Source organism: Oreochromis aureus, linkage group 11, assembly GCF_013358895.1.
Source record: "Oreochromis aureus strain Israel breed Guangdong linkage group 11, ZZ_aureus, whole genome shotgun sequence".
NCBI classification, from domain to species: Eukaryota; Metazoa; Chordata; class Actinopteri; order Cichliformes; family Cichlidae; genus Oreochromis; species Oreochromis aureus.
The window spans coordinates 2,119,636-2,245,119 of NC_052952.1; the positions used below are offsets into that span (position 1 = coordinate 2,119,636).

The 125,484-nt window shown below is 41.9% G+C and overlaps 3 protein-coding genes across 5 annotated transcripts in view; 2 read left to right on the plus strand and 1 right to left on the minus strand.

The window, feature by feature from the left end:
• Positions 1 to 675: 675 nt before the first annotated feature.
• On the plus strand, positions 676 to 41,752 carry taf2 (TAF2 RNA polymerase II, TATA box binding protein (TBP)-associated factor). The gene is made up of 27 exons (XM_031754328.2): positions 676 to 1,184; positions 1,394 to 1,448; positions 2,479 to 2,639; positions 4,848 to 4,966; positions 6,759 to 6,900; positions 7,063 to 7,294; positions 9,837 to 10,021; positions 10,154 to 10,267; positions 14,271 to 14,370; positions 14,798 to 14,883; positions 14,989 to 15,124; positions 15,244 to 15,398; positions 15,646 to 15,760; positions 15,874 to 15,983; positions 17,439 to 17,504; positions 17,629 to 17,755; positions 18,920 to 19,045; positions 24,441 to 24,581; positions 27,214 to 27,324; positions 27,799 to 27,992; positions 28,389 to 28,528; positions 29,152 to 29,221; positions 30,054 to 30,163; positions 35,035 to 35,264; positions 37,741 to 37,905; positions 38,391 to 38,493; positions 40,689 to 41,752. The coding sequence occupies exons 1-27, from the start codon at positions 1,135 to 1,137 to the stop codon at positions 40,985 to 40,987; spliced, it is 3,642 nt and encodes a 1,213-aa protein (XP_031610188.1). The 5' UTR covers positions 676 to 1,134; the 3' UTR covers positions 40,988 to 41,752.
• Positions 41,753 to 44,187: 2,435 nt separating this feature from the next.
• enpp2 (ectonucleotide pyrophosphatase/phosphodiesterase 2) lies at positions 44,188 to 92,558 on the plus strand. 2 transcript variants are annotated; one of them, XM_039618974.1, is made up of 25 exons: positions 44,188 to 44,291; positions 44,997 to 45,102; positions 50,240 to 50,395; positions 53,049 to 53,174; positions 58,922 to 58,982; positions 59,089 to 59,186; positions 59,338 to 59,417; positions 60,813 to 60,932; positions 61,345 to 61,400; positions 67,401 to 67,466; positions 68,494 to 68,566; positions 68,676 to 68,784; positions 69,655 to 69,780; positions 75,363 to 75,394; positions 75,550 to 75,677; positions 82,119 to 82,194; positions 83,124 to 83,211; positions 83,391 to 83,560; positions 86,108 to 86,243; positions 86,467 to 86,606; positions 88,055 to 88,190; positions 88,408 to 88,485; positions 88,565 to 88,697; positions 88,841 to 88,994; positions 90,642 to 92,558. In XM_039618974.1, the coding sequence occupies exons 1-25, from the start codon at positions 44,274 to 44,276 to the stop codon at positions 90,810 to 90,812; spliced, it is 2,637 nt and encodes an 878-aa protein (XP_039474908.1). In that variant the 5' UTR covers positions 44,188 to 44,273; the 3' UTR covers positions 90,813 to 92,558. The 2 variants fall into 2 exon arrangements, with proteins under 2 accessions (XP_039474908.1, XP_039474909.1); XM_039618975.1 differs by having other exon boundaries at positions 86,198 to 86,243.
• A 21,415-nt stretch (positions 92,559 to 113,973) lies between these two features.
• The window catches only part of LOC116331599 (dysbindin-A-like), a 13,134-nt gene continuing 1,623 nt past the window's right edge, over positions 113,974 to 125,484 (minus strand). For both annotated transcript variants that reach the window (XM_031754331.2, XM_031754332.2), the window contains exons 3-10: positions 124,374 to 124,424; positions 124,193 to 124,253; positions 121,464 to 121,596; positions 120,777 to 120,909; positions 120,416 to 120,438; positions 120,150 to 120,296; positions 116,432 to 116,560; positions 113,974 to 114,734 (exon numbers count right to left, since the gene is read on the minus strand). In XM_031754331.2, the coding sequence (XP_031610191.1) occupies positions 114,466 to 114,734; positions 116,432 to 116,560; positions 120,150 to 120,296; positions 120,416 to 120,438; positions 120,777 to 120,909; positions 121,464 to 121,596; positions 124,193 to 124,253; positions 124,374 to 124,424 (946 nt within the window). In that variant the 3' untranslated portion in view covers positions 113,974 to 114,465. The remainder of the gene's footprint in view (positions 114,735 to 116,431; positions 116,561 to 120,149; positions 120,297 to 120,415; positions 120,439 to 120,776; positions 120,910 to 121,463; positions 121,597 to 124,192; positions 124,254 to 124,373; positions 124,425 to 125,484) is intronic.

A 125,484-nucleotide genomic window follows, 5' to 3' on the forward strand; every position in this document is an offset into this window, starting at 1 on the left:
GTCTAACTTGAGTTTCACTGTTTTTTGTTAGAAAACAATCAAATTGTTACATGCTTTAATTACATCATTTTCATTGATATACTGTATTAACACAACTGATCTGAAATCACACAAAAAACTTAAAATCCTAGTAGTAGTTTTTTTTACTGTAAAAAACACAGACATGTTGAATAAGTCATTTGTATAACTTGAAATGCAAATATAATTTGTACATTTTGAAAACTTATGCACACATTTTGTAAACATATACAACTATTTATCTAAAAATGCAGCCAATACATCTGCCGTTTTCTTTTAAAATTTTGTACAACCATTTAAAAATATTACTAAAACTAAAATGAGAGAACAGTCAGGTCTCACAATAAGATGCCCCACAAATGACGTGTACCAGTGAAAAACATTGTTGGTCCACCAAAAGACAGAGGAGAACAACACAGGGATAAACCAATGAGCTGTGCGGATCTCGTGCACTTCTTCGCAGACACGCAGTCTCCGCCCCTCACGTGACGTGAAATTTGTATTATTTAATTAAATTAGACTTTACAGTATTTACATTATTAACGCACACACATTCATTTTAATAAGTCTGTTTTAATTTTTTTTTTCAATCGACCGCTCGGGAAAAAAAATATAATTATTATTTTTACGCGGGAGGTCAAAGGTTACTAACAAAATGGCCGAACACGCTGGATCGGGCGTCACAATACTATGAGCTGCCGAGCAGAGAAGAGGATATTTGGATGCTTTGATGCGCATCGAGTGGAGCATTTGTGGAATAGACTACTTATTTTTTAATAAGGATACAAAACAAGTCATTGCTGCTCGTGGCTGATATATATTCATGAATGCGTCGGAGTGGTTTGCATGGAAAACAGTGCACAGCGGGCTGCGGGCGATACAATCCAAAGATTCATCGACAGCCTGACATAGTGATAGTTTAAACATTCCGACTGCTAACATATAGTGCTTTGGGAGCACTGACGAGCACCCTTTAAACGTGTACGAGTCTGGTGAACGCAGGAGGCTTTGAATTGTGAGCCTGAAGAGCAGCTCAGTGCGGCTGAGGCAAAGGAAGCATCACCGAGCGGAGTTATGGCACCTTAAAAGTTCAGCAAAGCACAGCGAGAAGCAGCGATGAACAGGAAGAAGGACAAAGGCTTCGAGAGCCCGCGACCCTTTAAATTATAAGTATCTGAGCAGAATTTCTTGCTGTTATTGTCATGTTCTATAGTAACAGAAGCAAAGTTAAACCTAGCTTAAAGTGGGGAAAGTCAAGACAAGTAAAGAGCGCTTTAGCTTTAGCTACACTTTGTACCTGGCTAACACAGAGAGGGTTTAGGTAGCTACATTCATAAATGAAATGTTAACTGTTTCGTTGTGTCACTGCTTTTACGACCCACCAGGTTGTGTGCATCAACAACATCAACTTCCAGAGGAAGTCTGTCATCGTAAGTACAGCACTTTCACGCATAATGGCTCATCTGTTCACTGTTAGACAGCAGATACTCCTCAGTCAGCGATCTGACGAGACAGCAGCGCTCTCTTGTTTTGCTTCCTCTAATCACGCATTTATGAAGGGTGCATTACTGCTTCAAAGAGTATTACTTACTGTAATATAAGCCTGCAGTCTCGTGTTAATAATTCATCATTTTTATTTCTCGGTGTTAAGCAAAATTACGTGTCAATCTTAAAAGTAATTTTTGCAAGAAACGCTTTATTTAAAAAAAAAATTGCTAAATAATGTCTAATGAAGACCTTTACCACAAGGTGGTAGCATTTTCCCAGAAATGTGACTATTTTACATGCACTATATTCTTTTGTTTCTAAGAGGAATTCTACCTAATTTAATATTTCTGTTTGTTTGAAAAAGAAACCTCTGTGGTGGTCTTTTAGCATGCTGCAAGGATAGTTGGTGAAGAATCATAGTAACATGAATTCTGCACAGATGTGGAGCTGGCATTAGCTTTATGAACATCTCATGAAGATAGAGACAGTGTAGATAAACTAAACTGGTGCCCATCCTCTGTTATTTCTAAGGTTTGATCTGTCAGGACAGAATAACAAAAATCCTCTGAACAATACCAAAATTGAAAATGATGTAATTACAAATTCAGAGGAATAACAATGCATGATATATTACCTGTGTCATAAATCAAAATACAGAAGCAGAGTGTGCAAAAACTAAGTACACTTCGTGGTTCAATAGCTTGTAAAACCACCTTAGCAGCAGTAAGTGGAAATAATGGCTTTCTGTGTGACTTTATCAGCGTCACATTGTTTGAGAGGAGCTTTGGCCCACTCCTCCTCCCACTCTGCTTCATCTCATTTCATTGAGGTTTAGTTATTAGGGTTCTTTTACCATCACTGTAGTGGTGTAGGTGTTTTTTATTCACATTCTGTTTACAAGTTCATTTTTTCGTGCTTTAAATACATGTTGTTATATTTTGCTGACGTCTTCCTTGCCTGTGTATACTTCAGGGCTATGTTGAGCTCACCATCTTCCCCACCGTGGTCAACCTGAACAGGATCAAGCTAAACAGCAAACAGTGTCGCATCTACAGGGTCCGAGTAAACGATCTTGAAGCCCCGTTCCTCTACAATGACCCCACTCTAGAAGTTTGCCACCATGAGTCCAAGCAGTGAGTATATCCATATTCTAGTTATTTTGGACGTCAGAATATGTGTTAGTATACAAAGTACAACTGAAAGTGTCATTGATTTTCCTTTTTAATTTACATTCTATGGTAGTAACACATGTGGAATTATACTGGAAGGAAAAGGTAAAGCTGTCTTAACCAGATGAAGGAAGTTGCCATTTGATTGGTTTTCAGTCAACAGTTGTCAGAAGTTTAATAGTTAAATTGACTGTCTTAATATTGAAGCAGTCTTTTGTGTTGTACTGAGGCGGTGCAGGTGTTCTGCAAAGAGCAGTTTAACTAGTGCAGGAATGGCCTGTCATTACTTGCAAGTGTGGGCCAAAAGAATTAAATTAAAAAATGTACAAATTTCTGTACTTGCTGTATCAAAAAGCACCAGATTTAGTGACGCACCTGTGTACAGTGAGGTCTACCTGAGGAAAGGAAAGGCAAGAGTTCCTGCTGCTGCTGCTGCTGCTGCACAGGAAAAAAATCTTCAAAATCATCAGCCTCAAAGGCCGATGTTGTTGCCGGCATCTCTGCTTGTGCTGGTGCATTGTGTAAAAACTAATAAAATGCTGGAATTTTTTCTCTCCTGCGTCCTCCTGGGCTCTTTGTTGTGGGCAGTTTCCTTGGGTGCTCCTTTTTTCACTTGTTTGTAAGTTCTTTCAATCAGTTCCCATAGTTTCAGAAATCTCTCTTCAGGAGTTTGGTGACAGTTTTGAGTCCTTGTATTGATGCTACAATTACTATTCTTTATACTGACACAATGATTGTTATTGTCTCACTGATAAATTCAAAGCTGCAGTGAAAAGCTTGTTTGGAAACACACAGGAGGAATTGACGGTGCTGAACAGGCCAATCACAATAGTTGTGGGCGGTGTCAACCCCACGTGTAGTTACATTTCTAGAGAGGTGCACGTCAGGTTACCCCATATGTTACACTGTAGGGTTTCAGAGAGGTTTGCAGTTACGGCATAGGTACGGGGTAAATTTCCCGGTGAGGCATGAGTCCTGAGTCAGGGAGAGAAACAGGCCTTCATGCTGGAATTGCTGCAAAGACAAGTGTGGGAGACTGATAAGAAGAAGAGAGCTGCTTGGACCAGAAATGGAGAAAAAAACAGGTTTTGTTTGGATTCAGCTGTCGTGTTTGTGAGACACCGTGAAGGATTGATGGGCAGGATCAGAGGTTTTAGCCAGAGCCAAAGGAATATCCACACTAGAGTAATGAAATTATTTAAAAAGAAAATCTGTTTTGTTAATTGAGGTTTCATTTCCCCAGCATAATATAGACTCGTGTTTATTAAATGGTGACTCAAAGACGGTAACACAGACTCATTGTCTTTACTGTGGACCCCTGTTTACCCCAAAAACCGTCTGTGAGCCAGGAAAAACCCTGCTGTAAGCACTGTTTGACCAAGAAACAGAGTGATGGAGTGCCACATTACATGACCTGGTCTCCAAAATCTACAGACATAAACTCAAGCGAGATGGTTAGGGACTGCAGCCAACAAGTGTTCAACATGTGTGGCAGCTGCTTCAAGACTGCTGGAGGAGTTTCAGGTCAAGAGTAAAGAGCGTGCAAAGCTGTTATTGAAGCAGAATTAGGCAGCTTTAAGAAATTCTAATGTTGCATATTTGGCGTTGTTTACACTCTCATCTTTGCACCGTAAATCCCTGTTATTCATAATTTTGAGGTTTTTCTACACTGTGGAAAATAGTCCCAAAAAAATTTAGGTTCATGTATAACACTAGAGAGGGAGTCCCAACGATCGGGCAGGCCGCATGAGCTAGCAGTTGGCAACAGTAGGGAGAAAAACTCCCTTTTAATGGGAAAAGAACTTTAAGCTCAGTGAGGGAAGGCTGTCTGCCACGTCAGGTCCCTTTATTGCTGGTGGTTGCATTTGGAGCCAAAGAAACTTCGTACTGCTGTGACTGGTTGTGTGTTTAATTTACTGAATTAGCTTAAACTAGCAGAGCTGTCTGATCATTTGAACTGTTTGGAAAATATTTGGCTGTGACTACAAAAATGAGAGTGAGAAACATTATTTAAGAAGTCATAAAAATAAGATTTGAGAACACAGAGTTTTAGTTATCTCATTTATTTATCTTGTCACATTAAGATTTGTGTCCATCAGAGTGGATGGCTGTTGTTATCATCGACTGCATACTTAAAGAACAGCACTGAATGCTTACTGCGTGTCCACACAGGAGGAACCTCAACTATTTCTCCAGCGCCTACACTGCAGCAGTGAGTGCCGTGGATCCGGACGCAGGGCACGGCGAGCTGGTCATCAAAGTCCCCTCTGAGCTCTGGAAACAAGGAGATGGTAATGGAGTAGTCTACCAAGTTTTTGTTGTAGCACCTTTCATGCAGATTAGTGCTTTTACTTTGATATCAATGGAGCTGATAATAAGAACAAATGTAAACAAAACACAAGTGAAACTAAAAGCACAGCATACATTAGAATTAAATAAAATAAATTTATCTAATTGAGATAAAGTGCAATAAAATGTGCAAGTAAACTAAAAGTATAAATAAAATAAAATTAAAAAAAACAAAAAGATTCAAAAAGACTGAACATAAAATAAAGCACAATAAACTCAAAACCTGTTTGTAAACTAAAAGCATGTTAATAAAGTAATACTGGATGAAATGCAGTCAAATAAAGAAACACTGTAATAGCTAAATAGAACTACAGCATTGTCTCCCAGCCACAAAGCCTGGTTACAGAGGCACACGTCAAGTTTCAGGTTAAATATTTCAACACTTCAGCTGCTCCCAGGCCCCGGCTCATTGTTACAGCTGCTCTGACCATTTAAGCTAAAACTTGCCCACACAGTTTTTCATTTTATACCTGGACCAACTAGCAGATGCATGTCAGGTGAGCTGAGGGGCTGTAATGGCTATATACACTGTAAAGACTCGAGCAGCTGTTCGGCTGTTCCTAAAATCTGCCAATCAGATGGCAGCAACTCAACTCAACTGCATGTAGACATGATCAAGACAACCTGCTGAAAATCAAATCGAGCATGAGAGTGGGGGAGGGACGGTGGTTTCAGTGACTTTGGCATGGGCGCGTGGTCTGAGCATTTCGGACGATGTCAGAGGAGAACGGGCAGACTGCTTTGAGCTGATAGTAAGACGACAGCTGCTCAGGTAATTACTCATTGCAGAAAGGTGGGCAGGAGGGCACCTGCAAACACAACCTATCAAACCTGAACGTAGATGGACTAAAGCTGCAGAAGACCGAGAGGGTGCACTCCTGTCAGCTGTGGCCGCACAATACAATAAAGATCGCATTCCCACTGTGACATTATGTAGGGTCAAAATTTGGTAAAAACACACTACCTGAATATTGGTGCCGACCAACTGTTCATGGTTAGTGTAGCCATCTTCTGATGGCTGCTTCTATCAGGTTAACACACTGAACTCCAGTCATGATGAGTTCACTGTACAAAAGAGGGTCGAATTGAATATTAGCATGCTGTACCAAAAAAATAGACCATACAAACAATTGAAATAAATCAGTTTGGAAGCGGGCAGGCTGCCAGGATATGGATGTGAACGCGAGTTTCTCTGTGTCATTCAGAGACAGAAACGCTCGAGAACAAAGAAAAAGAAATTTAAGGGGGAAAAACATTTGGAGGTAAAACTGGGTCTCCTGTGTTGTGGCTCAGTGTGAGCTCACCAGGTTGAATTTAACACAAAATTTAACATTTGCTCCTATTTCTTCCTAAATTTGTCTTAACGTCAGTGTAACTATAAAAAGAAATACTATTTCACGATGACATCTACAGATTTGGTCCTAAAACTGGTGCTTACAGTATCCCTGTGGCTAGTTTACAACGTTGACACGATTGTCTCAAGTTATCATTTTCAACAAATAGTTCTGTGTAGAGAAGAGTTTGAAAATGCAGAAAAATAAATTATTTGCCCGTTTAAGGCCAGCATAATCTTTACCATCTATTTTAATTTTTTTTTCAAATGACATTTTATTTTGAAAAGTCATCAACTGGTTGTCTGTTGATTGTATCAAGTTCACTAAAATAAGGTTTTTGCCTTTTGTTGAATGAACATAAATAAAAATGTTTTGTTTTTGTTTTGTTTTTTGTATCCAGATCTGAAAGTGTTGAAGGTGTACATAGAATTTTCTCTGGACCAGCCCAAAGGCGGCCTCCACTTTGTTGTTCCTGATGTGGAAGGCAGCATGGCGGAGAGGGGAGCCCATGTGTTCTCCTTTGGGTACCAGAACTCCACAAGGTCTGGAAACAAACACTCTTCTTGTTCGCAGTAGATGAATAAATAAAAACCGCATTCTTTGGCTCCATGTTGACAGATACAATATGTAGAAGTGACTTTTTGTTGTGGATGTTCCAGTTTTGGAAGTTGTGATGAAAAAATGAAAATCTTCTCCTGTCACAGATTCTGGTTCCCCTGTGTGGACTCTTACTCAGAGCTGTGCACATGGAAGCTGGAGTTCACTGTGGATGCGTCTATGGTGGCTGTATCATGTGGGGATCTGGTGGAGACCATTTACACTCACGACATGAGAAAGAAGACTTTCCATTACGTCCTTCCCATCCCAACAGCAGCTCCCAACATCTCTCTGGCTGTGGGCCCATTCGAAATCCTTGTGGACCCCTACATGCACGAGGTGGGTCCTCGTTCTCTGTTCTTTCTGCGTGGGGTTTAAATAAATCTTGCAGTTATTTCATCCTGCAGGTATTTATACAAACTGCTTTGGGGGAATAGAAACGAGACATCAAATATGTTCAGTTTAACACAGTGCCTGTTCCTTAATGAAGATGTTAGCGCACTTTAAATAGTTGAAGCCCACCTGTATGAGCTGCAACAGTAATTTATTTGTCTCCTGAACTGAAATCAGGTCCTCTAACACACAATCCTGCAACATCCAAGTAGCTAGGATTATGCATTTGAATTGGGAGGGGTGGAGTGTAATCTGCTGTGAAAGATGTTACACACAGCACATTTACATTGTTGTAAATGACATGTTGATCTGTGTGTTTCTCAGTAAAGAAAGTCATTTTGATGCAGAACGAAATATTAAAAGCTGAAATCACTTATAATCTATTATAAACACATACCAGACATAAAAACATAAACATAAGTATTTTGATTCAGTCTCGAGCACCTTTGAGATGAAGACATGCTTGGTACTGCAAGTACACATCATGTGGTACTTTTACCTCTAACCGGAGCACTTTTCATGCGCTCCCGATGCATGGATTGATCCATTAACCTTCAGATTGGTGGACGGGCATCAGCTGACCACATGGCAGTGTAATATCTTTGAACCAGTGATATTAATAACATAACAATGATGCATTTCACTAACTAGCATCACTGGCATCAGCTAGCAAGGGCAGCAACCTTTAAACATCTCATTAGTGAGTCACACACATTTCCAGTAAATCCAGTAAACATTTTTCATTGTTTACTGGATTTACCACATAATGTCTTATGTGGTAACCAAAAGTCAGACAAGTTTAAAAAAAGTTCACGAAAAAAAATTTGTGGTTAGACTGAAGTCTTGTGCTCTGTGAGCTGTTGTTTTGTTTTTGTTTTTGGTTGTTTTGTTCTCCGATTGTTCTCATAACAATTTTGAGGTGTTTGGCTACAGTTACGGGCAGCACGGTGGTTAGCACTGTTGCCTCACAGCAAGAAGGTCCTGAGTTCAATTCCACCAACAGGCCGGGGTCTTTCTGTGTGGAGTTTGCATGTTCTCCCCGTGTTTGCGTGGCTTCCTCCGGCTTCCTCCCACCGTCCAAAGAGATGCAGCTTGTGGGGATAGGTTAATTGGATAATTCAAATTGCCACTAGGTGTGAATGTGAGTGCGAACGGCTGTCTGTCCCTGTGTGTTAGCCCTGCGACAGACTGGCGACCTGTCTAGGGTGTATCCCGCCTCTCGCCCTATGACAGCCCCCCGCGACCCTGAAAAAAAGGATAAGCGGAAGCTACAGTTACAGAGATATGTTTGGAAAAAGCATTAACCCAAGAAACTAGAGAACGTGCTGTTAAATGTGCGATATGATGAAATCTATTGGATGACGAAATGAAAACATCTGTCGTTTCAAATGATACACTATCGTTTGTTTCGTTGTGTCGCAAAATACACTGTTTACGGCAGTGGTTCCCAAAGTGGGGGGCACAGAGCCATTGCGGGGGGGGCGCGGTATGAATTGATAAAAGAATGTTTGGACACTGCTAGCATAATGGACAGGTTTTTGACACAACAAACCTCTTCTACCACCCACGCAAGAATCACATGAAAGAAGATGGAGAGAGCAAAAAAGCAAAAAAGCTCAAAATAAAACTTAGACTCAAACATTAGAACAGACTTTTCCCTGCAGTATGTCGTGTAGCAAATACTTGTATATAGTTTCATGCATCGGTCAAAACACTCGACTCCAGGTACACAACGCCCAGCTGAAAACATTACAAACAAGCTGAGTTGCCCGAGATTCACAGAATTTAGAGAAAATGCACTATTGTGTGACATATATCCTTATCAGGATGAGAAATGTCTTATATCAGGATATGAGATTTGGGTCATATCACACAGCTATAGTGTTAAACATGGTGGTGGTAACATCATGCTCTGGGGCTGTTTTGCTGCCAGTGCACACAGTGAATGTAACAATGAAGGACACAGACTGCTGCAGCACTGCCTCATACCATCTGTTGAAACTTGCGCATAGTTGCAGGAAAGGACCCTACCATAAATACACAAACTGCTCTGGAACAGATAAATCAGGCTACCACTTTAATTGGATTCACTGACCCCAAACCAGTCAAAAATGTACTGGACTGTGGTTAAAAGTCCTGTCCATGAAGTGTTTGTGTAAACTTTAACCTCACCTGTACACCTTTTAGATAAACTGGCTTGAATAAATCCTGCAACGACAGATGCAGAATGCAGATGTCGAGTAATCCAGACAGATGACGTTAGTCCAGCTTTTTTACCTTTTTATCCTAAAATGCCTTTAAAGTGGTTTAAATGGAGCTTTGTCCTGCAGTGTTTTTGATGACCACTAGATGTCACTTAACACAAGGTTTCTGCCACTTTTATGTGTCTTTTGAAAGGAAAACGGTGTAAATGAAGAATAATACATCGGCTCTTGTCACATGATCTTTGAAATACCACTGAAGCGCGCATGTCTTTGTTTCCTGTCAGGTGACACATTTCTGCCTGCCGCAGCTGCTCCCTCTTCTCAAACACTCAATGTCTTTCCTGCACGAGATTTTTGAGTTCTACGAGGAAATCCTGACGTGCCGCTATCCTTACTCCTGTTTCAAAACTGTGTTTGTGGACGAGGCCTACGTTCAAGTATCCTCCTATGCTTCCATGAGCATCTTCAGGTAGGTCATGATATCAAAGTTCACTGGTCCTTCTTGACAGCATTGATATAAGAAATCAGCAAATGTGAAACACAAATAGATTGCTGTTGAAGGCGTTTTTCCTCTCATTCAACTGCTGCTTCTGTCTTTCAGTACCAACTTGCTCCACAGCGCTATGATCATTGACCAGACTCCCCAGACTCGCCGCTGTCTGGCTCAGGCGTTGGCTCAGCAGTTCTTTGGCTGTTTTATTTCCAGGATGTCCTGGTGAGTGTTAACATGGGATGGTGAAGTAAAGCCAAAATCTGAGACACGAATTCTAGTCCCCAAAGTCTAAGCCTTAGAAAGAGGATGAGGAGTCCTGTCGCTCGGTAGTAGAGCTCCTGCTTCTCCACATTGAAAGGAGCCAGTTAAGGTGGTTTCCTCCTGTGTTGTTCTGGGCATGTGCTGCCGGGAGGAGGTTACAGGGTAGAGCCAGGACACGGTGGGAAGATCTGATTGTCCTGGGAGAACTTCAGATGAGCTGGAGGAGGTGGCTGGGCACAGGGAGGTCAGGGCTTGTTATGATTTGTAAGACAATGTTGACTCTGTCACAATGCACCACACTTTTCAGTCTTAATTGATACATTTTTTTGAACCTTAATTTGTTATATTTTACTAACACGTGGACTTCTTTTGTAGTAACATGTTTTCATATCATGTTTTGCATCAGTTTAAGTGTTTTTTTTTCTTTGTGGAAGGTGTCACAGATTTAGACAGCTTTTAAAGTACGATTCATTACTGAAGAGTATGATTAATGGTTTCAAATACATTTGTTTAGACAATTTTTGACATTATCAATTAATCAGTCCTCAAATGTTACTTGATGATTGAGTGTTTTAGTGTTAGACTAGTCAGTCAAATTTTTCTCCCCTTGTGTCCTCGACCAAAAAATTAGTCTCCTAAAACGTCCCTCACACTAATATCTGATATAGATAAGAACCTTCAGCAGTGTGAGATGTTTCTATAAAATGCAAAGCTTGTGTAACACCATTGACAGTAGGGCTGCACGATTAATCGTTAGAAAATCGCGATCTCGATTCATACTTATGTGCGATCTCATTTCCAAATGACAACGATTTAAAAAAAAAAAAAAAAGACAACGACGATTGTACCGCATTTTGATCCGGGACGTAATCTGTATGAAAACAAGCGCTCCCTCTTCCTGCTCAACAAATGACAAGGGCGGAGCCTTATACCACGTGATACAGAAGCTGTGCCGAGATGCTCAAATTGGCAGGAAAAACAACGGAGAACACGTCAGGGATGACGAGGAAGTGACAGGAGAAAATCCGTCCCGGTCAACGACCCAAACATCAATAACGGGAACCTTATACAGCGCTTCCCTATACACGTCGAACTCCCGCAGGCACAAAGAAATTACGGAGGCTATTACTTATCACCTGGCTAAAGATATGGCTCCCATCAACACTGTGCAAAACGAGGGATTTAGGAAAATGATCAACACCCTAGACAAACGCTACACAGTGCCGTCCCGCAACTATTTTTCTATTGTTGCACTACCTGCTCTATACACGCAGTGTCGAGCAACGGTGGAGACGGAATTACAAGCAGTACAACATTTTGCGGCAACGACAAAATGTGAGACATTTATTGTTTTTATGTTCATTTATTGTTTTTATGTTCATTTATTGTTTTTATGTTCAGTCTCAACTGTTACAAAGTTGATGTGCAGTTAATAAGTGCAATAAATATTTATATTGGAAAAGAAAATCGTGAGAGAATCGTGATCTCAATTCTAAGCAAAAAAATTGTGATTCTCATTTTATGCAAAATCGTGCAGCCCTAATTGACAGTCTTTTTCCTTTAGGTTGTTATTTGTAGTCTGCTCTGTACAACACAGTGATTTCTAACCTCCTCACAACTACAGCCTGTTTTAATGTGACATGCTCTTATTGTTCCCGTCGTCCAGCAAGCAGTGTCCACTATGTGGGCACGTTTTGTGCTTCTGAAAGGAACTTGAAAAAAACACAACAAAGACACAACGTAGATGTGTGCACGTAAATGTTCAGGTGACATCACACTGTGACACACTGTTTCCCATCATATTAAACCGCTTTTTCCCTGTAAAACTGAGCCCTGTGCAGGATTTGGAACATTTAATGTGGCGTTCTTGTATTTAGAAGGTGTAATATTCATATATGCTGACCAACGGGTTCTCCAGAAAACAGTCAAACCTCTGAACCTCTGTAGGCTAGCAGTAAAAAGATCTACAGTATAGTTATTGAGAACGTCTAAAATTCGAGCAGTTGTATATTTGTGTAAATGTTTTTGTACCGAGATAATCCTCGAACAACAAACCAAGACTAGCTGTTGATGTTTTCCTTATGGTTAGGATTGGTCATTGGCTTTAAACACCTCCTCTTTTATCCGGACATATTTTTGGATTCCTAAAAGCTAACTTGGAAAATATTGATGTGGAAAACCTTCACTGGATCTGATTGGTGATACTAGAATACGCAAACCCAGGTAATGAAAAGATATCCTGAATATGTGGAACTTGCTTTTGGACGCTGTAAGAAAAGGCACTTGGTGGTGAGAAGATAGATAAGTTCAGCTACAACAGGCTACAATTAGGCTCAAAGGCCAGAGAGTTGTGTAATGGAAAAGAACCGTCAGTATTGTTTGGACGCGCTCTCACACACAAACCACTATGAACAGATCCCAGCAGTGCTTCCCTCGGCTCTCTGGGCTTTTAGAAACGTGTGGTAACAGTTAGTCCTCAGACCTCTTCGCGTAAGGCTGCCTGCTGATGAGAGATTTACAACAGAACAAGGCTGCTCTGTCAGTACCAAGAGTCAGAAGTTGGGCCAGTCCTGGCCTGAACAACTGTATCCTCCAGCATGATGGATCGCCGCGTCGCTCGGCAGCTCTGCCAGTGCGGTCAGTGTCCGTGAGAGACTGAGGGATTCTGAGGGGCTTGATTATGTTAAGAGGCCCGTCAGAAGGGCCTTAACAGTCTCAGGTGCACCTCATGCTGTGTCTAAGAACCCCTGTGTGTCCCTCCCTTACCCTACAGGCCATCTTCCATTCACCGTCCATACGTTTGCTTCTCCTCACTGACCTCTAAACACACATCAGATGTGGGGCCTTGATCTGCTTATGTTGTTGGGCTAGCTGGCTGCTGTTGTGTAAGGAAAAACCTCACGAAAAGTCAGATCTCTTTGATTGTAACAAAGCATGGCGGCCTGCTAGCAATTAATCAGAGCAGGGGGTTAACTGAGGGCTGTAATTGAAAACAGGCTAAGCTAAGAAGCCCATCAGACATACAAGGCACATGAAACGTATTGGTTAAGCTGGTTATATATTTTGGAAAAACATGACCTTTTCTGATGTATCGCTGCTGATGAGTTTGGACAGATCCTTCTTAGACTTTCTGAGGAATGAAACTGTCTGTTGTGCTGTTTTTGGGAGTCCTCTTGAAGAAAGGTGTCTTACAGCTACGAGGATGAAAGGAAGGAAATTCAAACTTATACTTATTTTCTTTTTATGTTGGGTCATACTCAGGGTTATACTTAAGAAAACACACAACGTACTGTTGACTCCAGTACATACAGTGATGAAATCATCTGTGCTGCGTGTGCCAGACTGGACTTAGCTCAGTGTCAAGCAGAGAAACCACCAAGGCTGAATAAGCGTATTGTGTCTCTCTTTCTTTTTTAACAAGCTAATAAATCCAAGCTGATAAATTAATGAGAGCAGTGTGTGGTGCCAGGTTCCATCCATGAAGTACCCTGATTGTAAAAGTTATTATTACAATGTGAAGAAGCAACAAGTGTGGTCTTAAATGATTTATTATGCTTGGGCATGATGAAAGAGCGCATATCAGTGAGGGAGGAAGGATGGAAGAAGATCCCTCACCCCCAGTTGGTCACGGCAGATGGCCCCCCCTCTCTGAGCCTGGTTAAAAGGGAGTTTTTCCTTCTCACTTTTGCCAAGTACTTGCTCACAGGGGGTCGTATGATTGTTGGGGTTTTCTCTGTATTACTGTGGGGTCTTTATCTTACAATACAAAGCGCCTTGAGGCGACTGTAGTTGTGATTTGGTGCTATATAAATAAAACTGAATTGAATTATCACTAATATTGTTGCTGTATCTAAATGCAGGAATTGCACTATGATTCATTCACACTAATGTTGGAAGAAAGTTGGGATGTTTTGTCATTTGTGAGCTTAGAGTGAAGCAGCCTGAGATGTTCTCTGTTCTGCAGGGCTGATGAGTGGGTGCTGAAAGGAATCTCAGGGTACATCTACGGCCTCTACCTGAAGAAGACCTTTGGAGTCAATGAGTATCGGCACTGGATCAAAGAGGTGAGCGCTTCATAAATCTTCCCCTTCAGAAAACCTGTTGATGGAGGCTGTAAAAGCTGATTCCTCATCAGTTAGTACAGTTAAAGCTTCAATCACATACTGAGTGTTGGATTTAATGTTCACTGTGGTGCTGTACAGATACAAAACTATAGAAATGTGCCTTATTATATCTGTAAACAACTTGTTACTAAATTGACAATGAGTTTCCTTGACGGGGATTTGTGCTCTTGGGTTATTTATTTATTTTTTTAAACATTTGATTACATTTTTAGACTTTGGTTTGATTGTTTAACCTGATGGAACGTCAAACATGCTCAGATCCAATAATGTTGGTGGTGATAATCAATCTCTCATCTCTCTTTCTGGTACAGAAAACATAACCTAACCGTTTCCAACCCACATTCAGCTGTTTTGTTTTTCCCCACAGGAGCTGGACAAGATTGTGGAGTATGAGCTGAAAATGGGAGGAGTCTTGTTGCACCCCACCTTCAGTGGAGGGAAAGAGAAAGACAAGTAAGATAATAGATTCTAAGAAATGTAAGCAGTTTTTGTGTTTAGTCATAATACTCAGAGTATAAATTCCAGATCATTTGTTGGATTTTGAACTTTTCTTTTTAGTCCAACTCCCCACCTTCACTTCTCCATTAAACACCCCCACACACTGTCTTGGGAGTATTACAAGATGTTCCAGTGTAAGGCACACCTGGTGATGAGGCTAATAGAAAACAGGATCAGCATGGAGTTCATGTTGCAGGTCAGAGACAGCTGGGTTCTTTCTCGTGTGTGTGTGTGTGTCTGTGTGTCAGTATTTTCAGTTGGGCTTCACTTTCAAACATGTTCTCTCTTTTAGCTCATTAACTTTCTGTTGTTTAGGTTTTCAACAAGCTCCTGAGTCTGGCCAGTACAGCCTCGTCTCAGAAGTACCAGAGTCACATGTGGAGCCAGATGCTTCTGTCCACTCATGCCTTCCTCAAATCCATCTCCAACGTCTCTGGCAAAGACATAGGCCCCCTCATCAAACAGTGGGTGTATCCTTTACACAATCAGATCTGTGTTTGCAGACAGATGCAGGGATGGTGGAGGTTACAGTGTTGGAAACGGTAAATAAGAAAGAAAATAACCAAATATGAAACGCGTATAGCAGCATCATGTAAAACTGATTACAGTCATTAAAGACATTCAAATATTGGCATTAAATATGATATGAGTCTTTATCCGCTGGGTCTGACTTCTCCGACTGTTTGGAGGGTTTTAGTCTTAACCTTTCATATCCAGAGATCAGAGCGGTGTGGTGAAATTCTTCGGCAGTTTTGCCTTCAACAGAAAGAGGAACGTGCTGGAGCTGGAGATCCGTCAGGACTACACATCATCTGGAACTCAGAAATATGTGGTGAGTCTTACAGCCCTGTGCCATACCACTCTCTCAGGACCTAACAGGCTTAAATTGTATGACTTTTTTTTTTTTTGCTCTGTTCTTTGCTCTGTTTGAATGTTTCCTTGCAGGGTCCTATCAAGGTGACTGTACAAGAGCTGGACGGCTCCTTCAACCACATGCTGCAGATAGAAGAGAACAGCCTCAAACACGACATTCCCTGCCACTCAAAGAGCAGAAGGTACCAGACACTGCGTCACTCTCCTCTGCCGGGCTCGGCCTATGTATTACAATGGACACTGTTACATTATGCTGTTATGGCACCAGAAAATCATGCATTACATACACTGAGAGACGGGCTACAGTGCATCCAGAAAGTATTACCAGTGCTTGATGCTACAAGGTTGGCACACGTTTCTCCTATTCTTCTTTGCAGAACCTCCATCAGGTTTGATGGTGCACAGCCATTTTCAAATTTTTGAGAAATGTGTAATCTATTTCAAGTCTGGACTCTGGTTGGGTGCCCCTCCTTTGTGATCTTGTTTAGGGTAATTGTCCTGATAGAACAGGGGTGGGCAACTCCAGGCCTCGAGGGCCGGTGTCCTGCAGGTTTTAGATCTCACCCTGGGTCAACACACCTGAATCAAATGATTAGTTCATTACCAGGCCTCTGGAGAACTTCTTCAAGACATGTTGAGGAGGTCATTTAGCCAATTAAATCAGCTGTGTTGGATCAAGGACACATCTAAAACCTGCAGGACACCGGCCCTCGAGGCCTGGAGTTGGACACCCCTGTGTTAGAAGATGAACTTTCACCCCAGTCTGAGGACCAGAGCTCTCTGAAGCAGGTTAATGATGTCTCTGTACATCGCTGCATTCATCTTTACCTCGACCCTGACTAGTTTCCCAGTTCCTGCTGCCAAGAAGCATCGGCACAACATGATGCTGCCACCACCATGCTTCACTGTAGGGATTGTAATGGCCAAATGATGAGCAATGCATGGTTTCGCTCAACATTCAGGCTAATGAATTTAATCTTTGTTTCATCAGACCAGAGATTTTTGCTTCTCATGGTCTGAGAGTCCTTCGGGTGCAGACTTTACTAAGGAGTGGCGTCTGTCTGGCCACTCTGCCACACATGTCTGATTGGACTTGAACATTCAATGCTGCCTTGTTTGTTTCTGTACCTTCTGAGGATTTCATGGCTTGCTTTGTGCTGTGTGCCTTTCCAAACCATGCTCAGCTGAATTTACCACAGTTGGGCTCCAGTCAGGTTGTAGAGACGTGGCTCTTGATCAGTAGAAACAGGACGCACCTGAGTGTCACTGGAAAGGCTGTAAATACTTATATATGTGTTCAATTTTTGTTGTTTTATTTTTAATAAATTTGCAAGAATTTAAACAAACTTTATTCACTTAGTCATTACTGTGTGTAGAATTTTGAGGTCGAATTAATTGAATCCATTTTGGAATAACAGGTCAACATGTGGAATAGGTGAAGCATGTGGATACTTTTCAGAGGCGCTGTACATTTGATGTTGTTTAGAAGAAGGTTGTGGCTTCACTGTTTCCTCCTAATATATATGAATGTTTCCAATCTTTGTTCTGTTTCTTTGTTTCTCTCCTCAGCGAGAGCGTCTGTCATGTCAGGCTGGGAGTGTTTGGTGTCGGGTCACTGATTTAATTTCTTTTTGCAGAAACAAGAAAAAGAAGATCCCTCTGATGAATGGAGAGGAAGTTGACATGGATTTATCTGCAATGGAGTAAGACATTACTGCTGTGATGCATCGCTGCTATGTGACTAAGAGTATTGTTTTGCCATGTTAATGCATACATCTGTCTAACATATACGGTGCATGGTGTCTGTGTCTGTTCATTCCTCTGCAGTGCTGACTCTCCCCTCCTGTGGATCCGAATCGACCCGGACATGTCCATCCTGAGGAAGGTGGAGTTTGAGCAGGCTGACTTCATGTGGCAGTATCAGCTGCGCTATGAGAGGGACGTGGTTGCACAGGTGGGGTAACACTAAGCATGCAGGGCTCCACACAGGCCTTAAAGAGCAGACCCCTGTGATGTGTGTTACATGAGGCCGTAGTTCAAATTAGTTGTCATTTCCAAAATTCTTCGTTTTGATAAAGAATGCCTTTATTTGCTAAAATCACAGCTCACTAATGTTCTTTGTCTTCATTCTGCTGCACAGTGATGCAGATGTGCAGCTTTTTCCACTTCCACTATGACACCAGTGCAGTGGAACATTATTTTATTACTGTATCTAACAGATAGCGAGTGCCCAGTGTCTCAGTATTTAGACTTTATTCATCAGTCTGAGGAAGAGACTGTGAATAATTCTTTATATGTACCGTCAGACAAAACTTAAGCATATTAAACAGTGTCACTTGGACCAAGATGCATCAATTTTTTTTTAAAAAAGTGTTTATTTGTCACAACATTTGCTTGCACTCGTGTCCTTGTCAGTGTGTCGGAGAGAGTCTTTACTGCTCTGCTGTTATTTACAGCCACGCTGCTTTCACTGTGAGTGCACTTCCTCACACACATGCGCTGCCTCTGCAGACAGATGAAATGAAAAACAACAATCAGATAGGCCTGATATTTTTCCTCCATGGTGATGGTCACATGGTCAAGTTCTCTAGTTCCTGTAGCATCAAGGCACCGTCCAGAACCATGTTGCTCTGTAATGAATCTTCTCTCTCCATGCAACAGAGCTCAACCTTTCTGGGTTTTGTTTCTTGAAGACATATTTATGCAGAAAAAGTCATTTGCACGTTGCTTTGTGGTAAAGAATGAGGCCTCTGATCCTTGCTTGCTGTCACACGTCCTATAGTCTGTACTGATGGTTTCGTTCCTGACTTCTTTGCCTGTGAATCCAACTCTGGCATAAATTACAACTGTCCCTCTGGAGAAATGTAGCTCTTTTTTTGAGGCCACAACCAGGATATGGGTTGCAGGTGTCGTTTATGAACTTGAAGTGTTTGGACAATCTTTCATTTAAATGTCGGTTTTATGTGCTTTTGCCATATTTTCTGCTTAGTTCTGCAGCTACAAAAACTGCAACATTAGCATAGTTAAAGTTAGTGTTCGTACTACTGCAATTTTTTCATCTTTTTCTTTTTTAAACTGTTATGTGTAAAGCCTGGCTGAACAATGATCTCTCTGTTAGGAGGAGGCCATCTCAGCACTTGAAAAATTCCCAACTCCTGCCTCCAGGCTGGCTCTGACTGACATCCTCGAGCAGGAACAGTGTTTCTACAAAGTTCGCATGCAAGCGTGCTTCTGTTTGGCTAAGGTACGTGTCACTGTGTTGGTGTGTGATTCAATACCAGCATAATGAAAAGGTTTTGAAGGGCAACCCAAAGGATCTGTGGTACAGCTTCTTCCACAATATGTAAGCTACAACCATAGAGACGATGGCAAGTCACTCCAAAACATCCATCCGACTGTTAATTAGTCTTCCCTCATCTGTCAGCATCCACCTGAGCTCCATGGTCCAGTGAGATTAAGTTAGCGCTGTTTGGTCCTGTCAGCGGCTCTGAGGAAAGAGGTGCGCCCTTCTTACACCGTCTAAAATCAGATGGTGAATAGCAGCACTTTAGCTCAGGTCATGAGGAACCAGCGCAGCCACGTTTTCTAACCCTTCTTGTTAGTGTGTTTGTGATTTCACCTGGAGTTTAAAACTTCAAAGTAACTTCAAACAGAAGGGCTTTCCACCTTAATGACTCCAGTTACAGAGTTGCTGATGTGCAGCGTTGGTTTTTTAATCTCACAACAAGTTGTGGATTCATCATTTAAGCTGCGGCAGAGAGCTGTCAGCAGGGAGTGTCAAAGCGCCCTCTTGTGGACAAAGCGTCTAGCATCAACAGTCTAACATGGTTGAATGGTGTTTCTCCTGACTCTTTATTATTTATCAGCCATCATAAATGCCAAAACCGATATTAGCAAATGGCTAATATGGGCTTACATATCAGTCAGGCTCTAGTTTAGCCTCCTTGAATCTGTTAGAGGTTACAATAAAGCTACGCCACCTCTTCACCACACTACAGAAGAGACAGGACACAAACAGTCACAGACTGCCGCAGACTTAGTGAGAGGCCTGCTAAACCGAGCACAAGGAATGAGCCAGGTTACACAACTACAGACTGAAGCAACACTAATGTACACAACACTATGTGCCAGCAGTCATGACATCACTTTTGGTGGTCATCGGCATCAGCCAGAATAACAACGGCAAGCATAAATTGCCTGTAATGTTGTTAATATGGCAAAGCGATGTGGTCATGCTGAGTTTGGCTCCATGTGTCACTATTTGAAATGGCTCATTGTTAGCAGCAGACAGAAACTGGAGGGTGGTGTTCTGGGAGTAGTATGAAAGAAAATGTGTTAACAGGTGAGAAAGTTTTAAGAATAAAGTTTTGGGAGGACTGATTGAAGGATCCACATAGGAACGAACAGTTTAGGCCTATAGCTTCACAGTGTGACTCTGCTTTTCTTTTGCCTTTCCTCTAGTTCTTCTGCATTTACGTCAGTGGTCACTTAGTATATTAGTACTAAGAAAAAATGTAACTGATTGTAACTCAGGGCTCGCAAAATTTCAAAATCCCTGGTAGCCCTTCGGGCAGGCACTCTTCAGTTTTTGGTAGCCCAAAATAAATTTAAGTAGCCCGAATAAAAAAGAGAGCAATTTTTTAATGTTTTGTTTCCTTTACAATATTATACATCAAAGTATAATATTGTAACGGAAACAAAAATTAATCAGAAAGTTGTTAAAATACAAATCACAACAACTGTATAAAAATCACAATCATCAACTCAAATATTTGGTTCTCATTGAACAGAAATTTCTATGAACTTGTAAGAACTGTGTAGAACATGAATCAGTCTGTGTCAGATCCTGAATCTGAAATTTCCACTGAAGTCAAGGGTAAGAGGTAAGGGGAACCAAGATCGAGGCCATTTGCTTTTTGAAGTTTGCATAGACTGCTAAATTTTGACAATGGTAGTTCACTCTTTGCAACACAGTACGCTTTTGAAAGATTTTTCAGGACTTCTTCTTGTTCTTGGTTTATTTTTAGTATGTTTTTTGCAATTGCTGTTTGTTCTGGGAAAGATATTGCAGACTGGGCAATAATGCATTTCTTGCACTTCTCATGGGTTCTGATGGGGTCTTTCTTAAAATTACTGGTCCCAGTTACAAAGGCGCTTGTCGACTCAAATGAAATGAAACTCACGACACACCTGGCAGAACATGATGTTATTTAGCTCGTCATATTCCAGCCACATAAATTCTTTTGTCCATGAAACCAAAAAAGCTGCGCCTTCTTTTTGCCTCGTAGTCTGATTTGTAATAAGTTTTCCGTTTTGTGGTCGGCTTTTATTTGGCTGTCACTTCTTCACCCTGACCTGTCTTATTTGGCTCAGCAGAACTAAAATACCAGCGTAAATCCTGCTGCTTTTACACACGTACTTACATAACGGTCAGCGATTCTCTGCGCAATCAACCTCTCACATGGTCAAAGGAATTTGCAAAGAAAAGCGTCTGGACTTCTTTAAGTTGCTTGAAGACGTTTCACCTCTCATCCGAGAAGCTTCTTCAGATCTAAGGTCAAATGGCCGAGAGTCCCAGATTTAAACCCAGTGGGAGTATCCCCCAAAGAGGGACAAAGGACCCCTGGTGATCCTCTAATCACATGCGCCAAGGTGTGAAAGTGGGTGTGGGACCTAATCGGCCAAGGTTTGGTGAGCCCATTGTGAAAGACCTTGTCATGTGAATTCCTGAGGTCAGATGGCCCAGGATGTGAGTGGGCGTTAAGTCGTCTGGGGAGGAACTCAAAACTGGATTATAGATGGCAGACAGTTGGTGTAAGTAAACCACCACCTCTGTTCAAAGATGGTCGCTCACAGTGGACATAGATGGCCTCTTTCACTCCTCTTTCAAACCATCTGTCCTCTCTGTCCAATATGTGAACATTGGCATCCTCGAAAGAGTGACCTTTATCCTTAAGATGCAGATGGACTGCTGAGTCTTGTCCTGTGGAGGTGGCTCTTCTATGCTGTGCCATGCGCTTGTGAAGTGGCTGTTTGGTCTCTCCAATGTAGAGGTCTGGGCATTCCTCGCTGCACTGTACAGCATACACCACGTTGTTAAGTCTGTGTTTTGGAGTTTTGTCGTTCGGGTGAACCAGTTTGTGTCTGAGTGTGTTGCTGGGTCTGAAGTACACTGGGATGTCGTGCTTGGAGAAAACTCTCTGAGTTTCTCTGATACACCGGCTACATAGGGGATGACAACGTTGTTGCGTCTGTCTTTCTTATCCTCCCTCGCTGGTGTCTGATCTTCTTTTCTGTGCCTCTTTGCTGACTTTATGAACGCCCAGTTAGGATAACCGCATGTTTTCAGTGCTATGATGACCTGGATGACTGAGAACCTTCACAGACCAACCTCTCACATGTTTAAGCTTGCTGTGGGAGATTTCACTTGTCACGTTTGAATAGTAAGCTAATGAGTGATAAGACAATGTCAGAGGAATTGGTGCGCAATTAATCGTCACTCACCAATCAGTGCTGCCGCTCTCTACATACCGTTCGTACGATCGCAAAGTGAAAGTGAAAGCAAAAAACAAGCGCAAATTCAAACGCAATTTCAATATCTCACATATTGGCAGAGGCTCATCGATGCCAATGGCATAATTACTCAGCTACATTTTCGAAAGAAAGCAAAGGCATTGACATATATTTTCCCTTCCTATGATAGCCCGACGGGCAGGGCTGATTTTGGTAGCCCGACTGGAAAAATCGCTAGCCCCGGGACGTCGGGCTAGCGATTTTGCGAGCCCTGTAACTATCCGGTTGTTCAGTCTGACGTCACTAGCCGTGTCTGGGCCTAAACTCCGCTGCAGGCCCATATATCAAACGATCACTGTGGCATTACTGAGAGTTGAAAAACTGTCTAAAGTCTTTCATCTTTAATAAAATGATCAGCGTTCTGCTCTACCAGGTGTAACAATTGAGTTTAACATCCAGGCATCCATGAAAACGGAATTTATGACATTTAACGGAGTTAGAAGTTAGCAGGAAGTTAGCTCGCTAGCTTCCATCTAAATACAATATAGCATGTCCTGACTGCGGGGGTTTAGAAACAAATTCAAACGTACAGCTCTGCTATCACTTCCAACATAAATGAAGACAGAAAACTAAACAGCAGTGACGTTTGTAGGGTTACTGAAGTTTGGCTAGCTGGTATATAATGATGTGCTACGTGATCGCTAGCGACACAGCTATGTTAGCATAATATAAACAAGCTAACTTTTTTTTCCCACTCGATAAAAGTTAACGTGAGTGTTCTCGGTGGTCAGGAACAAATGTAATCGCATGGCAGGATGCTGTAAAAGGACTAAACTTCAGCCAGGAGAACAACTGAGATAATCCATCCACAATACGAGGTTAGTTATTCATATACTGCTGCATGGGCTGTGCTGTAGTTACATCGTAAGGTTTTAAAAACTGAGCTTAAATAAATGATTAGCGGTAATAAAAGCCGAGGGAGGTCAACGGTGATCACTGACTGTTTTTAGGAGCTTTTTGAGATTAAATAGAAGAAAATACAAAGCATTAAACATGTTAACAACACAAAAGCCATATTAAACGCAGACTACTTTAGGCCCGGGAGTAGGATTCGTCGCGTCATCACTAAACAACCGGATTGCAAAAGAGCTGCAGCAGGAGTACAACCCATCGTTTCCAAGCTAGCGAGGCCACCCACCACTTTAAATGTTGCTGCACTTCAGCTCAGTTGACTGAATAATTCTGTGGCTCCAGGAAATTCTCTATTCTCTGGATTTGGTCTGTTCTAACTTTCACCCCACTGGATTTCCATCCTTCAGGTTCCACCTGAACCAATATTTTCACAGCATGAGTGGAGGATGAAATGGCAGCACTTCACTTCTTTCATTAGCTCGTTTGGCCACAGAGCCCCCAGCAGACTCTGTGATAATGGCTTTTGGTATACACAAAGCTCACGCACACTCAGGCATCCACACTCACACTGACCACAGATTGTAGTGGGGCAGGCTTTACATTCCTCTGATGGACTTGGCTGCATTGCGATTGGTCGGGATCAGTTGTGTGTTGTTGGTAGAAAATGTGGGAAGCACGCTTCAAACACAGTGATACAGTCCATGAATGCATCCACACAGCCGACAGCCCACCTCCCCCTTATTCAGCTAACCAAATGACAACATCCTGCATGAGTGACCCTTGCCCTCATTTTACCACATTAACATAAATTCCCCAATATCCTGTTGGAGCGTATAGACCGCTGGGGCCGCTGGTCTTCATACCTGTGGAAACCACATGTGCTGTTCGTGTGTACATTTGCTGTTTACTTTGTAGCTCAGCTCTCACCACACGAAGTGCAACAGACAGACAAAGCATTGTTATACAAGCTAGAACATTTTTCACTTGTCATTCGTGTGCCTTGGAGTGTTTCTCAAATTCCTCCTGTAGCTATTATTCTTTGCCGTACATTCCTCATTCCCTGCTGGAATCTCAAATGTTTCGTTTTTCTCTTTGTTGTTTTACTGTGACGACAGCAGACAGAGGGGAGCTGATGAATGCAGTTCTCCACAATCAGGCGTTTAAGTGTAATAAAGTAACTTGTGGTTTGTTTTGTTACGGTGTGATTCTTACAGATAGCCAATGCCATGGTGAGCACATGGCAGGGTCCACCAGCTATGAAGTCCCTGTTCACCAGAATGTTCTGCTGCAAGAGCTGCCCCAATATCGTCAAGACCAACAACTTCATCAACTTCCAGAGCTACTTCCTCCAAAAGGTACAGCGAAGAAGCAGAGCTAAATGGTCTGATTATAAAGCTTGAAGCTTTATCTTACGATAAGTGCTGTCACATCATGAGATTTTAAATAACTGCTCTGAACAATTAGTCTTTGTTGTCTCAAGCACAGCGTTAGTAACTTGCAGACTATGAATTCACAGTCAGGTGTGTAAAAGAGTGTCAGCTAACTGGCAAATCTAATGTAGGTATCCTACTTAATCCACTTTAGCCTTCTCACAGTCGCTTTCATCTGTAAGCTGCTTTGCAACCCACCTCAACCGCAGCTTCTATTTTACGCCTTCTCTGGATTTCCATGTACACATGAGTAAGGGTAAGCCAGTGTGCCAAATCAGAGCCATACCACCAAATACGCATGACTGCAGATGGAAGAAGCAGCCTTCTTTTGATTTCAGTGGTCATGTGGTCAGTCGTAATGACTTAATTGGATACTTTGTGAAGAAGAAGATAAATGTATTGCACTGAAGATGAAAACATAAATATGCTCTCTATCCTGTAGGCTTTGTAAATGAAACATGCACAGGGCAGGTATAAATAACTCAAATATGTTAAGTGTATCAGTAAAACTACAAAGAAATTATTGTGGCGGGTACTAACAATAAACAATGGACTATGGCAAAAGCAACAACCACAGCCAGGTGACTGAGCAGCAGTTCGCCATGTCGAGATACACTGTGTGTGGCACAAATTCTCCAAATGTGACTGCATATGTAAAAACACTGGCATGTGTTTTAGAAATGGCACTCGTACTCATAGATAAACTGTTGCCTGGATAAACCAGAGTGAAGCTCTTTATAAGAATAAATATTATTATAAAATCCTTTTTAGTTTATGAGTTTTATAGTTTTAATTAGGGCTGGGTATCGTCACTGATTTCTAGAATCGATTCGTTTCCGATTCACAAGGTCCCGAATCGATTCGATCCACGATTCGATTTAATTCGATTCCATTCCATTCAATTAAATTAAATTTGAATCTGGGAAATTTTGACAGTCAGAAATATTATAATTCAGATCAGTACATTTACATATTTTTGTATCTATAAAAAAGAAGCTGACACATGCAAGACTTTATCAAAGGTGTGAGCGTCACAGCAGACGCCTTTGTGTCAAAGTAGCTGAAGATAAAACACAGAAAAACATGAAGGTGGTTTTCCTGGCCTGGGATTTTATAAAAATATTTTGCAGTACATCAAAAACAAAAGAAAACCATTAATCAACATATGAACGTTACCTCTGACGTTACAGCGGTTTTATTAGAGACACTAAGCGTTTTGCATAATTTTAAAAAGTTTAAATTTGTTCAGTATTGAACGGCAGAAATTAGGTTTTCTTTTCGGAAGTATGTAAAAGGAAAAAAAACAGCGGCTGACAGCGCTGTAAACAACGGTAGACTTGTGCGTAACAAGCAAGCGAATAATGCAGAAAACAGATTTTTAGACGGGAAGTACAGAGAGAGAGAGAGAGAGAGAGCTGTGCATGAAGTGTGATTTTTATCGTGGTGGAAGCAAAACAGTAAAAGTCAGAGTGAATTCATGACGATGTTTATGTGAAGCGTAGTTTGGATCTTCTTTGCTGCTGGTTCAGTCAATATTGTTTGGAGAAAGATCAAACTAACAGCTTTAGAATCAGCGCAAAAGGGCGTGAACACAGAGCGCGGACCATGAAACATCAGAATCAGCGAGCTGTCGGCTTTCAGCCCGACCGTGTCCGTGCAGTTGTTGTGCCAAAAGTGATTGCCGTCTCGCGGCGGGGCGCGCACAGCCGCTTAAAGCTGCAGCGCCCGTCGGGTGAGAAAGGCGACATCTCACTGATTCTGATCCGCGGGTCCGTGCTGTGTGTTTACGTCTTTGTGCAGAATCCGTGTACCTGCTCTCATTTACTGTTTTGGCTGTTTGGTGGTTGTTGAAATTTTGTGAGGTTTCACCTGAGATTCTGGCGTTTCGGGCAAAATAAATTTATATTAAAAAATCGATTCGGGATTTTAATGAATCGATTTCACGTTATCCAAGCCAGAATCGATTTTAATCGATGAATCGATTATTAAAACCCACCCCTAGTTTTAATGTTAAACACATTTGTCTCAAATAAAGAACAAATGAAAGGGTTCTTATCATGTTCATGTGACCAAATGCAGCAAATGAATGTTTTTGTTCAAAGCAAATAATGGTGTGTGTCTGTCTGTCTACCAACTGTGTTTGTGTGTAATGTTGTGTGTGTCTGTGTGTGTGTGTGTGTCTGTCTGTCTGTCTGACTGTGTGTGTGTGTGTGTCTGTCTGTGTGTGTGTGTGTGTGTGTGTGTGTGTCTGTGTGTGTGTGTGTGTGTGTGTGTGTGTGTGTGTGTGTGTGTGTGTGTGTGTGTGTGTGTATTTACCAGGTGTAGAAGGTGATTGAGGTGATGATGAATGAAGGCCTGACTGTCATGAACAGTTTCCATATCAATATCTTCATCTTCCATCGTGTTGAACTACAACAGCAGAACTTGATTAGAAATATAATTTTTTGTGAGCCACTATAAAGAGGAGCCGTTTCCTAACATGCCATTCCAGATTTCAATAGAACAGCCCATCAAGTATGAAGCTATCATGACGCCTGTTTTGTGTTTCTCATGCCAGACAATGCCGGTTGCCATGGCGTTACTCCGAGATGTGCAGAACCTCTGTCCCAAAGACGTCCTCAACTTTATACTCGATCTGATCAAGTATAATGACAACAGGAAAAACAAGGTAAATTCTATCATAGTGATGTGTTTACTCTTTGTTTGCATTCTCAGCTGCTGAGTGGTTGAGTGAGCGTGCTTAACGAGGAGCCACAGATGTAAACGAGGAGCTAGCTAAGTCTGGTACATCTGTTGTGTCTGCTGTGAGATGACCATTTTTGGGTTTTTCATGACGAGCCAAATGTAATAACGAACTGTTGACTATTATCGACATATGAACAGATAAAGAGGTCAGTATTTTTGTCAAAGATCCACCTAGAAAAAAACATGATAAAGAACAAAACTGTAGACAGATGATTAGCATGATTAGCAGCTACATTTGAATTTGAACAGTACGTTTTTGGTGCATCCCTGCTGTGATTTAATCACGCGAGACTCTCACAAACCCCTCCAAAAACTTGTAAACTTGTATCCACATTGTAAAGCATCCATAAACGTCCTCCATCATTCTCCTTTTTCCCATCCTTTCACTCCTCTTCAGTTTTCCGATAACTACTACCGAGCAGATCTGATCAAGGCCCTGACCAACTCCCTGACTCCCGCCATCAGCATCAACAATGAAGTGCGCACGGTGGACAATTTAAACGCCGATGTCCGTCTCATCTTGGAGGAGATCACACGATTCCTAAATATGGAGAAGTTGCTGCCAAGCTTCCGAAACACCATCACTGTCAGGTACCATGCTGAGTGTGTCTTTGTGTTTCAGCGCTACAAAGTTGTTAGTGAAAAATACAAAACACAGCTTTTTCCCCATAAACTGAAATGTTTATTTTAACATTTAACTTGAATGTGGAACATACTTTTTAATGTTTTTGCTTCGGTGACATTAGCCCTCTGCAAAAAGAACAAGACCATGCGGGGATGTCAGAAAAGCGTGTTATTATTCATCTTTACATGCCTGAATAGTTCTCATGTGTCTGACACAAAGCAGTCCAACTTCAGTGTAAAAAAGAAAAGAGCATTTTGACGTTACTTAGATGCAGAGAAGCTTGTATCCTCTCTGTTAATGTTGCATCACCTTCAATCGTGTACTTATCACACTCCTTTTCTCTGACTTTGCCTCGTCTCTAGCTGTCTGAGAGCGATCCGTCAGCTTCAGAAGAACGGCCACATACCAAGTGACCCGTCACTCTTTAAGTCCTACGCTCAGTACGGACACTTTGTCGACGTTCGCATCGCTGCACTGGAAGCTCTGGTGGACTACACTAGAGGTAGGAGGAATAATACACGTTTGCTGGGGGGCAACCAATCATTTGGCAGCACCAGTATGATACTTGCGGTCCACTGTCAGCATTTCTACTAAAGCTGTAAGAATGCTTAGGTCTATAAAATGACCAGGGTTTCTTTACATCCTGATCAACGTCACATTTATAGGAACAGAACAATAACACAGCTGATTGGTCCAGATCAGCCTGGTTCTCTCAGACGTATTTGTTCGTAGTGGATCATCTGCTAGTTTAAGGTTTTCTCTCTAATATTGTAGGATTTTCACCTTTTAAGGTGCCTTGAGTGTTTTTGTGAATTGGTTGTATATGAATAAAAAAAGAATTGACTGTTCCTCTTTATAACACCCTGGGCCATTGCTCATAGTGAAAAACAAAATCATTTAAGACTTCTCAGTCAAGTAAGATCTACAACTTTCGAGGAGTGCAAATATGGACCTTTATTTTTATTGCACCAAAGGACAAGAACGTAATGCAGAGGCATGGTAAAGGCCACACTGTTGAGTAATGCAAATTTGACTGAATGTTGCATTGCTGCAGATTTTTATTGTTGTTGACACACCTTCAGCACAGATATGATTCATGTGTAATTTTGAATGTTTGTCCTGCAGTGGAGCGGAGTTCAGGGGAGCTGCAGTGGCTGCTCAGCATGGTTCAGAATGACCCAGTTCACTATGTCAGGTCAGACAACACTCACCTCATTTTTCTCACACCGTCACATTAAAATGTTTGAAACAAATTCACTTCATGCATTTAATCCAATACAAATCTTTGAGTGTGCTACTGACTTTGTTGTCATTATGACTGCATTTGTTTATATGATGAGAGATTCCCTTGAGTCAGTCCAGATAGCGAAGGAGCTGCTTTGCCTGACGTGATAATAAAAGGGAAAGTCTGAAAGTCAGGCCTTTAGAATTCCTTCTACTTAAAGGTCTCATATCATAAAAATGCTTTTTCTGCTGTTTTTGAGACTTTTATCAACTGTTTTCTATAAAAAAGAAGCTGTAAAAATCTGATGTTGTAGTTCCTTTAGCCCCCCGACAACAACACAAGCTCCCAGCGTTAAAAGCCAGTCAGAATCTTCTCTGCTTCCAGAGGGAACAGAGTGACTGCAAAGTTTTTGTTTAGAGCAAAGCTGTAAATTAACACAAGTGAGAAAGAGACTTTTTGGTTTGTTTAGAGCTATAGTATGTGTTATTATAATGAGTGTAGCATATGTATGCATATATGTCTGTATGTATTATATGTCTTCCTTAACTAGTGGGTTGATCCAGCTGAAACTTTGCCATTAATAATTATGTTTTTTAAAAACAGAATTTTTTGATTTCATGGCCATCATCCCTCTGGGAATGCAGTCTTAAGTTCTTCCTCTACATTTGTTTTATGTGTCCCATTCAGCATAGTGTACACCTGAACGTAACTTACAGCAGGCAAGTTTCAGGAATTTTAGGAATGAGCACGAGTAACTGATATGTATAATTATTAAATCTGTATTTCTGTTCTTGACCTACAGACATAAGATCCTGGGTCTGCTCTGTAAGAATCCACCATTCACCAAGACAACAGACTCGGCTCTGTGTAATGAAGCTCTGGTCGACCAGCTGTGGAAGTTCATGAACTCTGGTAAGAAACACACACGAGACAAACATTCCTAATGGCCCCCTGCTGTGCAGGCCTCTGCTGTGCGCCCAAACTTTAGGGTTTTGGTTCATGGCTTTTTATTGAATCCAAATGCAGTCTCGTGTTTTAACTTTAAAATTTAGCTTTTTGTTCTTGAGTGCAGTGTTTAAGCTAAAACACTTCTCCGTCCATCATTGTCCAACACGGAGATTCACAATACTACACACTTTTTCATACACTGAATTGTAACACACACAGTGGTCACCTTGAAACTGTGGTTGTACAGACTTTCTCTGCTGCCTGGATAAAGACGTGTAAAGCATCCGAAGTAAAATCTGCACGTTGCAACAATCTAGGTGCAATGGCACAAATGGATGAACAATTTTGTCTAGCTCAGAGGACGAGAATATAGCTCACGATTTAGAAATATTCCTCAAATTAAAGAAACGGAAACCTGGTATAAATTTTATATACAAGTCAAAGTTCAGAGCCTATCCAGCTGGTGAGATTTAAAAGGCACATACAGCTGAATGTCATCAGCATAGAAATAATAAGAAATGCCCCCAAAAAGAATGAAACCGGCTAAAGGAAGCATGTAAAGGGAAAATAATAATAGAACCAGGATTACGCCATGTGGAACTCCATGTGTAAGAGGAGACATTGCTTCCTCCAACAGAGGACGTACTTCCAGATAAACAGGAGGAAAACCAGTGAAGTGCCGAGTCAGAGATACCGGCCAGAGCTTTGAGCCTATGGTCAGTGACATCAAATGCAGCACTGAAGTCAAGCAATGGGTACAAAGCAATTACCTACAACAGATGCCATTAAAAATCATTGCAGAGCTTTAAAACAGGGGTCAGGTCTCTAACCAGCATGATGAGAGTTTCATTTAGTCTAACTGGAGAGAATGAGTTAAGAGCCTCCTTTATAAAGAGAGGAACCAGAGAAGAGTTTTATGTTCATAACCTTATTTTCAACATGACTGAGAAATAAATAGCCACTCTCAGTGACATCATAAAGATACAGCTGTAGAAAAAATGATATGAAACAAACGGACTAACAAGGAGCATTTGCACATAAGCATGAGTCATTATTTGAACACATGGCCATGTTTAATGTGAACCTATTTTACTGGACGGTATATGTATAACAGAAAAAAATGAAAGGCACAATAGCTGTTGGAGTAGGCACACAGCTTCGAGACTGAACACAGGACCTGATTCTGTCTCGTGACAGCCTCACACTGCCGTCACTCATTTCTCACTCCCTGGCTGCACAGCTGTCTCCTCAGGTTCACAGCAGTGTGTCTGATTAATGAGCTTTAAGTTTTGGTCTGCTGCCGTACGGCTTTTGTTCCTCGGGAACAAATTACAACGTAGCTTTTCCTTCTCTCATGATGTGGATTCTACCCATGAACCACAGGCAGGGCAAATTACACTGATGGTGAGGTCAGCTAATGCTCACTCAGTTGTTCTTGCAAGAACTGCACCCACAGCTAATATACACTGTATGTTCCAGAACCAAGAACATGTTTTCTTCACTGTACGCTTTCTTTAATTTATCTGGGACACAATTCCAGGAAAGTCACTTGAGCTAAAAAAGTTCCCTCTCTGTACACGGAGCCATGGCCGGCAGAGGCTTGTAAGTTTAAACTGAAAGAAATTATTTTATTTGGACTGAAAAATTTAGAAAGCACCAGACTTTATTTTACCACTCCTCTTTTGGTGGCCATATTTGAGGAGACTTTTCACAGCCTAGCAGTACTCTCTGAGGCTACGTCCACACAAGCCCGGATAGATTTGAAAACGGCGTTTTGGTCTGAAAGCGCTCCGCGTCCACACTAGCGTTTTCAGTCGTATTCACAGAGTTGTGCGTCCACATTGAAACGGCCCACAACACTTATGTTCCAGTCCTGCGCATGCGCAAAAGCAAGCGAGATTTAAATAATTTGAAGAAAAGCTGTCTGGAGCACGTACAAACTGATATTAATCGTTTTAGGGCTGTCAAAATTGAGAGCAAACAAAACAACTGCTGTATAATGCCCTCCGCTATCTTTGTTTAATTGGTCACATGCATCACATGACTGAAATGCGTCATCGTTTTAGAAAGTCTGTGTTTTCGAGCGTCCACACTGCGACGGGACAGCTCTGTTTTGAAATGTATGCGTTTTCGAGAGCGGTTCCAAAACGCTGCGTTTTTCCTTGAGGAAAACGCCATCTCAGTGTGGACGGGAGGCCAAAACGGAGAGAAAACAATGCGTTTTCGTTTGAAAACGGATTAGTGTGGACGTAGCCTGAATGGTTTCAAAGCCAGACACTATATTGTGTTGTTATCTGAAATCCTCAGCATGCCATGAAGGCTGGAGCCACCAGGGCGTCTCCACATCCCACTCAGTGAGCATGCAGGAGGACTCGGGGTTCTTGTTTCCCACTTTCAGGGATCAGAGGAAAAGTAGTTTATTGGTCCATATACAGTGTTTTCCAAATCATATTTGAAGGCCTTATTTCTGCTTATTCAGAGTTTATCTTTATTATTCCATGTTGGCAGGAGGCTGTGAAGTGCATCCATCAACTGACATATTTCTATCAAGCATAATAACTGCAGTCTATAATCATCTCATTACCACAACGACATGAAGCCGATCACTTTCGTTCTTCAAAGACGGCGATAAATAACTTCCCACTTCCACATGTCTGACTGGACAGACTTCTGTCAGACTCCTAAACCAAGCAGCTGTTGCTCAGCTCTCACACAGTTTGATCACTGACTGTAATCCTCTGCAACAGATCCCCGATGAACTGGAAAAGAATCACAGCAAAAGACTCGGTTCTGTCTCAAATCATTGTGTTTTCAAACTGGTAATGCAACACTCAAGTCTCTCAGTCAGCTGGTTTCCAGAAAGTGAGAAACATCAAAGAAGAATACTTCAGCTTTTGCCAGTTTGCATGAATTAGCACTAAAGTGAAGTGACATTAAACTGCAGATGCATATTCTCTGCTCCATTATGACCCTGACCCTTGGTTTAATTCCTTCTGCACATCTTTAGCTCCATACAGGTGTCTGCAGATCTTATACCCTGAATGATACAGCCACATGGACATCCTAAATCTTTCTGTTTTTTAATGAATAATTAATTTAAAACAAATATTCAGTATATTCAGTGTAAGGGGAAGTTAAGTAAAGAAAATGTAGGATTTTCCAGTGGGATGACACAAATGTAATACAGAGAGGAAGGTACAGACAGTGATGGCAATCATCAGGTTCGGGGTGCCTGGGTCCCGTGGAGGTTGATACCCAGTGTTTAGTTTTTTCCAAACATGCTGCTGTGCATGATGATCAGAAGTCTCGTGGTTTGTCCAGAATCATCTTTGCAAACTTGATCTGTGCCACCATGTTGTCTTTAGAGAGAAGAGGTTTTCTCGTGGCAACCCTTCCAAGCATAATGATCATTAGCACATGGCTGCTCATTACCATCTTACTTCCTGCTTCCATTGGATTGCATTAGACTTTGTGTAGCTAGCTGTCAATCTGACTTTGGCTGTGTAGTTGGGTATTGTTAGCTGCCGGTCGCAGCAGATGGCCCCGCCCCTCCCTGAGCCTGGTTCTGCTGGAGGTTTCTTCCTGTTAAAAGGGAGTTTTTCCTTCCCACTGTGGCCAAAGTGCTTCTTCATAGGGGGTCATATGATTGTTGGGTTTTTCTCTGTATGTATTATTGTAGAGTCTACCTTACAATATAAAGCGCCTTGAGGCGACTGTTGTTGTGATTTGGTGCTGTGTAAATAAAATTGAATTAAATTGTTTTACTGTGTTTTAGTGCTAGCTGCCATCTTTTGATGTCTTCAGATGAAGCTAACTGTGCAAACTTAAACCAAACAATATTGGCAACTGTGAGAGTTAAAAGGTTTTCATGGATGTGATCTCTGTAGGTCCTTTGTTCATTGTCAGCGGGTCATTTGAACTGAGTTATGGTCTACATCTTGGTGCAGTGCCTCTATATAAACCCAAAGCTCTGCCTTCTTTTGTGTCCTCAGTTTTCATTATTTCTTTCTCTTCCAGGGGGTCCTGTCTTTCAGCCGAAGGTTTAGTCTGCCAAACAAAATACACACCATGTCAAAACCCAATTACAAGTATATGTTCACAGTTTCATGTTCTTCTGGGCTTTTATTCCAACATGTTATTAAATTTATTGATTTACAAGTTTGAGGCATGGACATAAATATTAATGATCGTTGTTTCCTGACGATGTCTGTTTATTGGTCAGGTTGGTGTGAGCAGCTGCCACACAGTGCTGCCAGTTTAAACCTGAGCTGCCCGGCCTGTGCTAACCTTAAATATCATGTTCTGAAAGTGTGTTGGTCATTTTATAATCCTTTTTCTCCATAGCCCCCCGTGTGTTAAACTAGCACACTCACACAGGATGGTGTTTCACTGACTGAAGGTCAGTGCTGTAGGAACACAAAGTAAGAGGACTTTCTGCTGCTGGTAGTCATGTTTTTTTCATTCATCTTTTAAAACCACAGGCCAGCTCCTGGCCTTTGGATCGCTGGCTTCAGCAAGATTTGGAGTTTAATTCATGCCAAATCCAAACTACTCAAATGACTCACATAATGAGACATTCAGCCTTCCTGTCACTGAGAGCCTATTATCTGTATTTAGTAGTGTTAGGATTGTCTCTGTGGGGATGTCAAATAAAACGTGTGGTTGAGCAGTATGCAGCTTAGGATTAAATGCAGACATGTACTTGTTGAAAAAAGCCTAACATGCTTGTAGATTTCCGAACGACTGCACTCAAAACTGCAGTCTTAGAGAGTACTACAGCAGGCTCGGGAGATGATGTAATATATGCACGTTCGCTTTGTTCTCTTCTTTCTCAGGTGCGTCCCATGATTGGCGGCTGCGCTGCGATGCTGTCAATCTCTACTACATGTTGTTTGGTCTGACTCGGCCCTCCTGCCTTCCACTGCCAGAACTGGGCCTGGTACTCAACCTGAAGGAGAAGAAAGCAGTACTTAATCCCACCATCAAACCTGAGCTGGGAGTTGGTGCTGTTATGGACACGCCTGCCAGCATAGGCATCCATGGTGTGGGCATGAGCTATGCAACAGTAAGTGTTGGGGAGTCGTTTCATTGCCACGATAGCCAATTTTGTTGTTTTGAAAAGCAAAACTCCATCCATCCCAGCTGTCATGGTACGAAAGGCGATGCAGACTCTGGACAGGTTGCTAGCCTATCATAGGCCTAACAGAGAACGAGAGACAGACAACCACAGTCAAGTCACCAGTTAACCTAGCGTCCATGTCTTTGGACTGTGGGTGGAAGCTGGAGTGTCTGGTGAGAACCCACGCAGGAACAGGAAGAACACGCAAACTCCACACAGGAAGGCCTCGGCCGGCCACTGGAGTCAAACCTAGGATTCTAGCTGCTACACAGCTACCAAGAAGGAAGTAAAAACCTTTAAGTATTTCACCTCGCAAGCTGGATCCTCACTGGCCACTTTATTATGTACATCAGTTCAACTGCTTGTTAATGCAGATATCTGATTGGTCGTCTGTGAACACAGAACATGTCACATCTTGAAGCAGATGGGCGATAGCAGCAAAGGACCACACTGGCTGCTAAGAACAGCAAAATTTAGTTTACCAAAACTGGACAATAGGAGACTGGATTGTGTTTTTAACTGAAATCCTCAGCATGCCATGAAGGCTGGAGCCACCAGGGCGTCTCCACATCCCACTCAGTGAGCATGCAGGAGGACTCGGGGTTCTTGTTTCCCACTTTCAGGGATCAGAGGAAAAGTAGTTTATTGGTCCATATACAGTGTTTTCCAAATCATATTTGAAGGCCTTATTTCTGCTTATTCAGAGTTTATCTTTATTATTCCATGTTGGCAGGAGGCTGTGAAGTGCATCCATCAACTGACGTATTTCTATCAAGCATAGTAACTGCAGTCTATAATCATCCAACCAAGCAGCTGTTGCTCAGCTCTCACACAGTTTGATCACTGACTGTAATCCTCTGCAACAGATCCCCGATGAACTGGAAAAATGTTGCTTGGTTTTGAGTCTCAGTTTCTGCTTTGACATTTAGATTGTAGGTCAGAAAACATGGATCCATCCTGCTTTATAACCACGGTACAGGCTCTTTCTTCTCCCTTAGTACCAGCTAAGCATCGTTTAAACACCCAAACGTACCCGAGTATTGTTGCTGACCATGTCCAAATCCTTTATGCCCACACCGTCTTTATGTACCATCTTCTGATAGCTGTTTCCAGCAGGATAACACACAGAGTGACAAACCTCGGATCATCGCAGACTGGTTTCTTAAGGATGAGAGTGACTGAACAGAATTCAATGACCTTTCTCGAATATTCTGAAGCATGGCTCCCAACAGACGATGAGGAGTTTATACCACAGAGAACAACCTGGAGAACTTAAGATGAACTTGGAGTGGAGTAAATGTTGGTGGTGTCTCCAGCTTACGTATGACGGTGTGATGAGTTATCGTGTTGGGTTTCACTTGTTTTTAACTCCAGTGGTGATGTCAGCAACCAACTGCTCGGTGGTCGTTTCTTTTCCTTGAAACGCCACACTGAAACGTTCACACTGTGTGCATGTAGAAGCTCATAAAAGTGATATTATTTTTGGTTGGACCCTGTGTAATTATGGCTACTACAGGATAATGCTGCCAGCAGTATTTGGCTGTACCCCATCGTCACTGCGTCAGCCAGAATCACCAAACAGAACAGCGTTCTGCTTGTTTGTTCATGATCAGAATCTCTGCGACGGTTGATTAAACCACTCCATTACACACGTTAACTACAGCGCACACTCAGAAGTCTGCAAGTTCTCAAAGATATGATTGAAATCAAGTAAAGTGTTTCATGATTCTGCTTAAAATGAAGAACCTCCCCGACCTTTTAGGACTCGGTCCTCTCGCTGCCTTAACCCCAGTTTTTCTACCAACACATTGACCCCACACCTTAAAATGACCGTTGGAAAAGCGAGTATGGCGAAACACATACAGACATTATAAGACAGTGTTAATCCTTTTAAATAAAAGGCTCACACTCTAAAATCACCTCTGCAGGGCTTACGTGAACTGGAGGCACCTTTCAAATACTCAAACTCTGTGTGCAAGCTAGCATCAGCCAAAGCCATTAGTGTTAAAGCCCTGACGTGGTAGCACTGTAGGACTGCTTAGCTCCCACTCACAGCTGTACTTGTTGTAGTCATGTACTGTTGGATGGACAGTGGCAGTGTTGAAAAACATGTGGACTCTAACAGTAATGTGAGCTACTCATGTCCATGTTTGTTGCTCATAGGTATGCATACACAGGCAGAGGGCTAGAGATGATTCAATCTAATCATAACTGCTAATTTTCAACCAAGTTTAGAGGGTTTGTGTAGCTGGATTTGCTATTTGTGAAACTTGGTGAGCTGTTTTTAGCCTTAATGTTTATAGCAGTTATACCAGTTCTCTAATAAAGTGTGTATTCTATTTCTGTAGCTACGTCATTGCACTGTCCTGCTATCAGAGTTGGAGCTGCTGCTCATTCTGATTTCTTCCTTTGTGTCTGTCAGGTGGACGACGAGCCAGATCCTGTTTCACTGGGTGTGTGTGGCGTAGGCCAGCCCCCTCAGGGCCTGAAGAGGAAGGCTGACACCCCACTGGGATCTCCTCCAGAGCCAGGACAGATACTGCAGCAGCAGGATGATGATGGAAGGGGAGCACGCTACAAGATCAGAGTAAGATGCTAATGTCACACTAAAGAAAAATTCATCAGCCACCCACATTTTCAAAACGTTAAACAGAAAAGAACAGTATAATCTGCACCAAACACCAACGCTGCGTCTCTTGATAGTGATGGCAGGTGATAGTGGTAATGCAGGACATTTAAAGAGAAGCCATTGCTACTGTAGCCGTAGTAACTTCAGATCCAGCTGGACAACTGCTGATGCTTTATACCTCCATTAAGCTGTCCACCAAATCTGAAAAACAAAACAGCTTAACGATGTATCTGTTCACAGTAAAACTTTCTAACATGTCAAGTCTGTTAAACCAATTACTGTTGGGCAGTTTATACTCAATGGGCTGTTCTATTGAAATCTGGAGTGACATGTTAAGGAACCGCTCCTCTTTATAGTGGCTCACAAAAACATTATGATCCACAAAAACTGCTTTCATTGAAACTGAATGATTCACTATTTCTAATCAAGTTCTGCTGTTGTAGTTCAACACTATGGAAGATGAAGATATTGATATGGAAACTGTTCATGACAGTCAGGCCTTCATTCACCATCACCTCAATCTGTTGGAGAGACCTTCTACACCTGGTAAACACCCACACACACACACACACACACACACACACACACACACATTACATTCACGTCCTGAAAACTCTTCTTATTCAGTTCAGTGCAGTTTTATTTATATGGCATCAAATCACAACAACAGTCATCTCAATGTGCTTTAGATTGTAAGGCAACACAACACAACAACCAGATGGTCCCTATGAGCAAGCACTTGGCAACAGTGGGAAGGAAAAACTCCCCTTTAACAGGAAGAAACCAGCAAAACCAGCCTCAGGGAGGGGCACCCACCTCCCTCAGCTGGTCGGGGGTGAGGGCGATTAATAATAACTAATGATTAAATGCAGTGGTTTATAAACACAAAGTGAAGAAGAGCCTAAGGTGCTTAGAAAGACAGTGACTGGACTTCCTTAAATGTCTTGAAGACGTTTCACCTTGCATCCACGAGGCTTCGTCATTTCTAAAACCAAATGGTGAAGAGTAGCAGGTATTTAAAGAGTACCAGGTATTTTGTGGAGTTCCACTCCGAGCCATTGTTAGCAGTATAAACTCAGCCACCTACAAATTTCCAAACACCTTCCTAGCTTCACTTGTGGGGAACACACCCCATCACATCAAACACTCCACTAACTTCTCCAACAAGTTACGCTGAATCCAGATGAAACCATGATGCCATTTGATGTGGTCCCACTTTTCACTTGTATACCTACAACTGTGGAGACTGTCAGAAAAGGATTGTTGTACAGCACTTTGTTTGAAAGCGCTTAATTAAAAAAGTTAGCATTATTATTAGTATTATTATTATTATTATTATTATTATTATTATTATTATTATTATTGTTACCACAAGACAGCTCCTTACAAAACGGAACCAGCTTAACCCCCGATCACGTCTGCCTTACCACCACATATTTCCAATACGAGGGTTTTTACAGGCAAAAACAGCCATGTGCCATGGGATCTCCAGTATCACCCATTGTAGCCAAGCTTCACATGGAGGAAGTGGAAAGTAAAGCTCTGGGCTCTTTCAAAGGGACAGTACCTAACCACCGGTACAGCTACATGGATGACACCTGGGTCAAAATCAAAACCCAAGCAGTAAAAGCCTTCACTGTTCATCCCAAGGACAAAACTCCCAAACGCAAGCTAAGCAACATTCATTTAAAGAGTGCTCGGGCCTCTACACTGGAGGAACCAAAGAGCCGCTCCATAAACACATGGCAGAACCTAGAAGAGCCACCTCAACAGGACATTTGGGGCATTATTAAACACATCCACTGATGGGCTGAAGAACCTTAATCTAAACCTAAAGGGGAGCTTAGGACACTGGTTTGGGTGAAGTCCAGCCAGGGACCATTTTAAACTCGGGTGGGTCACATTAGCTGGTGGGGTCATTTGGCAAACTAGTCACTTAGCATTACCACTCAGGTAAGGACTCTAGTGATAATGTTAGCAACCAGCATAAAGTGTCGCTAGATGAGTTTGGGAATGGTTAGTTTGTTAGATTAGCTGACAAAGCCAAATCTAAGCTAACGCACACAAATTCCCTGCTATCTGTTGTAGTAGCTAGCTTGTCTAACCTTAGCTCGTTTGCACGCTAACATCAGTAGCAAAATCCTGTGTTAAGCAGCATCAGTGCATGTTTGTTATTCCTGTAGTGTGTGTTGGAGTCGGCCATTTTTTGATGTTAGTGATGATTGAACTCCATCAAGCTAAAGTCAGTAGTGCTGCTCACTGCTGACGCTGTGTGAGAGGATAGGCTTTGAGGCTCTCAGGAGCAGAAACCTGACCTTTTTGGATTTCTGTAGAAAGGAAACTTGCTCAAATAAAGAGTGAGTAACAAATGAAGTCAGAATTTCCAGGTTCCCAGTCAGAATTTTAAACTGGAACGCCCCCTCAACTCGGATTTCCAACTCAGAGAGTTGAAGCAGCCACTGCAACCTCGAGTTATCAAAGATGGCGGCAGTGAGCATAAACAGTAGGAAAACTGTCAAAGCACTGTTGTGTATTTGGGGCTATGCACACAGCACTGACTACACTGTTTTTAAAAGAAAGGCGCATTTTGCTGTATTGCTAGTGATGCATGAGTGGCTCTACCTGACAAAAGAAAGGTAACCAGCTTCCAAGGTATCCAGAACGTGGCAATAAACAGATTATCCAGGAGGGCCTTTAACACACCCCAGCTTTAAATCTGACACTTGTCTTTCTCATTTCAGGTAAAGAGCCATCATCTGTTGAACAGGCTCTGCTGTCCATGCCTGCCACACCCGTGCCATCTTTCCCCAAAGAGACCACCTCCTCATCCTCTAAGCATGGAGGCGACCACGGCCACCATCACCACCACCATCACCATGAGCATAAGAAGAAGAAGAAGAAGCATAAGCACAAACACAAGCACAAGCACAAACATGAAAGCAAGGACAAGGAGAAGGACAGAGACCGGGACAACTCGCACACCTACAGCAACAGCCCGGCCAGCGGCAGGTCGCTGCGCTCGCCCTCTCTGTCCGACTGAGCGTCCAGAGGCCGGCGCGCTCTCCAGCTGCTGTTGGCTCCGGCTGGGTTAACGACTCACATGTGGCACACAACAGCACGCTTGCCTCCGTTGCTTCCATGTCTGGACTCAACATTGATTTCTCAGTAGTATTATGAGACAGGAACTCTGCTGTTTCAGTGTAAGCCTCAGAGAACCGAAGTCCTCGGCACAGACACGAGGGAAACTTCCACTGAGGCTGTGATGTCATCCAGGTAGACCCTCCCAAGACCTCCCTGTGTCCTTACACCACACACACATACACCGCTTCCAGGCTGTGTGAGGCGTGCAACCACACACACCTCTCTCAACAAACAGCCTCATCCCCACAGCTCAATCCCAGCATTCAGCGTCTGCTGAGGGGAAAAGTGATGGACCGCGTGCAAACGGCTTCCCTCCCGGAGACATTAAACAGATGGATTTCACTGCACTGTACCACTGAAACTCGAGTAGTGTGTGTGCGCGTGTGTGTTTTATACTTTGCTTCCTAATTAAATATGTTTTGGTATCCACAGACGTTGTAACTGATTTAAACAGTGTTCGTGGCTGGGTTTACTCTGGCATCATGTCTTAGCTTTGATTAGGTGGTTTTAACCAATGAGAAGAACAGAAGTCATTCAACATTTAGATAAACAGCTGAGCATCGGCCTTCTGTCACAAAAAAACGGTTTTTGTATCTTCCGATTGACCTTACCATGCTGAAATCCAACAATAAAAGAAAAAAGACTGTGTCACTTGTCAAATGTTGCCGTTGTTTCCTCATTGTGTAAACGTGAATGTTTGTGGGACCCCTCCTCTCCAGTCTGTCGGGAGGTTTGAAATTCCCTTGATGGGATTGTATCGTTTTCATTGAATTAATGACAGTTGTACGAGTCGGTTCTACCACACAGTCAGCTGCCAAAACCTGTAAAATGTAAATGGACTGCAGCACAATGTAGAGCATACCAACTACAAGATGAACTTTTAATTTTCTATACTGATATTTCAAGAACTGTTTTTTATTAAAATAAATAGCTGATTGCTATTTCTTTGTTTTTGCTGTATTTTTGTTTGACTCATAAGCTACACGAGCTCACAGCTGACGTCTGTGAATCCTGCATCTGTAGTTCCACTGCTGATTTATAAGTTTGATCTCCTACAAAAGAAATGAACACAGTAATTTTTTATTGTAGTTTCATTTGAATGGAGACAGAATATCAGCCAAGCATCAAGAAAAAAGACTTTGTATGCAAGTTCTGAACTGATTTGCATGTCATTGAGTGAAATAAGGATTTGTTCCTCCAGCCAGAATTCTGGCTCCCTCGGGTCTGTGCGTCCATGTTGCACACACATTACAAGCAATCATTTAGAGATATTCCCGATCTCAGTTTGATATGTGTATGAGGCACCTGTCCAGTCAATTTCTGCCATTCCAACCTCTCGACCGTCTGTAAGACCAAAGAGCTGTCAAAGGAGGTCGGGATAAGATAGTAGACCTGCAGGAGGCTGGAATGAGCTGCGATATCATCAGCAAAAGACACGAAGCAGAGACAGCACGGAGAATGAAGGGCAGAGATACACCAGGTAACACAGACGGAGCGACAATGAACACAGGCAAACACACACTATAAATACACACAAGCTAACAAGGGAATGACAGACTAAAGAGGACACAGCTGAACCTAATTAGACACAAGAGAGACAGACCTTCAAAGTAAAACAGGAAATTGACAAACACAAACTCAGGGACATGAACAGAGCACAGGAGGAGGACACGGGATACCAAAATCAGAATAAACTAGAACATAAAATAATAATACTAAACACAAAACACTGGGTCAAACCACCCAGGACCATGTGAGTGATTGAGAGAAGGGAGAAAGTGTTGTGGAAACATGAAGCCAAAACAGACCTCTCTGGCATCAACTCGACCCATCGTGTTTGGAGGAACAGAAATGCTGACTATATCCCCAAAACACCACCTCCACAGTAAAGCATGGAGGTGGAAACAATATGCTTTGGGACTGTTTTTCTGTTAAGGACACAGGACAACTGCATGTTGTCCTGTTAAGGACACAGGACAACTGCATGTTGTCCTGTGGGGGATAATAAACGGGACTTGTGTATCGTAAAACCACAGCCAAGAACCTTCTTCCCTTAGCCAGAACACTGAAGATGGGCCTTGGTCATAGGGGGTCAGCTGTTGGGGTTGTTGGGGGTTTTCTTTGTAGCATTGTGGGGTCTTTACATTACCATATAAAGCACCTTGAGGCAACTGTTGCTGTGATTTGGTGCTATATAAATAAAGCTGAATTGAATTGAATTGAAGTGGCCAAGCAGCAGCCAAGAAACCTAAAGATTAAGATTTTCTGTGATGTGTGCAAACCTCTGCTTGCCAACAAGAGTTGTTAGTACTAAGTGTTGTTTTGCCGGAGCACCAAATACTCATTTCACTCAATGACATGCAAATCAATTTAGAACTTTAACACAATGCGCTTTTTCTGGATTTTTGGTTGACATTCTCTCTCCATTTAAAGGAAACTACTTTAAAATTTAGAGAAGTGAGCAAACTTACAAATTCAGCAGATAATTAGCTCCCTCTCTGTGTACTGAACATCCGAGGCACGAACTCTTAATATTTCTTTCCACAGATATACCTCTGACCACATTCACTTTTTCAGACTATTTAAACAACATCTCTCAAAAGTAGTTTCCAAGATGGACGTAAGGCCTCTGCCTTACAATGTAAAGCGCCTTGAAGCGAGTGTTGACATAAATCAATTAATAAATGAACTTTTGGCTAAATTTAGGCCTGAGAGTATATATATAAAAACCTTTGATCTTAGAACTGACCCAGCATCAGTTTCAGGGCCCCATCTTTGGTCAAGTTTCACTTTTACAGAAGCGGTTTGGCTATAGACCAGTGTCAGCTGCCAAAAGATAAAGATTATTGATATACTGTAAAATAATAATAATAATAATTGTAGTGTTTCTTAAGCACCTCACTGTCCTGTGAGTAAATACTCTAACCACAGCTCAGTGGGTGTGGAGATGTTTCATGTCTCATGTTAAACGCGCTCCTGTCTCCGGATCTGCCCGTCATAAATGACCGGAGCCCTCCTCCACAGCTACACCAATCAGAATCCTGTCCGCTCCTTTCAGTCACCTCCCCCTCCCTCGCTGCTGTTCCTCTTCAACGGTCCTCCTCTCCGGTGGTCCTTCGGTTTGGAGAGTCAGCATCGGTCACTCACGGACCTACAGCGCGGTGCAACAGGACGCACAGAGGAACATGTTGCTGCACAAACTGGTAAGAGTCCATGTGTAAGAGTTTTAACTGCAGCTGACATTGAAAAAATACGCATGTTTTGTAAATCCGCGTGCAGTGACGCGTTAGACCGCGTTTCTTGGTAGTTTGCGTTATTCTGCGTGGAACCTCTACACCCCCCTGTCCTCCTGTCCTCCCTGCTGATGAGCATTTGCAGAACAATCGTGGATTCTTCTGTCATTTCCGAAAGGTCACAGATCTGTCAAACTATCCGGCGATTGTGATGCAGCTGAGGGGTGGTCTCTTCACTTTGAACTCAGCACCCCCGCGGTGTTCGCAGGTCACGGGGGAAACCTGCAGTTTGTGTTACACCAGCTCAAATAAAGCTTTCGTGCATCACAAACTTCTGAAGCTCGTTTATGAGCAGCCAGTGCAAACAGAGTCAGTCAATGGTGAAAACGGGGTTTGCAAATGAAAAGTGCTTGAAGTCAAATATGTGACATGTTGCTGTTCCTCTGTGTTTGCTCTCTGATGAATAAACCTCATGACCCTTTCACTAAGCCCAGTGCTTCTCAAGCTCTCAGGCATGGAGCACTGCAGGTGAATGTAGGCCATGAATATGACGTCTGTAGCTGAAGAGAAATAACTGTAAAAGTAACTCTTTAATTCCAGCTTGAGAACCACTGGAAGATGCAGCATGTAGACCGTATGAATGCCTGCTCTGATGTTGGTACTTTGTGTCCTCAGCTTGTGTGGATCCTGTCAGCCCTGTGCGGTGCTGACATGTGTTGGGGTTTTGTGTATGATCGGCCCAAACGCTCAGGAGAAGATGGGACATCGGCCAGGACAGAAAGTGAGTACGCTGCTGCGAGGAAACAGAGAAAACCTGACAGGCACGTGTGCAGCAGAGGTGACCTTGGACAGGAGATGGTAGCTACTCTGTAACTAACACCGTCCTCTGATGTCTGTGTAGATATAAGTTTTGTTTTCCCAAGTTGTGGTGTTTTTATGATACTTGGTGGTTGGTGGTATCAAAATGAAGTAATTTTCACAAACAATTAGATTTTCATGTTTAAAGGGGACTTATTCTGATATACCTCCATATTTTATCCAAAATATTTATTGTTGTAGTTCAAATTAATCCAGATTTATCTTCCTCAATCTACTCTCTTATGAAACAAGCTGTTTTAGGAACTCTTCCCCCTCCTTTTAAGCCCACTTTGTTCTGATTGGCCACTCCACGCACACAGAAGGTTTAAACATAAGGTGGCCGGGGCTTCTGCTAAGAGCACTGTGGGGTCTCACAGCTCACAGCTTGCACTGATCTCATTACAGGGAACGTTGGGGATATTTAATGTGCTCCCCACTGCGAGAGTACAGATATGACAAAAAATAAGGAAAAGTCGAAGATGTCCGAACTGATCAAACTGATGCTACTCACAATACAACCAAATGTTTCCAATGAACTGCGATCACCTGATAGTTAAGCCTATATGATTGATATGACATCACCACATCTGATTTAAAAAAAATAAAAACATCTTGACAGTGTGCTCACTTTGCCCCAAATTAAAAGATTTCAGTTGAGGATTCCTCCGTGTGTCTCTGGCTGCAGGAAAAAGAAGAGACACTGTTGAGTAGACTGTATAAAAAGATGGATGTAGCTACTGTTGACGTCATCGGCTTGTCTGTGAAGTCTCGTCATGAAGCATTTTCACTGTTACTTGGTATAAAAAAAATCAGATGTGATGAGAAGGGAAGGGTGTGACTCCTTGTTGGCCGGTGAGCTCCTCAGTTTTAAAACCCAGCGTGATCCAGATTTATGAAACAGACGTCGTTCGTCATTCAGTGCGACCTGAAACAAGTGACTGAGACCATAAACTCAAAGACTTAATGGGGCAACTTTATGTGTGGTAGCACTTTATTACACATTGCATCATAACAATTTCTGCCACAATAATAAACAGAAAGTCAAAGACCAAATAGATCAGCAAAGTTTTTATTTATCAAGTACAAATCCCAAATGCGCTGTTGCTGTAGTTGCTGCTTATTGAAGTGATTTTCTTTAAGATTGCTGAAGGTGTTTTGATAAAATGAGCAATTTCAAGACAGGTTGTGATATTTTTCTCACAGTTTGTCTTTTACAAAAACGATTTAATAGAAAAATCAGTTTTCTGGTGTACGGCGACTGAGAAGAACTGCAGTGTGTTTTACTCAAGTCCAGCAGCGCAAGCACGAGAAACAGCATTAGAGGCTTTTAGCTGCCAGAGTGGCTCAGCACGGGGAATGTGAAGTGTGTTTTGGATATGCTTGAATATGTCTTGGCCAAGTGTAGGTCGGACATACCTAAAGTTATGCTCCACGTCCAAAACACAAGCAGAAAAAGACCTTTTGAAGTTTGTTTTTTTTCTGTTTTTTGAAACACTGTAAATCTGGAACCCTGTGTGAGTCTCAGGTGCAATGAGTCACCCAGCCATCGATAGGAGTGACATCTCCAAACACTAAACTAAAGCAGCCTGAGTGGGTTGTGTCTGCCGGTGCGTATGAAATGGACGGACTGAGCGTGTGTTGGTGCTTGTTACACTGTGACCCTGTGAGGTCATGAGGGAGGAAGGGAGTGTGTTTGTGCTGCTCTGCCTTAAGTCAACATTAAAAGAGCTTTAGAGCTCATTTTCAGTCCCAGATTCTCAAACACAGACTTCTGCTGCACTGCGCCGTAGGCTGTCGCAGCAGTCTGCAACGCCTGCAGCCCTTTCTGGAATTTCTGTGTGTTTATTGGCCGCATGTTATGAAGAAATTAAAAATTGAATTTGTTCACTCTGTTCATGTGGATCTGGAAGGAACTGTGGCTCGTTTTATGATCTCTATTTGCCTTTCCAGTCTCCTAATGAACAGTTTTTCCATCACACTTCAGAATCTTCATTCTGAATACATGATTGTTCAGTATAAACTGGGGGTTGGCAACATAGCCTCAAATATGTCACCATATTCTTAAGGAAATTTGTGGTAATAGTATTTATGACACTAAAAACACAAAAAAATAACAATATTTTATCAGTGATTGCAGCTGGCAGGCAGCAGCGTTACACAGTGTCGATCACACATAAAGTACCCCGAGTAAAAACAGTAAAAAAGTAGAAGTACAGCAGAGCTGCTTGACACTTGAAGAAAAATGACTAAAGTCACTTAACCTTGTAACTCCTAAGCCTGAGGAATGGCTCGTGACAAAGTTATCATGTGACAACAGTGTGTAGACACCTTAGGACCTAAGGAGTCTACACACTGTTGTCACATGGTAAAACTGAAATTTTCTACCTGAGATGTTGTAACTTGGGTCTAGCCCTCCTTTACCACCATGTAAAGACAATTTCCAGCAATTTCCTGTCATCCTGACACATGAACACCACGTGTTCCAGCAATGCTCAGTGTTTACTTTTGAGTGGCACATCACCAGCTGCTAGCATCTCCTCCTCATATCCTCATACAGTGGATTAATGCTTCTGTGCTAAATCCAAAGAGCAGTGTTTCCCAACCTTTTGGAGCCACAGCACATATTTCACATTAGAAAAATCACACGGCACACCACCAAACAAAAATGTCACACAAAGCATATTGATCATTTTTTGTGCACGAGGTATAGTGGAATTGGCTCAGTTTGTCCCCAGTATACCTGTTGTGCTTTCTTCTGACCACCGTCATGCTAGGGCCTTCATCTGGGTCTCCAGGACCAGGTCAGACTGACTACTTTTTATTTTCAGACATTTATCTGTTGCTATTATGGCTGCGTCATCTCACAGCATGAATTTGAGTAATTTCTTCTTTGTCTTCTTCTGTTTTACTGGCAGTTGGCAACAGATTGAATTAGAGCAGGTAGTTGTACTGCCCTCTAGTGGAAGAGAATGTGATGGTTCTGCCCGTTACTCACGCCGATCGCTTAGAGTCCTAATCAGGTGGAACCAGATGATCTTCCATGGCACACCTGATCATTTCTGGCACAGTGGTTGGGAAACACTGCCGTAGAAAATAAATAAGCAGTGCCTTAAACATGCATTTTATCTAAAGCCCACCAGATGGCGATAGTTGTGGTTGCTAAAAGATTACTGGCCCTATACAAGTCTATGAGAAAACAGCTCTCTGATTTGACCTCTGCGATCACTTTCTTCATGAGTTCATGGACTCGGTCACTCGTTTTGGGTTATATTGAATAAAAAATAAAGCTGTTTTGTAAATCTTGTTCATACAATGTTTCAAAAAGGACGATTATTCTTGATATGCTTATTGACTGACAAGTTGATAGCCAATGAGGAAGCAGTTTCACAGTCAGGACTAGCTCTTTCTGACAAATCAGTTTTCTTGAAACCAAGATGGAAAGCTGGAGGGAAGCTTCAAAACGAGCTAAAAAGCAGAAACATCCATCTTCCATATCTTCTATACTTAAATTTACAGCTTAGATACGTCGTAACCGAACCTGACAAAACTGCGCTGCTGATTTTGCTTTCTCAGACGCTGTCCCCCTGTTAAACAGTGAGTGTTGAGCTGTTTTTACAAATGAACTCCATGAAACACGTGGAGAATCAGGTCGAATTATCCGGCGTTGACCTGACTCAGATACAGCACACTAGTGGAAAGACTTTTAGACAAGTGTGCTGTATGACCTCACCAGACAATTACCTGCTCTTGTTCCTACAATGATGCAACTGGACACCTCGGGGACTTTTTCCAAGGGAGCTGGCAGATTAAACACCCTTTAATGTCCAGTTAGACTGTGTCCTTCCTTCTCACGTTCAGTCCCATTAGGCAATTGTTAGTAAAGTTCAGGTCTGCAGTGCAGGCGTGAAAATGGACCATGACAGTGGCAGTCTCTTGGGGAAACTTGAGCTTAGTGTTAAACTTTCAGTTAATAGTCGAGTGCATGCACAGTCGACAGGTTTTATGGGCTCTGAGGAAGTCTTCATTTCTCCTCATTTTCTCCTGATGTTAGTGTAAAGAGACGTGAGGAAATCACACTCACTGTGCTGTGATAAAATAAAAGACTTCACCTTTGACCTATAGTCCACTGCTACAGAGTAGGTCGTAGTCTTATAGCAAAGGAGCTATTCAGGCTTTACTGCACTGACACACACACACACACAGACACTGCCAGGTCCCTGCCAACTGGCTAGGGACCATAAATAATTAAAGTGCAACACCTCAGCTCCTTCGCCCAGAGTACATATGCATAGTCACATGTAGTTACAAAAATACACATACATATATATCCACGGGCTGAAAAGCTTGTGCTGGCATCCTGAAGCACTTTCTGCAAGGAAAACTGTTTTTTTGCTGCACAAGGAGCATGTTGTTTAGCAATAGCTTCACTCTGTCTCACTCTCAGATCTTGAGGATGTCTTCAGTTAGGCCTGAGGAGCCAAAATAGGCCATGTTCCTTTGGATATATGGAGGACAAAAGCATGATTGTGTCTTAGACACTGAGAGTTCCCACAGTGAGACAACGTGAGCGTAGTTTGGGGTCCCAGGAGAAGAGTTAAAGCTCAGTAACTGTTGAGTTTGGCACATGACACAAACTGAGCTTTTGTCACAGTTGGTATGAGTTATTATTTCCTTTCAAAGACATGTGAACAGTGCAGCTTTTCATTCAGTCTTTGGACAGTGTCTTTGATTTATTGTCCCTCCAGCTAATGCTCTAAACCTCACATGTAAAGAGATGTGGAGTTGGTGGGCAGCACTGGGTGCTAAAACTGAACAGCTCAGGTGTTTCTCCAGAAAACAGCCACAGCAGTGAAGAATATCCTGCATGTGGCAGAATGACTAGTGATCTGTTTATGGAGCTGTCTTCAACCGTCAAACGAACCACCAATCCTTCACAGTCACATGCCTGTGGTCACTGCATCTACATCGCTGCACAGCTCAGCAGTATTGGTGTGCTCTTTTGTGTAGTTTTGAACCATTTTTTAAAGACCCATTAGAACCTCTGTTTCTTCCATCCCCAGCTCGCTCTGCGTCTCACTACGTGCCGACCTCTGGCTCCTGCAGAAACAGGTGTTTCGAGCTGGTTGAGTTGGAGCCGCCAAACTGTCGCTGCGACAACCTGTGTAAAACCTACAATGGCTGCTGCTCAGACTTTGACCAGCTCTGCCTACGCACAGGTATGCTTATGAAACTCGACTTTAGACACCACTAACAATGTGTTGGTCCTAATTTGTGTTTTCTTGTAATAAAAAACTAATATGTGAGGTAATTCCTCCAAATCTTGGCAACGAAGGGCTAAAAAACATTAAAGCATCGCTGTTCAGCTGAGAGATATTCGCCGGGTTGTCTTTCCCTTGAGCTTGCACCTACCCCTGCAGGTCAGGGTGGAGAGGCCAAATCAAACAGTCACTCATTAAGCTGGAGGAAATCCTCGGAGACCTGCTTTTAACATCCATCAGGTGGTCGAGAATTTTGTTCCAACATGTAACACGATGTCCTTCTTGTGTTTTTGAGACTCGACGTTTCATGTAGACAGGTCAGCCTGTGCTCGCGTTGCAGTTTGGACTGACCGGCTGCACTTCTGTCAGTTTCAGAGTAATGCAGCTGACCTGCATGCGTCTGAACTCCTTTCACATTTGGCTCAAACCTAATTTTAGACTTTTACCTAAACATATGAACATGACACCACACACATTCATCATCTATGTGACAATACAGAGACAAAAAGCAAACCTAGCTTTGTTTGTTCCCCTCATTTCAAAAATAGATGCTGTATGTTTCTCTCATTTGCAGTTTTCTGCAAACTGTGATTAATCACAAATTATGTATAGGGCTAGATTATGTGGTTTGAACTGTTGCCTCACAGCAAAAAGGTGCTAGGTTTGAGTCCAGGTGTACCCTGCCTCTCGCCTCCATGACATTTAATAGGATAGATTCAATTCAACTTTATTTAGACAGCGCCAAATCACAACAACAGTCGCCTCAAGGCACTTTATATTGTAAGGTAGACCCTACAATAATACAGCTATAATATGTGCTGCAACACTGATGCTGTAGCGTTGCAGCATGCAGTCCATTATAGTATTCTGTAACAGTAGTGGATGCTCGTATTAAATGGAGAGACTTTATAATGAGGCCGTCCCTGTAAATGGACTGGTTCTTATATAGCACCTTTCTACTCAAAGCACTTGTACAACTTGCCCCAATCATCCATTTATACACATGGCACTTTTTTCTGTGCTTCTGCTATGTAAGCACTTTCTATCTAACGTTCACACACACACTCATACTGGGGATACTATCTCGCCCATAGATATTGGGCATGCAGAATGGAGTAGCCAGGGATCAAACTACCAACCTTCGTGAGTTGAATTCATCTTCCTTAGAAGACGACCTGCTCTGCCTCCTGTGAAATAACTGCTCGGGTTTTAGATGAAAACTCAGGTTTACGCGTCTGGTTGACATCATTAAGAGGGGATTTGGTAAATGGACTTGTTCTTATGCAGCACTTTTCTACTCTATGTGAGCACTCGAAGCACTGACAAACACTTTTTTGTACACTGTTTCTAAGTGTATGCTATCTAGCATTGACACACGCACACACGCAGGTTAGTATCTTGTCCAAGGGTACTTGGCATACTGACTGGAGCAGACTGGGATCGAACCACTAATCATCTGGTTAGTAGGTGACCTGCTCCACCACCTGACCTACAGCCACCCTACATTTCTCTGATATGGTCACCTCAGGCGGGCAGCTGGTTTACAATCCCATCCCTGTACCATTTAAACCTTTTGTTTGTGAGAGGCAGCCAGTCAGAGGACAACTGGCTTAAAGGGGCAGGTGCTAAAGCATCTTATTGCAGACAGTGTATGGACTGTGCACCGAGACCCAGTGTCTGATAGAAAAGGACCAGTTTGAAATGTGAATCACATGAAACGATCTGTTTAAATCAAATCAAAATACAGGACAGCCCCCCATCAGACACATACATGCTATACATGTCATGTTCCAGCTCCACCTCAGCCAGCTACTAAAGTCTACACAAAGATGTATCTGATAAAGTACATTTAGCTGATTTTAATCTCTGGAATTACACACAAAGTTAGCCAGATCCTGATTATTCTGGCATCTTACTTTATGTTATTCCCAACAGTGACGGTTTATCTAAGTTGGATCTAACCTACAGATATTTCTTGAACAGTAATGAGTTTGAATTGTTATTATGTGGATACCGCCTGCTATAATCAAGCTTACGACTGATATATTTTTGTAAGGCTGACTGTGGCTCTGTGCAGCTCCGTTGTCTGAGCTGGGAATGAGTCATAGGCTTAACGACAAAATTCTGAGCAGGTTTCTTACTTTTTGATTGAGCTGTTTGTTGGCACTCCCCCCTCTGCCTCTCTCCCTCTCTGTCAACATTTTCCCTCTGCTGCTGGTGGTCTGATTTTATGTCCACTCCTTCAGCCTGGTGGTCTTTGGCTCACCACCGCCTCACCACCAGTAACCTCCCAGTGCCTGAAAGCGATAATTTACTTGTTTTTCTGGTCGCGCCTGCGTCTTTTTCCTGACTCTGTCAAATCCTTCTTTGGATGTTTTTCAGCTTGAGGAATGTTCAAACACAGACCGCATCACCATTGTTGCTCGCATGCTGCTTCCCACTCAGTCTGCAGCCAAACCGCTGTCACATTAATGTCTCAGCTTTCATTTTTCACCTCTGTGGTTTCAGCACTAACCTTTCAGCTTAGCTGTGCACATAGAAAGTTTTGGAATTTTAAACCTCATTGATTCATGTGTGAACATAATTGTTGTTATGTTCTTCTTGTATACAGAGGGCGGTTATGAATGCAGTAAGGATCGGTGCGGGGAGACTCGGAATGAACAGCGTGCCTGCCACTGCTCTGATGACTGTCTGGCCAGAGGAGACTGTTGTACCAACTACAAGAAGCTGTGCAAAGGTTTGCAACTCCACCTGACCTCCTGTCTTTAAATGTTCAGAGAATTTCCCATTATTAATTATTCCAACCCTGCTTTGTAATGAGGACGATGTCTGGGTCTCACTTTATTACATAAGTGCATGTGTATGTGTTACATGTGTAAGAAAATATGAACATAGTATCAGTATTGGGGATCTGGAAAGCTTTTTAAAGACTGGAGTTTAAAAAATACTACATTTCAAATTATTAACATCATTTGTTTTTCTATTGGTGTTGGCCAAAAAAAGCAGGTCATTTATGGTCAGAATTACTGGCTTTAAAATCCATACTGGGGCATTTTAACTGGGGCCACATGCATTTTTCAGATCCTGTGTCAGGTCTTTGTTGGGTTTGATTCTGTTTCTTAAGGACATGATGTTCAGAAACTTTTCATCTGCCACTGTGTCAGTCGCAGACCGTGCTGAGATATGCCACGTTTTGACCTTGTTGGTGCAAAAGTACGATTTTATGCCTGACTGTGTTATCATAGATTCAACTAAAGAAATGGGAATAAATACATATCCAACTAACCGCTAACAACAAGATACGATTTAAAACTGGTTCTTTGCCAAGTTGTCTGAGTAGACACAACAGTGCTTCATCCCTTGAGTTTGGTGCTTTTTTATATTTGAATGAGTCATAATCAGTGTTGAGTGATTCAACAAACAAGAAAGTCTGTCTTTTGTAAAGCAAATTTTAAGAAATGAGGAATGACTCATGAGTACTGTATAAAAGATGAAAGTAGCCACTGTGATGTCACCCGCTGGTCTGTGGCCTCAGATTCTGAAGCATATATTTAGCTTAATGGATGCCAGAAGTGACAAAGTTGGAGCGCTAACTTTGTAAGTCAACTAAAGCTGCATCCCGAAACTGTAAGTGCTCAACACACAAAAAACACACTGTAGCTGCAGGGTATTGGTCACTCACCAGATCTCAACCGTCGGCCGATGGAGATACAGCGACTCATAGTTATTTATTAGCATTATTATTATGCAAATAATTCCATTAGGCACCAGTACCTCACTGCTCAGTTAAGCATTTAGCTGATTTTATGCACCGTTCGCTCCAACAGTCACTGAGGACAGACATGTGGAATGTTTCTGTGTATTCCTTTCCTGCTGATTTGGGTAGAATAAGATGTTGGATTGCAGTGGTTACCCAGCTGTGTATGTATCAGGCTCTCACTCATACACACACAGTGAGAGCCGAGAGTCTACAATAGATAATACTTTGAACAGTCCATTGAAGGTAAGCAGCGTGCAGAATGTTAATACCTCCACGTATACATGATTAATTGTTGTATGAAATAACCAGTCGACAACCATCTGAAAAATGAGTATTCTCTGACTGTTTGATAAGGGATTCCTGGAGGTTGCTAGCTGTCACCAGGTGAAATCAGTTACACCAAAAACTTCTTTGTGATTGCTTTGGTCACTCGCAGATGGCTAAGACACTTGCTAACTATGAGCTGAGCTGTAGTTAGTCAAGCAAAACCTGAATTGATGAAGTGCAATGCAAATCAGAAACAGGGAGTGTTAGCCTTCAACGCTACATCTCAGCACTGCTGTGAACACATTTCAAAAGGCACAACTTTTACTTTAAAGTCAGTCTGTTTCTAGGAGTTACTATCATCCACTCGTTTCTGTAGTCCCAGTCTGAAGCTTGAGCTAAACATTTGCCGACACCATCTTGGTTTTAAAAAAACAATTAAAAAAACCCAAAAACAAGGTGCAGTCAAACTGAAGCTGCTCACTTACTGGCTAAACTGTAAAGAAAGCCATAGACTTCCTGTAGACTTCTATATAACCACATGTCCACGTTTGTTACTGTCTATGGTATGTCTTTCATTTATTAATGCAGTTTTCAACCAAGCATGTTATCATTAGTTGATAACTTAGCACCCAACCCAATGCCAAGGACAAACTATATGATTTTAGAAAGAGCTTTTTTGTATGTCTTCATACACAGAAAAATGTAAAAATGAGTGCTGTCAACGTTAATTTCGTTAAAATTACGTTAACACCATAACCGCATTAATGCGTCAAATCTCCGTTAGCAAGTTAGCGCGGATCGCGCCGTGTGTGGGGCTGCACAGCATCAACGCGTTAGCGCGGTTAGCTCGTTAGCATGGTTAGCTCGTTAGTGCCGTCCAGCCCCACCCAGAAGGCAATCCGCGCTAACGCGCTAACAGAGATTTGCCGCATTAATGCTGTTATGGCGTCAACCTCATTTTAATGAGATTAACGCTGAAAGCACGAGTAAAAATGTGTGCTTCGAGGTATGAACAGTCAGTTATGCCGATTTAACTGTCAAAACCACATTAACTGTGTGAAGCAGGCAGGATGGACCCAAACGCAGACTCGCAGACACAGCTTTATTGCAGACATACAAAACTAAACTAAACACACGGAGAAACACACGGCCATGAGGGAGATCGCGACGCAGGACCAAGGGAGACACAGAAGGGCAAACACGGGAACAAACCACAGGAGGGAACACAGCTGAACGTGATCCAACTAATGAGCAGCGTTGCCAACTCCTCATTAAGGAAAATTGCTATTGGTTGTCCTAAAAGTCACTAGAAGTCGCTAAATGACGTCACCGCCTAATTTGCATAATTGGTCACGCTAATGTAATTGTAACCTACGTTGTTGGAGAGAGAAATAATATCGTGGAAGAGACATAAAGTGGGTAAAAAATGTCCTAAATGCAGTTAGAATTTATTTAGAACTACAAATTAAATTTCTTTTAGCAATTATTGTTTTTTAATGTCACAATTCCAACCTTACTCCTTTGGACCGGCAAAAGTGACCCGAAATTGGCACTCTGGTGGAGTTACTGTGTGTGTGTGTGTGTGTGTGTGTATGTGTGTGTGTGTTAATTAGTAGTTTTAAACCTTGTGATCCACAAAACAGCATAAGAGTAAAAGAATATCTGACTGCGTTACAGTCAGTGCGGCAGCAGCGGCTTCGCTCATGCGCGATTCATTTGCCGTTTGGACGCATAGGTGTGAACGTCTCCTACCCTGATAGCAGCTGGGGGAGGACTATCCTCCGCCTGTGAGCGCTTTGGCACCTGGCGAGGTGCCCACGCACCGCTGCTTGTTGAGAGTAAGAGCGTGCCCATCGGCAGCACCAGAAAAATGCCAGATTTGTCGCTTGCTTTTAGAAAAAAAGAGCTAAGAAAAGCGATAAATATATCTTGATGCATTCTCAATCATCAGGAAAGTAAATCTCCAAAAAGTCGTTCCTTAATCATAATTATAAATTCCCAACCAAGTCTCCAAAAATACAAAGAAAAAAATCGCCAGAGTTTGTGGCTGCAATCACAGCATTGTAAGATGGTGAAAGATGTAAAAAAGAGTCTTTCCTTTTCGCTAATGGGTCTCAAACCAAACTCCAGGATGTACATCCTCTTCGTTGAAAATCCATAGGTGCAACAAAGTCTGGCTGAAGTTGGCAACACATTGCTCAGTGGGCTGGTTTCAGTCATTATGCAAAGACAGGGGAAACCTGCAAAACTGAACCAGACAGGAAACTATCAAAGTAAAACAGGAAGTACTAAGACACAGACTAATTCACACAACATGACACAGGAGCCAGGAGGAAAGACACACGCTCAGGGAAACGAGATGGACCAGGGAGATAACAGGAGGAGACAACGAGGGGGGACGCTGAAATAGTTAAGGGAGATGAGACACAGAGAGAGAGAGAGAGGGAGCAACTGACAGGGTGAGAGACATGATGGGCTGGATAAACATGAACACACACACACACATAAACACAAACACACAGAGAGGGACACAGTGGACAGAGATACAAGGGAAACCTAATGGACAAGAAACTAAATCAACATGGCTCTACACTTCATCCTGCAGCATCTGGACTCCCCAGGAACCTACGCCAGGATCCTGTTTGTGGACTTCAGCTCTGCCTTTAACACCATCCTTCCAGACCATCTCCAAGGCAAGCTTTCTCAGATGAATGTGCCTGATCCCATCTGCCGGTGGATCACTGACTTCCTGACGGACAGGAAGCAGCATGTGAGGCTGGGAAAGAATGTCTCGGACTCCCGGACCATCAGCACCGGCTCCCCTCAGGGCTGTGTTCTTTCTCCTCTGCTCTTCTCCCTGTACACCAACTGCTGCACCTCCACCCACCAGTCTGTCAAGCTAATCAAGTTTGCAGATGACACCACTGTTATTGGACTCATCTCGGATGGGGATGAGTCTGCCTACAGGAAGGAGGTTGAACGTCTGGTGTCCTGGTGCAGCCACAACAACCTGGTGCTGAATGCCCAGAAGACAGTGGAGATTATTGTGGACTAAAGGAAGCACACAGCCCCACTCCCCCCGATCATCCTGACTGACACCCTCATCACCTCTGTGGACTCATTCCGCTTTCTGGGTACCACCATCACCCAGGACCTGAAGTGGGAGCCCACCATCACCTCCGTCACAAAGAAAGCCCAGCAGAGGATGTACTTCCTGAGGCAGCTGAATAAATTCAACCTGCCAACATGGACGATGATGCAATTCTACACTGCAATCATCGAGTCCATCCTCACCTCCTCCATCACCGTGTGGTACGCTGGAGCCACTATCAGGGACAAACTGAGACTGCAGCGTGTTGTGCGCTCTGCTGAGAAGGTGATTGGCTGCAGACTCCCATCTCTGCAGGACCTGTACACCTCCAGGACACTGGGGCGTGCAGCTCGGATCACAGCTGACCCTTCTCACCCTGGACACAGTCTGTTTGACCTGCTCCTCTCAGGCAGGAGGCTCCGGTCCATTCGCACCAGAACCTCTCGCCTACTACTTAGCACTTTTAATTCTTTAATTCTTATTTTTATGTCAATTTAAGCGTTATATGACAGTATGTTTGCACTAAGTACCGTAGCAATTTCCTAATGTTGTAAACCTGCTCAACATTTGGCAATAAAACCCTTTCTGATTCTGATTCTGATTCTAAACAGAGAATACATATAACACAAAACAGACTAAACTTACGACTACTGATGAAGCTAAAACATAAAACAACACAAGAAAATCAAAATGCTTGGTCAAAATGACTCAGAATGGCAAACTGTGCTATGATACTGATGGAATTTTAAGATAAGTTAGTTTCGTACTATAACACTTATTAAATGCTTGCTCTGCCATCTTTTCCCCAGCTGTCCATGACCACAACAGAACATAATCAAGGACACCAACATATCAGCGAGTTCCTTTACCTTCAGTTCACTGTTAACAGTTTTACCTGGTAGTTACTGGGTGTAATATTTGGTAACTAATTTATTTGTGTTTGTTTCTGTGGTTCAGCCTGTTTAAATTTAATGATCCATAAAAGCGCATGAAATTTTAAAAAGTGAAAATAATAATACAGCATTTAAAATTCTAGGTCCAGTATTATAAGCTAAATTTATTTAGGATCAAAAGGACTTTGTTAGAGAAGGACTTGTGATTGGTACTTTGTACATTGGTATTATATTTAAGACCTGAATCTGTTTTTCCTTTCAGAGGTCAGCTGATAAATAAATCTATTTAAGATTCTCAATGTCCTTAGATGTACTGGAGGAGAAAAAAATAGTATACAGTGGAAATACTCAAGTAGAAGTACAACTAGGAAGCATACAGTTTGTGAGAAAATATGACAACCAACCACTGGTTCCCACTTTTCCATACAAGCATAACAAAAGCTCATGTTAAGTCTCTCATCACGTTCCCTCAGGAGACACCTCGTGGCTGCAGGATGACTGTGAGGAGATCAAGGCTCCTGAATGTCCTGCTGGGTATGTTGAAATCTTAGCAGTAAAGAAACAGGAGGGTAGCAGGGTTGAACTTGGTTGACCACGTCTGAGTTCATGCATTTAAAAAAATTCTCCCATGCACATGCAGGTTTGTGCGTCCGCCGCTCATCATCCTGTCCGTGGATGGATTTAGAGCTTCGTATGTGAAGAGAGGGAACACTGTCATCCCCCACATTGAGAAGCTCAGTAAGTCCTGTAAAAAATGAGCTTTTGGTTCTGAAATGAGGAGTGAACAGTTTCCTGTTAGGAACTGAACGTGACACTAATGAAGCCATGAGCTCTGGCAGGCTGTGCTTCTGCCGTAGTCTAAGAAATTGTTTTGCTGTGTCCTTTTGAGGAACGTGTGGAACCCATGCACCGTACATGAGACCTGTTTACCCCACGAAAACCTTCCCCAACCTCTACTCGCTGGCTACAGTAAGTCACGGCACACTCGTGTTTCTGTGCTCCTGTCACCGTCACTGGGTTGTTGTAATAAAAATGTGTCTGTTCCACAAAGATTACATGTTCATTTCAGCAAAGTAAGAAGTGCCACAAGACTGTAGTAGCAGAAATAAACTCAACTTTTTGACAAATTATTTGTGTTTATTTATTATTAATAATGTAATTGTGACAAATGCATAAAGCTCTTTGGTGATGTTCTCATGGATCCGGCTGCAGTCTATGAATATGTCATTTTTTTAATGTATTCCCTAAGTGCTTTATCCAAACGTCCTACTTTTATTTTGCATGCTTACATTATTTTACTTGTGCAGTCCAATCAGCAACATTCACTTTGGTCTTAGGGAGCTACTTTGTTACCAGGAGCGACGTATGTTTCAAGTCCCTGTCGTGTTGGAAAACAATATAAAGACCCAGATCCAGTTTTGTCACTGGCTGCTTGACATTTTGTGTAAAGTCTTCACAAATCCTTCTTTCATCTTGGCTCCTTCCACCTTGACCAGATTACCAGTTCCAGACACACTGAAGCATGATACTCCCACCACCGTGTTTCACTGTGGAGACGGTTTCTTTGGCTTGCATGTCTCTCCCTTCTTTCTTTAAACTTGGGCAGCATCTCTTTGACCTAAGTCCTCTAGTTTTGTCTCATCTGACCAAAGAATGCACTTCCAGCAGGCATAATCTTTTTCCAGGTTGTTCTTGGCATACTTCAGTCTGGCTTAGGTTTTTCTTGGTCTGCAGCCTTGCAGTCTTCTTTGAGGATAGTCTTCTTTGAGACTGCACTTCCTCACATGGCTAACTCATTCATTAGTTTATTGCCAGTTGCTCCGGGGTCTTTAGACACATCTCTCAGCCTTTGAAATGTTTCACCTCCCACCTCTGTCAGGCTTCTTCTGTACCGTCTTTCTCAATGATAGTCCTCACTCCAGGTTGTGACACTTGGAAACGCTGTGCTAACTTTGTACATCCATCTCCTGATTTGTGAACATCAACAATTCTTTTCTTAGGTCTAAACTAATTTCTTTTTTTTTGTTATCCTTGCTCCGTTAAAAATGCATTTTCAGACAGATTTTACATTTCAAAGGGGGGTAATAATTGTGTCCTGATCTTTACATAAATATGTAAGTGACTATGTGTTGCTATAGACGTTAAATTTACAGGCCAGCCTGTAGATGAGTTGTTTTTGGAGAGGTCTTTGGGTTCAAATGCAATGTTTTTTGTGCTCTGTGCGATGCCTTTGGAACAACATCACTGCTGAAATTTGAGACAAAGCCTGAGGTTTGGATAAGGCAGGATTTTGAGGCTTCCTCTTATTTACCGTGAGACAACAAACATTACTGACCAAAACATAATGGTTTGATTCTGTCCAAGGGGCTTTACCCAGAGTCTCATGGCATCGTTGGAAACACCATGTATGACCCAGGGTTTGATGCAACCTTCACCCTGAGAGGCCGAGAGAAGCTCAATCACCGCTGGTGGGGAGGACAGCCAGTAAGTACTGCCAGGAAACAGCAAGAGCTTTTCTTTTAGAGTCGACTACAACAGAAGTGGAAGGAAATCAATCAGAGCAGAGGCTGGAGTGACTGGAATCACTGCAGTAGTAGATTTACTCAAACATGAGCTAGGATTTAAAACACAGTGTTGATAAGGAGCATTCCTAACACTAGACTGTTAGCATATTTAAAAATAATTGATGAGCGTCAGCAATCTGTTGTACAGGCGTTAGTGTCAGGTGGACTAATAGAAGCTGGTGTCTTCACACACACTGGGATCGCCTTCAGTGCTGCAGTTTATTGTACACCATGAGCTTGGTTTCCTCACACTCATGTTACTGTTTGTGTTACAGCAGTATCCTAATAATCCATGTTGGCCTGATAAAATACTGAGACCTTTGTTTGTTTAGATCTGGATCACAGCACTCAGACAAGGAGTGAAGGCTGCTACCTTCTTCTGGCCTGTGTAAGTCTGCACACACACAGACAGACACACAGACACACACACACAGACAAACACAGACACACACACACACACACACCCACACACACACAGACACACACACACCCACACACACAGACACAGACAAACACACACACACACACACACAGACACAGACACACACACACCCACACACACAGACACACACACACAGACAAACACACACAGACAAACACAGACACACACACACACACACACACAGACACACACACACACACACCCACACACACAGACACACACACACACACACACACACAGACAAACACAGACACACACACACACACACAGACACACAGACAAACACACACACACACACACACACACACACACACACACACACAGACACACAGACAAACACACACACACAGACACACACACACACACACACACACACACACACACACACACACACACACACACAGACACACACACACACACACACACACAGACACACACACACACACACACACACACACACACACACACACACACAGACACACACACACACACACACACACACACACAGACACACACACACACACACACACACAGACACACACACACACACACACACACAGACACACACACACACACACACACACACACACACACACACACACACACACACACACACACACACACACACACACACACACACACACACACACACACACACACACACACACACACACACACACACACACACACACACACACACACACACACACACACACACACACACACACACACACACACAGACACACACACAGACACACACACACACACACACACACACACACACACACACACACACACACACACACACACACACACACACACACACACACACACACAGACACACACACACACACACACACACACACACACACACACACACACACACACACACACACACACACACACACACACACACACACACACACACACACACACACACACACACACACACACACAACACACACACACAGACACACACACACACACACACACAGACACACACACACACACACACACACACACACACACAGACACACACACAGACAAACACACACACACAGACACTGTAACATCACCATGAAATTATTGGTTGATAAAAGCCGTGGGTGGAATGTCAGGACTTCCTTTGGAAAATATTCGGTCTCTGTTTGTTGATCCATGTGAAAAGTTACCAGCTGACTTCGGTTTAGCAATTTTGCTAATTATTTTTAATACTTGATGTGTGTTTGATATGAATGTCTGTGTCTCCATAGCTCACGAGAAATGCAGCTCTTCCTACAGTATTGATCAGAATTTAGTCTAACTTAGCTTCAGTGATCACCTTGGTTGTCTTCACTCAAACTGTGACCAAGGCCAGCTTCATATTTAGCATTTTACAGGCACTTCTTCGGTTTTACAAGAATCGCTAATCCTCCTACAGTATTGGTCAAATTTGAGTGAAACACATGTGCACACAATGGTCAGCTCACGGTTCTTCACTCACTCTGTGCTCAAGGTCAAGGTGATGGATATCTAGAGAGGTACTACATTGCTGATTTTCTAATATCTAAGCTGCTAAAGTATCTTCGGCTCCCACAAACACTAAATCTCTGTATCACTGACTTGTAACTTTGTGTCTGGTGGTAAGTCTGTTGTAAAAAACTGTCCGTACAGCTCTGATAGGTCAGAGATAATCCATTTAAAGGCTGATTTTCCAGTTCCATCATTTAAACTGTAAAATCTTGTATTGTTGCCTTTAGACGGGACAAAACTCATCAACCTTATGCAAAGGAAATGGAGATTCTAATATGTGTTTCATTTTGATAATGGGTCTTTTTTAAACCAAATTATATTATATGTTATCTTTTTCTGTTTGATTTTACTGTGGTAACCAGATGTCTTTACTCCAATGAGTGATGAAGAAATTCACTGGCTCAGGAACCTCCTGCTCTTTGAAAAGTTCCCGCAGTACCCTCATGGTGGTGGTTAGCACTGTTGCCGCACAGCAAGAAGGTCCTGAGTTCAATTCCACCATCAGGCCGGGGTCTTTCTGTGTGGAGTTTGCATGTTCTCCCGTGTTTGCGTGGGTTCCTCCGGTACTCCGGCTTCCTCCCGTCCAAAGACATGCAGCTTGAGGGGATAGGTTAATTGGATAATCCAAATTGTCACTAGGTGTGAATGTGCGAGTGAATGTGAGTGTGAATGGTAGTCTGTCTGTGTGTTTGCGACAGACTGGCGACCTGTCCAGGGTGTACCCCGCCTTTCGCCCCTATGACAGCTGGGATAGGCTCCAGCGCCCCAGCGACCCTGGAAAGGATAAGCGGAAGCGAATGGATGGATGGATGGATGGTCCACACTTATTAATTGCACTTCTTAAAATGTCCCGGGCACTGCGTGGTTACACTTTTCTTTTGTTTTTAATAATCTGATCTTATTTTTTCTTGTGGTTTGCAGCCATGCGGCAGTTTTAGTAAATGTTTGGTGAGATGTAACAAAGGGAGATTAGTTTCTGGAAAAGGAGAAGAGTTTGTCTGTTGGAAACACTCCTTCATGTCCTGGAGTTCTTCTCCAACCTCCCAATGACATTTCCTATGGGCACTGTATCCCTGTCTATAGCCGCCTAGTGTCCCACCGCCTGTACAGCATAATGGTCAAATAATTTGTTGGGCGATACATGCCAATACCTCCATCTTTACAACAAAATGTTTTAACCTGCAGTCTTTCTAATGGCCAGTAGGAGGCGACGCCTCTGGTGTAAAAAGAAGTTCGACTGAACAGAACTCTATGGCTCCCTCAGTTCTCCTGATCTGTGGCCTTAGTAAATTCTTTCTTGAGTTGATGGTCTGTCAGATCAAGTCTTGATGAGTATAACAATATTTACTCAGTAAATCTCAGTTTTATTTCAGTCAAAAATGATTCCTAGCCTTGGCTTCTCAGTCAGACCCACCCACACACATCCACCCTGGTTTCAAATCACCAAGATCCCAGCAGCCTTTTAGACAATAGTAATGTAGATGGTCTGTTTTTAAACCACATTGAAGTGTAACACTGTAAGGTCCAGCCTGTAATGCAGCTGTAGCTTTCACCAACCACACAGGAACATCTTTATATAGCTTAAGATGCCATAATTATGGGTGGCTGTGTTTCAGCTCATAGAGCAGGTCGTCTAAAATGTGAAGGTCGGTGGATTGATCCCCGTCCAGTCCGTTTGCTGATGCTTTGTGTAGGCTCAGGTAAGTGTGTGTAAATGAGCGCTCTTGGTGCTCAAATTGAGTAGAAAGGACCCGCCCATTTACTATGATTAGAGAAAACTGCTGGCCGCTCACTTTTGCAAAAATACGATTTTGATATTTTTGAACTTTTCACCCTGTAAAAAGGTTTGTGTTAAGCTGAGCTTCAGTTCAGGAACAACTAAGAACATTAAGAATGATTCTCTACAGTTCAAGTCATTTAGTGTGTTGTTTGCATCTGTGGGTACCAAATAATATTGAGCTTGTATCACGCTGTCCTTACCTGCTCAGTGAAAGTCTGCAGAGTTTAAATAAACATGCTTAGTGTTAATGTGTGTAAATGACCTCAGCGCTGTCCAGGACTGCAGAATGTGTCTGTTCATGCTCCCTCAGGCTGTTGCATTACATCTACAACTCAGAGGAGCCCACATTTATCAGCAAAGCAGGCTTTTACAGAGCAGGGGGTACATCTCTGCAGAGAGATGGCAGTGGGCTGTTTTTATAGCAATTTGTGCAAATGGGCCTGTTTACACTGCGCAGGATTCCTCTGTGAAGCGGGGTCGCAGACGTGCCACTCTGTAGAGCCGTGGGGGCCAAAGATTGGTTTACATTACTTTTCTTGCACTTGGCACTGACAGAGGTGTGTGAGAAAGAGGCAGGAGTGTCCATATGAGACTTCTGTGTGTTTGGGAAAGCCTTCTTTATACAACCTATTTCATAGTTTGATGATTTAGCAGTAACGCTATGGGCCCTGGGATAGTAACAGGGACCAGGGATTGTTTAAAAGTCTGTGTTGGGTTCAGCTTTTTGGGAGGTCCTCAAACTAACCACGGGCACAGGAAAGGGAAGAATACAAAACGAGTGGGAGTGCACTAAAAACCCAGTGGGAGGTGTGAGGGACTGAATTAAAAGTGTTAGCATCGACAAAAACACAGGAAGACATGGAGAGAAATGCCTGCTGTTAAGTGTTCCCCCACACTCATACCCACTCCCACCGTGTGTCGTACATCAGGGCTTCGTCTCAGACCTGATAGCTGACAGCTGTGGACTGTACAACAGCCAGCAGCTTGGTTGGTGCATTAGATGCTGAGACACACTTTGGGACTTAAGGAACCTTTTTTTAAAAAAAAACATCATCAAAAGTCAGTTTGCCTTTCTCTAAAATACAGGCTATAATATTTAGTCACCTCAACACACTTTATATTATAATGTAAAGACCCTACAGTATTAAAGAGAGAACCCAAACAATTAGACAGTCCCTTATAAGCAGCACTTGGTGACAGCAGGAAGGAAAAACTCCCATTTGACAGGAAGGAACCTCTGGCAGGCTGAGGCAGAGGCAGCCATCTGCCGTGACCGGTTTGGAGGGGAGAGAGAAAGCATATAGAGATCGAGCAAAAAACACAACCTACAGGGAAGAGAAGGCAAAAGTGAACAATGTGAAACAGCAATACTGTACATGCATGAGGAGTGGTATATTAACATATTATTATTGCTCTTGACACCATAAATTGTGCTGTGTTAGATAATGTGGGGTAGAGTAGGTGTATTCAAATACTCTACTAATCCATATATGGTATAACCCTGCACGCTGGTATGAAGCAGGATAACAATTCAATGCGCTTCAGAGGAAAAGTTGATCTGAGTTTGGAAATCAACAATTAACCACAGGTCATGTTAGAGCTCTTATTATAGGGACAGATCTCACCATTAATTGTTGGGAGGAGGCTCTGTGAACCCACTGCAAGTAAACGAGTACAGCGAGAAGGACAGAGCTAAGAAACAAAGTAAAGGACAGCACACCGTCCCATCTGGTTTCAGCTTAGTGAGACTGAGTTTTTCACAGGAACATGAGCCAAAACGTACAGCTTCTTTTTAGTGTTTAGTTTATTATTTTTCACAATGAAATACAAAAATACAAAGCATCAAATAAAAGTAAAGAGGGGAGAAAAAATAAAATACCCCCCCCCCAACAAACAACACCCCTGTTCGCTGTCAAGTAATCAAAAGTTTAAAAGGAAAAAACTTTCAATCAGTGCAAAATAGCACCAGCCAAGGTATACAGAATAGGAAGGAAGAAAAAATAAGCAAACAAATATAATTAAAAATAAATAAATAAATAAATAAATAAAGGTCATTCCTGAACCTGTGTAGATGGTTGGTCAAAAAATATCAAAAAGGGTTTCCAGACTTTATTAAATTTATTTACAGAGCCTCTCAAAATGAACCTAATTTTCTCTAATTTAAGATGAAATAATACATCCTTAAAACAATGCGAAACCGTGGGCGGGGCTGCGTCCTTCCACTTCAAAAGTATTAGACGTCTTGCCAATAGTGTAGAGAAGGCAATAAGTCTTTGACCACCTGCCGGTAGCACCAGACCATCGGAATGGACCCTAAATAAAAATAAAAGTGGATTGAGTGACACTCTCATTCCAAATATGCATGACAAAGCCTCACAGACATCCGTCCACAGCTTCATTTTAATCAGAGTGATGGAGTTCAGCATCTTCTAGCATGTGTAACAGACCTGAACCATAAATGGCTTGGGATGAGCTCGATTGCAGCAAACAGGTGCTCAGCAGGTGAGGGAGCTTCTCCAGGTGACGAGCCAGCTGGAGACTGTGCAGAGATTGTAACAAAGTCTTCAATTTGATATAAAACTGAAGACTGTGTGTGTGTGTGTGTGTGTGTGTGTGTGTGTGTGTGTGTGTGTGTGTGTGTGTGTGTGTTCCAGTGCCATCCCTTTGGAGAGGAGGATACTGACTATGCTGCAGTGGCTTCACCTACCTGAAGGAGAAAGGTGAGCTGTATGTTTGATTGTGTTACATCTTCTTACTTTCATTTTCATTTTCTTTGACATTTGGAACTGCTTGTTCCCGCTTTAATCCAGAGATAAAGTGACACTGATGTAAAGTAGAATAGCTCCATGCAGTGGATGCGTACCACAGCGTACCACAGCGGGACCTTCAGTTCATTGAATGTCCAAAACAAACCATTTTAGCTCCTTTGATTCTACCTTTAAATTAGCTTTCTTCTGATTGGCTGCCACTTGTGCATGGGAATCCTCTGATTTATATCTGAGGGATATCTGCTCTTGGTGACATCATAAAGTGCCAAGAGTGGAAAGCTTTTCCAGCAGTCTGAAACCTGGGCTTTCAGCTCACAGGGTAAAATGTTGTCATGGTTTGTTTAGCTGCTGCCCAAACTTGAAATTTCCTGGATACCTTCAAAGGATGACAGGATACTTCACTCTTTTCTTGCCATTTTCTTTTCTTTTCCTTGCCAGTTTGCCTCACTTTGTTACAACCTAAATGAAGTAATACGAGTTACAGTTACAGATTTTGACCATAGGAGCAAAAAGCCTGTGACCTTAAAGAAGGAAACATCTATGCAAACGTCATTATTCTCAGCCAAAGTTATTATAATGTTCTGGCACTATAAACTCAAACTAAGTGTGGAAAGAATTGTTTGTAATTTAAATAAAAATTGGACTTTTGAAAAAGATTGAAGTGACCTAAATAATATTTTACAGCTCAAAATAGAAATAAAAATAATCAAGAAGTCTTTTGTCTACACTTTCATCTCTGCCAGCATACAAGAGGCTTTTTTAATGGAAGCTTTGGCACTTATGTGTATGTTTGGGTTTTTTGCTAATTATTATCTGTTAAACAGCTCAGGAAGAAGGGTGTGCAGTAAAACACATTTTTCTATGTGAGATATTCACTATGTTGGCAGCTGTATCACAAGAGTCCAAACCAGCCTCTGGAAAATTTATTTCTTGGTTTTACTTCCACGAGAAGTCGACTTTGACTCACTTTCTGTTTCAGGCCTTATGTTTACGCCATGCACTCTGAGCAGCCGGACACATACGGACACAAAGTGGGGCCCATGAGCACTGATGTAAGTACTCTGCATCTGCACATACTTCTTGTGGCATGTTTGTGGACAGCACGCAGTAAAGGACCATCCAAATGTTTGTTTGGAGGATGACTCACTCTGTGTGCTCTAGCTGAACAGCTCTTTGAGGATGATTGACAGAATTATCGGCCAGCTCATGGATGGACTCAAGCAGATGAAACTGCACCGCTGTGTCAACATCATCCTGGTCGGGGATCACGGTACGGACACACACACACACACCAGCACAGGTGTGTGCAGAGGTATTACATGCTTGAGGACCGCACGCATGTTCATCACGCACAGCAGCATCTGTGAAGCAGAAGCAGCTTATACAGAATAACATTGCTTCATTCCAGTTGTGTGACTACCAGTGACTAAGACACAGGGCTACGGGTGGAACACAGACTAAATACACACAGGGAAGGTCAACTGAACACAGATGATACACATTAAAACAGTTTATGTAATCACCTGAGACAGATAACCAGCACAAGATCTGAACTCTTCAGTAATGATTCACATTAGTTCTTGTGAGGAAATGAAATAACAGTAGATACACACTAACTCAACACTTTTGCCTGATTTTCTACTTGCTGTGTGTAAGCCACAGTGAACGAGCAGTACTGTATTCAGTTCATACTTGATGTTTGAAAGCAGGAGTGGGGTGAAATTGCTCAGCAACTGCAGACAGGCTAAAGCAGCTTAAACGCTTTAATGAACAGTCTCTAATTTTTATGTTATTATACAAAACGTACAAACTCAGCAGGGGGTCAAATAATTATTCCCGCATAGCTAATTAGAGATCTAGAGGACATTAAAAGCCATCAGCTGATGGGACCTAGCAGTTAGATCAGCTGATCTTAGCGTTTCACTCTGACCAACACACTAAAGTTTCCTATATTAAATGTTATATCATGTAGCTACAGCTGATATGTATGGTGACAATAATAATCAGGGCAGGTAAGTTTCCACCAGGTTTAATTACAATCTTTAATCCGGTGATTGGAAACCAGACCCAAACTGGAATGAGCTATTGGAGCATGAACTTGGTTTTTGGCTTCAGCTGCTCACATTCTCAGTGTTCACAGGTATGGAAGAGGCCCACTGCGATCGCACCGAGTTCCTCAGTAACTATATGACCAGCATTGATGACATCATCCTCGTCCCTGGAGCCCTAGGCAGAATACGCTCCAGACAGCCCAACAACACCAAATGTAAGAGGTCAAGTTGGTGTCTTTGTTGTGTTTCCTTCTGTTTATTTTAGAGTTTCTTTTCACTCTTATTCTCACTTTGTACTTTTGGTCAGCAAACATAAAAAAAATAACTGTGGTTGAGAAAAAAAGGTTTCTCATGTGATCTCACTGGGAATGCACGCAGTCTCTCTTAGTGAATAAGTGAGTAAAGTTTATTTATAAAGTACTCTGCACAGGCTAGGAGTCACAAAGTTGAGACACAGAAAAAAAGTAAAAGGTAGTTCAGAAGTTCCAATCAACAAAAAGCCTGGTTAAACAAGAAGGTTTAGATCTGCTTTGAAAGACAGAGTCAGCTAAACTGAGCTTTCACAGGAGACCGTTCCACAGTCTTAGTGCCACTCTGAAAGACAGAGTCAGCTAAACTGAGCTTTCACAGGAGACCGTTCCACAGTCTTAGTGCCACAGACTGGACGTCTCTGTTCCCCAACTAACTAATTCTGAGCCTGCGATCTAACAGTGCGAGCAGCAGTTTGTGTAGTAGGCAGCCTTGAGCCGTTTAGTGCGCCGTATGCAAGTACAAGAATTTTATAATGAATCTGCAGGGAGCCAATGTAAAGAATATAAAATAGGAGTAATGTAAGTTTGCTACTAGAACGTGTTAATAGCCTGGCTGCAGCTTTTAATATTGCTCGGAAACGTCAAAGAGATGATTTATCTGGGCAGGTAAACAGGACATTACAGTAATCTAAGCACGATGACACAAATGCAAGAATTATTTTCTCCAGTTCAGCCGCAGAGGTCGTGTGTCGTAGTTTAGAAATGTTCCTTAAATGAAGCAAATGGGAACGAGAGAAAGATTTTAGCCCAGAGCGGAATAAAAAGTAAAGAGTTCAGCAAAAAGAAGCCAGATCCTGAATGCTTTCATGATACAGTGCAGCAGAGCTGTAATCATGGTCTCAGCTTTGCTTACATTTAGAACGAGGTCAATGCTAAAGGTCCGGTCACGTATCCACGATGGAGGAGGGTGCACAGCCTGTCCAACTGGTGACGGTTAAAAGACATATAGAGCTGATTGGCAGTTTTCAAAAAAATGATAAGAAATTGTCAGAATGTCAGAAAAAGATTAAATAAGGTCAGCTTACAATATATATCACCTTAAAGTGACTGTTGTAAATACATTGAATTAGATTGGAATCTAAAGGAAGAAGGCAGAAAGAAAATAATAATGGACCCAGAATTGAAACTTGCGGAACCCCACAGGTTAGGGAGGCAGTGTTAGAGAAGGTCCTATCGTATAAATAGGAAGCAGAGTCAGCAATACTATCCAGAAGTGGTTGTTTACGACGTAAAATTTGATGTAAAAGTGTCAAAGGCGGCATTCAGGTGAAGTAGATCAAGTATAGAAGACTTCTCAGCATCAAAGACATCAAACCTTACATCCCTTCAAAAGAGTGGTCTTAGTGGAGTGTTGACTTTGAAAACTATATTGAAAAGGGACAGAACTCTGTAATTTGTATAATAAAGATCTGAACTGGGGTGGCTGTAGCTTAGATGGTGGACCAGGTCATCAGCTAATTGGAAGGTTGGTGGTTCAATCCCCGACTCCTCCAGTCTTTATTCCAAAATAGCAAGATACTAACCCCTCATTCCTCTCTGATGCATCCGTCAGAGTATGATTGTGTGTCAATGTTAAACAGAAAAAAGTGCTTGTGTGAATAGTTGAATGAGACAAGTTGTGTAAAAACGTGCTATGTAAGAACCAGTCCACTTACCAGTTGACTTTCCTCCACTTTTTCTAATAATATGCTAACAGATGGCAACTGCAGAAAATTAGTTGACATAAAGATAGGTTTCTTTAGTGAAGGAGTTACCTGATCATAATAAAGGAACACAGCCTTGCCTCAGTGAGCTGTTAATAGCTGATAATAGACGGCAATGATGGACCAATGCTAGTCCTAATGGGATTAATGGAGGACTTTGGACTCGTCAATCACATTATTTTAGGAACTAATTGATAAATGTTTTATAGTCATCATCATAAAGTAATGCTATTAATAGTATCACTTAACACTCTGGGATAGGGCGGGGCAATTAATAAAACATCAGCACCTCTGACTGACGTAATGTTGCCCATGCCGGTCGTTTTGGTTTTTCGTTGTGCAGCAGTGGTTATGAATGCGCATTCATTTACAGCCTGCATACTCATGCATTTTACATTTTCTCATCGATTCTGTAATTTAAAAAAAAACATAGCAATAAAGGAAAAGTTGCGCACACTGAACAAGCAAGACAGAAGACAGAAAGTGATGCTTGCACTCTGTGGTTGTTGTTTCTGAACATGAAAGAATAAAACCCAACTAATGTTTTTATGCAAAGAAGTAAAATCAACATTTAAATGTAAACTGATTATTGGTGTGTCCTGTCAGAGAAAGGAATGTGCAGCAATACTGTGTGTGTGTGTGTGTGTGTGTGTATTCTGCCCTAAAGAAATATACCATAAATATGTGGGGCTCTGTTCTAAACACTCGAGGACTCAGTGAAGACTCACTGCACAACCCAAAGCTTTGATGCTGGGCTGACAACTGTGGGCAATCCTCATGTGCCGATTGCACACAGAGAAGTTTACAGTCATAGCTGCAACAATCACAGTCGTTACTTTCGGCATTACTTGATCCACTAATCCATTAATATCCACTTATTTACAAGGCAAACAACTGAGAGGTAGGAGAGAACTGACAAACCGTTAACATGCTTCACATTTAATAAGCGGCCTTGCTCTTCCACCCCACACAGACCAATGTTTTCAACCCCGTCACAAGCATCCCTCTACCGAGTCTATTGTCCTCTCTGAGACAGTCATGGACAGAAAATATTTTTAGCATCAAAACAAATCTTTAAAATGACTTTTATATTTTTTTAGCTGTAGAATGACATGAACCAAGTAACTGTATATTTGATACGGAGGATCTGAGTGAGTTTTTTAGACCTGTACATCCTCAGTGATATTTCAAAACAGAAATCAAAGTTCCAAACATGAACTCAGTAATGAGCAGCTCCACCGTTATTGTTGATCACTTCAAAAATTCGTTGCGGTGTACTTGATGCAAGCGTTTCCATGAGGTGAGAACATTTCTCCAAGTGGTGAAGACGGCCGCACAAAGGGCATCTACTGTCTGGAACTGTTGTCCATTTTTGTAAACTTCCCTTGCCATCCATCCCCAAAGGTTCTCATTTGGATTTAGATCAGGGGAACACACAGGATGGTCCAAAACAGTGATGTTATTCTCCTGGAAGAAGTCCCTTTTCCTGCAGGTATTGTGTACTGTAGCATTGTCCTGTTGAAAAACCCAGTGGTTACCACACAAGCGAGGGCCCTCAGTCATGAGGGCTACTCTCTGCAACATCTGGACATAGCCAACAGCTGTTTGACACCCCAGACCATTGTGGCCTCCCCTCCACTGTGGGGCGTAGAAAACATCTCAGGTGGGATCTGCTGTAACGTTGGAAACCATCAGGATCGTCAAAATTACGTTTTTTCTCATCAGAGAATAAAACTTTTTTCCACCTTTCATGTTCCATGTTTGGTGCAAACGGTCAGTTCTGTGGCGAGACGAGGCCTTTGAAGACGTTTGTTTTTGAAGCCCTTCAGTCTCAGATGCCGTCTGATGGGTATGAGGCTGCAGTCGGCACCAGTAACGGCCTTAATTTGGGTCGAGGATCATCCAGTGTCTTGACGGACGGCCAATTGGATCGTCCGGCTCAGTGCTGGTGAAATTTTTTGGGTCTTCCACTTGACTTTTTTGTTCTGTAACCCTCAGGATCATTAAGGAAATTCCAAATGACCGTCTTACTGCTTCCTACCTCAGCAGCGATGGCGTGCTGCGAGAGACCCCGCTTATGCTGTTCAACAACCCGACCACGTTCAAAATGGAACGTTTTGTTGCTTTTGCCATGAGAACATCATGACAGTTCACGGTGACACTTCAATTACCAGGCTTGTAAAAGGCCTTTGAATCTCCTGTGCTAATTTTTCACTTGGCCTCATTGGATCTGTGAGGAGTTCTCCTTACTGATGTCGGTCATCTCTACAGCAGACAGGTGTTGACACTGTGAGCCTGTACATTTGTATAGTACACCAACAGGTCATCGCAAACAAATGTTTCTATTGCATATCTTCTCTTATGCATTCTTTTTACTCCTCATTGGAAGAATGGACGTTTTCACAAACCGAGATCAAAACGTCCACTCTACTGTAAACATCTTTATAATAAAAAAGCACGTTTTTACATGTTACATAAATAACACTACTACTTCTTGTTCCTCACCATCAGCACAGGAAAAGGAGTGGACTCAAAAACAACTTCATGTCCAAGAACTTTGTGATAGAAGAAGTCAGTTCGTTGCCATCGAGGCGCAGCTCGAACACCCCCGGGTGCCCGTTTCGCCCAAGAGTGCAAAGGATGCGCTGGCTTAAGATCCACATTAGAAAGCATGATGAAAAGACTCAGTGTCTTAGAAGCACACCCCCCTGAGAGTGCTGCCAGACGTCAGTTTGGAGCAGGCAGAGATCCACAGTGACCCCCTCATCTCCAGCACCCAGAGAGGACCCACTTCTCCTCCCCTCATCTACAGCTCTGGTGCCACTGAGCCAGTTCCAAGAGTAGACGGATGGCTTTTTCTCCCAGTCACGTCTGTCTCTTCTTCACGTGGCACCACACCAGCGCCCAGAGATGATCCACTTATCATTCCTTATCTGCTGCTACAGTTTCACCCGTCTGCCACTCGCCTGCCAGTTATGAGGAATGTAAGGAAGGAATGAAAGAGACTTTGATGATATTTGGAGTAAATCAAAACTGAACTGGAGTGAAGCCTGAGTGAAAACAGGAGCAGAGGTTTCCCAGCTTGTCTGAACAGCGGCACAAACTCCAGAACCAAATAAACGAGAGACTTAGGAGTCCCAGTAAATGCATACTGTCACATTTAAAGGCTAGATAACACTGTATTTAGTCATTTCTACAGTTTATGGAGTTTTCATAGTTCATAGTATTGTATTCTGACCAACTTTGTGAACACAATAACTCAAGAAAGAAGTCATGTAGGATTTTCACAATGATACCATAGGCACGTCTACTTGGAGGCTGAGGGGTAGCGCTGGTCACCACCACTATTTTTAAATAAAGTGTTATATCCAAATAATGTCTCTGCATTTGGTTTATTATGTGATTTTCCAAAAAAAGGAATTCTCTTTAATTATTACTAACAGCCCACAGAGCAAGGAGGTCTGGCCCGGATCCGGCATCAAGCTGGCACTTCTGACTGACTGGTGTCATGTTTTAAGCATCAGAATAAGAGTTTTATTATGGAGTCATAATATTGAACCATCATAAAGTTGAATTGTGTTAATGACATTTATAGGTATATATAGATATAATATAAACCTTTCCCATCCTACCCCGATTCTAAGAGCTTGAAGAGATGGGGGGGTTTGTAAGCAGACAGGTGGTGCACACCTTGGACAGGTCACCAGTCTGACACAGTGTGGACTTGAAATGATTATTATTACTTTGCAATGCTTTTCACTTCTGTACATTGTTCTTTTTCAGATGACCCCAAAGCTGTTGTGGGCGATCTAACGGTAAGTGCTGTTTTTAAAATAATATAGGAACATGTAAGCTGTGTGGAGACAGAAAAGCATGTGCAGTATTGTAAAAGACAAAAATGATGCAAAGAAAGAAACATGAAATAGATGTGATGTGTCGGTCAGCTCTCTGCTCATATTGTTTCTTGTAGTGTAAGAAAGCAGACCAGCACTTCAAACCGTACTTGAAGCAGCACCTGCCAAAGAGACTGCACTACGCCAACAATCAACGCATTGAAGATGTTCATCTCCTGGTGGACAGGAAGTGGCACGTTGCCAGGTACAAGAGGAGCACTTAAACATGAAATACTCATACAGTACACATGAGGTAAACTTAAACATAGGCTCTAACAGGAAGATTGTTTTTTATGACTCTTGTCCTGAAAACACAATTGGATAAATTTGACATACGCAGCTTGTTTTAGGCTGATGAACATTTTTTAATGAGAATATAATGAGCAGCGTGATCTACGTAACGTCATAAAACGCTGCGTGAGGCATGGCAGGACGCAAAACTCACAAAAAGCTTTACTGCTGGATTCACTAAATACTGGGAACACAGAACACACAGCCGCAGCAATGAGGGAGACACAAACAGTATGCAGAGCGGCGAGACCTGGGGAACACAGATGGGCGTGATCTAACTCAAAAGACAGGGGAAGCAAAACTGAACAAGCTGCACAGGACAGGAGACGGTCAAAGTAAAGCAGGAAGAATCACGAGGAGTTTAATAACAGAGCAGTTAATACTTTAGAATAAAACCTACAGAGCATCAGATAAAATGGTATGATATGGTTGATAAATCTTGTTTGATCAGACCTCTTCAGGAAACATATGGGATGAGAACTGTGTCCGTCCTCCCGTGGGCAGATACCATCTCACATGAGACCCCACCTGACATAGGACACGTGGAACTTCAGCTCAGGGTTTGAATCTGACTTCATCAGTTCTCTCAGTTGAGTCAGGGCACACAGTAATCACATACTCACTACAGATCCACCATTTGTGAGGAAAAATCTCCCTAAACCTGCGTGGAAATCATGAAGAAGGTCCTCCTCAAAACTGTTTCTTTGTCAGATGTCATCAAGATGATGGTTTGGGCAGAAATCCTTCTCCAAGATTTTAATGCTTGTTTCCCACGGTGGTTATTTGCTGTAGAGCACATAAAACAAAATGTTATTGAGGACAAATTATTAGCGCCTCTAAGAAATTTAAAGTGTGTATCAAAAATGTCCCAATTTCCCAAAAGAGCAGCAGATTTTCAACAAAGCATTATTAGATATATGTTTTCTTTAGAAAGCATTAACTATTTCTATTTGTACACAACAACAGAATTATTTCAGAAAACAAAAAGACCAGGCTGGTTATTATTAGCCACTTGAAAAACAGAGCTGTGCAATCATGTGCTTTGTAATATTCAGCTTGTAAAATCAAGTTAAAACTGAGGGTTATCTTCCAATTTACACACAGTATATAAAAATCAGCAAGTGTTTGAGCCGTCACCTGTGAAAGCATCATGACACAAACCAAGGAAAAATATTTGGAGTTGGGAAAAAGGAATTGTTGATCACTAAGCAGAAGACGGAGATACGAAGTTATCACAAGTGTCAAGAACTGGAGTAAGAAGTATCATCAAGCCACACAATACAGAACAAGCCTGATAGAGTTAAGAAGCAAAGATTTCAATGAGGTGTCCGATGACCCCAGAACAACTGCCAGGACACTCGGGAATGACTTAGCCAAGTCGGGAATTGTAGCCTCATAGAAGACAATCACTGGAATCCTGAGCAGGAATGGACTGTGAGGTTGCAGACCAATCAAAACTGCAGAAGAGACACCTTCAAGCCAGACTGAAGTGTGCTAAGAAGAACCTCTTTGGCCACAGAGACGTTGCTTATGTTTGGAGAAAGTAGGGAGTACAACCTAAAGAGCACCGTCCCCATAGTGAAATATGATGGTAGGAGTATTATGCTGTGGGGATGCTTTACTGTTTTCTGGACTAGGAATCTGGTCAGGAATCATAAAGAAAGAAATCTGGGAAGACCAAAGTGAATGTTAATGACTGACCTGCACAAAGCCCTCGAATCCCACTGAAAATCCCACAGTGGGATGAACTGAACACCAACAGGACCATGCCAGAAGACCATCAAATCTGGAGGAGCTTGAGAGATTTTGGCGAATGGGCTGGAGTCTTGTTGAAAACGACAACAGATGACAGCAGGCCTTTATCAAGCAACAAGGATAGACAACCGACTTGGGAGGGGCTGGTAGTTTTTTGTGAAATAACTGTTTCTGTGTGCAAAGCAAGATAATTTAAGCATCCAAAATAAAACTAAAATATTTGGTCCATATTATGGTAAAAAAGGATATTTAAACAGGCCATGCTTTAGTGGTGCAGGTCCAGGTGCCACAGATGGGCGGTTAAATGGTTAAATGACCATAGAGTGAAAAGAATAGTTGACCAGTGAGATGCTACAGATGCTGTTTTGTGCAGTTATGAATATTCATGGTGATTAAGGACTCATAATCTTTTAAACCCACTGGTCTAAAAGAATATGAGAATATCAACCTAGGCAGAAGTAGTTAAGGTGTGTAGTGGATCACGAGTCTGCCCGTACCTGGAGAGAGACCAAGCAAAATCAAGCAGCCTGCTTACATTAAAGGAGTTTTCATTTAGTTTGCATTTGCTGCTGCTCCTGCTATCCACCGTCGCGTACAGTTGGTGTTGACATGGCGTTTTCAGCCCACCCATCGCTGAGGCTTTTACTGCACATCTTGGATCACTTAAAAACACATTTTATGCCAATGTGTGCTGCTATCAACGCATCATTAACACATGCGGTGCTGAAAAGCTATACGATGTGGCGTCCCGAATCACATGCACACGGTAAAGAAAAAAAAACACGCTTGTATTTTTCAAAAGAGCAGCTGCTGAAAGTTTAATGAGACTCTAAAATCAACTGTGACAGGTGTTTGATACAGAGCGCTGAAAAGTCTGACTGCAGCGATCCAGTGACAAAGAAAACGATGAAGTCATCCTGACTGAAAGTGAAAACAAACCACAGCAGCTAACTGTGTGTGTGCGTGTGTGTGTGTGCGTGCGTGTGTGTGTGTGTGCGTGCGTGCGTACGTGTGTGTGTGTACTGTAACGCCACCTAACGTTGGTACACTGCAGGACGGCCACTTTGTCTCACACATGGCTGCTAAATGAAAGAGATCTTTGAGGTTGTGTGTGTCTGATAGGCAGACGGGCTAATCGTTGGCACTGCAGTGTAAGCAGAGGTACAGCGCTAACACACACTCTCACACACACACACGAGTGCAGGCACATATACGTTAGTGTCTGTAAATCCCAAACCAACAACTGTTCACACCAAATGAAACGATGTTTGTCTCGTTTCCCCTGTCATCTTGTCATTTACATTTTCGACGTGCCTGTGGCTTCACCCTCCCAAACACACACACACACACACACACACACACACACACACACACACACACTTGATTATATAACTGGGAGTAGTGTTTTAATGGACACTTAATAAAAAGTGGCTTCTTTTTTTCAGTTAGAGGACTTTGGCCTGAGTTGATTGAAGGACTTGTTGAGCTAAAGCACTAAAGTAGGTGAAAACTGGCAACACACTGAAGGGCAGCTTCAAGACTGAGGAAACTGTCATGATGTTGTAGCTGTTTGAAGGACTACAGAACCAGAAACACAGGATTCAGTTGCTACATGTTATGCTAAGTTGCTCAATAATAAATGAACTGCATCCATGAGGGGGTTTACATTGAACAGACTGAATAGCCTGGTTCCTGCAGCAGCATTTAGAAACCTTACCTCACCACCGCCATGTTGTAGTTGGAGCTATAACCAGAGGGTGGAGTGCTAGACTAGTGGCTAAGGCTACAAACAAACAGAAATATGTACTAGTCAGCACTAAGTAACAGATGAAAGAAATGCTACAATTTGACTTACAAAAACGGGGCAGAGACTTTCTGGATGGTCTGTACAACAACAACAGCCGGTGTTTATCACAAAGTAACTAACAGTGTAAACTCCACTGAATATCATCACTGGTCTACAGCCAAACTGTAGTCACTGAAACTGATGCTTATAACTGTTGGCTTGCTTTAGTTTTTACGATATGCCTTTAGGTCAGGTTTAAACCAAATGTGTTTAACTGAAACCAGAAGTTACTCAAATCCATTTTGAGCCTTTAATGTTCAGATATAATCAAACATTCACACCTTTGGATGAAGTTGGGCTCGTGTGAATTGAAATTATATCAGGTATGAAACATGATATTATAATACTTGAACTTTTGACCTCTACCATGACCTTGTATTTGACCTTCCCACGTTTGCTACTTTCTTTCACAGTGTGCCATTAAAAGTACTGTGAAATGCTTCTAAAATCTCTATCTTGTTCTGTTTGTGAAGTGAAACTGTGAAAAGTGTGAAAGTAAAAGTTGCAGTTTGAGGTTTTTCATGCAGCAGCTTCTTTGTAACTAATGTAATGTGAAAACACACAGAAGCTTCCAGCAACCACTCAGTAACTGGTCAACAAATATGTCATTTTCCATAACAATCAGAAGTTGCAGAGGTTTCGCTGAATGGGCTCAAGGCCTGCGTGACTGAGGCCTTCAATAATGAGATAAAGTCAGTAGTGGACACACACACAGACAGGCGAGTGAGGAGTCCAACAGATCTACATATCATTATTTAATGTTTCATAATCACGCTTCTCTCTGTCTTCTTTTTTTTTTAAACAATGATTTATTGACTTTTTGGAAACAATACAAACAGCAACAAATCAGCACAGCCCAATACACATAATGAATTTTATTTAAAAACTCTGGGGTACGCTGCAGTCTATGTACGATTCTGTAATGACTTTCCTGCAGGCAGTTACAGGAAACATTTTCTTGGCAGATCTAAAATTATTGGACCACGCTTCTGCACTAAGCTCAACTTCGATGTCAGTTTCCCACCGAACCCTGGACTTATCGGTGGTTACAAAATTCAGAGACAATAATTTCTCATAACAAAGAGAGATACATTTCTTTCTTGTGATTATTTCCTCATTAAATTTAAGGAGAAAGCTTTCAGTAGGATTCAAAACAGGTTGACTGGCTGGAAATTTAAGGGAATTTACAAAATGTCTTACTTGCAGAAACCAAAGAAGTGTTTCTGTGGTGAATTATACCTAGTTTGAATTTGATTAAAGGTCATAAAACTACCTCTTTCAAACAGATCGCAAATAAATCTTATATTTTTAGGATGCCAATCATCAAATATACTCAATACCAGGAGGGAAAACTTTATTCCTAATTAGAGGCTGCAGTGCACTAGAAAAACCCTTTCTTCCAACGTGGGCAGCAATATTATGCCAAACCTTAGACGTCAAAAGAAAATTATTTCTGACACCAAGAGGAAGGTCAGCCAGATAAATAGATAAAAGACTAAGAGGTGAAAGAGGGTCACAGCACCAAGTATCTACGGGTGGTTCGCCTTGGTGTAAAAAGGAATGTAACCACCCTGAGATTATTTATGCATGGCAGGCCCAGTAAAAGTATAGAAGATTAGGAACTCTCTGTCTTCTATGTTCAGACTTTTTTCAGATTTCTAAGTTGCTACACAATGAAGAAAGGTCAAAGTGAGATAAGAAGCTTAGAATTAATGATTAAAATCAAATACCTAAACAGTGTATGTGGGTGTAAATTGTAAGGAACTGAATAACCTGGAAACAGTTGCAGCCAGCAAAACAGTCAGCTATTTTTATTCTTTTGGATTCGGCACATAAAAAGCCACAAGAAATAACAGAACTGAGAGCTGTGGTGTAAAAGACAGCCTGTTTCAGCAAGTCTGTCTGTAAAGTGTCCACACCTCTAATTTTATGTCATAATAACATTGAGTTATAAAGAAAAATCATATTTGTTTTAAAATGGAGAAATTAGCTATAGACAACAACACAAGCAAACTGCACAAATATTCGTTGTGATTAGAGCGATGATAGAGGGATTACATAGGCACTTTTAGTTTTTGGCACATTTGTGTTGGCTGCTTTTCTCGGGCCTGGAGGCCGCAGCTTGTTAACCAGTAAATCATATGACAACCTATTTTGACACTTACGATACAACAGTTACACCAGCCACACGTAGTTTAGCAAATGATTATACTTCATTCAATTCCTGTTAAACGATGTTTTAAGAAAAAAAAATCAGGTTTGCATGATTAAAGTTTGCTCCAGCAGTGGGTTTGAGGGAAATAAAGAGATGTTTCTTATTTATTTTTGTTGGTGGAAGGTTGGTGATTCGATTCCTGGCTCCTCCAGTCTGCATGTCAAGTATCCTTGGGCAAGATACTAACTCCAAGTTGCTCTCCGATGCATCCATCGGAGTATGGCTGTGTGTGAATGTAGTTAGAAAGCACTACGTAAGTGCGTAAGTGAGAAAGTGCTTGTGAGAATGGGTGTGATTGGGTGAATGTGGCATGTTGTATAGAGCGCTTTGAGTGCTCTGAGAGAGTAGAATCAGACCATTTACCATTTATGAATGTAAGCAGAAGGTGACATTATTAGAAAAAAACAAATATCTTTTTATATCTGTCACACAGTTTGGCTTGCTTCTTTGTTGCCAACCTTAGCAACACTGATGGTAGAAACCATGTACATCACTGTCCTCTTGGTTACAAATGAGAGAAGATACCGCTGTCATTACAGGAAAGTCCCTGAAGGCAGGAGGCACTGTGGCTTTGCTGGAGATCATGGATATGACAATAAGATCAACAGCATGCAGGTACTGTTGGCAAGATTCACTTTGTATTCACAATACCAGCTCAGCGTACACACACTGTACACACGGTTACACACTGTAACCGGTATTAAAGCTCAGACTGTCCTAACATTCAATAAATATTATTGTAAGGTAAAGATCCTACAACAATACAGAGAAAATGACCCCCTGTGAGCAAGTTGTTGCTTAGGCAACAGTGGGAAGGAAAAACTCCCCTTTAACAGGATAAAAGGGGAGCAGAACACTCCAGCAGGACCAGGCTGGGTGGGGGGGCGCAGACATGTGCCGTGACTGGTTAGGGATGAGGGGAGGAAGACAGGAGAAAGACATCCTGTGGAAGAGAGCCACAGATTAATAAAAGGAATAATTACATGCAGAGAGGTGTGTAAACACAAAGTGAGTGACTGAAGAAGAAATGCTCAATGCATCATGGGAATCCCCCAACAGCATAGACCTAATGCAGTGTAAATAAGTGAGGATTGAGGGTCACCTGATCCAGCCCTAACTATAACTAACGGCTGTATCAAAAAGGAAAGATCTTAGCCTCATTTCCAAAAACTGAGGTGTCTGAATCCAGACTGGAAGCTGGAAGCAAACAAACAAAAAGACATTATGTGCACATTTCATAAACATTACAGGAACTTTAATCGTCTTCTTAAATACATGAAATGTAAGAAGGAATAATAATAAGCAGAAGACAGGGAACAAATTTATAAGAAACCACTGAAATATTCTTGAGATTAAAGTCATGAGGAAAAAGCCCCAAAGATTTTTCCCACAATATAAGCCAACTGCCTTTATTTATTCATGTATTGAAATGTATGCAAATGTAGAATAGCCTTTTTTAAACTCAATAAAAACATCAGATATATCAAACATTTTCTTGCATTTGTTGTAACAAACTAACCCGTGTGATGAACTTTTGCTTTCAGACTATTTTCGTTGGGTATGGACCTACATTTAAATTCAAGACTAAAGTTCCAGCCTTTGAAAACATCGAGCTTTATAACGTAATGTGTGGTGAGGATTCACTTTTTTTCCATTTGCATTTCTGTGTTTAGGTCGGTGTCTCGGTGTGTAAGTGCACATCAGCTTGAAATCTGAGATTTTTCCACAAGAAGGATGTGTTAGCTGATGTTTACGTGTGTTAACGTGCGACGTCTTTAGTCTTTAGCTGATTTCAGTCACATTTGTCTCAGATCTTCTAGGTTTGAAACCGGCCCCTAATAATGGAACTCATGGCAGTCTGAACCACCTGCTAAGAACCCCCCCGTACAGACCCACCATGCCAGAGGAGGTCTCCAGGCCAACAGCCTCTGGTGCTGTGCCTGCAGGGACAGACAGCTTGGGGTGCAGTTGCGACGAAAAGGTCAGCCACGATGACTCAGAGGCAGACCTGAGCCCAACTTCCTGTCAATCCCTAAAGGGAATTCAGATTTTTTTGTCTTTTTTTTTTAAATTTCTCAACTCAATCATATGTTCAGCAGATGCAGCATCCATATTGTGACGCTCCTCTTCCATCGTATCCCAAAGCTGTTCTATCAGATTGAGATGTGTTTGTCAAAGCCATCTGATCACAAAGGCAGGATGGATTCATGTTATGTACAACAAATTCTGACCCTTCTGTCTGAATGTTGCAGCAGATATCACACATTCCTCCCATCTTCTATTGCTCAATTTGGTGCTTGTATGAATTGCAGTCTCAGTTTCCTGAGACTCACAGGAGTAGCACCCCGCAGTCTGGCCATTCTCCTCTGTCATCAGCACATTATGTTCACTGAGAGAACTCATACTAACTGGATATTTTCTCTTTTTTGGGCCAAACTCTGAAGATGGTTGTGCAGAAAATCCCATGAGATCAGCAGTTTTTGAAGTGACCTCAGCGATTACGCCTCTTTTTAAAACTCCCTCTTCTTTACTTTTGGCCTAATAGAGTTGACTGTTAAATTGTTTCCATAGGTCAAATTAGATCCTTACAAAGTATGACTAACCTGCATGTATGACTGGCCAGATGCCAAACATTCACTCGACTATTAAATCCCACAAAAGGATCCATCTGGTCAGCTTATTTACTTAATTCACTTTTATTTATAAGGCGCCAGATGACAACAACAGTCCCCTCAAGGTGCTTTATATTTTAAGCTAAAAACCCTACAATAATAAAGAGAAACCCCACACAACCAGATGACGCCCTATGAGCAAGCACTTTGGCGACAGTGGGAAGGAAAAACTCCCTTTTAACAGGAAGAAACCTCCAACAGAACCAGGCTCAGGGAGGGGCGGGGCCATCTGCTGCGACTGGTTGGGGTGAGAGAAGGAAGACGGGACAAAAGATACACCATGAAAGAGAGACTAACATTAACTCATGATTAAATGTGTGCTGTATAAACACAGAGAGGGAGAGAGAGAGAAAAGAACAGCAAACATCCAGTGCAACTCATACATGAACATCTGTAGCTAGAACAAGGTGCTGTGAAAGAGCCCTGACATCATGGAAATGAGTCTGCGATGTCACGAGACACCAGACTGAATCCAGAGAATCTTTAGGGTTCTGAACCATCTTCCTGACAGGTACCCTGAAAAACTGCGTGCAAAGAGAAGTGGTGATAGACTTTATTTCCCATGCTAATAATAGGATCATCACTTGAATCAAAATGCAGCCAGCATTTGGAGTGGAATGACAAATATAAATTCTGAGTTCACACAGATACTGTCCACACTGCAATACATCCACAGGAACATAACAAAGACCCTAAGGGGTCGACCTGGGCCGGAACAAATCAGACCCACTGAGGCCAAGAGCCACAGGAGAAGGCTTTGTTCTGGCACCTCTCCTTCCATGTACATACTATCAAGAGGAAAGGAAGAGCAGCAACAAGAGCTGCTCACAGAAGAAAGCAGGCATCAGTGCCCAGAGATATGAAGCTCATGAAGTCTAATAAAGCTTGAAAGGAGGTGCAGGGGTGCAGAGAGGAGGCTACACGGTAACTGTAGGCAGAAGCTTTCAGCTGAGACGTTGGCGTGTCTTTGTGGTCCGACTGAACTAATGAAGGATTTTGTTCAAAACTGAGTCAAAAAAGTGAAAGTCTGGTTTTTTATGAGTTCTTTAAGGAATGCAAGAAAGGTTTTATAAAGTATATATTCAAGTCATCTCACAGTAACACTTATTTTGGCCTATCGGAGGTGTCAGTACAGATGCTCTTTATACGAAACTCTTTATACGTGGGGCACGTAAACGAGAGCGAACAGCTTGTGGAACATATATAGATGAGGACCGGAAGGAGGCGTGTTTGGAGGCGTGGTCCAGCTCCTGAAATTCAATAAGAAATCAGCTGTAGCATAAACCTGTTCCAACACATCACTCTGGCATGAAACCCCAGATTCATGTTTCCCGGCCTGTTCCCAGCAGGATTTATGAACCATAACTGGGGTTAGCTGCTCGCCTTGTTGTGCAGAGCAGTGTGTGTGATTGGCCAAATGTGCTATCAGCTGATCTCACAGCAGGTGACTGAAGGGCTTTTTGTTGCAGAAGTTTTGTTTAACTTCATTTTACACATTGTAAAAAGATTCATCTGCATGGGTCTGTCATTCAGGACGATTTGATTGTTTTGTGCCTTTTTTACTTGTAAAAAAAGTTTCTTAATGTGTGATTGCTGTTTTCTTTTAAGCGTAAATAACCTTGATGCTTCTTTGCTTTCTGCTGCAGAGCTGGGGTTGGTTCACCTCGTCAAAATCAATAGTTTATTGACAATTTTTGAGTTTAACAGCCTTCTTAGTGCAGACATTGTGTGTGCAGTTGTTGGATTGAGGCGAATTAGACCCAGCTCTGCCCTGCACTGTTTCACTTTATGCTGTGTTTGTGATTCCCATGTAGATCTCTGGAAAGAGATTGTTTCAATCTCCGATCTTTTTGCAGTTGCGTGTAAAAAGTAGGGGCCAGAGAAGTTTGAAAGTGACCCTTGTACGAGGCTATAACCTGGAGTCACTCTGGCTCTGTCTCTTACAGAACAAAGTGGAGGAGCTAAACCAGCGACTGAGGCAAGCTATGGATGGTCAGTCTTTAACGCTCCTACTGAAAATGTCATTAATAAGTAACTTTTCTTTGTAATCCCAGCAGATAAAACTAAGCTTAGTTGCAGTGAAAGTTTGGATTTGTAGCTCGTCTTATTTTATTTGAAATTTCTTCTGTCATGAACACTCAGTCGTGGATTTCATGCGTTCCTCTGTAAATGTCTTTCGTTACATTCCTGCTTGTCTGCGCTCTTCCTCTGACAGACAGCAGGAACCTGCCGTTCGGTCGGCCTGCTGTCCTCTTCCGTACCAAATACTGCATCCTGCACCACAGCGACTACATCAGTGGCTACAGTGAAACTCTGTCTATGCCCGTCTGGACGTCGTACACTGCCAGCAGACAGGTACTGCTCCCCGTCCTCTCTGCCTTTCAGTTGTTGAAGTACACTGCCAGCAGACAGGTACTGCATCTCCCGTCCTCTCTGCCTTTCAGTTGTTGAATTTAGTTTGGGAGGCTGAACAAGTGTGAAGGTTTAGGTTTAGTAGTTAGCAGATAATTGAGGTTTCAGAAGCTTCTTCAGTTCTAAGGTCAAATTTTTCTATAAGTTCATCTCCTGCTTCCAGCACCACTGCTACTATTTTTAGATTATTTTGGGGAAGACCTCTTCTAAGTGCCTTCGTGTCACTGATTCCACAACAGAATTTAGTTTGGGGAGGCTGAATCTTAGGAGGTAGAGCAGCTTCTCTACTGATCAGAATGTTGGTGGTTCAATCCCTGGCTACTCCAGTCTTCATGCCAAATATCCTCGGTCAACACACTAACCCCAGGAAGCTCTCTGATGCATCCGTCCGACTGTGAACGTTAGATGAAAAGCACTGCTTATGTGAATGGATGCAAGTTGTATAGAGCACTTTAAGTGCCCAGGCAGAGTAGAACCAGTCTATTTAACATTCAGACAGAGAAAACACCAACTCCTGTGTGAGATCTTAATCTCTGATTACTGATGATTTACTGGTTACTGGTCTCCAGCTACGATCCAGACACCAAACAGCAATTTTTATGCCTTAGCCTGAAAGGCTGTCTTAAAAAAACAGCTTGTACTAACAGCATTTTGTCAAAAACTGAAAGACATTCATTCTTGGTGACGTTCACTAATGTTTCTCATGAGTCTGGTTGTGCACCTGGATCAAAGACATTTGGAAAATTTGCATTTTTTGCTGCTTCTGGTTTCACTGTGAGCCAACGTTGTTGTAATAAAGTGATAAAAGCTTGAAATAATAACGGCTGCCGTTCTTATTTTGTCGGTTTCAAGGCTTCTTACTTGCCCTGAGTTTGTTTAAAGTTAGCTTCTTAGTTCAAAGAGACCTTAAAAATCCATCAAAAGATTTTGTTTTTTTTTCCGTGAATTTCCGTTTTCACTCATCTAACTACAACTGTTGTTCACTTGACAACTCTTTGACAGACAGGTGGGTCTCACACACAGCCACATTTTACAGTCAATCCTTTGTTACACACCGGTTGTCCTCACATTCAGCCCCGAGCTCCATCTCAACTCTAGGGATCATTTTCAGTTCACCGTTATTAAAGGTGAAATCTGGAAAAGTCCAAATTATTTTCTTCAAGTCAAAGTACTGTAAGTTGCTGTAGTTATATTAAGTATCTGTAAACAGCGAAGGACACTATGAACCTCCTGTACAGCAGGAAACGTGCAGGTGCTGGACAGTGTCACCTGTCTCACCTGAATGCCTGCTGACTGTATCTCTTCTGTACCATTTTTCTTTCTCTGGTCTTTGAAACATTTGCAAATCCCCAACATGTTTAACAGAACTTTGTATTCTGGTGGTCCTCCAGGTAGAAGTGTCTCCTCTGCCTGAAACTCTGTCCAACTGTGTGAGACCTGATTCCAGAGTCCCTCCAGCTTACAGCCAATCATGTACCAACTACAGAGCAGATAAACACATCACGTACGCCTTTCTGTACCCACCACGTAAGTGAGCCCGCGCAGCACAATAACACAGCATGTCTGGTGAAAGTTTTACTGGATTCTTAGTCTCACAATATTAATACAATCATATTATTATTATATATATTATTCATATATATATATATATATATATATATATATATATAGTCATGGAATTACTTGATCGTATTCCATGACTTTTTTTTTTACCACATTAATCCTGTTTTTTCCTTGCTGACAGAACTGTCGTCAAATCTAGACAAAAAATACGATGCTGTCCTCATCACCAACACTGTTCCCATGTATCCAGCATTCAAGAGTAAGTCTTTACCTCAGCTTTAGTGTACTCTCTGTTTTATGCTTTTAATCCGCCACCATCATCTCTCTCCCTTTCTCAGAGATATGGGGTTATTTCCAGAGAGTGCTGGTAAAGAAATACGCCACTGAGAGAAATGGAGTGAATGTACTGACTGGACCCATATTTGATTACAACTATGATGGTGTCAGAGACTCAGCTGAGAAGATACGAGAGTAGGCACACTTAATATTTCAATGTTTCTGTTAAACCTCCTTACTCCAGGGTGAATTACATACATGTACATTTTGAACCGTGGACAGTGCTAATGTTCAGAAAGAGTGTGGAACAGCTTCCTGACCTTGATCTTCTCTTGCAGGTATATAGGTGGTACAATCCCAATCCCCACTCACTACTTTGTGGTCCTGACCAGCTGCTTAGACTTCACACAGGCTGCAGATTCGTGTAATGGACCGCTCAACAGCGCCGCCTTCATCCTGCCGCACAGACCCACCAACGATGAGAGCTGCAACGTACGGATGGTCACATGTTTACATTTTCCTTCTGCTCTTTTCCTCATCCACAGCAGACTAATCTTGCAAACACAACATGAAAATTTTTTCCCGCACCAAACAAATAAATTATATTAAAAAAATCACACAGCTGAGCTGCAGCCACACCAGGTTGTTCCTCTGCATCTCAAGCTGCTTTTGCATAATCTTGTACATAAAGAAACAGCACTGACAAATACATACTCAGCTTCACTCTGACAGTGGAACTGGAACGCTCTAATGCATGGGTGTTCTTGCAAACACAACTTCCTGCACTTATTTTATTATTTTTTACAGAGAGTCTTTCAGGAAATCCATCTATCAGACCCTACAGAGGCTGTACAGTTAGTCCAACTCCTCCAGTATTGCACAGCAGTAAGTGCTATTGCCAGAAGCTTTGCTGTGTCTCCCAGCACAGTGTGAAGAGCATGGAGGATATTTCAGGAGACAATTGCCGTTTCTCAATTCTCAAGTCCGTGAGTACGTACTCGCGTTCTCGGCCAGTACGTACTGGCCGAGAACGCACGGGAGTACGGACTTGCCGAGAACGCGAGTACGTACTCACGTACTTGAGAATTGAGAAACGGCCTTTGTCTGAGTTTCGGACGAAATGCATTCTGGGGTATATAGTACCTGTCCCAAGTCACACCGATGCATGCTCGATAAAACGGCAGAGCGAGAACACATCCGGGACTTTTTCGCGTTCTCGGTTTGATGCGTACTTCAAATTGGAACAGTACTTGGTCTCCGACTGATGACGTATCACGAGTACACGAGAACGCAAGTACGCACAAGTACGCATATTGAGAAACGGCAAGAAAGTTACTCTAGGAGAGCTGAACAGGGCTGTAGAAGGTCCTTAACACATCTCCATATTTGGAGGGTTAGAGGGTGGAGTATCACCCAGCAAGTTTAGCAAGAAGTATTCATATTCAAACTAGTAAAATACTATAATTTTACCTTTCAAAACTGGAGCGTCTCTTGCCATGTGGTAGCTGGGATAGGCAAGATGGCATGACTCTTAATCATGTCATTTTTTAATATTCCAAAATGAAGGTAAAAGGTTCAAAACTACACAAAAGAGCACACCAATACTGCTGAGCTGTGCAGCGATGTAGATGCAGTGACCACAGGCATGTGACTGTGAAGGATTGGTGGTTCGTTTGACGGTTGAAGACAGCTCCATAAACAGATCACTAGTCATTCTGCCACATGCAGGATATTCTTCACTGCTGTGGCTGTTTTCTGGAGAAACACCTGAGCTGTTCAGTTTTAGCACCCAGTGCTGCCCACCAACTCCACATCTCTTTACATGTGAGGTTTAGAGCATTAGCTGGAGGGACAATAAATCAAAGACACTGTCCAAAGACTGAATGAAAAGCTGCACTGTTCACATGTCTTTGAAAGGAAATAATAACTCATACCAACTGTGACAAAAGCTCAGTTTGTGTCATGTGCCAAACTCAACAGTTACTGAGCTTTAACTCTTCTCCTCCTCTCCGTCTAAAGATCAGCTGAAGACAGCCTTACGAAACATGAACAAAAGAAACATTTTCCACCAACTTGATTGGATGCCCATTAATAAGAGGTGACTGCTGCTAATCCTGCTTGTCCTGACTGCCTCCACAGAGCTCAGAGGAGGAGTCTCGCTGGGTGGAGAGCCTGATGAAGATGCACACAGCTCGGGTCAGAGACGTGGAGATCCTGACAGGCCTGGACCTGTACCGCAGGACCAGCCGCAGCTACGCTGAAATCCTCTCGCTCAAGACCTACATGCACACCTACGAGAGCGAGATCTGAGTTCTGCTAATGTTCCTGACGTTATCTTCTGCCGTGGTGGATCGATGTGATACCAGGAGGAGCTGCAGTCCTCTCACCCCACCAACTGCTCTGCAGCATCAATGTTGTGGCCCCTTCACTCACTCCTTCATGTGCTTTCATCTCAGTAACTGTAATTTTGCATACATTTTGAACACCACTCAGCTAAGAGGCCACTTAAGTTTAATATTTAGCTTTTCAAAAGGTACAGATCGATATCCATTCGCAGAAATGCTGCTGCACAATGACACTCATTTCATCCATCCAACCGTGGCTGTACCCACCTATGTGTCAGAGGGCTGACTGTGAGTGGAAATGAGCTCCACTGATGATGAATCACAGCATCATTAAATATGTCTCGAGATATTCAAGTAGAGTTACAACATAACAAACAGATCAGTGTAGAGACATGGTGTCAGATTCTGACCAATCAGACAAAAGCTTTTATTTTTCTTTAAATATAAGTAAGATGTTCTCCTATGTTTGTGTGGCTGTATCACATGCCAAGAGAAACACAAACTTTCTAACTTCCCTTCATCTTTAAGCAACCGCTATTTTTGGATACTCTCAATGAAATCAGTTTTCAAAAATCTGAAAAAGGCAATTGTGGATTTTGTTACATTGGTTATGTCCTCACAGTGATCTACATTTTGCACCAGTGCACAATCAGATCAGTTGTTTAAGTGGTTCACCAGCCTGGAGGCTGTTAGGAGGCTAAATTCTGCTATAAAGAAATGATGTTTTTCCACGTGGAGGTGCACGTGTTTATGCAGCCTGCCTGAAACAGTACGGTGTAAAGAATCCAAGATGAGATTCTTTTTTTCATTCCATATTCTGGACATTGTAACTTCAACATGGCTGACATTCATCAATAAGACCTGTTGTCACATCATTAAGAAACCTGCTGTAAATCAGGTTCTCAGAGCACTGCGTTTCTCTTGACATCATGACATTTTTCATGGAGGTCACTTAATGGTTACGAAGAAACAAAGGAGGTTTGTATTTTCACTGTTCCCACATAGACTGTTTCCTCTCTTCCTCATTAGTCTCCTTGGTCAGAGTGTGGGCAGTTTTCCTGTGAATGCACAAGCATTAGAGCAAGAAAGTTTATCTGCTGTGGTATTTCATCTTCTGTCCAATTCAGTCAACTTTCCAAATCAAGTAAAAATGAATTCAAATTATGGAAAGCAAAGTGAACGTGAGGCCAGAAACTCTTTTACAAATCTGGACTGCAGATGTAGAGAGCTAGAATCCACATGTTACAAAGAAGCTATGTTTGAATGATGTCAAGGAAACGTGCCTTGCACCACAGAGCTCTGGCAGAATCCCAGAGAGAGTCCCAGAAAAATCAGCACTAAGGATTGTAAAACCAAAGCGGTCTTCTGTATGATGTAAGCCACTCCATCATTACAACGTGTTGCATTCTTCCTCGACACGATGAGTGCTTTAAAAATGCCTTTAGTGTGTGACAGGGAGTGACACTGGTGTCTGTGTGTGTGGGTGTGTGTGTGTGTGTGTGGGTGTGTGTGTGTGAAGGTAAATTCCAGATTAGTTTTTCTTTGTATTTTTGACTGTCAAATATGTGGGTTTCATTGTGAATTGTGTCCAATAACAGTGTTGATGATGATTTATTGATTTTGGAAAAAAAAAAAACACGTACCACCTGTGAGACTGACTTATTTAAACTTTATGGACATTTCTCAATAAAAAAGTGTTTTTACTAAATAAGCTGTGCTGTTTGCTGTGGTGCTGTCAACAAGAGGAAATCCCTATTGTGTGTCTGCGACTCAGTGTTTTGTGTTCAAGTTTTATTCTCTGAGTTATGGTTTTCTGTTTGTGTTACGTTTATAGTTCCTGGGTTTTGAGGTTCCTGTTCTGTTTCTGTGCCTCCTCTGCGTTCTTGGGAAGGGTCATTGTGTTTAGCTTACGTGTCTTGAGTTCAGCCTGTGTGTTTCCTGTTTTACCTTGATAGTCCTGGTCCTTTGTCAGTATAGTCTGCTTTACTTCCTGCGTCCTGTTATCTCAGATTTATCCCAGCTGTGTCTCCCTCCTGTTGTGCATTCCTCCTCGTTACCTGGTGTGTATTTATTGCTTGTGTTGTCGCGTTTCTATGTTTCTAGTTTCAGGTATGTGTTAGTTTAGTTTTCCCAGTTTAGGTTTTGGCTCATTTTCTGTGTTCCACCTGTTGGTTGTTTAGTTCTGCCGTCAATAAAGGCTCACTTTCTGTTAGTGATGGCCAGGGGCGGATCTAGAAGGGTGGCATGTGGTGGCAAGTGCCACCCTAGTTTTGTATATGACAGTGTTGTTTATAAAAATAAGATAGCATTAACACTTGGAGCGTAGTTACAGTTAACAGTGACTATAAATGCTGAAACTGAATATAGTCCATATTATTACCCCCCTCCAACATTAACAAATGGTTCAGCCCAAAGCGGGACCACTTTTTTTCAGTTGCAACCGATGCTTATGATTGTGCCAGAGCACATTTTGAACAACACCAGGGGAATTTCAGATTTCACACAGGTGGTTGGTTGCTACTGTACTATCCTTGGCTTTCTACCAAGCTTCCTATAATAATGGATTGCATTTATATAGCGCTTTTCTAGGCACCCAAAGCGCTTTACAATTCCACTATTCATTGACTCTCACATTCACACACAGGTGGAGGCAAGCTACAGTTGGAGCCACAGCTGCCCTGGGGCAGACTGACAAAAGCAAGGCTGCCATATCGCGCCATCAGCCCCTCTGGCCATCACCAGTAGACGGTAGGGTGAAGCGTCTTGCCCAAGGACACAACGACCAGGACAGACAGAGTGACTGATCTCTGCTCCAATTCCACATGACAGCAGGGGTTCCTTGGGGTTAGCAGTTCGTCTCTCCTGGCATGTGCTGCAGGCTCCAACTGCTTCCTCAATCTCCTTTCCCATGCCTGGCCAAAACAGAAGGCCTCTGGCTCTGTTTTTACTCTTTTCGATGCCCCTTATGGCTGGAATGAATCCGATCTATCATGTCCTTTCTGAGCCTTTTAGGGATGATCATTTTCTCTCCTTTAAACATGATCCCGTCTGTCACTGAGATCTCATCCCTGTGGTTCCAAAACTCCTGGATGTCAGGCGGACATTGGGACCTTTTATCCGGCCATCCACTCAATGTGGTCCTCCTCAGAGTGTTGAGCTGGGGGTCCTGGCTTGTTTCGTTTCTTATCTCTGATCACTGACAGGCATGTTGCTGAGGACTGTGTGAATCTGAGTATCCATCCCGTCACATAGTGATTTGCTCCTCATCTGTGTCCTCAGTTGTCACTTCTGTGTTTTCTCTAACAGTGTGCACTGATTTGAGGTGCTTTTTCTCTAGTTTTGACATGTGTGTTCATTTTCTTGCATTTTGCACATTGTTTTAGAGTTTGAAGCTCGTGACCATGCTATATATTGTAGCTTTCTAGCGTGAGCTCTGCGCCTTGGCTGTGTAGCTTTTTCTCGACGTGTGGTGAGTTTGACACTGCGATGCATCTATATTTGGGTACAAGTCTTTAGCAAGCAGTTTCAGTTGTAATGAACTTTCTAGGGATGCATTTTTTCAAACCGATCCGCACGATACTTGGATCTGTACTTTACCGAGTACAAAAGATACTTTACAAGTTAACCAGCAGTAAAGAAACGACCCCAGCTTTAACACAAACGAAACGCTTACTCGTAAGGGCAGAGACAAATACTGTACAACACATCCCTTTTTAAACCAAATGATATTCCAATTCCTTAACCAAATGAAATACACTGTATAAATGAAATAATTCCCTTTCAAATTATATTAAACAACCCAACTTATGTTATCACCTTTTGGTAAGCTGCGCCTAAAATACTGTGTAGCTTTTCTGTTGCGTATGGCGAAAAGTTAGTGGTCAATACGATCCCACACGATCCACTCCCTGACCATTTCATCTATATTTGGGTACCCACAGTTTACTTTAGCAAGTAAGAGCACAAAAGCAGTTTCAGTTCTGTAACGAACTGTTCAGCTACAGCGCCGTTAGCCAGTCACCAGCTCTCCGACAGTCCATAACGGCTGCCTCAGTCCGGCTAGCCTTTAGCCTCACTGGAAACACAGTTTTCCACGGTGGTGCGACCGTTGAAACAAAAAGTCACTTCACCCACACTCTGCAGTCACACTGCTAGTTAACCTCAGTAAAACTAGCCGAGTCTCTCAACTCGTGCATCTCTCCATGCCGTTCTCTTCTCCTCCTCCATTATGCTACCTTCACGGGCTCCAGAAAATTAGAACTCTGAACAATATTTTAACTCCTTCAGAGTTACATACCATAAAATAATACTTTTATGATTAACATAACAGTTTGATTGGTTGTGACATATTACAGCAGTTACATCACATAACTGTGAACACCTTATGTTACCGTGGCGTTCAAGTCCATGGGAATTATGAGTATCTACTCCCAAATCGGGCTACATTAGTATCGGTTGTATCGGTTAACTTTTACGTAGTGCAGCACGCATCACATTTTACAGTATCGGCCCGTATGTATCGGTGCATCCCTAGTTCAAACGCCTCATTTTCACCCTGCATCTTTTGTGGAACTTATATCTCTAGGTTGGGTTAGCGGTGTGATGTAATCAGTGTACTTATCGTAGTATGTTTGTAGCTTTTTGGAGGCGTCTGCGGTGAGCGTCCACGTGTTGTAGACGTTGCGTCCTTTCTCACTGATCCATAGAAGAAGGTAGCTGCATTTGTCCGCCTCCTCCTTCCCCTGAAGAGGACCAGCGAACATTAGCTCCGCGTGCTGCTTGAAGCGCCGCCATGCCTCGGGCAGGTTTGTAGAATCCCAGTCCATGCGTGGTGCGGGAACGCCGTAAGCCTCCATGTCTGCGCTGTCCGACGGCGAAGGATTGCGTAGAGAACCACTACTCTGACACCATGTACTATCCTTGGCTTTCTACCAAGCTTCGTATAAAATACACGCACACACTGATCTCTGCTCCGATTCCACTTTATTACTTTTTCCAGTTTTTTCCTGATGATTCTTGCTCGCCGGTAAATTACATACTCCGCGGCAACCCAGTGCCATCTAGTGGCTGATGCAAATATAGGTCAAGATGTTACAGTTACACTCTGGAAATGGAATGAAAGTGAGTGTTATTAACCCTCTGGGGTCCACGGACACACTGCACCTCCAAATCACATGACTGATTTAAGCTGACATAGCAACAAGCTGCAGCCACGCTGAGTCTTTCATCTTTCAGCCCGTGTGGAAAGTTTGGACTTCAAAGTATCACCAGTTTTTAAATTTTAATTACAAGCCAGTAAATCCAGAGTTATGTTAAAAAGATGTATATAAGCCATGTTTTTTTTCTAAATACTGTCCTCACGTTTTGTTTTTTGTTTTTTAAAGCATTTTCTAAGGATGCGCAAAAACAGTAAAGAAAGAGGGGAAAAAATGTCACCTCTTTGCTATCGGTGGAAAAATTTACCATGTCGACCAATTAAAGAAAAAAAAAGAAAAAAAGAAAGTCAACATGTGGGACTTGGTTGTTTAGGAAGAGGGGAGAGTTTTGGGAGTGACAGTAACGGCAGCGAGACAGAGCGAGCGAGTGAGAGAGAGAGTTTTTAGATGTGGGAGATTTGTAACGTTTAGTGTGGAGTGTGTAGTTACTCTGTTGTATTATCTTGTGTAGTTAGTCTGTTGTGTAGTCGTTGTTTTGTTTTGTGTGTCAGTGAGGGCACTAATGAATGTCACAAAGGCACATTTGCAATGTAAACACTGTCACCAAGTAGAAAACCAGCGGAGTGATACACCTGCTGTTGTCAGGCCTGCAGGTTTATCCCTGTGCTCCTCTGTCTTTTGGTGGACTAACTTTTTTTTTTTTTTTCTGGCACACATAACTTGTGGAGCATCTTATTGTGACACCTGATTGTTCTCTCATTTTACTTATAGTAATATTACAAAATAAAAAAATAGCTGTATATGTTTACAAAATGTGTGCATAAGTTTTCAAAATGTACAATTTATATTTGCATTTCAAGTTATAAAAATTTACTCAACATGTATTTTTTTACAGTATAAAAATACTACTATGATTTTAAGTTTTTTGTGTGATTTCAGATCAGTAATATTAATACAGTATGTCAATGAAAAAACAACTAAATTCAGACACGTGAGGTTGAGCTTAAAGAATGATACCAAACAAGGCAAGGGGGAAAAAATACAATGAAACAATTTGAAGGTGAAATACAAATGTAAAATCAAAGAGTCAAAAATGGCCGGTTATATTTCAGACCTCTGAGGGTTAATCCAACAAATCATGAAAAATTAGGTTTAAATTTTTGTTCATGACAGTGCAGATTTCTGACATTTTGTGTAATTTAAGCATCAAACAATGTGATTGTTTTCTAACAAAAAACAGTGAAACTTAAGTTAGACGTGTGTTTGTAAATGAACCGCCCCATGTTGTGTAGTTTTCTGGATTTTATACTTATTGGGCTACATGTTTATTTATTATACAGGCTATACAGTACATAACATCACATGTTTTATGTAACTAAAGTGTATTAATTTATAGACTATATTTATATGAAAAACGTGTATACTTACTGCATTTGAATCATTTTAACCATATGTAACCACCTGCAAAGAGAATTTCTTTAGATCCGCCCCTGGTGATGGCCAGACAAAGCTTTCTGAAGCATTGAAGCTTGTGTTGAAAAACGGTTGACTACTCAAAGCTTTTCAACACAGTCCTCTCTGGTGACATCTGGTGGCCAAACATATGAAGAGCAGCTTGAATCTACAAAACAAAATGAACTGCTTCATTATGATTGCCCACTGTAGAGTAGAGGTCACAATTCTGTCTGATATTGGGCTGCCGCTGTGCTGCTTTGAACATGTATTTTTTGGGGAGGTGAAAAAAAAAATTGCCATGTCTATTTGATCAAAATTATTTATTAAACAATAAACATTCTTTGTTTCAACATGTGCCATGGTGTGGTCTTTCTTTGCTTGTGCCTCCTTGATGTCTGTAAATACAATAGATGAAAAATACATATAATAATGCACAACACATTATGGAGTATGCTTCTGCTGTGAGGTCCTGACTCCATGTACTTATGCAATTAATCACTGGACAGGTGTCATGGCTGTGTGCAGGCAGGCAGGGAGGAAGGACCCAAAATGCAGGACTCGGAGGCAGACGTAAACTCAAAACACTCAGCTTTATTGCTGGGCAGTAATAGAACATAACTAAACTAAGAATACAAAAACAAACTAAGCAGACAGGCAGGCTAGCAGACGGAACACACAGTTAACGTGAGGGTACGACGCAACAACGAGTAGGGGAAGACGCAGACACTAAATACAAGAGGTGAACGGAGCAAAGAGGAAACAGCTGGGAGACAAGGCTGACGCTGATTACACTGACGAGACAGGGAGAGCACGGAAGGTGGGACCAGGGCAGGCACAGAACAGAAACCTAATGAAATGGCGAATCATAACGGAATACCTAATCAGAATAAACAAAAGCATAAAGAAACACAAAACACTGAGTCGACAGACTCAGGACCATGACAACAGGTATGTTTATAAATAATATTAGGACACATTTCTTATACGTATTTTTGACCTGGGGGTCGAACTGATTGTGAACTGGAAAGGGAAAATGCTTATAACTTGTAAAGTAAAAACATGATGCATTTAAGGTCATCCTGTTTGTTTTTTATTTAAAGAGAGAATTTGTTCCACTGTGCGATGGCCAAGTCTGTTTCTTTTCTTGGAGATAATTTCTCCTGCCTTAGAGAAAATCCTCTCACATGGAACAGAAGACGCTGGAGTGCACAGATAGAGATGCAGGTGTACGGTCTTCCTGGGTCACAGACTATCCGCTAAAAAGAATAAACAAATTAAATTTATGCACAGTTTGTAGAATAACATTTTAAGATTATTTTAAAAATAAAATATATTTTTTATTACATTAAAATTAGACTCAAATGGAAGTCTTTCTAAAGTTATTTAATGATATTCATATTATAAAAAACACTTATTTTAAGTTTTTCACGTTTTCAGATCAAACAAACACACAAAACAAAAGCAAACAACAAGAACACAAAGCTGGCAAACCCACCCGACTGACCAAAATCAATCAAGCCTCGACACAGTCTGAGCTGCTACAGCCTTATACACCCACCCACTCTCTCAGGTCAGCTGATCAGCTGATCCTGAATGTACCCAGGACTGAGCGTAAACTTAGAGAAGATCGTGCTTTTGCTGTAGCAGCTCCAAAACTGTGGAACGATCTGCCTTTAGAGATTGGACAGGCTTCTTCTCTACCTGTTTTTAAATCACTCCTGAAAACCCATCTCTTTACCCTGGACTTTGAGACCACGTGAGATGTTGGTTTTTAGTTTTAGTTTTATTTTAGTTGTTTTTAGTTGATTCTATTCAGTTTTATCTTGTTTTAATATAGGGCTGTTTTAATTGTATGTGTTTTATTTATTTATTTATTTATGCCGTTTTCTGTTATTCTATTGTTTTGAACTTATTTTCTGTACAGCACTTTGGTCCTGTGATGGGTATTTTAAAGTGCTTTATAAATAAAATTGGATTGGATTGGACAGTGCTTCTGAAGCAGTGTGTTGTTATTTTTGACACACGCGCCGGAGCATCAGCTTCAAGCGGGCCATCACTACTGTCTGTTTTCCTCCAACTTCGTCTCCTTTTTCCTCCATTTGGGTCCACTCCTCACTCTCTCCGCATGAGTCGCCTTTGCAAATCGTGACATTATGGTCATCTCGGGCTGTATAGGATGAGAACAAAAGTTACAATAAGACATCAGCACATAGCTCTGTAATGCTGAAAATATATATTATTATACTGCAATTTGCATTACCTAATCAATGGCCATCTTTCATCAATAGACCACACACAGTTTGGAAAATTCCAGCGTTAAAGAATTTGGCAGCATTCCTCTTCCGGTCTTCTTTGGTAGGGACTTTTTTGGGGGGAAAATTGCAGTCCATACAGACAATATTGATTTGTAAATGATTAACTAACAATCTTGTGCTTGTGCTTAAAGTGCGTTGGCACTCTTTGGCAATATTGTAGACAATATTAAACTTAATCATCACATTGCTGCTGCCTGCTGCTGAAAGGCAGTGGGGAGAGGGGACACTTGGGCAGTGCATTTATCACGACATATAATGTGTTTTCTGGATACTGTTAGGATGCCTGGGTTGTTGACCCAGGGTTTTTTGGGTTTATTATATTATTTATAATTTCTAGTCTTTGGTTTCTTAGAGTTCTGTCTTATGGTTTATGTCTCTGTGTTCTATAGTTGCTCTGTCTCCCCTGTCGGCGGTATCCCCTTGTTAAGTTCGCGTCTGTGTTATGTTTCCTGTTTTACTTTGAAAGTCCGTGTTTCATGTTAGTGTATCTGGTTTTGCTTTCCTTGTCTCGTTAGTCCTGATTTGCCCCCATGCTGTGTGGATCTCCCTGTGTTTCCCGTGAGTTTATGTTGTTTCCCAGTTTAGTTTAGTTTAGTTTGCTTTGCTTTGTATGCTTGTTTCCCTGTGCCAGCAAATAAAGCTGAGTATTTTGAGTTCATCCCTTGAGTCTGAGTCTGCACTTTGGGTCCACCACTCCTCCTTGCCAGCCTGCCACACAGCCAACCTTAACAGATACACTGTGATCAGCATTCAAAGATTGATGGCTCCGTGTCAGAGCTGGCTATGAATTTCAGACGGATCAGTCCTTAACTTAACACAAAAGTTATCAATAGTTCTTTTCATCTTTTCTTATTACCCACAGCTACATCCACTTCTGTCGGGTCTAGGCTGCTCACTAGTGCTGGGTATCATCACTGATTTCTATAATCCATTCGATTCCGATTCACAAGGTCCTGATTCGATTTGATTCAATTTAGCCTCAGACAGTCAGAAATATTATAATTCTGATCATTTATCAGCACTGATACATGTGAGACTTCATCAGAGATGTGAACATCACAGCAGATGCCTTTGTGTCAAAGTAACTGAGAATAAAACACAGAACATGAAGCAGATTTTCCTGGTCTGGCGTTTTATAGCAGATAACCTTAAAAATATTCTGCAATTTTGCATAATTTTAAAAAGTTTAAATTTCTTCAGTATTGAACAGCAGAAATGAGGCTTTCTTGTCCGAGGTAAAGTAAAGTAAAAAAAAAGAAAAAAAGACAGCAGCCGACAGCGCTGTAAACTATGGTAGACTGGTGGGTAATAGACTGGTGAACAATGCAGAAAACAGAGATTTGAGACGGGAAACTGTTCTTGAAGTACAGAGAGAGAGAGAGAGAGAGAGAGAGAGCTGTGCATGAAATGTGATTTTTATCGTGGTGGAAGCAAAACAGCAAAAGTCAGAGGGAATTCATGACGACATTGATCAAATGTGAAGCGTAGTTTGCTGCTTCTTTTTGGCTCGGCGAATTTTGGTTGGAGAGACAAAACCTGCAGCTCAGAATCAGCGCAAAAAGATGTAAAGACAGAGCGGACCCGACGCATCAGAATCAGCTAGCTGTCGGCTTTCAGCCCCAACAGCGTGTCCGTAACGGGCCATCGGGTGAGATAGCGAGAAAGAGAAAGCTGATTCTGATGCGTCGGTCCGCTCTGTGTTTACGTCTTTGTGTGGAATCGGTTTACCTGCTCTCATTTGCTGTTTGGTGGTTGTTGAAATAGTTTTGTGAGCTTTAACCTGAGATTCTGGCGTTTCTGGCAAAATACATTTATATTTAAAAGTCGATTCAGGATTTAATGAATTGATATCGCTTTATTCAAGCCACTCACCTCTCTCTATCCACCTGCACTTTCAACTGGAACAGGGCCAATCAGAGAGGTCCCGCCCCTGACTATCTCTGATTGGTTTAGACCACAAAAGGGGCATAAATGTGTGTCTGTTGTTGACCACAGGGAGACTTTTTAAAAAAATTTTTTTACTCGAACAGTTGGTCACACCGGTGCGACCTAAGATCTTTTTTAGTCGCTCCTGTTGGGATTAAATTATTTGAAGTGCCTCAATAAGGCTATGCTTTTTATTAATAAGTGTTATAAAGTTATATAGTATAGTATTAAGTGGATACGGCCCTGAAAAATAAAAGCATTAGACTATCTGTCCTTGGGGGGTAGAATGCTGTAGACTCTTGCTCGCGCTTGCCTGGGAGAAAAGTAGATAACAGGGGACCATCTCTAATGGAAAGTTACTGAGACACTGTTGTTTAGACTAGAATGAGAGAGCTTCTGGAATAAAACTGTATTAGGGGCACACCACCATTTTGAGATCCACAGCACCGTGTCATGCAGGACGCATATTGTGAAAGAGAAATAAAGAGTTAAATGGTCTACTGAGCAGTGTTTTGTCTTCCATTGGATGCCGGTGAAGTGTTGATATTTAACACTCCCTTTTAACAGGAAGAAACCTCCAGCAGAACCAGGCTCAGGGAGGGGCGGGGCCATCTGCTGTGATTGGTTGGGGTGAGAGAAGGAAGACAGGATAAAGACATGCTGTGGAAGAGAGACAGAGATTAATAAATAGGGATGGGTATCGTTTAGGTTTTATTCAATACCGGTGCCAAACCGGTACTTTTGAAACGGTGCTGGTGCTTAAACGGTGCTCGAACCGGTGCTTAAAGAATGGAGAACACAAACTTTGTCCAAAAACCTCTCATGTTTTTATTTTTAGCAGTCCCTTTTTTTCTGCTAAATGATAACCAAGTTAGCCTTTTCTGTTGATACAACATACCTCCTTTGGTTGGAACCGGTGCTTAAACAATGGAAAACACAAACTTTGTTATCTTTTTACAAAAGAAAACAGCTAAACATGAGAGGTTTTAGGACAATGTTAGCCTTTTCTGCAGCTATAGGGCATATATGGTATCACTCTATCAAACAAGAAGACAGCTGCATGTAACTACGACGGTGTTTGCTAGTTCACCTTACATGCATTAATGTAATAATGTGGTTAGCCTACTCAACGTAAATTACACACGAACAACATGAAGCTACTCACGCAGAGGAGAACGGCTGCTGCTGCCATCATCATCCTCATCATTTCTGCTACGCTGGCAGGGCTAGGGGCCAGGACTCTCCTCTTCGGGTTCTTGGGGGATGTTGCTAACTCCGGTGTTCTGACAAATCATCCTACTTTGGCAAACAGGGCAGGGATAGCTCAGTAGGTAGAGTGTCTGCCCCATGATCGGAAGGTCGGGGGTTCGACCCCACTGAACGGCTACCCTGAGGTACCCCTGAGCAAGGTACCGCCCCTACACACTGCTCCCCGGCGCTGCACTGGTGGCTGCCCACTGCTTCACTGGGTGAATGGGTTAAATGCAGAGGAGTAATTTCCCTTCGGGGACTAACACAACACACTTTACTTTACTTTACTTTAAAACGTCCTACCGTAAGTAGTTTATGCACATTTCTGCTGTCACAGAGTAATTCCAGCACAAATTTAAGTAGGTATGACGGTTTGCCACTTAACTTTCCCCATCAGAGTATGCTTGTAGCTCATAATTATAAAGCCAGGACGGTTTGCCACTTCTTTTTACCCGTGAAAGTGTGCTTGTAGGTAATATTCACAAAGGTAGCATGGTTTGGCACTTAATTTTAGCTGTGAAAATATGCTTCTAGCTCAGATTAACAAAGGTAGGACTATTTGCCACTAAATTTTAGATGTTAGTATGCTTGTAGGTCACATTCACAAAGGTAGGATGGTTTGGCACTTAATTTTACCCGTCAGAGTATTTTTCTGGCTAATATTCACAAAGGTTTCACCACTTAATTTCACAATGGGTAGGATGGTTTGTCAGGTAGGAGAGATTCCCAGAACACTGGGTCCGATAACAGGCACCACATCTGCAGTAGATGTGCTCGGTGTGAGGTCTTGCAGCAAGCTATCAAATACGGTGCATTTCTCGGCTTTAAAAAAAAACGCTATGCGTCTATCCTTGGAAAGGTAAAATGATTGGCTAGAATCCAAAGTGTATGACACCTCAAGAAAATAAAGTACCGAAATAAAGCACCGAAATGTGCGCTGCTTTTCGGTGTTGTTACTGCCGTTTATGTTAGAACCGGTGCCATTGACCGGTACCCATCCCTATTAATAACTAGTATGATTCAGCGCAGAGAGGTCTATTAACACATAGTGAGTGAGAAAGATGACTGACAGAGGTTTATAAATCACCTATATGATGAGTCAAGTTTTTCTTTAACCTTAACTAGTGTTAAATATCAACACTTCCCCGAGTTCTTTTGATTCCTCATAGGCATCTAATGGAAGACAACACACTGCTCAGTAGACCATTTTTATCCTCTTACACAATACTTCTAGAAGGGAGATGCATCCTGCATGACACTCTGCCGCAGATCTCAAAATGGGCACGCTTAACAGTTTTATTACCCGCTATTCCATTTTAGTCTAAACAACAGTGTTACACAGGCATTCAGTAGTCACGTTGCATAGCGTCCTCATAGGTTATTGTCTATTAGCTGCAAAACCTCTTTTCTCACCTCCGGCGAGGCTCCGACTGTGCCCCACTCCCTTCTAGTAAGTTTCCACTGGCAGATGGTTCCCTGTTATCAGCTCCTGCAGACAAACGTGGGCGAGAGTCTCCTACCTTCTACCACTAAAGGACACGTAGTCTAATGCCTTTATTATCAGGGCCGCGTCCATTCAATACTACACTATATAATTATATGACACTTATTAATATAAAGCACAGCATTGAGTCACTTCAGATAATCTCATTTTAACACTAGCAACTTCATGAATTTCTTCACAAATAAAATTTGAACCATTAGAGAACAAATTACTTTTAACCATCTCACAGATGTAACACTGTGTACAGCTACATTCAAAGGAATTTTTTTTACTAGTTTCATTTAGGCAATTTTTCTTAAATTGATCTTTCTGAGTTAACTTTAGTAATTACTCCCTCCAAACGTCTTGATGCATTCTCAATCATCCAGGAAAGTAAATCTCCAAAAGTTGATTCTGTTCATCTGGACGTAGCGTTTTGAGGGAGAAACGTTTCGTCACTCATCCAAGTGGATGGCAGATGGTTCCCTGTTATCAGCGCCTTTCTAAATGCAGGGACAGTAACTGCGTGTAAAACCTGACGATAGTCAGATTAACAGTATTTTGTCTCTATCTGCCATTCTGCAATTCATCTCATGTAAACAATAACGTGGCGCACAGCGTGACGTGAAAAGAGGCACATACCTTTGACGTTGCGTGACGAACTCTGTAATCCTCGTCCACACGTAAACGCAAACAAGGAGTTTTAAATAATCTCCGTTTTCGGTGAATCGCAACGCCGTTTACGTGTTGATGAAAAGCCCAAACGTATAGAAACAGCTGCGTTTTCAAAAATACCCGTGTAGGTGTGGACGCAGCGTAAAAGAGTTAGTAGTATATTTTATTACTACCTGTAATTTATTGCCGTTTACTTGTATTTGCTTAATCATTTACTAAATGTCTGAGGTGTGAAATAAACCGCAATGGAGCAAAATATGGGGGTGTGTGTTTGGAGGATGTGTTTGTGGGGGGGTGTTTAGGTGGTGGGGGGCGCGAACATTTTTCTTGTAAAACAAAGGGGGGCCTGGCAAAAAAAGTTTGGGAACCACTGATGTAACCTAAGTCTGACCATGAAACCACAGCCACTGTGCACCAAATCCATCACAGTACAGCAAACTAACCTGTTTATCCTGGACTTACCTGCAGAGGATTTCATGCAACCTTTAAATAACACCATTTGTTATGACATAGGTTCTTTCTCTTCAGCACCCTCTGCTGGTCATACTGGGACTACTCACAAGCTTATATTTTGGTGGGGTTTTTATGTTCCTGTTGGTGGAGGAAACAGGACGCTGGCATCATGTTAGCCTGCAGCATATGCTGTTCGTCGGCTTAGATGCCTTGTAAAACTAAAATTGGATTGGACAGAGCCTGGGAATGCTTGGACGAATATTTTGCCTCTCCAAAGATAATTGAAAAAACACTTTTCGACAGACTAGCAAACTTCCCAAAGGTCAGTAGCAAGGATGAGAGAGGTTAGTGACCTGGTCGAGGTCCACACAATATCCAGGAAAAGCGGCTCTCTCTCTCGACCATAGTGTCTTTGTCCTCCATTTTCCTCACAATGGGCCATACTGTTTAGGTGATGCTCACAAGCCTGCAACTGTGGATGCTTCTCACACTAATATGCTTGAAAATTCGCCCATCCTATTTCAGGCCACGTCCAAATATGGTTCATATCAAAGAGAGACTTGGGTCCAAGTCTGATCATAAAGCCTTCCCTAACACTGAAAAACTTAGATGGCTTCGAACAAGAAGCCATGGCTCAGCAGTGTGGTGCGAGCCCTACTAAGAGCCTTCAAATCGGGAGACCAACAAGTCTACAAAGAGGCACGCCAATCTCTGGTTAAAGGCATAAAAGTAGCCAAGTGCAAATACAAACAGCGCATCGAGGAACACTTTAACACAAACAACTCCAGAAACATGTGGCAAACAGTTGCTTTAACACCCATAATTGCCAAATGTTTTGAGCAGCTCATCATGTCACACATTAAAGCTGCCATCACTGCAGACCTCGATCCATACCAGTTTGCATACAGGACAAACAGGTCGACAGAGGACGCCATAATAACAGCTCTTCCAGAACGTCAGAATGGGAGAGCACACCTCCTCCAGCCTCATTCTGAATGTGGGTGTCCCACAGGGGTGTGTCCTCAGTCCCCTCTTATATTCACTTTTCACCCATGACTGTTCACCAATCCACACCAGTAACACCATTATAAATTGCTGATGACACCACCATCATAGGACTGATCGACAACAACGATGATTCCGCCTACAGAGAGGACGTTCAGCATCTGAAGCAATGGTGTGACGACAACAACCTGCATCTGAACACAGCCAAGACCAAGGAGATGGTAATCGACTTCAGAAGAACAAGCGATCTGAGCACTCTACCCTCTACATTGATGGGGAGGAGGTAGGAAGGGTAGAAAGCTTTAAGTTCCTTGGTGTCCACATCTCGGCCGACCTTACCTGGTCCACAAACATCTCCCACCAGGTAGGGAAAGCACAACAAAGGCTGTACTCTCTCAGGAAGTTGTGTCAGGCCCAATTACCCCAAAGACTGCTAGTAAACTTCTACCGCTCCACCATTGAGAGCCTTCTGACTTACTGCTGCACACTCTGGTATGCACATATTAAACAAATATGTAAGACTGCTTTCTTCCATTTGCGCAACATCTCTAAAATTAGAAATATCCTGTCTCAGAGTGATGCTGAAAAACTAGTTCATGCATTTATTACTTCCAGGCTGGACTACTGTAATTCACTATTATCAGGAAGTCCTAAAACTCGCTGAGAAGCCTTCAGCTAATCCAAAATGCTGCAGCAAGAGTACTGACAGGGACTAGAAAGAGAGAGCATATTTCTCCTGTTTTGGCTTCCTTCATTGGCTTCCTGTTAAATCCAGAATTGATTTCAAAATCCTGCTCCTCACATACAAGGTCTTAAATAATCAGGCCCCATCTTATCTTAATGACCTTGTAGTACCATATCACCCTATTAGAGCACTTCGCTCTTGCACTGCAGGCCTACTTGTTGTTCCTAGAGTATTTAAAAGTAGAATGGGAGGCAGAGCCTTCAGTTTTCAGGCCCTCTTCTGTGGAACCAGCTTCCAGTTTGGATTCAGGAGACAGACACTATCTCTACTTTCAAGATTAGGCTTAAAACTTTCCTTTTGCTAAAGCATATAGTTAGGGCTGGACCAGGTGACCCTGAATCCTCCCTTAGTTATGCTGCAATAGACGAGGCTGCCGGGGATTCCCATGATGCATTGAGTTTTTCCTTCCAGTCACCTTTCTCACTCACTATGTGCTAATAGACCTCTGCATCGAATCATATCTGTTATTAATCTCTGTCTCTCTTCCACAGCATGTCTTTCATCCTGTTTTCCTTCTTTCACCCCAACCGGTCGCAGCAGATGGCCGCCTCCCTGAGCCTGGTTCTGCCGGAGGTTTCTTCCTGTTAAAAGGAGTTTTCCTTCCCACTGTCGCCAAAGTGCTTGCTCATAGGGGGTCATATGATTGTTGGGTTTTCTCTGTATTTATTATTGTGCTATCTACTGTACAATATAAAGCCTTTGAGGCGACTTTTGTTGTGATTTGGCGCTATATAAATAAAATTGAATTGAATTGAATTGAACTGCTGCACCGCATCAGGTCGAAGACAAACAAACTCAACAGAAGTTTTTACCCACAGGTGGTCAAACATGCCCTACCTCCACCTTGATTGGAGGATGCAACCAACATTCCTACCTCTTTAAACTGTATTTACTGTATTTATTATAACACTATTTATTATAGTTGCAACAGCCCCCCCCCCACCACACACACACACACACACACACACACACACACACACACACACACACACACACACACACACACACACACACACTCAATGTGCAATATCACTGATCACACTGCACCTCACAATGCACCAGCTCCTCAGATGGCATGTGTGTGTATATATATGTAAGCGTGTATGTGGAAATATGTGTGTGTACATATGTATGCATGCATATATGTATGTATATATCCATATATGCATGTATGTGCATATATGTATGCATGGGTGTATCCGAGTGTATGCAGGTGTATGTATATCTTTCTTGTGTAAAAGTAAATTTGTACTTTGTACTTCACACACGGAGAGATGCCAAACGGCCTTTCATTGTTTTTGTAGCAATGATAATAAAGAGTTATTCTATTCCATTTAAGGGACCTTGCCAGCGGCTGCCCAACAGTCGAGATCAATGGGTCAAATGCTAATCCTCTCTTCATTGCACATTTGAAAAAAAGGCCTGAAATGAAGAGGAATTTATTTGTGTTCATGCAGAATATATTGGATTGAATTGAATTGGCTCATCCACTTAAAGTGGACAAGAACTGCTGGTATTTACCTACCTTTGGGGTGTACCATCCACAGAAGCCAGGTCAGATCGGAGCTGTTTTTGAGTGTCATGGCGTCTCTCTCAAAGATGTCCTCCTCTCTGGACTTGCCCTCAATAATAGCTTGTTGGAAGTATTGTTGAGATTCAGATGTGAAACTGACAGACATAGAACAGATGTTTCACAGTTTCCTTGTAAGAGAGGATCATCGTAGCTATTTGCGCTTCCTCTGGCATGAAGACAACAATCCTGCCAATGACATCTGTGAGTATCGCATGAAGGTTCACGTGTTTGTCAACAGTCCCTCCCCGTCTGTAGCTATATACGGCCTTCGACGTGCAGCAGCTCATGGTGAAGATGAATTTGGATCAGACGCACAGCGCTTAATTGAGAGGATGTTCTATGTTGATGATGCGCTTATGTCAAGGCCCACAGCCAGTGAAGCTATTGATCTACTGAAGAGAGCACAGAAAATGCTTGCTACATCTAACCTTCATCTGCATAAAATAGCATCGAACAGCTCTGAGGTTCTTGATGTGTTTTCTCCAGATGACCGAGAAAAGGTGCTCAAGGAGCTAAATGTGGAGGCTGATGTGACACCTACACAGCAAAGTCTTGGTCTGATATGGGACCTAAAGAAAGACACCTTTACCTTTCATGTAGCAGAGACAGTGAAGCCCTTTAGAAAGAGAGGTGTCTTAGCTAAAATCAATGGTCTTTTCAAACACTTAGGATTTGCTTCACCGGTTACAATCCAGAGAAAGATGCTGTTGAGAGAACTTTCAGATGAGGCCCTAGACTGGGACACTCCACTGCCTGAAGAAAGGAAAGCCGAGTGGAATAATGGAAAGAATCTCTTGCTGATCTCAAGAATGTACATATTCCGAGAACCTACGCTTCTGCTACGATGTCAACAGCAATCAGAAAAGAGTTACACATTTCCACTAAAGCTATTGCAGCAGTTCCCTTCCTAAAAACCACTTTTGAAGATCAAAACCATCATGTGGGCCTGGTTCCGGGGAAAGCAAAATTAGCCCCAAACAACCTGCTCATACAATTCCAAGATTGGAATTGGGAGCTGCTGTGTTAGCTGCAGAGCTTGCCGAAGTCATCACAGGCGAACTGGACCTAAATCTTGGCGCAGTTGGATTCTACACAGACAGCTGTGTGGTTTTAGGCTATATATGTAACCAGACAAAGCGGTTCTATGTATATGTTAGTAACAGGGTGCAGCAAATCAGGAGGATTTCAGAACCAAAACAATGGCACTATGTTTCTATGAGCTCTAACACTGCTGAGGTAGGCACACGCTCTGCGACTGCTGCCATGCTTACATAGTGTACGCTGTTAAGTGCCAGGAGGATTGCCAGGATTTATACATCGGGGAAACCAAACAACCTCTAGATAAGAGGATGGCACAACACAGAAGAGCTACCTCATCAGGCCAGGACTCTGCAGTCTATTCACACCTACAGGCCAGTGGACACTCTTTCAATGATGAGGATGTACACATCCTGGACAGGGAGGAGCGCTGGTTTGAGAGTCAAGGAGGCCATTTACGTGAAAAGGGAAAGACCATCTCTGAATGGAGGAGGGGGCCTAAGGGTACATCTGTCACCATCTTACAATGCTGTGATTGCAGCCATTCCCCAACTCTCTGTGAATGGTACTCATGGACATTGATCAGTGATCAGTGGTTGTTGATCAGTGGTCATGGCAATTTGCATATTAATGATCAAGGAACTGACCTCACAGCCCATTGTTTGCCAGCGGTGCTAAATTCAGTCATTGAGCAAATGTACAGTTTATAAGGTTGGAAACCTGCAGTCAGCTGAGACTGAAGAAGTCACCTGGATGAGTGACGAAATGTTTCTCCCACTGAAAATGTCCAGATGACTAGAATCACCTTTTTGGGATTTCCTTACCTGGATGATTGAGCATGCATCAAGACATTACAGCAGTTGCCTCAAGGCACTTTATATTGTAAGATAAGGACTCTACAATAAAACAGAAAAAACAGAGAAATCCCCAATAATCATATGACCCACCTTTGAGCAGGAAATTGGAAACAGTGAGAAGGAAAAACAACCCTTTCAACAGGAAGAACCTCAGACTCAGGGAGAGGCGGGGCCATCTGCATGACTGGTTGGGGGTAAGGGGAGGAAGGCAGGACAAAGACACACTGTGGAAAGGGACCAGAAATTAATAATAACTAATGATTAAATGCAAAGTAGTGTATAAACACACAGTGAGTGAAGCAGAAATACTCATGGGAATCCCCCAGCAGCCAAAGCTTATTGCAGCGTAACTAAAGGAGGATTCAGGGTCACCTGATGCAGCCCTAACTATATGCTTTAGCAAAAAGGAAAGTGTTAAGCCTAATCTCGAAAGTAGAGAGCTTGAGCACAGTGAGCAGCTGTGTTTTTAACAAGAAATTGAGAAAATTAGTCCAGAGTTTGTGCATTTTGTATGTAAGGGTTGGAATTTAAAAACAAATTCCAAAATCAACTGGGAGCCAATTTAAAGAGAATAAAATAGAGGTAAGGTGAGCTCACTTGCTAGAGTGTGTTAAAAGTCTGGCTGCAGCACTTTTTGTATTGCTTGCTTGGTGTAACAGGGATGATTTGTCTACGCTTGTGAGTATGCCAGTGGAGTAATATAAGCACAAATGCATAAACAGTTTTCTCTAGTCCAGAGGAGATTATAGCTTGCAATTTATAAATGTTCCTTAAATAAAAGAAGCAGCAACATGAAATAGAGTTTATATGCGACTCAAAGTTCACAGACTGGTCAGGCATATGAGCAAAAGGAAGAAATCACACGACTGATCATGGCCTCAGTGTTGTTGGAGTTTAAATCACTCACACTGCATTCATTACTGGATCACTGTAATGAATGCAGTTAATTTTCCCACAGTATTTCAGTTCGGTTGAAGTTATTTAAATTAAGGGTTTTTCAGGAACGGGTATTAAATGTGAGAGGCATTCTGTCAGGACACCAAGGAGAGCAGTGTGTTTCTAGTGAAATCGTAAAACAGACGGTCAACTTTCACCTCAAACTGCTCCATAAAGCTACTTGCCTGTTTGCCTCAACTCCTTGAGATTACTGCCATCTTGTGGTTGCAGTTAGCTATTGTTGCTTATAGCTCTGGTCTTTGTGGATCCCACTGGAAACTGCACCATGTCTCCATTTCCGATGTATATTCATGTCCTGTTAACAACGGCATGAGCTAATGAAGATGACAAGCCAGCAGCTTTCTCCTGGTGGTTTGCGCATGCACATTATGAAAAACCTACGGACTGATAATAAACTGATGGGAAACCAGCTGGCTCTGCTTTCACTGCTCTGAGATCATTTACGTGTGTGGAACAGCTAGCAAGAAAAATGTATCCTAACAATGAAAGGGGTGGAAAAACATTTTTATGTTGAAGAAATAAAAATGATGCAAGGTGTCTGATCACTGCAAAGGTCAATTCATTGAAGTGAATTTGAAATGGATCGGATCCATGTCAATGTGAATAATTCAGCCTGTTTATGCCAGTCTATACAAGACAAGCTACAACTTTGTGGTGCATGTGTATTTCTTTCACTTAATGCATGTATGTTGTCTTCCTGTCTATCTTGGGTCCACATACATCACAGCTCTTAGTTTTGTTGCCATTGGGTTTAGACCTGGAAACATTTTCTACGTGGCATCTGGGATGAAAGTTCAAAATAAGATTTAATGACCTGCACACAAGCAACTGCTAAATGAGCTGCACCATACTGGCAGCCATGCAGGTGCCTCATTCCTTGGGCAAGGTCATTCAGATTCACTTGATTTGACATACATATTTCTGTCCTTGCTGGCTGTCGATGGTTTAGGAGCCGACCAACGGCTGCTTTAATTCACCGGGTTGAGCAGGTGACTCTTGTGTTGAAGGATAAACCCCTCACTACAGGTGCCTGGTCTAACTCTACTGTCAATCCAATAAAGGCAAATAGCCTCATGTTCTGAATCTTCCAAATCTTCCTTTCTTCTAAGCCTCACTGAGTTTCTCTTTGCAGAAAGAATCTTTCTAGCAAAGCTTTTCGATCAAGATTACAGTGTCCTGTCCTGATAGAGCATGAAAAAATACAGATAACAGATAAGTAGTGCAGGAATGTACGAGCAGACTTAATAGAACTTAACTGAAAGAACAAGAACACGCATAGAAAGTAGGGCTGCTCAATTAATCAAATTTTAATCTAGATTACGATCTGGGTTTTCAACGATCATTAAAAATGACTGAGTCGATTATTAGCACCTCCCTCGTGCTTTACTCTCGCGCTGCTCCGTGTGGCAAATCGAGCGCACCTCTCTGCGTTTCGAACACGCGTCACAACAATTAAGAGGACCCGAGGGAAGCTCGGGAAGCTAAGCAGAAGTTGTTTGGAGAGGAGAGGATAATGGCTGCTGAAGAAAGAATGCCGCTGGTTGAAAAGAGGTGAAACGACTTCAGTGGTGTGGAAACATTATGGATTCGCGGAGTCAGACGTGGATCAAATATTGTGCAGTATTTTGAAGTTCACTAAACATGGATGTTTACAGTTTTCATTTATTTTTTATATTGCAAACATTTGCACTGTAATCAGTATTTGCACACTATTTTATATTATTTTTTGACAATCTTTAAAGCCATTATTCAATACATTGTTATTGTTAAATAAATATCGTCAAATAATCGAGATCTCAATTTCAGTGAAAATAATCGTGATTATCATTTTTGCCATAATCGAGCAGCCCTAATAGAAATACAGACAGCTCGTATAGCAGCAGTTCACACTATCGAGTGTTCTGATCTCTGTTCGTCTCTGGGGCTTTTGTCAATGAAACTGCTTCATACAGAGAATTAACAATATGTCTTTACTCCTTTTCAGATTTCCAATAGGCTTCAAAGTGCAGTGACTCTCATCTGCTATAGAATCATACTTCAACTGACTTAATTCCCACAGCCAGATCACAGGAGCCTTTTCCCCCCGATGTTTCCCCCGTAGCAGACTGTCCTCTGTCTGTCCCTTGGCCCAACCAAGTGCATCTTTTTTCAGAACATTTTGGTTGTCACCCACATATTGCTGGAATCGATCATTCTAAAGAATAACATGCAGGACAGGAAATTAACGTGCAACCACATCATCCTCAAATGTAATTCATTTTTTAAAAATACATTACAATATGAAAACCATCCATTAGACTTTTGTCTGAGTCAGAAGAATTTATATTCATTGCCGGCCGGGTTTCAAAACTGACAAAAGATCTCAAATGTCACATAAACATGCAAAACACTGCTATGACATAGACAGATGTTTTTAATAACGGGTGATAAATACCGTCTTATGATTGAGAAACACTTTGCATACAGCGCCCTAATGTTAAAGGCAGAGTTATGTCATCAAATTAGGGCTTTTTTAAACAAACCAACAATGATTTTGCTTTGAATACATTTCTGACCTGCCTACATGTGGTTAGTAGAATCAATTCATTGATTCAAAAGCTTTACATTTTGAAAAAACAAAGAAAATATATCTTTAAAAAAAGCATTGTAGACTAACATTTGGAAGATCTTTGAGAACCAGAAAAAGCTCTAAGCTCTGCTAAATCAATGCAGTAGCAACAGTTCTAAATTCAGGCCTTTCCAAAGGCGTAAGTGCCAGTGTGCAGGTCTCCTGAACTGTCACTATCGTCAGAGCCTCTGAGTGTGCCAACATCATGGACACCAACCAGTGCCATATCTGGATGAATATCCTCTTCGTCTGACTGCACCAGAGGCTCATCACTCTCCTGACTGGCCAGTTCCTCTTCTGGCTGCCAGAATACATCCTTGTTGGACAGCTGGTCGTTTGGGGGAGAGGTTTGGTTCGAAGACTCAGAAGAGCAACGTGTGAGGTCTGGACCTATTAGAGAAGACGAGTCTTATTTCACAGAGTACCCAACAAGCTTAATTTTCAATCCTTATCTGACCCCAATATTACATTTTTCCATCATTTATAGCTCCACTGTAGAGACGAGTTGTGAGTTAAAATGACCAAGTTATTGCAGTTACTGCAGAGCCTAGGGCAGGGGCAGTGTTGCCAACTCCTCAGTAAGGAAAATCGCTATTGGCTGTCCTAGAGGTCGCTAAATGGTGTCATCGCCTAATTTGCACAATTGGTCATGCTTATGTAATTGTAACCTACGTTGTAGGAGAAAGAAATAACATTGTGGAAGAGACAAAGTGAGTAAAAAAAAACACCCTAAATGCATTTAGAATATATTTAGAACTACAAATTAATTTCTTTTAGCAATTATTGTTTTGGGTTTTTTTTTTTTTGTTGTTGTTTTTTTTAAATGTCACAATTCCAAACCTCCTCCTTTATCTGGGCTTGGTATTGGCAAAAGTGACCCGAAATAGGCACTCTGACGGAGTCACACACACACAAGTAGTTTTAAACTTTGTGATCCACAAAAAGTCAAAGAAGAACCGACTGCGTTACAGTCAGGGTGGGTGCAGCAGCTTCGTCATGCACAATTCATTTGCAGTTTGGATGCATAGGGGTCAGTATCTCCTGCTCTGACAGCAGCTGGAGACGACTGCTACGTGGGGACGATCCTCCGCCTGTGAGCGCGATCCTCCGCCTGTGAGCGCTTTGGCACGGGCGAGGTGTCCACGGCAGCACCCGCTGCTTGTTGAGAGTAAGAGCGATACGTTCTCTCATGTCAAAAAGTGGTCACAAGTCTTCCCAATAACACCAGCAAAAGTCGCCAGATTTGTCGCTGGTCGCTTTTTAGAAAAAAGGTCGCTAAGGGGGTCTGAAAACTCGCTATATATAGCGACAAAGTCGCTAAGTTGGCAACACTGGGCAGGGGTCATGTTCAACATCAAAAAGACCTCCTAGATTTTTTTCTATTTTAGGGTGGAATGATTGTACAGCACACATCTTAAATGACTTGAAAGAATGAAGAGTTTTTATTTATTTTGCAGTTTTTGTAAACCTCAGAGGATCACATTTATACACATTCTTAAATATCCATACAGCTGCACTAATACACCTTCACTATTTGGTTAAATGTCCCTTAGGAAGTTATACTTAATGTTGCTATTAACAAGCTTCTGGCATAATTTTAGCAGGACATTTGACCGCTCTTCTTAACAGAATTGGTAGTATTCATTTAAATTGGCTGGTTTACTATCACAGACACAGCTTTTATGCATTTTCCAAATGTTTAAGGTCATTCCAGATGCTTTATATTCACCTTCTTTTACTCATTATAAAACCATTTAGATGTATGTTTGGGATCAATTTCCTGGGTTGTTCCTGTGCACTTACTGATATACCCTGTATGGACATTCCCACATTGGAAGAGAACAGTTCAAAGAAATCATGAAAAGTCCAAAATGACCATGACACCCATGTCCATGATGACTACATGTACACATCTGACCACAACTGTGAAATATTTTATTGTTACATTAAACAAATGCATGCTGATGTTTGGACATGGTTATATAAGTTTACCAAGCTGATTTCGTTTTGTCGGGATAAATAATACTGCTTTGTACTCTATGACAACATGTCTTGAGTTTTCTGTACAATAAGTGAGTTGAGATTACCTGATGTCAATGATGATTCAGCACTGACTTCATCTCCACTGGAGTTGAGGAAGTCATCCAAAGCCTCTTGGTCTGATATGTTAGTTAGTGTCACCTGATCCAGAGAGCAAACATCAGCACCTGCTGGCTCTGCAAAAGTAAACGTACATTCCAATTATGCAGTGTACAGTTACTGATACTTACTATATGTGGCAAACAGTGCGTCATTTCAATCAACAGGGAGTATATTTTATACACACACACACACACACACACGTATAGCAGATGAACTGTTAATAGTCATATAGTGTGTTATTCTTTTCATCATATCCTACTCCAATGTTTTTCTTAATTTTTGCTGCTGTAACTTTGCACTGTCCACTTTCTGCTGTGAAACAACCAATTTCCCACGTGTGGGACTAATAAAGGTTTATCCTATCTTAGTCTGATAGCATGTTTAAATCAGGCAGCTCACTTTCTAGTGAGTGATACCAAGTTTCTTGAGTGGTACTGGCAGCAAGGGGGGCGAAGGGTGTACTAGACCATATTTCATGGCTTTCGTAACATTCTTTATCATCCATCCATCCACTTCTGCTTGTCCTTTTCAGGGTCACGGGGGGGCTGGAGCCTATCCCAGCTGTCTCAGGGTGACAGGCGGGGTACACCCTGGACAGGTCGCCAGTCTGTCGCAGGGCTAACACACAGAGACAGAGACAACTAGTCGCACTCACATTCACTCCCACATTCACACCTATGGGCAATTTAGTGTTTCCAGTTAACCTATCCCCACTAACTGCACGTCTTCGGACTGTGGGAGGAAGCCAGAGTACCCGGGGACAACATGCAAACTCCACACAGAAAGACCCCGGCCTGATGGTGGAATTGAACTCGGGACCTTCTTGCTGTGCGGCAACAGTGCTAACCACCGTGCTGCATTCTTTATTCTTTATCATTTAAAATAAAATACATATTAATAAAGCAGCGTTAATAATTAAAAATACAAATATAAACATTTTTTGCTGACCAATAAAAATGTAAATGAGCCAGTAAAACTCTGAGGCACTGACCTGGGGCTGTTATGTTGGACACTGAATTATTATTATCATTCATGTCTTACCATTTGCATCAGAGCTAGACGCGTTACTGTAATCCGATTACTTTTTTCAAGTAACAAGTAAAGTAAGGGATTACAATTGCAAAAAAAAAAAAAGATTACTGTTACTTTCCCATAACCACGCTGAGTTGCTGCGTTACTGCGTTACTAAACCGTGATTTTGTTTGTGAGAGTGTTTCATGACGATGACGTCCGAGCGTGTGACGTCCGTGGTAACAGACGTGTGCAGATCAACAATGGATAATATGGAGTGATGGAGAGAGTACGACCATGCAGCGTTTAAAGTGTGGAAGTAATCACATTACTTTAAGTTTTAGTCTGTAAAAAGTGACACAAACATCAGCGTCCGCTGTTCACTCTGCGTGGGAAGAAAACTTCTTTCTATAGTGAAAAATTTAACTTTAAAACTGAGCGAGCAGCGAGCACGCCACCACGGGAATGTGGCACTCACAGACAAACCCCCGGATCCCCCCACTGACATGACCGCTGTGGGCAAACCTCCACCCGCCCCACTCCTGCTAAACAGGTGACAATAGATTTAAGAGCGACAGGACTCAGAGCTGCTGAGTCTTCGATTTTATTTATTTTCTACAGTTTTACTTGCATCTATTTGAAAGAGTGTAAACACAAAACATTATTGTATTTTATATGCTGGAATATGCAGAAAATCAGAGACTGTTGCATCTAATTTAATTTTTGCCTGATGCAATGTGCATAATGTTAAAAGATTAAAACTAATAAAACAAATTTTAAAAAGAGACTTTTTTTATTTGATTACATTTTATATGATGCATTATGCAGAGAAAATAGCATCGGGCTGAAAGGTACGTATTCAGGTTGTGTATCATGTTTTTAAAAAGTAACTAAGTAATGAAGTAACACATTACTTTTGAAAACAAGTAATCAGTAAAGTAACAGGATTACTTTCCTGGAAAAGTAATCACTAATTAGTAACTAATTACTATTTTCAAGTAACTTAACCAACACTGATCAGAGCACCGGGTAGTCTTAAGCAAATGTGCTCACTTTTCTTCCTTGCAGCTGCCACATACTGTTTTAAAAGTTTACAGACACCAACTCACTCATTCACTAACACACAGACACACACAGACACACACAGACACACAAAATCTACCTCATCCAGACGATATAACACTACAAATCTTTTACAATTTTATAGAACAACCACACGTGTTGGTTGATTGCTACCCAGGGCTAGTATTTAATCCTGACTATGTATTTGTCAGACAGTGATGAAGGCTGACTTTTTTAATATTCATTTGTAATCTTGTCCATTCTGGCCACTCCCAGTTAAAGTCATAACATCTTGAGACCTCTAGCTCAGCCTCCTATCTTCTTGTCAGTGTCAAACACCTCCAACCACTCCACCCTGCCTGCGTTCTCCTCCTCACCTTTCCTGTGCACTGTCTGTTGCTTTGGATGGTTGAGCCCAGGAATTTAAACTCATCTAACATCACTCCCTCTGCTCCTTGCATGTTCCCCTTTGCACCCTTCTCCATCGCATTCACACACACACGTGTTCTGTCTTTACACCGACTTTCACTCCTCGTTTCTCCAGAGCATGCATCCACCTCTCCAGACTCACTACAGATCACAATGTTGTATGCAAAAACACAATATGGATGGCCCTGCAACCTCTCAATCACCACTGCAAACAAGGGTCTGATCCCCTCACCTAGCCCTTATTTTAATTCTCTGATTTCTCAGGCCTTCAAATTAGCAGTAAATAACCATTATTTGAAAAGCCATCACATGACTCAGCTGTCTTAGGATAAGCTCCAACCTTCCTTTTCTCTCTGTAAACCAGCTAACAGATCATCTGCAGACTTATTTGAAGAGTTTCAGTCAGGTTTCAGAGCTCATCACAGCACAGAAACAGCTTTAGTGAAGGTTACAAATGAGCTTCTTATGGCCTCTGACAGTGGACTCATTAACAGACCTCAGTGCAGCTGTAGGTATTAAAGGTACTGTGATACAGTAGTCTATCACTCTGTCTTCCTCTCCTCACCCCATCTAATCATGGCAGATACAGTTCAAGTCACTTTAATTTATTTTGCACCAAATTACATCAGCAGTCGCCTCACGGCACTTTATATTGCAATGGCTGATGGCAGGAAGAGAGGACAAAGACACAGTGGAGGGGAGAAAAACAATAACTAATGACTAAATGCAGAGTGGTGTACAAATACACAGTGAGTGAAAAAAGACACACTCATCACAGCAGCATAACAGGTCACCTGGTCCAGCCCTAACTTTAGTGAACTGGAAGCTGGTTCCACACAGAATGAGGCTCTTCTTTTTAAATACTCTAGGCAACAAGTAGGCCTGCAGAGCGAGAGCGAAGTGCTCTAACAGATATGGTACTACAAGGTCATTAAGATAAGCTCTGCTCCATCTTATACATGAAGAGACGGAGTCGATGAAAAAAAGCCAATTTGGAGCAAGATATGGATTATTTTTTATTATCCTGAAGTTATTCACCATTAGAGTCATTTTCTTAGCAGATGTCTTTGTTTGGGTGTTAAAGGCTATTTATTATTTAATTGTTTATACATTTTCATATAGTTAGACAAAGTGGTGTTAACAATGTTTCATTTGACTTACCTCTGTTCTGCAGGTATCCAGTGGACAGGTATTGTTCCACATCTTGGTTAAAGGCTTCTTCATAGACTTTCTGTCGCTCTCTCAGTTTTTGCTGCATGACCAGCTCCAGCTCTGCTACTTTCTGAGCATGCTCAGAACTCAACTCCTCTACAAAACAGGAAGAAACGTAACTTAAACAACATCTGCTGGTATTTTACCTGATCACCAGGTTCACCATGTTGAGAATAACATGTAAGAAACTGGAGGATGAACACACAGAAACTCACCTTCCAGCAATTCCAACTCCCTCCTATTTAAAGAAAGGAAGATTTTCATTAATCACCCAAACATTTGCCATAAGGTCGTTCTATTTCTCTGACAGTTTAAATAATGTTGTGACGCTTCTGCTTTTTCATTTTGAATGTAATTAGTTTAATCAAACTGACAGGGGTCACGAAGATACTCAAAAATGACAACCATAAATCTAAGACAATACATTTCACTGATGCCTGCCTATTTATATATAAATTGTCTATTTTTGATGTTTATAATTACATAAAGATCATTTTATCATTTTTTAAATCAGTTTGATTTTAATATCTCACACATAAAAGTTGTTCAATAAGAAGGAAAAATAAACTGTCATACCTTTTTTTTTTCTTGTAGTTTTCTGATTGGTTGGTATGTTGCTGTTTGGCTGTCTGCTGCTCACACTGCAAACACAGCGCCTCCAGGTATACCAGTCTGCTCTCCATTTCCTCAAAGTCGCCTTCCAAATGAGCTAGAAACAATCGCACATAAACACCACAAACATCTGCATCTTGGTTCCATTTCGTCAAAAAATACTGCCTATGTGTAAATATTCAAAAAGTCAAATTCTGTTATCTTTGCTGGCCAGATAGTTTCGGTCACTTTAATATGAGCAGTGCAGGAAGAGCTGCTGGAAAATTTGAAGGCATAAACTGCATGTCCTTGGAATTACTGATATACTAAGGTGCTCACAATACAAGTTGCTTTTTAATACAATCTCTGTTAACAAGACTACGATATGCAGTCAACATATTGTTATCATCCCTTTACTAAGTTTCTCTCATTGCTTAAGTTAACAATGTAACAAATTTCCCACGTGTGGACTAATTAAGGTTTATCTTATTATTCTGTATTAACACTTAACTAAGCTTTGTAGCATAGCTGTCAGACCTTAGTGTAAAGCATTACTCAACATGGAAACTTGAGGTTTTGTGTTCCATCTTTAAAGTAGAAGCTCTGAACACTGAGGTGGCTGACATTATATTATCATCTGACCAGCTTTACTACACAGAAATGAACAGATACCTATGTTAGCAGTGATGGCATCAAGATCACTGATAAAGGCTGGCAAGCTTTGCAGTTGTTCATGCAGTTGTGTTAGTGACGTCATTTTTCTCTCCCAGTGTGCTGAGAGCATCACTATGTCACCATCCAGTGCCTAAAACAGAGGTGTGAACGTGAGTAGATCAGAGACAGTAGTAACTGTTAGGTCATCTGTGATCACCGCCGACACAAAACCACAGTCTATGTAACTGTTTGACTAACTGAATATAAACAGAGCTGATTCAGAGTTGTTGTTTTTATTTTTTAGGTTGAAGTCACTCTGTGTTGTCCTGCAACCACTTCCTTAGTTATAATCTAGACATTGCTACAAATCACTGTGTCTGCAAAGTTTTGAGCGTTAAAAATAATAAAAATACAAATACATAAACATTTATACATTTGCAAAAAGCAAACGGACTGGTTCTTATATAGCGCTACAGTACTCGACCTGCACTGGGAACGGGACAGGTTTTAATAGTGACATATAAAGGGAAAATCATAAGTAGTCAAAAATGGCCAGTTATACCCCAGACTGTAAAGGGTTAAATGCAGAGTGCCACACAGAGTGTATCGCTGTGTGTACACTTTATCAAGAAGGAAAGTTTAAAGCCTAATCTTAAAATCTGAGAGTGTCTGTCTCCTGAATCCAAACTGAGAACTAGCTCCACAGGAGAGGGGCCTGAAAGCTGACGGCTCTGCCTGCCGGTCTAATTTTAAAGAGCCTACGGACTGATTCAGGATTTAATTGGAAGCCAGTATAAGCAGAAATCTGCTCTCTCTTTCTAGCCCCTGTCACTACTTACTGCAGCATTTTGGATTAACTGAAGGCTTTTCAGGGAGTGTTTAGGACATCCTGATAATAACGACTTCTACTAGTCCAGCCTAGAAGTAATAAATGCATGAACTAGATTTTCACCAGTGTTACTGTGCAATAACAATAAAGAGCTAAAACTATAAGTCTGATTAATATGATGAATGAGAAATGTAATGAAAGATGAAAATGATAAGAATGGTTAAAATGGTTTTAAGAGTTCACAGTTGGAAATTTCAACAGACTGCAAACCAAAGTAAAGCCATCTGGTGTCCATATTTGGTTTGACATGTTTCTCAGATTTTTAGGGCCAAGTAACCTCAATCACATGTGAATTTAGAAGCAGGAAATTAGAGCAAATCCAGGTCTCTACATCTCTAAGACATTCCTGGAGTTTAACTAATTCATGTGCATCATCTGGCTTCATGGATAGATAAGATTGGGTGTCATCTGCACACCAATTAAATTGTAATGCAACGCCTATGAATAATACTGCCTAAGGGAAGCATGTATAATGTAAGCCAAACTGGTCCTAGCACTGAACTCCACAATACCTGTCATACCTACAGCGTACTCTGATCGCTCTAATAGATTATTATGGTCAACAGTATCGAACGCAGCACTGAGGTCTAGCAGGACAAGCACAGAGATGAGTCCACTGTCAGAGGCCATAAGAAGATCATTTGTAACCTTCACTAAAGCTGTTTCTGTGCTGTGATGAGCTCTGAAACCTGACTGAAACTCTTCAGATAAGCCATTCCTCTGCAGATGATCTGTTAGCTGTTTGACAACTACTCTTTCAAGGATGTTTGATATGAAAGGAAGGTTGGAGATTGGCCTATAATTAGCTAAGACTGCTGGCTGGGTGACGATGAGGAGGAAGCAACTTTGTGTAGAAAACCTGGCCTTGTTAGGAGAGACAGCATCCATCCCACTTTGGATGGCACAGCTCTCATTTCTAGAAATCTGGCCACATTTATTAAAGGCCCCAAAACGTGACTATCCAGAGTTGGGACCAGGAAGCAGAGTTGTAGTCTTAAACGCCTAACAGATCATCTTCAGATCACCTAACACACACCAATGAGTTAAACTGCAGGAATGTCTTAAAGACATAAAGACCTGAATGGCCGCTAACTTTCTGCTTCTTAATTCAGATCAAACTGAGGTTATTGTACTCGGCCCTGAAAATCTTAGAAATATGGTATCTAAGCAGATTCTTCCTCTGGATGGCATTACCTTGGCCTCCAGTAATGCTGTGAGGAACCTTGGAGTCATTTTTGACCAGGATATATCCTTCAATGCACACATTAAACAAATATGTAAGACTGCTTTCTTCCATTTGTGCAACATCTCTAAAATTAGAAATATCCTGTCTCAGAGTGACGCTGAAAAACTAGTTCATGCATTTATTACTTCCAGGCTGGACTACTGTAATTCTTTATTATCAGGATGTCCTAAAAGTTAATCCAAAATGCTGCAGCAAGAGTCCTGACAGGGACTAGAAAGAGAGAGCAGATTTCTCCTGTTTTGGCTCCAGTTTGGATTCAGGAGACGGACACTATCTCTACTTTTAAGAGACATAACTCTTAAAAGTAAATACCTTTTCTTCAGTCACTAATGAATATTAAAATGACCTAGCTTTGCATTAATGTCACAGTCGCAAACTCTATACAACTGATATTCAAGCAACCCCAGAGTTGCGCACACACATGCGAGCACACAAACAGTGGAAAAAAGAAAAGAGAAATCATACCCTCATTCAGTCCTACTGTTTTACTTACACAATAATAATTTTAAAAGAGATTAGTTTTTACTAGCTCTTAAAATTAAGTAAACGAACGATGCCCTGAGACGTGAAAGTAGATTTCTAACGAGGCAAAAACAGAGAAATACCTCGTACCTCTGCAGCCTGAGCACAGTCCTTCGTTCTTTTATGCAGCAGAAACCAACTCTCCTCATACCTACAAATAATCATTTTAACAACATCAACACAACTTTTATATCAAACCTCCTAATACACTCAATGTGTGTGTGTGTGTGTGTGTGAGTGTGTGTGTGTGTGTGTGAGAGAGAGAGGACACCTGTTCAGGACTTCCAGGCCAGCAGTGAAATGAGGAACATGCTCTTCAAACCTGGAAAACAGATGGACACAATGTTTGTCACAAATGAAGCTGCTTACTTACATTGTCAGCTAATTATGGCTAGCCATTTCTGCTAATCCTTATACTATAATGAAACAGCACTGCATGTATTGCAGTATATCCAGATACTAAGTTGAGTTTGCTGAGGAATATTAAGCCTTTTTCAGGCATAAGATAAGCAGCACAGTGATGAAGTGGTTAGTACTGTTACCTGACAGCAAAACAGGTTTCTGAACCAAGCCTACTGGTTGGCTTTGAATTAGTTGTGAAACTCCGCCTTCCACAAAAACGTGGCTGGTCACCGTTACTTAATGATTTAACAAGAGGTGACAAATACTTTCTCACACAGAGCCAGTAGTTTTGGACAGTTTTATTTGTTTTGTTTTTTTGAAGAATGAAGTGATATAAAAACACTGGCACCGGCCACAACTACCTCTCAGCCTCCCAGTAGACACACCTGTGGTATCAATTTCAAGATTTCAGGAAAGTTGTCTTCTGGCCTTGACCTTGAGGTCGAGGTCACTGAGATTTGATCTCCTCCAAGATTTTTCGTAAATCCATGTATGCTATCAATTCTCAGTATCACATTCACAAGATTTTCAGAAAACTTGACCTCTGACCTTTAGGTCACTGAGATTCAAACTACGGGTATTCCTGGTGACTAATTCTTATTTGACTAAATGAGGAAAAAAACATAGACTAACCCACTAGACTAAAACTAAGAAACACTCAGATATTAATTTCAGTTTGAGAACCGTTTAATGGAAAATGTCGAACTAATTAACTCACTAAATGATGAATCATGCCGCTTAACTTTGTGGCACCTCGCTTCACACGTTATCAACATTACACGTTATACTCCAGACAACAAATAAGAAAAACACTTAAACCAATGTTATGTATGATATAAAAACATGTTACTACTAAAATTTTTCAAATATTACTAAATTATGAAAAATTGATATGCAAAAAACGAATAAGTTGCGGCTGAAAAGTGTGGCGCATTGTGCCATGCATCATGAATGGTTGATCACTGTTCTACCACCACAAC

What these genes read in the sequence shown, in the direction of transcription:
- taf2 (XM_031754328.2), top strand. Translation starts at nt 1,135, where the DNA reads ATGAACAGGAAGAAGGACAAAGGCTTCGAGAGCCCGCGACCCTTTAAA. An exon ending in AGCCCGCGACCCTTTAAATT is followed by an intron (nt 1,185 to 1,393) that starts ATAAGTATCTGA and finishes CACTGCTTTTAC; the next exon opens with GACCCACCAGGTTGTGTGCA. An exon ending in TGGACCCCTACATGCACGAG is followed by an intron (nt 7,295 to 9,836) that starts GTGGGTCCTCGT and finishes GTTTCCTGTCAG; the next exon opens with GTGACACATTTCTGCCTGCC.
- enpp2 (XM_039618974.1), top strand. An exon ending in ACCTCTACTCGCTGGCTACA is followed by an intron (nt 59,418 to 60,812) that starts GTAAGTCACGGC and finishes ATTCTGTCCAAG; the next exon opens with GGGCTTTACCCAGAGTCTCA. An exon ending in CGCCTTTCTGTACCCACCAC is followed by an intron (nt 88,191 to 88,407) that starts GTAAGTGAGCCC and finishes CCTTGCTGACAG; the next exon opens with AACTGTCGTCAAATCTAGAC.